The sequence below is a fragment of the Pecten maximus genome, chromosome 5 (assembly GCF_902652985.1).
Source record: "Pecten maximus chromosome 5, xPecMax1.1, whole genome shotgun sequence".
In the NCBI taxonomy this organism is placed as follows: Eukaryota; Metazoa; Mollusca; class Bivalvia; order Pectinida; family Pectinidae; genus Pecten; species Pecten maximus.
The window spans coordinates 18,333,758-18,477,936 of record NC_047019.1 but is presented as its reverse complement, the minus strand read 5'-3'; the positions used below and the strand labels follow the sequence as shown (position 1 = coordinate 18,477,936).

Genomic DNA, 144,179 nt, shown 5'->3' with positions numbered 1-144,179 from the left:
TCATTTATTTCACCAGCAGTATTACATTATTAACACCAGCATTTAAACTATGCCGTTTATCTTTTTTTTTTTTAAAGATATTTCTTGTTTGACTTGTGCACGTCTGAGCGTTTAAGTAAAGGCCGATTCTTACATAGTTTAACGCCCTGTGAAAATGTTGTTAACGACTATATGATCCGTATGTTAGTTAGCAGGGATGATGCTCGGTATTCCCATGCGCCGTATTAAGTATTAATCGAACCTTTTCCCGATTTTACAGTGCTTGTTCATTTTCCTCAAGATACTGAAGTTTTGATGGATCAAAATCTGAGAGATGTTTCAAAAGATCAACCCAGGGTTGTCGCCGTCGTACCGTAGTTTCAGGGAAATGTCTCGGATATACAAAGTATCGTGGTAATATTTAGTCCAATTATATCAGCGTAGACGAAAGTGAGGTATAATCAAACATATATAAAGACATCACAGCATCAATGTTTAACTAAAGACATCAAAGCATCAAGGTTTTACTAAACACATCACAGCATCAATGTTTAACTAAAGACATCAAAGCATCAAGGTTTTATTAAACACATCACAGCATCAAGGTTTTACTTAACACATCACAGCATCAACTTACAACTAAAGACACCACAGCATAAAGTTATAACTAAAGACATCACAGCATTAATGTTTAACTAAAGACATCACTGCATCAAGGTTTTACTAAACACATCACAGCATCAAGGTTTTACTAAACACATCACAGCATCAACGTACAACTAAAGATACCACAGCATAAAGTTATAACTAAAGACATCACAGCATCAATGTATATACATGTAGCATAACTGAAAACATCACACCGTCAAAGCAAAACGAAAACTGTATCTGACTAAAGATACCACATCGTCAAAGTATAAACAACGGTACCTTAGCGTCAAAGTATAACTAAAGACATAACAACATCAAAGTATAACTAAGACATCACAGCGTCAAAGAATAGCTAAGACATCACAACGTCAAAGAATATAATTAAATATATTACAACATTAAAGTATATAGAGGGATGATTGATATGTTGTGAGCCTAGTATTGAAGGAGATACTCAAATATGTTCTTTTTAAGCTTATTATTCTCTTACTATAAAGGGCCGTGTACCCAAGGACTGGTCTCAGTTGGTTTGTTTATATCGACGAGGTAGCACTCTAAAGTAAACAAGACAATCGGCTTTTGCAAAATGGACAAAACCGGTGAAAGAGCAGTGATCCAACATTTGCATAAAAAGGATTAACACCTGAGGATGTCCATAATGGTATAGTAGCAACACTAGGGAAAGATGCCCTTCATATGCTACAGAGAAAAGGTGGGTGGCGGAATTTAAGCGCGGCCGACAGAGACATGAGGATGACCCTGTCCTGGAAGGCCTGTCAATGTTGCGACCCCAGAAATGTTCAATAAAGTTCATGATATTGCTATAAATAACAGACGAGTCACAGAAAGATATATAGTCGATAGAGTTAGCATTTCACAGAAAAGAGTGCATTCCATTCTGACCGAGGATCTTGCACTGAGAAAGTATTCGGCACGTGTAAAGCTCACTAAAGGTGTGTTATTCCATCAGGACAATGCTTCTCTTCAGAAGTCTGTCATTGCCAAGACTGCTATTTACGATTGTGGTTTTGAATTGATTGAACATCCGCCTTGTTCACCTGATCTCGCTCCATCAGACTTTCATCTTTTTCCAAAACTGAACACAACTATTTCAGAGACGTATTTTCAATCTGATGATGACGTAATACGTGCAGTGGATGGTTTTCTGAACAGCCGAAAAAAAGGAGATATATAAAAGTGGCATTGAGACCCTAAAACAAGATGTCCGGCGAAAATTCAAATCCTTCAATATGAGGCTGACAACATATCAATCAGCCCTCGTTACTACAGAAACTACAGCGTCATGGTGTAAATTACGATACCATATTCAAAGTATAACAAAAGATACCACAGAGTCAAAGTGTATCACTTAGTATACCAAAGCGTTAAAGCATAACTAAAGATACCACAGCGTTAAAGTATATAACACAATATACCACAGCGTCAAAGTATAACTTAAGATACCAAAGCGTCAATGTATAACTTAAGATACCACAGCAAAAACATATATACTTTAAGTTACCACAGCGTCAAATTATAACTAAAGATACCACAGCGTAAAAGCAAGGCTTAAGGTACCACAGCGTCAAATTATAACTAAAGATACCACAGCTTAAAAGCAAGGCTTAGGGTACCACAACGTCAAAGTATAACTAAAGATTCCATAGCAGAATAGTTTATACTGAAAGAAATGTTTATTGACGTACATTATGTATGTGTTTATCATTTGGTTCATGTTTCATTTCTTTGTCATACATGTATATACTGTCATTGAAGTACAAAAGCTACGCTTCCCAATATACATGAAAATATTCAACAATTTCATGTACAGTATTAGTCCGATTTGTCACCAGTATAGGAGTAAACATGTTTTGTATTCACATTAGAACATAAATGGAAATTATTCTACCCTTATAACGCGTTTCTGTCCGATGGCAAACCTTTCTAAATCCTTTGATGATCAATACACTTTTGTCATAACTGTCGATGAAATCATCAATTATATACAATCATAACGGGAATCCTTGTTTTAATGCTGTGTATAGATAATGAGATATAATTGCCTTTGTAACAAACTAAATGGTTCTATAAACAATATGGATGTGATTTTTCCGACCAGGCAACACACACAAAGATTTGTTACCTTAATTTGATGAAATCTACGTTTTCCGAACGCTACCAACCGTTCTATCTATAGATAAGGAATAGTTAAACGTTGTATAATTGTCAACATTAAATCACGGAAGATTTATATTTTTAAGATAAATTCATATAAAAACTTCACCGGGGTCCGTATAAAGCTGTCCCACTTGAAAACGCTCGGAAACAATATTTGTGCATTTCCTTGCATTGTCCTATAACCTTTAACGAATGGGGAGATCGAAAATTAATTAGAGGACGTTATCGACGTACATTGTAAAACGCAAATAGAAAATCTCGGTATAGATCCCTGGGCAATCTATTTAATGATCGGAGAGTCATTACTTGTCGTCTGCATGGTATATCAGACCTGTGAAATCGATAAGACCGATTCAGATTGGTCACTATACTGAAAAGATTGCACGGAGAATAACTCGATGGAACATCCTCTCATCTTTAGACCTCGAGTAAAATAGAGGGAAAACAGTATTTGAAATTCAATTTGCTAATGTCCGTAGGTAATTTGAGCGTAACTCGTGATATCAAATGTCACGGAAAATCTTTCTCGTCCATTTAAGCCTAATTTCTATTTTTAACATGATTCTTTAAAAATCAACTTAAATAGAGTATATCATTGTTTGTGAGGCATAATGAAGTCTAAAACTTATGATATCCGAAAACGAGATATATTGAATGGTGCATTTTAAAACTCTTTTGGCATTAGAAGCAAGCGAAACAAATTATTGTAAGTTATAACTTATATTAAAGGAAATACCTTATTTATCATAAGATGGGTGTGCATTCTTAACCAGGTAACTGCCTTGTATGGCCATTTGGAAAGAAACTCTATTAGTCTATTATAAATAAGTTAATGTAACTCAACGTATGAGGCGAATGAAACGACGGAAGTGTTAAGTATCGAATGAAGTGTGTAACATTATATAAAAAAATGTTTTCGAGTCCTGCGACAATAAGGTTATGCATTGAAATCAACATGAGAGACAAGATTTACAGAGTAACAGTTTACACAACAAATACTTTACGTGATAACAGTTTACACAACAAATACCTTTACAGTGATAACAGTTTACACAATAAATACTTTACATGGTAACAGTTTACACAACAAATACTTTACATGGTAACAGTTTACACAATAAATACTTTACATGGTAACAGTTTACACAACAAATACTTTACATGGTAACAGTTTACACAATCAAATACTTTACATGGTAACAGTTTACACAACAAATACTTTACATGGTAACAGTTTACACAACAAATACTTTACATGGTAACAGTTTACACAAATACTTTACATGGTGACAGTTTACACAACAAATACTTTACATGGTAACAGTTTACACAACAAATACTTTACATGGTGACAGTTTACACAACAAATACTTTACATGGTAACAGTTTACACAACAAATACTTTACATGGTAACAGTTTACACAACAAATACTTTACATGGTAACAGTTTACACAACAATACTTTACATGGTAACAGTTTACACAACAAATACTTTACATGGTAACAGTTTACACAACAAATACTTTACATGGTAACAGTTTACACAATCAAATACATTAGTTGGTAACAGTTTACACAACAAATACTTTACATGGTAACAGTTTACACAACAAATACTTTACATGGTAACAGTTTACACAACAATACTTTACATGGTAACAGTTTACACAACAAATACTTTACGTGGTAACAGTTTACCTAACGAATACTTTACATGGTAACAGTTTACACAACAAATACTGTACGTGGTAACAGTTTACACAACAAATACTTTACATGGTAACAGTTTACACAACAAATACTTTACATGGTAACAGTTTACACAACAAATACTTTACATGGTAACACTTTACACAACAAATACTTTACGTGGTAACAGTTTACACAACAAATACTTTACATGGTAACAGTTTACACAACGAATACTTTACGTGGTAACAGTTTACATTTACAAATACTTTACACGATAACAATTTACACAACAAATACTTTACATGGTAACAATTTACACAACAAATACTTTACACGATAACAATTTACACAACAAATACTTTACACGATAACAATTTACACAACAAATACTTTACATGGTAACAGTTTACACAACAAATACTGTACGTGGTAACAGTTTACACAACAAATACTGTACGTGGTAACAGTTTACACAACAAATACTTTACATGGTAACAGTTTACACAACAAATACTGTACGTGGTAACAGTTTACACAACAAATACTTTACATGGTAACAGTTTACACAACGAATACTTTACGTGGTAACAGTTTACACAACAAATACTTTACACGATAACAGTTTATAAAAATAACTCTTTAAAAAACATCAAATTCAGTACTATGCGTATTTGTAATATTTACTCAGAAGAACAATAATGTTTGAGCTCCAATCGAATGTATTAGAAGATCCACACATTGTATAGTGATAAGGCGAGAGACCTCTGATGACCAAACCACCATCAACTTCAGACTTTTATGTCGAAAATCAAAGCATTTGTTTTTAACTCTATCTAATCGATAAAATTCAATTCATTTTATTGACTTTAAGCTTGACAGCTCATCAGTAAATATAACATATATATGCATGTACGATACAATAGATATACCACCAAATGTATAAACCCGCGCTTTGTACCATTCATGGGTGCGCGATAGAATTCGAAAATGTTAACCATATGATTATAATATATTTGTTATCACTGAATACCTTTTAAATAACTGCATGTGTATTGCATAATTTCTTATTAGCAAAGTCCTAAAATACAACATATAGCAAGAACCAATTAAAATGCGAAAAATTCTGATATGATGATTATACTGTGTGTTTTGTCTATGACGAACCTTCTTATTGGCCAACTTTTTACAGTGATTTGTTTTCAAAAGTTGTTGCAGTAATAATTTTTTGTTTTGTTCTATATTTCCCTGGCAAGATATCATATACAGGTATATGAAAATGACTAGCTATTTTTTGTCTACTTGAGCATTAACTGCATGTTTCTGTATCATGTAATAACCAGTTTTCTGTATATATATTAATATACACAGTCAATGTTCTTTGATCAAACACAATTTCATGTGCGATTTGCTCAAATGCATAAAATGATTAGGAAACTAGTTTGAAATCATCTTCAGACAACCAGAAAATATCCGGAAACTAATTTGTTACTTCATAAGTAAGATTCCATTGACTTAAACGAATATTTAAATATATGGTATTCCTAACGTACACATGGAGAAAAAATCTGTTGCTTTAGGGTTTAAATACCAATAACGTATTGGCATTTAAATCCTAAAGCTTTTAAACATTTAAACATTTACATATCTATTTGACAGAGGCGATATCATATACATATATATTGTTAATCCTAGTTTTTTTCCGTATGTGAGCTGCTTACAGGTTCGGCATTTTACATGATGTTATTGGAATGGGGTTGCCTGGAAACTTGATAAATCTTTAAACCAAGCCTAAATTTTAATGTTAAGTTATTGAATATCCGTAATGCAGAAATTGTTTGAATGTTAAGCCTCCAACAGTGCTGCAACAATCGATAAACATGGGTAAACCAAAAAGAACAATTGATTAGCAACGCACGGTGGTTAAAAAATATAAGCTTCCATTACTAGAGGAAGTGATAAAATTGATGTACACTTCCAACGGTCGTTTGTGTATAGAACCCTAAATGGGTTGTACATGTTACGTAATATAATATTGATAGCCTTCTTTTATGACGTAGTTCACAGGTCACATTTTTTCAATGATGTTTAATACTCCCGCCAAGACTGACAATTTAATCAATGATATAAGCGACCCTGCTGTCTCGTGAGCAATGATGTCATTCTGAGGCCTTCATGAATCGTTTGGTTGCTAGATACATGTTACTATGAAGTTAAAGTCATGTAAGACTGCCTGTCGAATCTCTCTTCGTCCAGCTACTGTTCACAAGGTGTTATTGTACAGAGTACAGTAAAAACTTCATACAAATACCATTTGGCTCACCGGCATCTTAGCGTTTGAAATTGTGTATTAAAGGAAGTTATTTACCTCTGATGATTATCCTACCAAAGAATGCATTACCTTTATGCCTTTTTAAAGGAATGTTTATCAGATAATACTAATATCATGATATTAATCAATTCTAGTAGGTACTGCGTATGTTTGATATTGAAAACTGTGTCATGTCTATAACTGATATGCCCTTTCAGAACTCCTCGGTAACGACACTAAGAGCAAAGTGTTCAGATTAAAAAGAGAATTTTAAAGAGAATCAAAATCAACATAAACAAATGTTGTACAATAATGTAAAAATGTAGGTGTACCAACCCGGAGTCTTACATTTACATTATTTGATCAAAGTTGATTTTTTTTTTTAATGTAATATTGATATTGTAACTACGTCAATGACCATATCGACAGTAAATTATCACTAGATGTTTAAAATAAAATCTTATGAAAGATGCAGAGCTTTGCATGACGTCTGTAGGTCAACTTGAAGTAGCATGTGTAGTAAATGTTTTTATTCGGCTATTTTTTTTAATTGTGTTGGATGTTAGGTAATTATATCTAATAAGCAATAAACCAATCAGATTATTATTATCTGATTACTCTTTCAGTAATATTGGTGCAGTTGTTATAGGTATTTTTTTTTTTTTTTTTTTTTGAATAATCATTTTGGAGGGATAAAGCATGTTACATCCTTAATCACTATTTAATTCATCAAATATAGTTTGTTGACGATTAAATATTATTTGGTTTTTGTGTTAATATTAGGTCAAATATAAATTATTTGTTAACACTTTCAATGCAGGAGAGCAAATGCGATTCTGGCACCTCTGAATAAAAAGGTGTTAGAATTAGGATTGAAATCCCTTTGAGTACACGTAGTTCAATCCGTTATTCTTATATAAAGAAAGCATAACATTTTAACATTTTTATCAAATAAAGCAACCTTGATACATATCAATTAATATTCGGATATTCGAATCGAATTGGCTTCATTTGATACATTTATGTGGAAATGCTACATATTCGATATAGAAAATCGTACATTACTGCTAACATATATTTGCCTATATTAACAAAAAGGAATGTGTTATAGGTAGCAGTTAAAAGTATTCGGTATACTAAAGATTGGTAATACCAACGAAATGTATTTGCTAAATACATGTATATACATCACAGATCACATATGAACCTCTTTTATTATGTAATTAAATAAAACACTTTCTCAATGACATTTATGGATACCTTTTCATTTCCTTTAGGTTCTACACATTAATACAACAATCACAAAAGGACAACAACTTATAAAAAGACGATCTGAAATCTATCTATCAGATCTGAATAACTAATAAAATCTCCATTCACCGATTTGAATAGACTTAGATGGCTAATGATATTTGTATCAACAAGAATGTATACCTTTGAAGAAAATCTATGCTTTGACTTTGATTGACTTAATTTCGTTGAGTTGATTTGGTTGCTGAAAGCGTCTTTATGGTTCTATTGTTTTTTTGTTTGTTTGATTGTTTATTTTTGTATCTACATGTATATGATAATCCCAAGAGCCATTAACAGATTAGTAAAGGTTAAGTAGTTAATACACATTATTTAGGGGCTTGGTTAAGTGTTAACAAGATGTTTTGTATGTTTGTGATCACGAATTCCTGTAGTGAGAGTATGACATAATTGTAAATAAAGTACCTAGTAATACCCCCAGCAGCCTGTTAATCCAATACCTGTCATTATAATCCACGGTCAAGTCGACAGGCAGTCATATTTCTTTGGTAGGATAATCATCAAAGGTAAATAACTTCCTTTAATAAGTTAAACTGTCAATTGTTTGGTCAACATTACGTGTTCACTGCTGTTAATAGTCATAAAGATTTAATTTTCACTTTCTAAACTTTTTATTAATGTTACTAGTTTATAAAACAATAATCAAGAATATTGTGTTTCGTTGTGAACGAAAGGCAATCAGAGAATATCGACATGTTAAATAAAATCGAGGAAATGAGGTAAAAAATATTTACACGGAGCTTTTGGAAAATTTATAAAGCGTATTGCTGTATACTCCGGAAGGGTGAGCGTACTTTTCTAAATGACACGCATCGTGTATATGACTGAATTCTACAGGTAGATTGAATACGATCAAACAAATCTAAAAACTCATAAGTTGGTATGAGGAATATTGATATTACAACCTGGGGGGTCGCAAAAAATGTTAATAGCATACGAGTTGTGATTTTAGTGTGGTACATTTACAATCTTTTAAGTAAAGTTAGTCTAGCGATTTATCAGAAATAAACGTTAAACAAATTAAAAGGCTAACCATCAAGCAAAGTAAGACACAGTTCTAACATTTCATTAATTGAATAGATTATTTAATGCACTGTATGTTTATCCAACACGGCACAGTAACACTTTACCTGATATCAAATGGGAAAGGGTAAGTCTTTATAAAAATAATCAAGTCTGACGAGATGAAATTCGATAGAAACATTTTTTTCATCGAAGGAAATAAGTCCTCATATTCCACTTCTACCATACAGATTAATTGACCTCTAATTTACTTGTGAAGATCTCCCGTCTGCTGATGATGTTGACTGTTAACTTCGATACATACGTACTGTGATATAATATGATACCTCTAATATGGCAGTCTGAATAGGGATATACCGTATATTCAGTAGAAGTTTGTGTGGTGTATTTAATTATGTAGCTGTTATCAAATCTCATAATATGTTTTCGTTTGTTCTTCGTATCTTAAATTTTAAATAGGAACAAAATAATATAATACAATGTCATCACAAATGGATAAAGACACAAATATGCGCCAGCAACAATCCGAGAACCCGGAAAAGAGGAGTAGATATCCTAATTCCCTACATCAACTCCGGAAGTTATAGCAATATTTTTTCGTCGGCCAAAGGTTCAATATACATGGTAGTACACCAAGATGCCAAGCTTGAATTTATTCAGCAAACTGCTAATTTGAAGAAAAATAATTCTGAGAATACGAATTTGACAGCATTATTTTGTACTTCCTGTATGCGGATTTATATATATTTTTGAGACTTGATCGTGGGTTTTGTTACCTTGATACGAAAAAGGTAGTGTTTGTTAATAGGCATATTTCTCTATTGTAGCTGTGCTCCTCCGATGGTTTCCAGTGGTGATAATTTCACATCACAGAATTATAAAATATTCCACACATAAGATTCCTCTTGCATGGCTCGGTATGCCTTGACTTCCTTTTTTACCTTTATTGCAGTTAGAAAATAGAATCCCTATGGAAGATGCATTACACTAGCTGTTCAATACATCTTAATTTCTTTTTGGATGCCTATAATACTTTTAGGGACCTTACGATTAATATTGATCAATAATTGCCTTGAACAGGGTTTTAAATACGTTGTTAGTCTTATCGACAATTACCACTATACTGCTTTTATATCTTATTCATTCAAAATAAGCATTTTTTTACACGTGTAGCCATTTTAAATCAAAATAAAACTGATGATTTCGATGTACCCGCAGATTTCCGTATGACAGTATGCAGAAATGTAATTATGACAATGTCATTAAGCTGGCCAGTGATAACTGTGTTATATTATATATAAAAATATGAAGATGGATTACGTCCAATAAAGATCAATAAACAATATATCTCGATATCAAAGATTATTAATGTAAAAGTGTCTATTACATTTTGAAATATGACACACCTACTATATTTCAAATGCCCCGAATTAGACACCATATCAATCCGACACTGCCTGGTGTCGGTATCAGGGTAACCTTGTTTCGGTTTATCTCTAGAACCTCCTAGTACGCGAACAACAGCCGGTAGACCATCAATCATGTTTATTTGATAGTTCAAATGTAATTACCAAAAGTTTGGTATCAATGTAATCCATGATTAAATAAAGATTACTTTAAAAAAAAAATGTTATGTACCAGGTAAGAATAATTCATCGTCACTTTAAAGTATATGTCACCGTGTGTATACATTTTAGTAGGATGCGTTTATTGATGTATTTACGCAAAAGCTCTTAAACATTTTAAAGGACGAAGGGTTGTGTTAAAAGGATGTTATGTTTTTAAACATGCAGAAAATTAATTATAAGATGAATAAAGATGACTTGAACGGCATCTCATTTTAGTGTTTATTAACATCTGGTATATATATTGTGAACCACTTGAATTGACACTGAAAATCGGGGAAACATTATGATTTGAACATGACTGGTTATAGATATTATAGAGTTTCCAAACCAATATGTGAAGATAGAAGTGTTATATGTAGCATCTACTACATTTCCAATGAAACGTTACGATTACTTAGACGTCAAATATAGACCAAATAAATATATTCTTAAATCAAATCCATTTAAACCAGGCGGATAACTACAATGTATATGTATCGTCTAGAAATAGTCATTAACGAAATGAGGTAAAAGATTTATGTGTTTTAATTAGGTTACTTGCTCGGGTGGTTGAGTGGTCAAGGAGTGATTAAGCAGGATGATAGAGAAAATATACTGAGAAGGACCAGATGTGCTCATAACGGATTACTGTCCCGACTGTAACGAAAGTATATGTATTATTGATAATCTTATCCTTCTTAAGGATTCAGTCCACTGCGCTAAATTGAAATCATGACCCATGCATAGGCATGGACTTAAAACTGGACATTTACACTTATGTACAACGTGGGTTTTTATACAACCCAATACGTCATGCTCGAGTTAAGCGTGATTTCTTTTGAGCCTTACCTTCAAAATGTGATCTTATTACAAGTACAACGAGGTGTGTTTCAGAAAGGATTATAATGTTTTTATGTCACCAATATCAACGGGGAATTATAAATGAATAATGAAATATGATCCAAAGCCAATTAAAACCTTAAAATGATATATGTACTGATAATATATATAGATGGAATCGACCAAATCTATTTCCTATATATATGTATAAAATGCCTGTGTATGACAATTTATTATTCTATAATGTGTCCTTTAATTTACATCCATTACATATAGCTACGGTCATATGGTGTCCACAGTTGATGGGTAACCCATTGGCGAATTCATAGTGTCATCACATTGAAATGTCACACTTTGCATGTTAAACTCATCTGACATCAGCCAGGTCAGTTTATACTGACAAAGTGCCCGGAATGTCAGAGAGTATAAAGTACATAGCCACAGGATTGGTCATAGGTCATAAGCCAAAGGTCATATGTTTGTCTAGGTCAGAGTGTGGAACCCATATTCCTCTATGTTAAGATGGAGGACGCTCAACAAAGAAAAGGTTAAAACAAATTATTGACGAGTGAGGCATCAGGAAAGAGATATATGGTTAGGAAGTGATAAAATAAAAGAATTATACGTTATTATTTACAAATATATAAATACATTAAGTTGTGAAACAATGATTACAATACAAATAGCAAAAAAATATGTTTTTGAGAAAATGAAAAACAATCAACAGAAATAAATCATAGACTGATAAAATATTAAAACGTTTGACTCAAACGTCTTATTTCAACTACGCCTGAATGCGATTGTCTATTTCCCTAAAAATAATCAGTGTTAAGAAGGTGCAATTTTGTGATTCGCAATGCGTGATTATATTTCACTTGTGAAACGTCTTTCTCTTTTAATCCTAAAACAAATTTATGTAAAATTAGGTAGAGTGATACAAGTATTATATACTGTTTATTCTGTCCAGGGTTAACTCCCCACACGATCAATACTTATAAGAGGATTCCTTTCCTTGCCTTTTGTAGACTGCTCCTTCATTCGAAAGAGGATCTACGTTATACAATGGAAAACATATAGGGATTAACCTGTCACGGGCAAACCGTGCCGCATTTAACCTACTGACCTATCGGGTAAGCAAGTACACCTTTTATCATAGGTGATTAAATACAATAATAAATCATTATTGTACATTATTCAACATTTCAAAGTAAAAACATGGATAGACTATTGAAACTGACTGATAAAAATTGTCCGTACTTTTCCTCGTTATATACCAGGTTTGGTATTTACATTTCAATTCTAAACATTTTTTATTTGAAAATAATCGGTTGTTTAGTACCATTTTCTACTATTGCAATAATAAGATGTTTACTAAATAAGAAGCAAAAAATATTCAACTATCCAGGTGTCATCTACCATTACTTAGTGATAAGGCAGGGGGACGTCACCTCGAGGCGAGGAAACAGATAAATTGAAGGAAAATGGACTTATAGGGTGTCAAAAATCTTCTACATACCTGTTACCAACCCCAAACATCTTCATTACACCACACCCTAGTCTTAACTCTATAACCTTCTTGAGATCCAATATTCTCTTACCAGGGGATGAAACTTTCTCTATAAGCTTGTTGAGATCCAATATTCTCTTACCAGGGGGTGAAACTTTATCTATAACCTTGTTGAGATTCAATATTCTCTTACCAGGGGATGAAACTTTATCTATAACCTTGTTGAGATTCAATATTCTCTTACCAGGGGGTGAAACTTTATCTATAACCTTGTTGAGATTCAATATTCTCTTACCAGGGGGTGAAACTTTCTCTATAACCTTGTTGAGATCCAATATTCTCTTACCAGGGGGTGAAACTTTCTCTATAACCTTGTTGAGATACACGACAACATTACAATGACGCCACGACGCCAATTCAATCCTGTCACGTCACCATTGCTGTTACATTAACATATGATACATAACAGAGTAAGCAGAGTAATACAAAAAAACTAAGAATTACCCATGGAATCGAGATCCCACTTTCTCATCTTAAGTGAGTGGAAGATTGTATTAATCTTACGCCGATAAAACAGTAGACACATTTGTTCTAGGTAAGAGGGACACTTGTATTACGGAGAGGACATTGATGAGTTGTGATTATTTGCGTCCAATACCTTTTGCGTACTGTTTGCAATACAATTGATTTAAATTCAATAAGAGGCACATTATTGTATGACTTATCTCCTATTTCCCTATTTTCATTTGTAATAGTTTATCTTTCTATCATGGGCCGTATCATCTTTAATTTCAATCCTATAATAATCGGTTAATATTTCTGCTGTCAGTGTTGACCGCATAGTATGCCTTTGTTTTTACTTAAGTTGTAACCATTTTTCTATTATATGACCACGTTATTATGTACTTCATTTAGTGAGTGATTCACAAAGGGTTTGAAATCGGACCTGGTATTTAAAGGCTATTAACCCAGAAATATCTTATAATTCTACAAAGTTTCATATTTTAACTATCATCAACAATACCGCAAAGAAAACATGTTTTTTGATAGATCTGTCTGTCGCGACAAATAGAATAAACCCGCATATAATTGAAAAGTACACACGCTTTTTCAACAGGCAACCAACCGGTGCCTTTGTTGTGCATTCAACAAAACAAATGCCATGTCTAAATGTATTAGGACTTAGATCCAATTATTTAAACCAAAATCACATAATTACTTTTATTTTTTCTGTTAAGTCAAAGGTATCAATTTTTCACTTTCGGTGTATGAATTTCCTATTCAGAAGAAAAAATGAACATGTCAATGGCTATTCACTGTTAGAACTGACATACCGGTAGGGGAGAATGTCGTTATTACTATTTCACCATGTAAGTAAATACATTCCGACCTTACATTTTTATTTGAGTCAGCAAAGTATGCTTTCGTAAGTTTATCTGATATATATTGAGGTTTAGTTATACATGTGTTTGTTTATTCCCGTCAACAGGCCGAATTAAAAACACTTCACCTGTCGACAGTCGGACATTTATAATAACATTATTTACAATACTTGCAGGGATTAGTTATACAGCGATCGTATTCTAGTCATACTAAGAACCAAATGATAATATTATTTTACATGCTATATAGTCTAAAAGTACATTATACTAGTGGTCGGCCGATAATGACCATCCAAGTATAAAACTGCAAATGGAACCAAGAAAGAAACGAAAGGACTTTATACCTGATAGGGTCTTCATATGAGGACATAATAAAACATATTGACGACCAGAAGACAGCAACACAAAACGGAAAGACAGAAACAGGACACGAGGAAATACCAAATTTAAAAGAAAAAAACAGCATATACTCTCACACATAGAGGTAAACGATGTCTCTCCGTAGGTGAGTGATCCATGCATCATATGATGGGACTCTAGACGTTATCGTCTTTTAAATCATCTTTGTACGACTAAGATCACACCTTTAGTGGTGTTGTGAATATTGTCATTGATAAAAATCTGTGTTATTAATATATGTCCCCCGTTACACTCCCGGTATGGGCTCCACGACCTTACAGATACTAGTACATTATGTAAGTCAATTCATTGCGGCTTCGGTCAACACTATGATCACTGATTCTAGATTCCCAAGGACGAATTGACGTTTATTGTAAATATCGTTTGTTACGGATTAAACGTAAATCCAAACATCTCAGTTCATTCATTCTTCTCCATGAATTGCCAGTAAAGGTTGACGACACTTAAGTATGTTTAACAAGGCTACATTGAAGGTTGGAGTACCTGCTGATTAAATGTTAATCAAATTTACCATCTTAAAATGTTTGTCTAGAATTCTCACTAGTGTTGAAATATGCACTTATCGATTGAATTGTATTTGGTAAACATGAACAAGTGTTTTATACTGAAACATTATCGATACACTGGTTTAAATCTGTCCGGGGTTGGCACGTTTGTTTATTGATTTCACATGGCGATGAACACATAATGCTACACTCGATCTTGTATCTATGTTTAAGTGAAGTGTGCCCCTTTTGTGTTGACAGGCATGTGTATATGGCTGTACAAAGGGGCCATATTAGTTTATCACAGCATGACTACCCTCCTTCATGTAGAAACATGAAACTAAATCAAAAGATTTGTTATGTATTTTAGGACACCCTATAATCTAACATGTCACGTTTCGTTGTCAGGGACCTGCAATTAAAAACAAGACGTGCACGTCTTAAAAACAAATCATAGTACATTAATGAAATATGTCATACCTCTGTACATAGAACACTTCTCTATATAGACCAAGTGTTTGATAACCACTATAGGAATTTATATAAGACAGACTTTAATTTCACTTAATAAGTGTTTTTTTATTATTATTCTCCTTTAAATCAGACAGACGATGCATTTGTTACAGCGCATACAGTATTGTTTCTCGCTTACATCAAGTATACATTTAAATGTGTTTCGTCATCAGCGAAGTACGAGTCAGGTGTGATAAGATGACGTCATCAATAGCTATTGACCAGAAATATCCATACGTTTATTCAGAGTTATACTTTTGTACTGAACTTAGTGTTAGAATTGCTAAATGATGTATCAGTTGGTTTGGGTATAGCAGAGGTGTCAAGAATTTTACACTTGTTCACAAATCCATCATTTTCCATAAAACCCGAAACCCGTTTACTAACAATAATATGTGAGGTTCTATATATACACATATATAACAGTTCATGCACGACGTAATACAGCATGAAATTCAAATATATTTCGAATACATTATCACTCATTGATATACACAAGCGTTCATATCTTACTTATTTCTTTGAAGGAGATATGGCTTCAGTCAAACGTAACCTTTTGTACAAAGGCAGTGAAGGCTATAATATAATTAACAAATGTGCTCATTAGCTATTACTTTAATGGCGGGGTTACAAATAAATGTCTCATGCTCGCATTATAAAGAAAATAATTATATCAAACAACCCACCACGATTGTCACTGTCTTATCAGTTCATCTTCCCCGTTATTCTTAGCATTGTAAACATCTCTTCCGAAAAATAAATTATTTCAAGTTTAGCTATACAACACCGGTAACAATTGAATTAAGATGTGAATGGAGTATCACATCAAGATGGTGTCCAGGTTTGGAATCCAACACATTAAATACGTGCTGCCAATTATGCATAAAAATTCCAAGCACTCAACAATGTCTTCGTCATTCATAATAAATACCAAAGCAGGCCGCCACGGCAAAAACATTTTCATTTTTGTAATTGGCACATGCATAATTATCATTATTTTTATCCCAAAGACACCTGCTTCCAAACTGCACGCTCTGCTCTGAGTCCTGGCCTACCAAAACCTGTACGATGACCTTGTGACGTGACCACTTAAGGTCCTTGACCTTCAATTTGATTTCCGCAGATAGTTCTTTTGCTATGATACCACACTGAGGTCCGTCGTATGTAATACCATCCAGCCTCTGTTTTAGCATGTCTCTCATTAAATTTTCTACTTTGTATGTTCTAAACCGTTGCTCTTCATCCGGTATCATTTTATATGTATTTTCCAATCGTTGGTGATCGTGTAAAATAACTTTTCCGACGGCATCCCCTGAAATTTCTGATCTTGTATCTAGTACTCTCTTTTCATAGGATTCTTTTTGGGTTGTTTTCTGCCCACCTCCAGTCATTTTTGGTGGGGCTAATTTCTTCGATTTTAGAATGGTCTTCGTTTCACTCATATTTACAGTACTAAACTTAGATTCCTTAAGTTGACAAGATTGATATCACCAATTGATCGGTGTGGTCCTGATTTCGATTGTATCCTGATAAAACAGCCTTCGCTGATTCTGAAATTAAAATGAGACAAATATTTGATTCAGAAGTAAGATGGAACGCATTTCTCCAGTGATCAGATTAAGTTGTTAAACTTTGATTATTTGTGATATTTCACGTCACAACTCAACGCGAGATAAAAAAAATCACAATGACATGACAATTCAATACAAGATAACAAACCCACAATGACGTGACAACACAACACGAGATAGCAAACCCACAATGACGTGACAACTCAACACGAGATAACAAACCCACAATGACGTGACAACTCAACACGAGATAACAAACCCACAATGACATAAAAAACTCAACACGAGATAACAAACTCAAAATGACGTGACAACTCAACACGAGATAACAAACTCACAATGACGTGACAATTCAACACGAGATAACAAACCTACAATGACGTGACAACTCAACACGAGATAACAAACTCACAATGACGTGACAATTCAACACGAGATAACAAACCTACAATGACGTGACAACTCAACACAAGATAACAAACTCACAATGACGTGACAACTCAACACGAGATAACAAACCTACAATGACGTGACAACTCAACACGAGATAACAAACCCACAATGACGTGACAACTCAACACCAGACAACAAACCCACAATGACGTGACAACTCAACACGAGATAACAAACTCACAATGACGTGACAACTCAACACGAGATAACAAATCTACAATGACGTGACAACTCAACACGAGATAACAAACCTACAATGACGTGACAACTCAACACGAGATAACAAACCTACAATGACGTGACAACTCAACACGAGGTAACAAACCCACAATGACGTGACAACTCAACACGAGATAACAAACCTACAATGACGTGACAACACGAGATAACAAACCTACAATGACGTGACAACACGAGATAACAAACCTACAATGACGTGACAACACGAGATAACAAACCTACAATGACGTGACAACACGAGATAACAAACCTACAATGACGTGACAACACGAGATAACAAACCTACAATGACGTGACAACACGGGATAACAAACCTACAATGACGTGACAACACGAGATAACAAACCTACAATGACGTGACAACACGAGATAACAAACCTACAATGACGTGACAACTCAACACGAGATAACAAACCCACAATGACGTGACAACACGAGATAACAAACCCACAATGACGTGACAACTCAACACGAGATAACAAACCCACAATGACGTGACAACACGAGATAACAAACCCACATTGACATGACAACTCAACGCGAGATAACAAACCTACAATGACGTGACAACTCAACACGAGATAACAAACCTACAATGACGTGACAACACGAGATAACAAACCCACAATGACGTGACAACGCAACACGAGATAACAAACCTACAATGACGTGACAACACGAGATAACAAACCCGCAATGACGTGACAACTCAACACGAGATAACAAACCTACAATGACGTGACAACTCAACACGAGATAACAAACCTACAATGACGTGACAACTCAACACGAGATAACAAACCAACAATGACGTGACAACACGATATAACAAACCTACAATGACGTGACAACTCAACACGATATAACAAACCTACAATGACGTGACAACTCAACACGAGATAACAAACCTACAATGACGTGACAACTCAACACGAGATAACAAACCTACAATGACGTGACAACACGAGATAACAAACCCACAATGACGTGACAACTCAACACGAGATAACAAACCTACAATGACGTGACAACTCAACACGAGATAACAAACCCACAATGACGTGACAACACGAGATAACAAACCTACAATGACGTGACAACACGAGATAACAAACCCACAATGACGTGACAACTCAACACGAGATAACAAACCTACAATGACGTGACAACTCAACACGAGATAACAAACCCACAATGACGTGAAAACACGAGATAACAAACCCACAATGACGTGACAACACGAGATAACAAACCCACAATGACGTGACAACTCAACACGAGATTACAAACCTACAATGACGTGACAATTCAACACGAGATTACAAACCTACAATGACGTCACAACTCAACACGAGATTACAAACCTACAATGACGTGACAACTCAACACGAGATAACAAACCTACAATGACGTGACAACTCAACACGAGATAACAAACCCACAATGACGTGACAACTCAACACGAGATCACAAACCCACAATGACGTGACAACTCAACACGAGATTACAAACCTACAATGACGTGACAACTCAACACGAAATAACAAACCTACAATGACGTGACAACTCAACACGAGATCACAAACCCACAATGACGTGACAACTCAACACGAGATAACAAACCCACAATGACGTGACAACTCAACACGAGATAACAAACTCACAATGACGTGACAACTCAACACGAGATAACAAACCCACAATGACGTGACAACTCAACACGAGATAACAAACCCACAATGACGTGACAACTCACTAGAAATAACAAATCCATCAGTAGAACTAGTCACGAGAATGCAACTGTATTTGAAATGCTATTACTTCCATTTTGTTTCTTTCCAGTATATATATATTACAAATCTAGTCGTTTTAACCTGTCTATTTATAAGGTATTCCGGAATGGCAGAAACATTTTAATGTTGTCTTTAGGCACATCAGAACCAAATATCGCTTTTCTTGAATTACTTCCTTAATTTGCCACAACGATATATATTACACGTAGGCCATTGAAATCTGAGTAAAAACTTATTAATAGTGATATCATGTTAAAGTTACAAGACACGACCAAAGCTGAGCTATACATATATCTAGAAACCATAGCTTTCAATATATCTTTACTTATATACAGTCATAGTTACTATAAATGTATGAAGTTTTTAGATGAGAATGAGAAGCTATATACCGACAAATGTTTCGTCAGACTAATAAGGCTTTTTCAGAGAGTTAAATGATATATCTAAAACATCTCACATAGAATCAGTTAGGAAGCCATTTAGTTTGATTTAATTTCCAGATGATTAATAATAGTCTTGAAAACTGGTTAAAAACCACCAACATAAAACATTTCCGTTAATTAAGTTAAAAAGGAGAAAACCTTACCTTAAAGTTCTTTTGACAAGCAGATATATTGAAGACGTGTGTTTCGACCAGGTAAGGTAAGCTTTCGTCATATAACAAATGCACACCTACGGTGAATATACACAGGTAGAAGCCATGAATATCATAGAACAAGACGGAATTCAACCTCCTAGCAACACATCGGGATTGTCATTATAATAAAACACAATCCGGACCGCCGTCTGTGTATATCCGTCTCTAGCAGCTAACTCTTTTGAGTGGACTTGGAATTGGCACAGCGATCAAGTACGACTAATGCCACTAATCCACCTATCCTGTACAATACACATCGCCGGTATCGATCGCGCTATAGGCTAACAAACAACATTGTGTCGTATGGTGGGCGCTTACCTGTTGCGTATGTACCAGGTGGGGCTATAAATGCAATTTATTATACCTTGAATTTTTGTGAAAGGTTAATTAGGTGCTGAGAGAATTATCTTTCTATATAGTCTTAAAGACATACCACCACGTCCGTGTTAATTGTGAACCATGTTCAACTAATGTATTTTTAAGTGTAGATTGTATCCTTAGATCACAATCGTGTTCTATGATTTTAATCGCTCATCTCGTGATAAGATGAGATGAAGTACATTGATATTCATTAAAAACAAACGCATTCAATAGTATTTTATTATTTATAGCGTTTTAAGACCATAATAGCCTATTAGACTGTACTTTTCTGCCAAATTGCGATATTGTTATTCAATGAATTGGATACCTATTGTATAATAATTTAAATTGTGTGTACGCAGGCATGTTAAGAGTGGCCGTTTACAGTGTAGATGAGAAACATGAACGTTCTAATGTATCCGTGCAATAATGTTGAAGAATGAATTATGTTAAGGGGCGAACTCCTGCTTGTTTTTTTATGACCCGTTTAACTTGGTATATTTAATGAAGCATGCAACATCAAGATTTTAAGTAAGAATAAAAAAAAACCCGAAATGAACAGCAAGCACCCAACCCAAGTCTAACAAACAACAAATAGTTTAAAGCGTTTAAGAGAAATGGTTCAAACAGTAAACAAAAAACAAAGATGCTAATAAGTGGTTATGAAAAACAAGATTTCGGTATGTCGGGTTGCGTGATCGAGAACCGTTTATGTAATAACAAAAATGATGTTAGTGAGAAATGGTTGTAGTACTAAATAAGGTGTCGTGTTTGAGAAATTGGTATAATACTTTAAACAATGCAGTAGAATTGATTTATTTTGACAAATGTTTATAACATTAAAAATGTACTGTTTAAGTGGTAATGCTTATAGCAGTAAATAAACGAGGCATAGAGGCTGTCAGAAACAGTTATAACCATTTATTTTGCTGGCATTAACTTTCCACATGATTACGTCTAACATACAAATCTACAGTTCGATACAGTCAAAAATGAATAAGAATGCATCATAAAACTGTTTCGTACTTCTAAGACTCATCAGTGATGTCAAGGGCCTTAATGTTGACACTGAGGAGACAAAAAAATTGAAAGATTGTTGATTTGGTATTGATTGAGTATTGGTTGTGTATCTATTGTGTATTAATTTTATATTGATTGTGTATTTGATTGTGTATTGATTGTGCATTGATTGTGTATTAATTGTGTATTGATTGTGTATTGATTGTGTATTGATTATGTATTGATTGTACATTGATTGTTGATTGTGCATTGATTGTGTATTGATTGTGTATTGATTGTGTATTGATTGTTGATTGATTATTGATTGATTGTGTATTGATTGTATATTGATTGTGTATTGATTGTGTATTGATTGTGTACTGATTGTGTATTGATTGTATTCTGATTGTATATTGATTGTGTATTGATTGTATGTTGATTATGTATTGGTTGTGTATTGATTGTGTATTGATTATGTATTGATTGTATATTGATTGTGTATTGATTATGTATTGATTGTGTATCGATTGTTGATTGATTGTGTATTGATTGTATATTGATTGTGTATTGATTGTGTACTGATTGTGTATTGATTGTATATTGATTGTGTATTGATTGTGTATTGATTGTATATTGATTGTGTATTGATTATGTATTGGTTGTGTATTGATTATGTATTGATTGTGTATTGATTATGTATTGATTGTGTACACATTTGTTGTTCAAACATGAGTGTTTACCAGTTGAGCATATAAATGCATATAAACTTAAAAACTTAACTAAGAATTGACGAAAACAAATTTAATAACTTCCACACTATACTCTATCAAATCAATAATTTTAAACTTTGCTCAATTATACATGTATAAATCCTTGAAATAAAATACAGTGGTATTCGTGGACGTACAAATGTGCGTTCAAACGTCACCTGATAATTGGCTTATAATTTCCTGTAAAATTAACGTGAACACATTTTGCTTCATATAGGATTTTCAATTCTAAAATACCATGTACAGCATAGATACTGGTAAAAACTTTTTTTGAATTTTCAGTTTTCGAGATTTTTTACATGATACCGGAAAGGTTCAAAAGATCATTTCATTACAAATCCAGAGTGTACATGGTAAAGTTAGTATAAGGTTATAGTTATATAGTTTCAGTAACTCATGGCCAATATTAGATATCACACTTAACAAGATTACCCGCTTTGTTCGTGTCCTTTCTCTTTAGTATCAATTTTTACCCTCCCCCCCCCCCCCAACCCCCCCCCCCCCCCCCCAACCCCCCCCACCAACAAAAAAAATACAGATGTATACAGATGTACAATGTATATATATATAAAATAAAATAGTAAGTGAACATATTTATGTTGAAACTTGATTGAGCAATTAGTAAACTCTTCTTAATTAATAATTAGTTACATATCGTCTGGAGGTATCCGCTGTGTTAAAAGGAAATGACCGATAAACTCCCTTCAAAAGTAGAGATCGCCGACAACATGACTAAGTGTTAACCCAGCAGAATTAGCCTTATCATAGTATTCAGGGCGATATGGTTATATAAAGCATATATACGTACATGTAGCTTATGTAATATGAAAAAAAAATTATGTTGGAAATTTTATTATTGATTAGCATTGTGTCGTTAGGTTACAAATGGTATGTTACAGAATGTTACGTTGACTCTCCATATTCCGATATTCTTCAAAATATTGGTACATGTGTCATTGTGATTGGTCCGATTGTTGAAAAAAGGACGAATTAAATAGCTAGCCATGAGTCTTTGATTTGGCAAAGACATATCCTAACGGTGCAAGAGGAATGTGTGATTGCAAGACAATATGAGAGACTCTGAACGTGCCATTTTTTATTTTAGAATATTGAAATCGAATCGCTGGCAGTGTAGACTACTTAAAGGGTATATTCTAACTGTGAACAATAGTTCAAGGATGGAAGAAGATAAGATTAAGGACATCGGAACCATTGCAGATTTGGAAGAACAGATATATTTGTTCTCGACACTGAATATAAAGCTGCTGAATAACAGATCTATTTGCATTTTTAAAGACCATCGATTACTTTTAAAGTTCAGACTGTCAATGCTGAAATTTCGTCAAGGCTAAGGAAGACTGTAGAATATATTTTTATTCTAAGATAACTGTAGAATATATATATGTATGTTGAATATCAGTCGTTACTTAGATGTGAAATCAAGAGAACAATCTCTCGTGTTTCCATAAACATGACAGAGTCATCTCCCTTGTATGTTATATTTTTTAAGTCGTGAAACGAACGCACCGGAAGTACAACACTACGTTACCAAGGAAAACAGCAATGGCGGCTCCAGCGCAGAAAGTTGAGATCTACGGCTTGCTGAACAATGTTACCTACCAGAGAGCTCGATATTGTCTCGAGGTATAATTTCATATAAGAGCATAAACAATTCCTTCTCAAGAACCACTCTATATGTTCTGATAATACCGGTGAATACGATAACGATACAGCTAACTTGATTGTACTGTGTCCGTTTGTATGGCTGTCTGTTATGATTTCCAAGTTTATTTTAAGTTTTTTTCTTTGTGTTCTTGGTTTCACCACTACGGTGACAAATCCAAATCCTGTAATTGACGTCTAAAACAGAAATTGTTTGTACAGTAATGTGTACTGCACTCTGCAGTTCATATATATAATCATACAGCTGAACACACAATCAGCAAAGTGAAGGTGGTAAATACGTGAAAAGCAACTAAAACTGTAAAATTTACTTTCTGGGATGCATATCACCGACTGTGGTGCACGGTTGAGTGTAGACATTTATACCTAAATGTATTTCAATGCATAGATACACTGCAGTAGACAATGTTTACAAAGATTTCCGAGTTTTCTTTGGTTCCCATCTCTGGAGTGAAAAATAATGTGTTTATGCATCATATGGTTTAAACCATAGGTACCTGACTAGTTTTATAAAATAATAACATATAATAGTACATATAAATGAGACTTTATATGTTTCTTATATGTTATTATTTTATAAAACGAGTCAGGAACCTGTGTTTAAACTGATGTCCTCCCACTTTCTATACACTTTTACTTGTACAGGTATACATGTACTTCACAAATGTTACACAAACAGTGCACTCTTTCATCCACTGTTCTTTCATTCCCAAAAAGCTTATGGTTCAATTGTTGACGGACGGACGGACGGACGACGGACGACGGACGGACGACGGACGCCACGGTATGGCATAAGCTCACCTTCGTCCTTCGGACCAGGTGAGCTAACAATGCAGTAGAATTGATTTATTTTGACAAATGTTTATAACATTAAAAATGTACTGTTTAAGTGGTAATGCTTATAGCAGTAAATAAACGAGGCATAGAGGCTGTCAGAAACAGTTATAACCATTTTGCTGGCATTAACTTTCCATATGATTACGTCTAACATACAAATCTACAGTTCGATACAGTAAAAAATGAATTAGAATGCATCATACAGCTGTTTCGTATTTCTAAGACTCATCAGTGATGTCAAGGGCCTTAATGTTGACACTGAGGAGACAAAAAAATCGAAAGATTGTTGATTGTGTATTGATTGTGTATGGGTTGTGTATTGATTGTGTATTGATTGTGTATTGGTTGTGTATTGATTGTGTATTGATTGTATATTGGTCATGTATTAATTGTGTATTGATTGTGTATCAATCGTGTATCAATTGTGTATTAATTGTGTATTAATTGTGTATTGAGTGTGTATTGATTGTGTATTGATTGTGTATTGATTGTATATTGATTATGTATTGGTTGTGTATTGATTATGTATTGATTGTGTATACATTTGTTGTTCAAACATGAGTGTTTACCAGTTGAGCATATAAATGCATATAAACTTAAAAACTTAACTAAGAATTGACGAAAACAAATTTAATAACTTCCACACTATACTCTATCAAATCAATAATTTTAAACTTTGCTCAATTATACATGTATAAATCCTTGAAATAAAATACAGTGGTATTCGTGGACGTACAAATGTGCGTTCAAACGTCACCTGATAATTGGCTTATAATTTCCTGTAAAATTAACGTGAACACATTTTGCTTCATAGAGGATTTTCAATTCTAAAATACCATGTACAGCATAGATACTGGTAAAAACTTTTTTGAATGTTCAGTTTTCGAGATTTTTTACATGATACCGGAAAGGTTCAAACGATCATTTCATTATAAATCCAGGGTGTGCATGGTAAAGTTAGTATAAGGTTATAGTTATATAGTTTCAGTAACTCATGCCAAATATTAGATATCTTTCTCTTTAGTATAAATTTTTAAATAGCTAGCCATGAGTCTTTGATTTGGCAAAGACATATCCTAACGGTGCAAGAGGAATGTGTGATTGCAAGACAATATGAGAGACTCTGAACGTGCCATTTTTTATTTTAGAATATTGAAATCGAATCGCTGGCAGTGTAGACTACTTAAAGGGTATATTCTAACTGTGAACAATAGTTCAAGGATGGAAGAAGATAAGATTAAGGACATCGGAACCATTGCAGATTTGGAAGAACAGATATATTTGTTCTCGACACTGAATATAAAGCTGCTGAATAACAGATCTATTTGCATTTTTAAAGACCATCGATTACTTTTAAAGTTCAGACTGTCAATGCTGAAATTTCGTCAAGGCTAAGGAAGACTGTAGAATATATTTTTATTCTAAGATAACTGTAGAATATATATATGTATGTTGAATATCAGTCGTTACTTAGATGTGAAATCAAGAGAACAATCTCTCGTGTTTCCATAAACATGACAGAGTCATCTCCCTTGTATGTTATATTTTTTAAGTCGTGAAACGAACGCACCGGAAGTACAACACTACGTTACCAAGGAAAACAGCAATGGCGGCTCCAGCGCAGAAAGTTGAGATCTACGGCTTGCTGAACAATGTTACCTACCAGAGAGCTCGATATTGTCTCGAGGTATAATTTCATATAAGAGCATAAATAATTCCTTCTCAAGAACCACTCTATATGTTCTGATAATAGCGGTCAATACGATAACGATACAGCTAACGTGATTGTACTGTGTCCGTTTGTATGACTGTCTGTTATGGTTTCCAAGTTTATTTTAAGTTTTTTTCTTTGTGTTCTTGGTTTCACCACTGCGGTGACAAATCCAAATCCTGTAATTGACGTCTAAAACAGAAATTGTTTGTACAGTAATGTGTACTGCACTTTGCAGTTCATATAATCATACAGTTGAACACACAATCAGCAAAGTGAAGGTGGTAAATACGTGTAAACCAACTAAAACTGTAAAATTTACTTTCTGGGATGCATATCACCGACTGTGGTGCACGGTTGAGTGTAGACATTTATACCTAAATGTATTTCAATGCATAGATACACTGCAGTAGACAATGTTTACAAAGATTTCCGAGTTTTCTTTGGTTCCCATCTCTGGAGTAAAAAATAATGTGTTTATGCATCATATGGTTTAAACCATAGGTACCTGACTAGTTTTATAAAGTAATAACATATAATAGTACATATAAATGAGACTTTGTATGTTTCTTATATGTTATTATTTTATAAAACGAGTCAGGCACCTGTGTTTAAACTGATGTCCTCTCACTTTCTAAGCAATATACACTTTTACTTGTACAGGTATACATGTACTTCACAAATGTTACACAAACAGTGCACTCTTTCAATCCCAAGCTTATGGTGATTATCATTAGTTGCTAGTCTGTCAGCACAGCAGTAAATATCAGCATTGATATAAAAGAAGCTAGACTCGAATTTATAGATGGATTAAATAAAATAAAAAGATGTTTTGAACCACGTGACTCAAGCTGACATATAGTTATTTTCAAACCTGTATATGTATTCCTTGATCATGTCAGTTAAAGCTACTTTATTATATTCAAGTTTCAACTAGCAACTTCAACAACAGTACATGCAATATACGTTTTTGTTCTCCTTGGTGTTGTAGGACCTCGTCAGCAAGTATGGTTGTGATATATTTGTGGAACCAGTTATAAATGGATTGCTGGAGTTTGAATGGGATATGTTCATCGACGCAAAGAAAAAGGTAACATTTCCAATGTTACTTTATCATCCTTCCTCAGAATCTGTATTGATGTTAACATAAAAACTGAGCAGGTTTGAAAAATTAACATGAAAAAAAAATCTTATTGAACATGTTTAATATTATTGTTATTTAAGAAGTCCAGATCAATGTATGATGATATCTATTTATGTAATACTGTTTTCAATTTTGAATTGCACAGCACTTATATCAATCTCACAGTTGTCCCACCTGGAGCTAAGTTTGCGGGTATTAAATTTTGTGCAACCATGCCATGTATTTAACATTATGTAGTTCTTTACATTTCAGTGTAGATATGTAATTTATAAACAATATAGTTGCTGGGTTTGTATTTTCATCGCCATATTTAATTATATGAAATAGTATTTAAATATATAGCAAAAACGAATTCCCTGTGAATATTGCCAACTATGTATAATAGCTTATCCACATCCAACAATTTTAATCACCGTTAAAAGTTTAGTCGTAATTTTGTCAGATACCAGGTGCATGTATAGTATTTGTATAACTTTCTTTATTTCACAAAGTCTCAAAGTTGTGTTTGTAAATAGTACATTCATATACCTCTATTAAAACATCAAAAAAAACACAGGTCACATCATCCATAATTTATCCATTTCTACCAATATCTTTTCTATCAGGAATTACAAAAAGTATTTCAGGTAATTTTTCACTGTATCACTTTTAATTTTTTTTTATACTTTATTGTACATGCTGGGTTACATATAGCTTCAAATAATTATCAACTAGTGGACTATATATATTGTGATGGTTTTACATGAAACAGCAGATAGTAGATGTTTTGGTAATTTCTATATTGTTTTGCATGGAGCGGTAGCAATGCTGTTATGTTTTAACCAAATTCTATACAACATAATGTTATTTATTTAAGTCACATTTTCAGAATTGTTTGTAGGTATTGTGCATGTATTTTATCATCTCTTTAATCATTTCCTGTTTTATAACCATACATTTCTGAATAAGTATAGAAAGTTCAAATCTTGTTTACGTGTTAACATAATTCAGCGATGTTTCTCCTGTCAAGTTATTTTAAAGATGCAGCATCAACAGGGCAAACAGTAAACTTACGAAGTTTAGTTAAAAGTATATTTTAACACAAAAAGAGATTCCTATGCAGGTATCCAGTTCAACAGACTACATGTACTGGACAGTATACTGTTGATTTATATTCCAGATAGAAACGAGGAATACCCCTTCATATACATGTTATTTTATATTGATTTGTTTGTATTGGTATAATGTCATCAAATTGTTCAATAATTTTCATTAAGGACATTAATTACTGCCTGGCTTTATTCATTTTGGTAATGGATGCTCATTTGACTGTGGCCATGAATACATGTAGATATTAATTACTTATTTCTGTATTTATATAATTTATATTGATGGAAATGATGTTTAATGGGTGATGTGAAAAAAGATATATTATGGCTCTGTATCAAAATTCAGATATTTTTTTAATGCTTATTTGGAAACATAGACAAGAACTAAAAATATTACATGTACAATGTATGTGTTATTTTTAATTTTACATGAAAAAATTTGAAATATAAGAAAGAATATATATAGTATTAATTTCTTTTTTAGAACTGTATATATTTATCCTCAAATAATCCCTTCCCTGAGTGTAAACATTGTATGCTGATTTGTGACCAGTTATAGCTTACTATATTAAGTTTGATGATTCTGTAAAATGAAGATGGGGCGTAATTATTTAAGGGCAGTTAGGGGCTTATTTGCAGTTATATATAGTAAGTTCATGTACAGCAATTGTTACATTTGTGTAATAAATGTCATGTTGGCTCAGTTGAAAAATATAGATCACTTCCTATAATGACATTTTGTAAAATATATGACTGTGGTAAGTTTGTTGCTTCATTAATTCTTGTTAAATTATTTAGGAATTGCGAGGAGAAACCTGGACATTTGAGGAGAAAGCTATCTGTTTTGTGAATGGAGAACTGTTGGGAGGTCCAGAGAAATTTATTGACTGGGCGGAGGAGAATTTTGGGTTTGAAGAGTTTCGACCACTGCCTCTGTACTCAACATTAACTGAGGAGTCCTACAAAAGCTACCTTAACTCAAAAAATGTAATTATACAATATCAACATTAAAATCTGACAGCTAAGTAGAGACTTGAGGTATATTTCTGTAAAACATATTTAGAATAAATTTTAAGTTGTAGCTTTTTTCAAACTACAGTCGATGAACTTTACTGCATAACTATTAATTTTCAATCTTCTTTAATATCTATTAATTATTTTAAGTTACAAGTATATGGAAACTTTAATGAAACAGTATGAATGACAAGTTCTTACAAAAATATAAATATATTTGTATGAATTTGAGGATAGAAAAATTCTGTAGTTAATGTTTAACATTTGAAATTTTCTAGAGCTGTATTTCATGACACTAACCTTAATTTTGAGAGTTTTTTTTAATTATTTTTTTCAGCATGAATATGTTTACATGGATATAGCGATTGGAGAGAAATCCATTGGTCGACTGGTGATAGAGGTGAGTGAAGACTACAGGCTGCATGATTTCTAAAGTAAATTGTCCTAATATTTCTGCCCTAACAATTTATGCTGTAATGTAATCAATGCTAACACCTGATTACTTCCCTTCAATTACTCCAGATCAGCTGCTTTATCAATATGTGTGTATATATATACATGTATATATGTGTGTGTCAGCTGATTAAAAAAAGTAGTCATACAAAAAAGTAGAATAAAGTAAAATCAGATCTATTGATAAATTACAAGTGACATTTAATTAAGAATTTTGAGGTTCTATTGATATGTTGATATAAATACACGTATATGGTAATCTATGCTTACACCTGCATGATTACTTCCCTTTAATTACTCCAGATCGAGGTGCTTATCAACCTGTTTATATTTATGTGTCAGCTGATTAAAAAATAGTCATTTAAAAAAAATAGAATAAAGTAAAATCAAATCTATTAATAAATTACAAGTGAGACATTTAATAAAAAAAATGGTGAGGTTTGATTGATATGGTAATCAATATAGTAAAAAAAACAAAATAGAAATATATGTCCATCCAGCTAAAATATGTTACAATTTGCTTGCTGACACATAAATGGATCATTTGTCAAAACAAACTCTCTTAACTTATTAGCTCCAATGAACAATATAAAGACTGTTGATAGCAATTTGATGTCAATATACATGTAGGCTGTTCAATTGATTTTTGGCAGTTGTGAAACTTAAATGGTTTGAAATTACTGTTTTAATATTTCATCTTCGAGCATCATTAATAAAATCATCTTTGATAACACATCAAGTCATTGTTAAGCTATACGGAGAAATTTAAGGACAGAGGTTTCTCTTCATGGAGACGCTCTAATCTCTTTTCTGACTGGACAATCTCTGCTTTTAGTTATTTACAGACATAGTCCCTAGGACATGTGAAAACTTTAAAGCACTCTGTACAGGAGAGAAGGGAACGTCACCAGACAGCGACTACAGACTACAATTCAAAAACTCACTGTTTCACAGAATAGTCAGGAATGGCTGGATACAGGGTGGAGGTAATACATGGAGTGAAATTACAAAATAATGTAAAAGAATAATGTGTCTAATGACATATGTAGGGTAAAATGGTACATAACATATTGGTGTCCAGGAATTCAGTATCACTACTTTTAGTTAATACTCATAACAAATCCTGTATTTCTAGACATAATTCAAACATACAGGAATTTAGGTCTCTTGTACTTTACATGGACATAGTATACACTATTAAGATTAATGAAACTTGATGAAATGCAGTTTTGGGCTCAATTTAAAAAATGTCAATAATGTCATGAATGATCGAGTCATTGACCAGAAATTTTGAAATGATAATTAATTTTCTGCATGTAATTCATATTAATCTTTATTGTCTTCAGTTATTCTTTTGAGTTTTAATGTTGATATCAGTAATATTTAATTAAAATATCATATTGATAGAAATCAACCTGTGGCATTTTATAATATTTCCTTTTTGGTCTGATCTCATGTTAAAAGTTCTTTTTTTTTGTCTCAGATATATACCACAGTCGAGGAAATGGTGGAGAATCTATTTATGGACCAGTGTTTGAAGGTTAGACTTCTGGAAATAGATTAATTCAAAAACTTCTTAATTGATTGCTGAATAATTTTGCATTTTTGCTATTATTGATAATGATACAATCATAAATGCATATATGAAAAGTTTGAAATTAGTTTGACATTTGAAAAGCTGACATTATACAAATAATATATAAAGATTTTGAAAATCAATTTTGTTGATATTATTTCCTGTAGATGAGAACTTTGCAGTTTCACATTCCAAGAGAGGTATTATTGGAATGGCCAGCAGGGGGCGCCACACAAATGGTTCACAGTTCTACATTACTCTACAGCCAACGAAATGGATGGACACCAAATACGTGGCTTTTGGGTTAGTTAAGCTTGATTATATTACTACTATATATAAATAGAAATACAGTACTGAAAGACATTTTTCTATATTCATTACTTTGGCTAGAAGGGTGAATTCTATTACATCAATCAAAATCTGTGTATGGTTATGATGAGTTTTATATATGCATACTTTTTAGCTACATTGTGTCAGAAACCAATTAAATAATTTAAGAAAAAAATACTAACATAAAAAGTATGTACATGTATGTATTATTGTGTATGACACATATGTATAATATAAAACAATGACAATAAAATCATGTAAGAATTGAAAAAAAAAATTAAAAAATCTTAATTTGAATTACAATTGATGTACATGTATGTATGCATTTATTTTACAGACAACTCATTGAAGGTACAGAAACACTACGAGAGATGGAGGCACAGGAAACAATGAACGAGCGACCAAACATGGACATTAAGGTGACAGACTGTGGGATTTGTACCTACGAGTTTTAAACAACATTGTGATTGGCCTTGATGAAAGACATCTGGATAAAATAAATTCCTGTGATACAGATCTATACAAAGGAAGATCATGAGAGAAATTTCAGTGGCAAGAATATTTATTACAGCAACGTAAAGGCGGAAAAGATGAAATATAACATTTCAGGAGTATGTCTGTGTTTACAGCATCAAAACCCACATGTGAACTAATGATATACTATTTTATATCAAAAGAAATTGAACCTTTCTGTAAACTGTCTGAAATTTATTGAAGTAGAAGATGTGTTTATAAAGAAAATAGATTAATGGTTTACATATTTAAGATACCTGAAATATTTGAAGAACATTTCATTCTAAGAAGCATTATTTTGATGTTATCTGTTTTCCATTTGATAATTTGTACATAATATGTATATCATATCTTTATTGTAAATATCATTTGATAATGTAAAATATTTAACAAAACTATTTAATGTATTTTTTTTCTTTCTGTCATTTATTAACATATACACACTCTCATATACGGTATTGGAGATCTCTGCAAATCGACAGATTCGTTTTCAATTAGCTAGCGAACATTAATGAAATATCTTTAAGCTTTAAATGATAACAAATCATGTTAAATCTTTTGTACTGCATACTTGTAGTCCATACTTGATGCATAAAATACAAAATTATTTTATCATGGACCAATGCAAAACTATTGTGATCCTCATTTAAGTTGGGATTATTTGAACCAAGTCAACACTTTAGTAAATATAACTTGAACTTAGGAGAGCACTTAGTTTTCTTCTGTCTTCTATCATGGGGACATTGAGGAGAATATAGACTTGCTGACCCCATTGCAATACTTTGAATATTTTATCAAATCCACTTTCATGTCTTCTGTCTCTCTGGCTTGTCTTTCCGATTTTCTGTCTTTCATGTCTTCTGTCTCTGTCTTGTCTTTCCGATTTTTTGTCTTTCATGTCTTCTGTCTCTTTCTGTCTTGTCTTTTCTGTTTTCTGTCTTTGCTGTCTTTTGTCTCTCCTGTATCTTTCTGTGCTTTGTTTTATTCTGTTCAATGACACCCGGTGTGGCATTGTATTTTGAAGCATGGTGAAATGAACAAGGGTCCCCCCCCCCCCCCCCCCCCCCCCCCCCCTCCCCTACTTCTTAAGAACTACTTAATTGAAAATGAAAATGAGATGGATTATTAGATCGGGTCACTTTCAATAATCTAGTAGGAACAATTCTGGTTCTACGTTTGGACCAATTGAACTCTGGTCAACTTCTAAGTTTGGACCAATTGGACTCTGGTCAACTAAGTTTGGACCAATTTGACTCTGGTCAACTTCTAAGTTTGGATCAACTTAACCCTGACGAATTATAGATAGGACGTTGTGGTCATTGAAGGGTCATTCAGACCAATAGAACACTACACACTACCACCAACGCTTTCCGATATCTCTTTTTACCTATATTAGTTTATGTTACACCAAAACATTAGGTAAGGCTGTAGCAGGGTTGATGAACTAGATATGTAAGCCATTTTCTAACGTTATACTGATCCACATACATTTTTAATTATTTCATGTATAAATTATTATTGTAACGTGCCCCTGTGCCCCATCCCTAATCTCCTACACATCCCTTAAAATGTATATTTGTATAAGGCAATAGCCGGGGCACTACATCTATAGATACATTATGTTAATCATGTTTATTTAAACCTAATTCATGTGTGTCAGTCGGTAGACATTGACAAGTTACACCATTTCATCAAGTCTGGAAAACTGTTCAGAGGAATGATGAGTGAGCAGTTAAATACCTTTATACAAAAAACCAGTATATTGTGACCAGATTTGTATGGCAATCAAACTTTTCACAAAGGCAAAGTGCATATTTACAAATCTACAAATGTTCCTTAATATTTTTTTCTGTTGTTGGGACGTTCTATAATACGAAACCAAAACTAAACTGCTATGCATACAGAAGAAAATCATATGGTAACCTTGATAGTAATTTGTGGACTTATTTATCTACAGACAAAAATTACAAGGCCATCTAAAGTAACCCTGATCTCTCGATCTGTATTAACACTATATGTTACATCTAATGTTGTACTCCACCTACCTGTACATTGTACTTTAATGGTGTGATATTTTAGATAGACCTAACTACAGTTTATGGACATAAAAAACTGTCTTTATCTGCGACTGTTCACAATCGAAATCGTTTTATTTATGACAGACCAAATTAACATCATTATGACAGAGACGTGAAATAATATCGGCATATTGTCCTCTAAAACATATAAATATGACAAACTAAATTATCGTTTGTATGGAGAGCAATATTAATGTTGAAATTTTAATCAAACTATACGTAATATAAAGGATATACTCTGTCATTAGAAGGTATCATATATATTTTGTCTTAGGCATGATACAGACGAATATTCTAAACATATAAAACATAGACATACAAAATATGTATTTAATATACTTATGTTATGTATTAAAGTCTATATCTTTTTAAAGTGGGTCTGTCATATATAGATGTGGTTATTCAGGAACATATGATGATACGATCATAGGCGTCTGTTTCCGGTCAGTGTTGATAGAATAAGACATCCCGACTCTTATTATATAGCAGCATGGTATTTTTGTCTAACCAGAAGCAGACACATGTGATATAATTTGACAAATCTTCGCGTTCCTGTAATAATTATGCAGCATCACTCTGTTTTTACATGTAAAGTAATTTCTGTCGTGAACAGTCGCAAATAAAGCCATTATTTCCTGTACCTAAGCTGTAGTCGGGTCTATCTTAAACATCAATGTACAGCTAGTTATACACTACAACATCACATGTTTCATACTTTTAATAGTAGTCTCGAGGCCAGGCTTACAATCTGTCCTTGGATTTCCAGTCTATAGATAAATCGGTCTATACAATCCAAGTCAAGGTTATCCTTTTATTTTCTGTCCGCGACGAATCAGCTATTGAACGTAGAAATAAGCACAGTATTGACGATATGTACTTTAACAACCTATACAGTCTCAATGTACAATAATGTAATCTGTGATAAGAATTATTCTTTGACTCTCACACGAGATATTTTGACATATATATTGACACCTCCCTGTCATCTATCGAATCTAAATGTCTGGGGTTTGGATTGAGAGAGAACATCTTTCCTGATCGTAGTAATGAAGTAGTTCAGTAATTAACACTCTGAATGTTACAGATTGTAATGGAGTAGTTCAGTAATTCCTGCTAGGAGATGATCGTTTTATTCAGCCATAGTGCATGATGTAATAACACATTTTATTTCATTTTTCCAGTGAAATATCTAAAATTATTTAATCTACATTTTTCAACATGCACTTAGAAATTTCATTAAGTGCAATATAGATGCTTTATACTTTAATCGACCCAAACGTTGCATCCATCGAGGTAAGGTGATGTAATATATCTCGAGTGAATGACCATTATCGTAACAAGGATGCATGTATTGTATTGTATATACGATGATACAAATTATAAGGACCAACTATTTCTTAATCATAGATTCTTAAACTTGTCTGTTACAAAGTGCCAGCACAGGCTACAAATAAAATCCCTTACTTTAGCCGTCGGGTCATACGACAAAGTATCTTCAGAAAGGACGCATTTTCTGAAAATCTGCGTATTACTCACATCTCTGTGCCATGAAGCTAGACCACGTTTAAATTCTAATTTGTTAGAATGTATTTGCCATTATCCATCTCTTTTGTCAGAGAAAATTATTTTCGCATCGTCGTAAATGAAGTTACAGTCGCCCCAAAAATAACTTACCACACCCAATGCCATGCTTTAGTTAGCAGATCAATATCCACCACGTGCAACACCATTTTACTGAAATCGGTGAATTCAGAGCGAAATATCGACAGGCCCTATTTTCATCTGACCCAACAAACATGTATAAGCATGTATATTTTATTAAAAGTATCGTCACATTTAAAATATTACACCAAATCAAATGCACGGATGGATTGAGAATCACACCACCGATATCTAAGAGAAGCCATCCTATTTCCATAGTGTTGAATTCATACACACCACCCGGCAGATTTAGGCATAAAAATATGTGTGAAGGTCGTTATAGTTGAGTGATAAGATATATATATCACTAGTATTGATGTCACGATCCCACCACGTAATCTGCACTCCCACAAAATACGTGTACTATACTCGGGTACACCCCAAATATTTGGCCAGGTCATACTCACCAGACATTGTAAGGTCGTCGTTTTACTGAACATGTTCATTGTCTGTGACATATATCTATCATTATTGCATTTCCCTTTGTTAAGCTATTGTAAATTGCGTGCTTTGTTCGTACAACAACATCGAACCCCGTTGTTTCTTTCACTTAATTTACTATTAGTGTATGTGGCATTTTCTGGGAAACTTTATTCATTCGACGGACTTAATCTTTTCTACGTAATGTTCAAGCGAATTAAGCAATCTATGCGTAAAGTTACGTACAAATTCGGCAAATGATGGAAAAGTGATGTGATTGAAATTAGGGAAATCTACCTAAATATTTAGGAATTAAATATTATATCACAGGGAAGAAAGTTGTCCGTGAAAATGGTTTTTGAAGCATCACCTAAAAATAAAGTAAGGGCATGAATAATCACTAAACCCTTTTTTTTTCACTTCTAATGGTACTAAACATACTCGTCAATATATGCGTATAAATGTGTGTGATAGTGTTCATATGCCTAACTTTATCTACTACCAATCCTCTGATACTTTAAACCACTTCACAGTTAGTATAGGGAGTTACACGTACATGTACATCAAATACTGATTATTTTACAATACCTCCATAAGTCTTGAAGTATTCTGAACTGATGTCCTATCGTTATGTCTGCTAACGTAGCTCTAGCTATCAAACATGTTCCTTAAAAATATGACTTTTTGTGAAGTTTACAAATGTGTGTAATATACTTTTTTATTAATCAAGTAAATAATGTAACAAACGACTCTGTTATCATAATCAATAAAGCTATTTCCTTTTTATATCTAACAATCATTAATGACGTCATCATATTTTACAACCACTAATCATGTAACCCTATGATATGTGACCACTACTAATCATGTTACCCTATGATATGTGTTACCACTAATCATGTTACCCTATGATATGTGTAACCACTAATCATGTTTCCCTATGATATGTGACCACCATTAATCATGTTACCATACGACATGTGACCATCTCTAATCATGTTACCCTATGATATTTGTTACCACCAATCATGTTACCCTATGATATGTGTTACCACCAATCATGTTACCCTATGATATGTGTTACCACCAATCATGTTACCCTATGATATGTGTTACCACCAATCATGTTACCCTATGATATGTGTTACCACTAATCACGTTACCCTATGATATGTGTTACCACCAATCATGTTACCCTATGATATGTGTTACCACTAATCACGTTACCCTATGATATGTGTTACCACTAATCATGTTACCCTATGATATGTGTTACCATTAATCATGTTACCCTATGGTATGTGTTACCACCAATCATGTTACCCTATGATATGTGTTACCACTAATCACGTTACCCTATGATATGTGTTACCACTAATCATGTTACCCTATGATATGTGTTACCACTAATCATGTTACCCTATGATATGTGTTACCACTAATCATGTTACCCTATGGTATGTGTTACCACCAATCATGTTACCATACGACATGTGGCCACCTCTAATCATGTTACCCTATGATATGTGTTACCACTAATCATGTTACCCTATGGTATGTGTTACCACCAATCATGCTACCATACGACATGTGACCACCTCTAATCATGTTACTCTGTGGAACGTGAAGCCTATTTGACATGTTTCTCTATTATATGTGACCACTTCTAATCATCTTTCACTTCTACAGTCACCACGAATCCGAGTTTTAAGCTCAATAATCATCCTATCCAACCAGCCAGCTACCACTTATCATCCTATCAAACTACTCCACTGCCACTGGTACTATCACATTATCCAGCCAACGTAAATCCTCATATCCAACCACCCATCATATCCAGCTATTAATTCTATCCCACCCTCCTACCACCACTAAAACTAGCCCACCACTCAACCACAACTATCATCTTTATACCACAATCACGACCTTTATCCCACACTCACAACGTCATCCTACACCCATCACCTTATCCCACACCCACCACCTTATCCCACACCCACCACCTTATCCCACACCTATCACCTTATCCCACACCCATCACCTTATCCCACACCCATCACCTTATCCCACACCCACCACCTTATCCCACACCCATCACCTTATCCCACACCTATCACTTTATCCCACACCTATCACCTTATCCCACACCCATCACTTTATCCCACACCCATCACCTTATCCCACACCCATCACCTTATCCCACACCCATCACCTTATCCCACACCTATCACCTTATCCCACACCTATCACCTTATCTCACATCCTCCACTTTATCCCACATCCTCCACTTAATCCCACGTCCAACACCTTATCCCACACCCACCACCTTTTCCCACACTCATCACCCTATCCTACAACACACCACCTTATCCCACACACACAACCTTCTCCCCTACAAACTACTTTATCCCACACCCTCCACCTTATCCCACGCACACATCAACTTATCCCACACACCAAACACATTATCTCACACCCATCGCCTTATCTCACATAAACCACCTTATACCACATCCACCACCTTATCCAATAACCATCACCTTATCCTACCAACCAGCTTAAACCTAACACCTATCCCACTATCCAGCCAACACTCATCACATTATCTCACCGACAGCCTACACCCTCTACGTACACTATCCCACCAGCTTATCCCATGGCCCCTGTCTTTTCCCACACCCACCAACTTATCCCACCAACGAGCCAACACCGACCACCTTATCCCACCAACCAGCCAACACCGGCCACCTTATCTCACACCCATCATCTTATCCCACCAATGAGCCAACACCGGCCCTTTATCCCATCAACAAGAAATACCCGGCCACCTTATCCCACACTCACCACCTTATCCCACACTCACCACCTTATCCCACACTCACCACCTTATCCCATACTCACCACCTTATCCCACACTCACCACCTTATCCCACACCTATCACCTTATCCCACATCCATCACTTTATACCACACTCACCACCTTATCCCGCATTCATCACTTTATCCAACACCCCACCTTATCCCGCATTCATCACTTTATCCAACACCCCACCTTATCCCACATCCATCACTTTATACCACACTCACAACCTTATCCCACATTCACCACTTTATCCAACACCCCACCTTATCCCGCATTCATCACTTTATACCACACCAATCACTTTATCCCGACACACCACTTTATCCTACACCCACCAACTTATCCACATTCACCACTTTACCCCACACACACCACCTTATCCCATACCTATAACGTTATCCCACACCCACCAACGTATCCCCCACTCACAACCTTATCCAACACCCATCACCTTTTCCCACACTCACCACTTTATTCTTCACCGGCCACCGTATCCCACATCCACCACCTTATCCTAAACCCTCCACTATATCCCACACTCACAACAACCACTTTACCCCCACACCCACCAACCTGTCTATTAGGGAAAAGACAAGTTACACGTGCTCTTTGCACGTTCTCAACAATTGCATTTCGTCACGTCACAATACCATGACGTCAAGGCAACAGTACGATGACGTCACGTCGACGATTCAATCAGTCACGTCAACATTTTCTTGATGTAAAGTTGATATTAGACACATAAGACGGTAACAGGGTAAGAGAAAAATAATCATTCATCCTCATGGACGTGAGACAGGGGAATTCCACCCTCGGGGAAAGATAATTAAGCAGCCAAACACTCGGCAAGCCTCGTGTTTGGCAACTTAAGAATCTTCCCCTCGGGTTGGGATTCCCCTGCCTCACCCCCAAGTGGGTGAAAGATTCTATTAATCCAACACTTATAACCTTATCCCATAAACGAGCTAACACTGGTCACCTTATCCAATCAACGAGCCAACACCCGCCACCTTATCCGACCACACCCATCACCTTATCACATCAACGAAGCCAACACCAGCCACCTTATCCCTCACCCATCACCTTATCACATCAACGAGCCAAAACCGGCCACCTTATCCCATCAACGAGCCAACACCCATCACCTCATCCCACCAACGAGCCAACACCGGCCACCTTATCCCATCAACGAGCCAACATCCATCACCTCATCCCACCAACGAGCCAACACCGGCCACCTTATCCCATCAACGAGCCAACATCCATCACCTCATCCCACCAACGAGCCAACACCGGCCACCTTATCCCATCAACGAGCCAATACCGGCCACCTTATCCCATCAACGAGCCAACACTGGCCACCTTATCCCATCAACGAGCCAACATCCATCACATTATTCCATCAAAAAGCCAACACTGGCCACCTTATCCCACACCCCCAACCTTATGCCATCATCCAGCCAACATTCAGACAACACCCAGCACCCTAAACTAGTTACCACTAACATTTGTATCCCAACTTCCATTATTACTTTCTATTAAACCGAATATGATGCTGCATATACATGGTCAAATGAGGGTGAAATCCATTGTTCAATCACAGGTCCTAGCCTCGTCTGATATATTTATATTGGATGTATTGACAGACGAGGCTATGACCTGTGGTTCAATTTCAAATTATTGTTCATATGTACAGAACGCATCATAAGTAAGCATATAGTGGTTCTAGTAAATATTAATTTACGGTATTTAACGAAGACAAAGAGAAAGTAGTGGGCGTAGTTTATGGTTGCGACTAGTCGGGTTCACGATATCGTGCGCTGGATCGGTTTAATAATGCCAATCCTGATACTTTACGGTCCTTTCATATCATATACTGATTATATCCTGATGCAACGACGACTATACAATGCTGATACCTACCAGACACGATATAACAGGTCACTATATATACGTGTAAGGCCGATAACACAGCGGGCGATACCGGCTGAGCTCGGCACTTCGACCGATTCAGATGCAGATGGATGAAACGTTATCAGCCAATATTTGCAGCGGTGTAATCGAGATCTTGACCGACTAGGTATATGACCAATGTACCCACCTCGTGATAGTGACTGTTCGATGACCGCGGGTACATTTCACAACTACCCTTTATCGAGTGGTGCACATGTATTTAAACTCCGGTGACAGACGGATTCGGCAGTGAGGATTAATCTCTTCTAAAGAAATTATTTAGAAAATTAATTGGGTGTATGTACTACACTTTACGAGGCAATATGAATAGTTTGAAATTTCTTGGAGTATTTCTGTTAGTAACAGTCATGTCTTGGCATGCCAAGGGGGCGTCAATTACTACAGGTAAGTGGATATATTTGCAATAATTCGTCCAGTTTACAGCTAATTATTAAGTGATTGCTGTTGATTATGAAGTTTCAATTTGTCATTTGTTGATTTGATTAAATTAGGTATAAGCACTATTTTTAAGCAATATAATTTTCTTTGGTAACTTTTGACAAATGCATGAACCTCAAATAAGATTTATAACTGTGGTTATAAGATAACGAAATTCGTCTATGGAGTCTCCTGCTTTTTGAAATCCTTGAATTACCATCGATGTATATAAATATATATCTGTCTTTCCATTTCTTAGATGCAGCTACAACAGAGAAGGCTAATACTACAGCGAGTATGACCACCGCTGGTATGTATAACGTCCGATTCAATCCATGTCACCTGGTTCAACTCTGCTGAATTTATTCAGAATTATGCATCATTTGTAGAAAAAAATCGTCATATTTAAACAAAATAATTATTGATTTAACACTGATAAGTGGTACCTCATCTTTAATTGGAACCATTGCCTTAAGTCTTCCAAAATATAAATATCCAAAAGGCATATAAAACCTTTCGTTGTCTATTAAAGCTATATACTATCACTTTTTTACGATTTGCTGTTATCACAGGATAGTTTCAAATACTAGTAGCAAGTACAAATGAAGATATTATAGTAAATTGGCGATGTTAGGGTATAAAATAAGACATTATAGTATAAATGACGATACTATAGTATAAATGGCGATATTTTAAGTACAAATGACATTATTTTAAGTACAAATGACATTATTTTAATACAAATGAAGATATTCTAGTATAAATGACGATATCTTAAGTACAAATGGCATTATTTTAATATAAATGAAGATATTATAGTATAAATGACGATATCTTAAGTACAAATGACATTATTTTAGTGTAAATGAAGATAGTATAATACAAATGCCGATGTTATAGTATAAATTCCGACATTAAAGTATAATTGACGATACTATAGTAGTATTGACGACACTATAGTAATATTGACGATGTTATAGTTATAAATGAAGATATTATAGTATAAATGACGATATTATAATATAATCGACGATATTATAGTATAAATGACGATGCTATAGTATAAATAAGGATATTATAGTATAAATGCCGATATTTTAATATAATTGGTGATATTGTAATATCAATTATGACGACGTTATAGCCTTAGAACATTTATTACATATTGCTTATTTTTATTTAACTCGTCCACATTCGATATTACTGTCTGTTTGAACATAAGTTCGCTTCTTACGTTCAGTTTCAAATCTATCGAATGCCCTAGATAAAAGCAGCGATCATTTTGAAGCAGTGAACTACCTATGTATCGAAAAAAGGATAGTCTTGATTATGTATTTGTTCATTTTGCAAATTTAGGACAGTCTACAGCAACAGCGGTAATGACAACTGCAACAAAAGATATGACAACAGCAACCAATGCTATGACAACTGCAACAAAAGATATGACGACGGCAACCAAGGATATGACTACAGCAACCAACGTCATGACAACCGAAAGTATGACGACTGCGAACGGAAGTATGACTACACCAAGTGAAAATGGCACCACGTCAAGTAGCAACGGCACATCTGAAATGACAGTGACAATGATGCCAGAAATGAATGGGACAACAGTAACAATGAGCCCCGAGAACGGTACGACAATGTCCAGCCACATAACATCACCAGGGCCATCACCAGGACATCACACTTCAATGACACCAACACCAACACCGGCACCAATACCTACAAAGGCTCCCTCCAAGGGTGGCTTTAGCGGTCCGTCTTTCGGCGGAGGAATAGCACTTGGGGCTGGCCTCATTCTCCTCAGCGGCCTTGCTTATTTTCTATACGCCAGAAGAGCTGCGGGGAGAAGACCGTATTCTGCAGTACAATGACAATCATAGCGCGTCTACAAACATAATAGAGTCATCAACTGCGAGTATTTTCACTCCGTATATATAAAGTTTTAAAACATGTGGTGAGAAAAGTGTGGACGGATCTAATAACAGTCCATCTAAAAGGACTGGACTTGAAGAATATATCATCGGGTTGTTCTTCTGTCTTGTGAAGTCTTGAACCAGATCATAAGTCCACAATGGAATAGTGAAAATCCTATAATTATCATCCCGAAATCTAAATGACTTTCATTGTTGCTAGAGTAACGTTCACAGAATGGGAATACTGCAAAAGTTACTGTACTACTTTTATTTAATCATTAATCAACTATGCCGCGATCCTTTTTGTATACAACGATTGATACTTGTATGTTATATGTATTTTGTATGTGCTCAGATTGACTCATAATATTCCTATTTATTTTCCGTTTTTTGTCAAACATGTTCATTATTTTACATTTTGTACCAATTAGATATATAAAAACAATCAATTTGATGAATATCTTTTATAATCTTTCAGTGATGTTATAAACACATCTCATCTGATACAACATGGTAAAGCCTGTCATTTTTCTATTTATATGGAAATGTTTGCTGTGCATTTCTTGTTTAAACAGCCAATTCAAAAATATATCTGATTATGTTACTACTTTCCACATTTTTTATCCCTAAACATGTTTTAAAATGTAACAATAATAAATATTATCGACCTTTCGATGAATATTCTATAATTATCAGTTTGACATTTAACATCTTAACTATGTCTCTCATTCACTGTAGACATATTTTAGTAGTAATGCTATATTGGCGATTTTCGCGCTGGATGCATTCCACTAAATTATGATTGTGCTAATTATAATTTATCATCATTGTTTTTCTATGACAACAACGGTGAGAGTATCATGGCACTAAAATGTTTATCGGTCATGGGTTAAAATTTGAGAACGCCTTAATAAACATGTTTATAATATGCAATTTTACGAAAGAAAGATGTTTTATGTTTAAAGAGACAGAAACTGCGAGAACCAGAGCGTGAAAGGGAGAGATTGAATGTACGTGTGGGGATTTAAATGTATGTATAAAAAACCAAAGCGAGTCATTGCAACAAAGAAATATTGTGAAATACAATAAATATATGTAAATATATTTATAAGTATACAGGTTTTATTTTGTTTTTGCTGGTTCATCACTAAAGTCGTTTGGAAGTCTTACGTAGCGCTGAGCCATATCAATAAACATTTACTCTGAAGAAAATCCTTCTTCGTTTTCACAACATCATTACACCTGAAGTTATTCCATCGCGTTCCCCATATTAGAATGAGGAATAATTATCATTTCAGTTTCGAGTATGTTCAATTTGGGTTTTATTAGAAATGTACAATATTCAAAAATAATTCGAGGATTAAGCTATGGGATAACTGCACATTCCCTTTTCTCATTTATTTTCATTTTTCCCATCTGGTTCAAATCAATATAAAACAAAAAAGAGGAAGTTAAAGCAAAAAGTTTGATAGAAAAAAGTGTATGATGATATAGCTATACTCGATATATTTATAGCAGAGAATACAAACACGAAAAGTCAAACTATCAACTTTCAAAGTACTGTATTTAGAACAAGCTTTAACAAAAGACATACAGGCGAATAGCACATTTCAATAGGAATGTAGATACACTACATACCAGATATTAATATAATTTCCAGGATTAATCAGTGTTGTTTGAAATAAAAAAAAAATGAAAATAATAAAAATCAAAATGTGTGTGACTAATTAGATAAATGTGGCAATTGTTTGGATAATTTAAAAGTAAAATGAGAGAAATGAATATGTTTGGAACTGGTTCCACGGCTCATAAGAACTTAGCTATATATATAGGAGTGTCATTTATGCGATATGCTCCGAATATACTTCTTAAAGAAATAAGAACAATCCTATACAAAATCTTTTAAAATGGCTGTATTTGAAATACCAATAAGACCTCTCTGCTCTAAAGTGTGCAATGATAATCTCATTCATTTATTATCAGGGTCGATCTTTATTTGACGATATGACCTTGCGCTATTATCAACTGATAAACGGGGAAGGAGGATAGTCAGGTTAGGTACTTTAGCCACAATTTATTACAGATAAATATGTATATTTGTCCTTTATCTCGTCTAGGTATTTATCTTATCTCCTCCGTATTCATATTGCGTCGTTTGTCTTGCTAAGTTGTGACAGAATACGTGCACTGCATGAAGTTTAAATACAATATGATACAAATATATTATTTACTACAGTGAACCTTGTCTTAATTTGATCTGTCTGCAATCAATGAAAATAATAGATCAATACATTCAGGTTCTGGTTTATATATTGGCATTTTAACACTGACAACAGAAATCAGAAGAAAAAAAAACAACATTAAATTTCTTTTATTTTTTTGACAAGATTCCCAACGGAAGAAAAGAAATCATACATTTAATGTTTTGCGATGTTATGTAAAAAGAGGTTACACAACGAGTGGTTGTTGGATATGGAATTTATTTCACACGAGTAAGTTATTTTTTAAAAGTTACAAAAGACACGAGCTTTAGCGAGTGTTTTTTGCAACTTTTAAAAAATAACTTACGAGTGTGAAATAAATTCCATATCCAACAATTTCGAGTCGTGTGACCTGTTTCTACCAAAATAATATCGGCTTGAATCAAAGGGAAATGGGGCCAAGTATAATTTCGCGTATGCAAATAAAGTGTACAGGTGATGTCCGGGACCCGATGATGTGACGTCATTAGATTATTGATGACGTCAATAATAATTGCAGCTTGGGTCAAAGTTCACCGTGTTAGCCAATCGAAATGCGTACGGAGTTTATACCACGTGTGGTATAAACAGATTGTTAATCAACAGCTGTAATGATTAACTGATGGTCTGAGAGTTGAATAACACAGGGTATTGTGGTAGAAAGTTTATTTATTCCAAAACTGTATACTTAGGAGTATTCGTGGGGATTTTATCTTTCTATATTCGCGGTTATTTAATACAGTTCGAAAATATTAGGTCCAACCCTGAAATATAACTCCATGAAGTTAAACAGGACTATATTGCTGTTTACCCGCAGAAATCAAAATAAACATTGAGCCTGAAGTTGGTTCAGAGATCCGACTTCCTAGTTCCATTTTACCTAAACAGAACTAGGAACCAGTTCCGAGTTCCGTTTAAGAAAAACGAAACTAGTAATTAGTTTCCAAATTCTTTAAAGAAAATATTACACGTACTTTATCTCATTACAAGACCCGAATATGAAAATATAATAAATGAAACTAGAAACCATTTCCGAGTTCCGTTTAAGTAAAACGGAACTAGGAACCATTTCCGAGTTCCGTTTAAGTAATACGGAACTAGGAACCAGTTCCGAGTTCTGTATCAGATAACTAGGAACCAGTTCCGAGTTCCGTTTAAGAAAAGTGGGACTGCAATGTATTAGTTTTACAGGTTTTGGTCCCAGTTCCGAGTTCCATTTAAGAAAAACTAAAATACTATGTATTAGCTTTATTGGTTTTGGTCCCAGTTCCGAGTTCCGTTTAAGACAAACGAACTAAATGTATAAACTTTACTGGACTTGGTCCAAGGTCCGAGTTCCGTTAAACAAATTCCGAGTTCCGTTTAAATAAAACGGAACTAGTAATTAGTTTCCAAATTCCTTAAAGAAAATATTCTACGTATTTTATCTCATTACAAGACCCGAATCTGAAAAGAAATGATATGTCAATGAGTGTACGGACACTTATCAGTCAGGTATAAATTTTACGGGACTTGGTTTTTGCTCCCAGTTCCGTTTAAAATAAATGAAACTAGAAACCATTTCCGAGTTCCGTTTAAGTAAAACGGAGCTACATATGTATCAACCACTTCCGAGCTCCGTTTAAGTAAAACGGAACTAGGAACCAGTTCCGAGAATAACAAGGAAGGCCTTTGGCAACAGCTCATTAAAAGTTTCCTGCTATCCCGCGTATTTCTATGTTTCCAAGTGCCAATGAAAGAACTGTTCAATATTATTCAATGAAATTGTATTTTTTTTTATTTGTGTTGAATAACAATTCAGTAAAGATTTTTTCCCAGTCGTCATATAGACATTTCACCTCAGCAGTAGAAACCATATTTTAAAAAAAAAAGATGTATGTAATATACTTTGCAGTTATTGCTTTGTTTGTGTACTTTAACTTCACACATATATATATACATTAACTACAAATAAAAACTCATATCTCCCTCCATGGACCCACATTTCGCAATATCTAGAAAGCTGCTTTAACAAGCTACTTGTAATTTACGAAAGGGTAAAACAAAAGAAATGTACCATGAACGAAAACTGCGTTGTAACATTCTCTCATGGAGGTTACAACACAACAATGTCTCGTAATTTCACGACACCAGTCGTGTTGTTATCCTTTTTACTGAACTGGAACCGAGTTCCGTTTTACTTAAACGGAACTCGGAACTCGGAACCAACTTCTGGCAAAAAAACAAGTGGCGTAAGAAGCAAAGATACCATGGCCATGAACGGAAAACGGCTTTAATATCAAGAATAAACAGAGTCCAGATTAATCAGGTTTAATCTTTTAAAAAATCAATGCCAATAAGATAAATATTTAACGACAATGTACATAGAAAGAAGTCATGACAATGTCGACGAGCGATTTATATGATACAATGGTACAACCATGGTCATATTGGCCCTTACAAGATTGGGGTACCTGTAGCCACATCATCCAACCAAAACATAATAAATTGTTGAAATATGAATTATTTCACCCTAAAACAAAATAATTGTTATGCAATTTATTTTACAATATGATGGTGTTGTACAAATATATATATATATATCAATATGATGGCGTTGTACAAATATATATATATGTGTGTGTATTTATTTACCATTGTATGGCACTGTCACTATATAACCCTACCAATTCAGTTGCGAGTTCACCAGCTTATGAACTGCCAACTGAAATTTGAAATTTGAAAATTTCAAAAAAAAAATCGCACGACAAATAAAAAATCACAGATGGTAAATATAAGCATTGAACGGCTTTCAGTTGGCATTCATAGTCAATATGAATGCCAACTGGACAGAGGCAAATTCTATGAAGCGCGCTAGCGCTTAAATAAACAATCATTTGCTAAACTTACTTTGATTTAATACCACTTTCGCCATCCTTACCGTCATCATATATAAGTTGGTTACCTTTCTCGGCAGGTTACCATATATCCTATTTTCTCAATATAATATATATCATCCAGCGTCCAACATGTGCCTTCATTACCATTTCAACAGTACGTTTAACAATTGTGAAATTCTAGATTACAATACATTTGCAGTATTATAGGCATTTGGTTACTTGTCTGATGAAGGTGACAGAGTAATCAACGGAATGGGTGTCATAACTGGTCTTCTGTGGTAAACATATCTTGTCCATTGTGTATGATTAACATTAATCAAAAGTATGTTTCTCGGACCAGTATTTGACCACTGCCTCACTGCAAAAGAAAACAGATTGAATTTTTTTTCAAAATTGTTTTCATTGCACAAAAATCATTTTGATGCCAGTATAAAAATAACGTATCTATATTAATATATACTAATGAATTAATCACCATATATAGAACTTAATAATACATGTTATACAGAACTTACCCGACAGTTTTACTATTTTTTTGTCTTTAACAAAAATGAGTATTATAACCTATATTGTTCCATTCCTAACAATTGCCCTGTGTTTAAAATCTATCTGAATATATTGTATTGTTAAACAGTTCAGTGGAATTTTTTTCAATAAATGTCAAATTATAAATACAAATCTATGAGTTCAATAAGATATAGTAATGAATATAGAGCTACATTTACATTGAAATATAATAGTATTAATTCTGTCAATATTTTTGCTCAATAGGGTGGCCTTTATGAAATATTTATCACCTGCCAGTAAACAGACAGACAGATTTGCGGTTTTAGGTGATAAAATTCCAACTTACGTTGACCCGTCCGGCTTTACACGTAGTCTTAACTTTTGCAATTCTAGGACTCGGAGTATCCTCGTCTCTCGATCTCTTGCAAACTCCGTGGTCACAAGGTTCCACAGCTATTAAAACACAAAACAGCCAACTGTCATATGAATTACGACTAACTTTTAAAAAAGAAACATCTCCTAGTACAAACGTATTTCTTTTAGTTTGAAGTGTGAATTTGCCAATTATGGAATAGTTTTGAAAACTCTAATTTAAAACACCTAACTGCGTGCAATTGTTCATATGTAAATTGTGATTAACACGGATAAATAAGGTTAATATACCCTAAGATATTTCAGGCAAAGCTTGGCCTAAAGTCTGTCTTTTAGTTTCATTTTCAATGAATGAAAACAGCCGGAAGTAGTTTATAAAATATTTTCTGTAATATATATCTATATCTATCCCAGTTGCTGTTATTCTTTATACAAACGAAAATTTGAACTCCTGCCACCTAGATTTTTTTGAAATAATCATAAAATTATCAACGTAAATTTAACTGTAATGGAATATTTTATATCTTACCTTCAGACTGGTTAGTAAAGTATGCACGGGCTTCGTCAAACATACCAAGCATCTTGAGGCATTCCCCTGCTATATCACGTATCGGGGTGTCTGATGTTTGTTCTAGATTTTTGGAATTTTTTTCCATAAACGAGATCAAATCATCAGCTATTTCAGGTGCTCGGAGGTTATTTCTCGTTTCAACGCAGCAATGGATATTGATCACATGGGCATAGAACAAAGGGTTGATAAACAGAACCATAGTGTTTTTCTGCATCACTCTCCTCACAGCTTTTGGGTAAAATTGTATCAAAATGGGAAGACACACGATGTCGAAAGCTATGAAACGCTTTAATGTTTCAGGAAAAGTGCTTCCTTTTTTGCAATACATTTCAGCATAGTCTTCATCTTTTGGGGTTTTGTCTCTGTTATGGAACGAATAATGAACAATGGTAGTGACGTACCCTCTGATGACATCGTTAGCAATATCCTGTGCTTCTTTGTATCTTCCCTGTTGTAAATGAAATGTAGCAAACATCAGTCGACCACAACAGAAGGTCACATCAGCTTGGTTTTGCAATAGTAATTGAACGGCATTTCCATCGGTTTTGTGGTCCTCCCCTGAAATCAAAGCTTTTTTAAAGTTATGTAACGCTAGAATTGTGCCAAGTTCTTGTTGTAAGATCAAACACGTGTTTTCGGATAAACCAAGATCCACAGCGTGTTGTAATTGGTCACTGATGCGCTTTACATCTGCAGAGAACGTGTTTTGATTCGATGCATGAAGGAGATTCAATGTAAAGTGACGAATGAAACACAGTGAATTGATTTCCACGTGGTGAAAGTATATGTCGTTATCATCTGCCTCGTCTACTCTTAATCTCATTATATTTATCCATAAATCCGATCCAAGTTCTTTGTAGGTCTTCAATTCCAAACGAAGGTTGTCTAAATCCTTTTCCGATCTTGTGTCTATCATGTTATTTAACGGAATGAAGTAATTTCTTACTTCTTTCTTTTCTAGGCAAATGATTATCCGGTTCAGTAACTGGTCCAGACATCTGTTGAGATTTTCCGGTCTCCACATTTCAGCTGGAGATTCCTCTACCATCCAAAGCATGATTGTTTTAATGAAGTAAGACGGGAAAACATCTGGAAACTTTTTACTCATCTTCGAATGGAAGAAAATCTTCATACAGTCAATACAAGCATATTGAGTACCATTGAATGACCATATAAGCTCTCGCTCTGTCTTGTTGAAAGATATTCTCCATTCCAGATCCTTTTCAGATGAATCTGCGTGTCCTATGGGGACCAAGTTACAACCCATTGAAACTATTTTCGATATCGTCTCCTGACCAGGCCAGTTATACTCACGAGGTCTCATTTGCCATTCTCTAGCTGTTTCTGGCCAGTCACATGGTAGGGAAAATAGAGTGTCGATGTCGTAGACTTGTCTTAATCCTCCGTATTTAAAGGCAATGCAGGGTCCATGAGATTGAAATTCTTTTCGCATACCATGAACAGGAAAAATAGCACTTGTTGCTAATTGATGCTCCCAATATTTTGACACCTGTACGCTAGAGACATACTCCGTATCGTCAAAACAAAGGGATTCAACATCAATTTTAGATTGAGACTGGTTTTTGTTGACATCGAACAACTTGACTTTTGTATAGCCAGAGTGAGTACCAAGTGTATCCATCACAACTACAGCGTCGTAGTTTTCTGCAGATTCACTGACAAATTGAAGACTTCTTGCTTGTTTGGTATTTACTGTTGCCTTAATAGTTGGCGATTCATATACGATATCAGTGTCAGAATCCAGTCCTTGTGTACACTCGGCTCTGCTGCCAGAAATAAACATTGGTATCCCACCTATGGTCTTTATTGCATAGTTTATCAGCTTTTGCCGTAGGATCATCTTTGTTGCTTTTTCCATGAATATGGACACAGCTTTTGAATATACATGTAGATCGTCCATCTTTAACGCACTGAAATGACTCAGTCATCCTATAGTAAACGCATTTCATCATACACACTGCGAAAAAATGGGATTCCATGTTTTGTAATGGTTATTAATAGTTTGATAAAAATAGAACTGATTGGTATATATACACACTGGTACCTGTTATCGAAAAATAAATCTATCCTTTGAAAAATAATGCTATTATGTTAGCAGATTATGACCCAAAAGCGCTGCTAAAATATTGATTGAAACATTTAAATCAATACATTTATACTGTGTATGCATATGGTTTGCCAATTCTGGCATAGAAATTGATTCTACAATAGGCTGTAGTATTGAATTACATATAAACTTGAACATATAGTTTCATTTTATTTGAAACATGCCATACAATACCTTTACAAATAAAATTGAACTCGTGCTTATTGCGAAATATATAGATTGACCTGACATAGTGATTGATTGATTTTATATCACCATTCAGCATATACCGTTTATATTACCAAAATCATATACGTACCCCAGGTATGAAGGTGTTTTAGGTTGTACGTCTTCTACACAAATCTAAAAATGTAAAAATGGATATTGTATCCCTTAATTAAGACATTTATCCAAGCTTAGACAATCAGCTCTACAGCAAGTTGTCCTATTAGACCACATGTCTACAGGAAATAATATCCTTGGTATTCATTCTATTTCCCATACTAAAAGATTATATTTCGATATGCCTAGATGTATTTCACTCCGAGACCTTGACAACATGTATGTTTACGATTAAAGAATAAACAATACATGCTTACACGGTCTATCGTAATGACGGATGGGCTCTGTCCTTGTTGATATTGACTCTCCACTTCCGTATGTATTATTGTGATAATATGTTATTAATTGTGAGAGGAAGCACTCTTACGTGGTCTGCTACACACGTGTTTCTTCTCCGGTTGTGTGTATACAAAGTTTTACTTCCGGTATTGCGCATCGGAAATCTTTATAATTTTACACGCAAGAAAATCTTATCCTCTGGTTTGTTAATCTGTCAGAACTAAAATTTACTATATTCGTGATTTTGTAAGCCTTTTACATCGTTTTTATTAGAACATAAGTAACATTTTCTATGTCTCGTAGTCCCGCGATTTACGATCCTTTCGATCCTCTCGGACTTTTTCATACTGCGTAGCGATGTAAACAAATGGTGGCCCAGTTGTGTTTTCCCCTGGGACACAACAAATTTTCGATAGGGTAAGGAACATCCAATCATTTTAAATCAAACCAAAATTCTAGTATGTATATTGAAATCTCGGATAAACGTTCACTTTCAAAAATTCTGCGTTACTGTAAAGACCACGTAGGTTGCTGCTTTGAAAGTCGGCAGCTTCAAAACTCTACCTCTCCCACCCACCCTTTATTATAATTCTCTTATGTTAGAAAATGTCAGTTATTTGTATCTGTAGAGTAGGTTAATGTGTGTTATGTAGAAGTAGACTTTGTGATTGTATCAGTAGTTTAGAGAGTCAAGCTAGGGTTCCTTTGTCCAGGACAATTAACTACATGGTTTATTACATGTTTTTCCTCTAAATGTATCTGTATTAATTATGAATATGTTACGTATTCCTTTATGCAATATTATGTAATCTTAGTCAGATTATGTAATGACAGATAATTTACGCAATATTACGTAACAATGACAATACAGTAATAAACCTTAGCTATCACCCAAACCTGATGGTCTTTCTAGTTTTAATTCATTTACAACATTAGTGGGAAGCAGAAAGTTTGTACAAGAAACTTTCTACTTGCATCTGCCTGACGATTGAACTATTAATTTTAGTAATAAATTGGTGTGTAGGATTCGCAGATGTACTAGAAAATGTTGTGTACAATCATTTGTCGTTTTTCTGGTTGTTATTTATTCTTGTAAATAAATTCAACGTCATTAAGGCATTATCTTTGTTAAGGTTCAAACCACAAAAGAAACAACACACGATAGTGTTGTTTTAGGGTTTTATAAATAACACATAAAAATATAAACACAAATTACACCAGGGAATAAGAGTAAAAATCACACCTCAATGTATTTTTTTCCAGATAAACTCCCTCAGGATTACACGAGCCTTTCAGTCTATATGTCGTCAGCTTCCAAAGCACATATGTCTTGTGGTCTTCAAATTATCCAGTTAACATTTCTAAAGTCTATGCCACACATGCGTTAAATAACAGTTTAACATGTTCAGTAATATCCAAGGTAATTCCTACGTTAACAAAGTTAGAAGGTTCAACTATGGCACATAATGAAAGAATGTATTTATACGTTTAAATCCGCTGAAGTACGTTAAAGTAAGAACCTTAAGCGACGCTAAAATAGTACTAACCAAAGGTTGATTGGAAGTTAAACTCGCTTAAAGTACGACAGGAAGAACGATGAACTATGATAAAGTACACGTAAGTGCACTAAAGAACGTTATACACTGTACTTTGGTAAACAATGTTAAACTACGTTATATATACTGTAGTAAGTTATATATACTGAAGGACGTTATATATACTGAAGTACGTAATATATACAGAAGTACATTATATATACAGAAGTACGTTATATACTTAGTATATTGAAGTACATTATATATACTGAAGTACGTTATATATACTGAAGTACGTTATATATATTGAAGTATGTTATATATGTTGAAGCACAGTATATATACTGAAGTACGTTATTTATACTTAAGGATGTTATTAATAGTTAATTAGGTTATATATACTGAATTACGCTTTATATGATGAAGTACGTCATATATACTGAAGTACGATATATATACTGAAGTACGTTCAATATACTGAAGTACGTTATATTTACTGAAGTACGTTCAATATACTGAAATACGTTATATAAACTGAAGTTACGTTATATATTCTGAAATATGTTATATATACTGAAGTACGCAATATATACTCAAGAACGTTATACATACTGAAGTACGAAATATAAACTGAAGTACGTTATTTATAATGAATAACGTTATACATTGTATATATTGAAGTACCCTATCTATACTAAAGTCCGTTCAAGTGGTGCCGTAGAACTTGTTCAAAAGTACAATCGCCACTCACGGCTCTTCCGAGTTTTTTAAACAAGTTATTTGAAAGTTAGTCTTAGGCAAAATATAGCGGTAAGTACGTTAAAGTACGCTAAAGTACGCTAACTTACGCTAAAGTAAGTTATTTAAAACTACGTGTTCGTACGTATACTGTTCATTGTGTCATTTTCTATTCTGCACATTACCTAGTTCAGGTAACTTTGAGACGAATGACACACATCGTCATTTTTCTAGATGAATTTACTACATGCTTCTGTATATAATGTTTGAAAGAACGTGCAATATACAATGTATAAAGATACATGTACATTAAACAAACAAAAAATGAAATTTATTATGTTTTTATCAATTTTCTGAAGTGGGATTGTAATCAAATGATAATTATTTACGATGACCCACTATCTAGAATACTTTTTTTAAAATGGTGTCAAAACTCTACTTCGCTGAATCCACCGTTTCCATCAATATGTTTGTGGCACAAACATAGGTTGCCTTGATCACCAGCATGACTTATTTAATGTTTGAAAGAAGTGGTCTAGTCTATGTTAATAATAGCATCAATATTTCTTAGTCAGCATTTCTGTTTGCCTTGAAATTCATTTCTAAATTGAGTATTTAGGTAATAACCAACATTTTTAAGTCTTTTTTTTCTTCTATATCTTTGTCAGCGCTTATCATAATCATTTTAAAACATGATTTAAGATATCAATTTATTTCTTACATTTGTACATGAAAGCTCAAAAAGGGATTCTTTAAAAAAATGCAACAACAAAAAGTGCTACATCACATGAAAACTAAATGCACTGCTTTCATTTTTTTAAATAATATTGGTTAAAGCAGCAACACAAGTATCAATCATGTAAGTATTGATAACGAAGAATGTTACGGAAGTGTTAGAATGAATGGAAATATGTACAACCCGGGTTATATTAGATTTTCATAACAAAAAATGTACATCAAAAATATTGTTGAATATAAAGCATGATATCAAAATAAATTTTTAATTATTATACTAACAATTATAAACAAGCATACTGAATTCTACTAAACTTATACGTGCATCTATTTCACGTTATGAGTTATAAAGAAATTTGTCCAAGAGATAATGGTCTTTTAAAATTGTGTGAAGATCAAGTTTCTTCAAGGAATCAAGCGGCTATATAGCTATAAATAAAACTCTGGTGTTATATTACGTAAACCCATATGTGTACGTACAAGTCGGACGGAGAGGAAAACTTTAGTCAAAATGATATTTTTCGACTTATTTGGACTACGTCTGGTTTCATAGATGAATTTCCATAATACCTTTCTAAGATACAGACCATATGGATTACTTTTAAGGTTTTATTTCAATGTTGACTATCGGAGGTACCAAATTTTCCCAGAACCCGTTAACGAAATGTGAACAAGCCGTTATAAAATCTATAAACAAAAAGGCTTAATTTGAAATACCAATAGAAATATAACATTCATATATCATCTTTATCAGACCCGATATATATTGGTAGGTATCACTGTGAGCTACCGGGTGAGACAATATTTAGTTGGCTAGGTTTACTCAACCGTAACAGTATAGTGACCTTTACAATGTCAAAAGTTCTAGATTCTAGAGGATCAACGTAGTTAAAATATCTATTTGAATATGGTAAAAATTGCATTGCACATCTACCACCTAAATAGAAAATAAAGCAATCCTTTGATTAATTGCAAGGAGTTACGAAAGAGGTTAACAAATCATTGTTTCCTTTTTGTATAATAAGATAGCAAGAAACTAAAGAATAAAATTTCATATTGTCAACATTTGACCCCGAGTTATCAATATACACCACGTATATACTTACAATAGATCAATATTGTTTTTAAAGATGTTGTTATTTTAAGCGTTTAAAATTAGTCTTCGAGACACGTTAAAATATGCACCTTACAGCACAATTAACATCTAATGGTCCATATGTATATGTACTATACATGTATATATTTTATTTATTTATTACATTATGCGTTTGATTTTTCCTTAACGATACGTATAAGCTATTTCTTTAACTATTGCACGGCAAAGATGACTATTGCACGGTCACGTGCGAATTATTAAACACCTGTGACGCTCTAGAATGTGATTATGTGCGAACAATTAAAGCGTCTAAGTCACTCAGATGTCAAAACTGCCAGACGAAAGTCATGGCGACTTCTGTGCCTACAGAAAAGCCGTGTTTAAAGTGATTCTAAGTGTGTTTTAGTGATGATGTATCAAAACAAGTATGTCATGGGTGTCAAATATCCTGGACTGTTGCCAGACACCCATGATGTATTTGTATAATGTCACTTTGCTTGTTTGATACATATAGTGCCTACATCATATAGATGACGAGTTATACCGAGTCATTGTGTAGACATTCGTAGTTTGCTTGGTCGTTAAAAAGAAATAGAAAAGCTTTATATATATAAACTATTGGTATACCTGCAAGATATATCATAAACAGCAACGTATTAAACAAAAGATAAGGACTACAACAAAATTATCTTGAAATCATGAAATATTGAAGGCGTTTTCAACTAATTGATGTTGAATTCCGAAATGTTATTTATGTTACAAATAAGGATTCCTTTCATATCTGTACCTTAACAGTATAAGAATCTCCAAGTTAAAATATTTTTCAAAACACTAAAAAATTCGTTAAAATGTAATAAATACACTCGAACACATTGTCATAAATTGGAATTTTTTAACGACACGATGTATAGCAATTAATTGTTAAATCATTGTCAGTGGCATAAAGCTATAATATCATGTTACTTTAGCCTAGATCCTTCATATATCAGTGGTTGTCCGTTCTATTGTGTATGCATTTCCTTAGATATATCGCTCCCTATCCCCTTTTAACGCCAAATAATTATTAAATAAGTATTTATATAATAATCCGAATTTTTATGTTAATGACCGTAGCGACTAAACAACAGCTGTTCTGAATACATATTGACATAATTAGATGATCTGACCACACGGGAACCTTGTACGATGTTTACTTGCCGAAATATTCGCAATTTAATTCCAATCCAAACCGCCACACAGCTTCAGGTCGCCATCTTTGTTAAAATCAAAGCATCTGTGCGTTTGAAAGAGTCAGTACTGCAAAGCTTCTAAACGATCTTGTGATCAAAACCATTTGAGATTATAATAGAAACGAAACGTGAATTTTAAAATAATTTGGTTGTAATTACTTATGCTTTAGGTTAGCGAATCGTAGCAATTATTTACGATGAAACTTTAATGTTGCACTAAATACTGATCACAATATTTTTATTTAGACATTTTTTATTTCTTTCACTTCAGCTCATTTTATGTGGTAATTTAGATTTCCCAATAAATTCGCGGGAAATGAATTTGATGACGTAACCGGAAGCCCACATGCTATTAGAACGTGACCCGGAAAACATGCATGACGATAATAAAAACAGAAGATCATTGAACGTTATACCGGATTATTTTCGCATTTTTTGAGACACTAATGGTAAAATTTTAATGTAAAATGGCTAATTGTTTTCCCGTTTGCCTGGGCCTGTGAGGGGTGTGTCCCTGTGGGTCCAATGATTGGTCGGTGAAGTAAGCTGGTACTCACGGCCTCCGTCCAATCCCCGATTTACCCAGGGTCCCCTAGGTCCCGGTTTAGGTTTGAATCACAGAAGTTTTATTCATTCGAGATACTTTGGCTTGCGTGTCAACTTTGTTTTTTGTCACGTCAAGTCGGAAGTTCGGAGCCTAAGTCGGGCACATACGACCGAACTTTCATTACGATGGTATCAATCACGAGCATATTCGAGTAACAGAAGATCAGGAGAATCAATTCTTCGACACGAAACCTGATTAAGCTGTATAATTACGAACTCTCGATTTATTTCCCATTGTGTTGGGAACTCCGAGCTACGAGTCCAACGATCCGATTTGTGTTGGGAACATCGATTTACGCACTTGTTAATATGGCCGGTGAATGGTGAATGAACTTGATTGGGTCATGCAGAGAAATCGTAGAACCAAATCCCGAATTGATTATCGATCCTTACACGAAGGGAATTGGAACAGTAGTGTGTCCGATATATATGAAACGAACCCTCAAGAACTGTCTATAAACATTGCAAATCAAGAGGACCTATTTTTCGCTTCGTGTGCAGGAATGGCTGAAGGGGGTAAATCTGTCACGCCCCGGGCTAATCGCAGTCTAGAGAACGTTTGCATCGAGTCTCCTTTGGTTAGTGATGTGGACAAGCGCCTTGAGGAGGCAGACCGGGAGATCGCGCTGTTAGAGAAAAAACTGGAGTCGGCCAGATTGAACAGTGCATTAAAGGACAGAAGGAAGAAGCGGGATGATCTTCAGAGGCAGTTAGATGACATCCAGCAGGATCAGCCTCAATCAGCAGCGACTGGCCTTGGTTCAGGTATGCCTAACGACATAGACTTGATTAAACTGAGAAAAATGGACCAGCTGGTCAGCAGATCGAGCAAGAAGATGTCCAGGGTGTTGCCGGAATTTTCCGGTAGTGATACTGACTCTGACACTCTATCAGTCGCCTCATCGGCTTCCTACAATAGCTTTAAACGAGCACGTAAGGGTGAAAAACTCAGATCTGGTTTGAAAGCTAAAGCTGGAGACGTCGTGAAATTCCCTCAAGCTTATCCCCACCACTTTCTTCAATACGAATATGTAAGTAAGAATCCCCAGTTTCAAGATCTCACCTTTAAATTATTTGTGGCGGGAGAGCTTGAGATAATTTCCAAGACGAGCTCTGCTTCAGAGAAGGAAGGAAGGACAGTATTCCTTCAGAAAATTGTGTATTATAGCAATATTTATGAATGGAAAGCCTTGCTTGCATGGTATGCGGCATGGCTTCGCAAGATAGAGTTGGGTGAGAGATCATGGTCAGATGATCCCTCAAGTATTGAAGTCCCAATTTTGGCGAAACATGTGTTGATGCAAAAAAATGAGAAACCCAGAAATAGTGGTCCGATTCAGTCGGACTCTGGGAGAGTTTGGTTTTGTGTAATGTTTCAGAAAAATCGTTGTAGCGAAAGAGGGGATCATGATGGCGACATACGGGGTGTCAAAAGGCATTTGCTACATATCTGTGCCACATGTTGGAAAAAAGATGGGGTAAAAAGACAACATCCTGAATCAGCAGAGACATGTCCAAATGCCTTGTGACTAACCGTCCCGTCTGTAGGTATTGAGATAGATCCAGACACCTCAATTATAGAACCCGAGTATGTGCCTTTTTAATTTGGAGGTAATTTGTTTGTATCGGGTGGCCAAGATATTGATTATAGACATATACCTATAGACGCTGTAGATGATATAGTTTCTGAGGTACCCGAAGAAACTGTTAGAAATTTACAGGTTCAATCCTGCTTTAATTTTAATACCCAAAGGACCCCTGTTAAGTCAAATTTTAACATCAGATATATGAAAGACAGGTTAGAGTTGTACTCGGATCTAGAGGTTTTAAAATTTTTAGAGTTTGGTTTTCCCATAGGGTTAGACAACCACCTCTTAATTCATCGCCAGGAGGCTACTTCAGAGGTAAGTTCTTCTATCAAGTACAGAAATCACAAAGGAGCTACAGACTTTCCTCAGGAAATAAGTGAGTATTTACGTATTGAGTTGGCAAATGAGTCGGTGTTAGGTCCATTTGAGGAAAATCCGTTTTCCTTACCCATGGTGATTTCCCCCTTAAACTCAGTTCCAAAGAGGGATTCTGAGGAAAGACGCATAATTTTGGATTTGAGCTTTCCGGACTCTAAGTCAGTAAATAGTTGTATCCCCAAGACTTCATATTTAGGGGACCCCATCTCATTGTCATACCCCAGGGTAGATGACCTGGTAGAGATTATCAAGGAGAAAGGGAGGGGTTGTTGTCTTTTCAAGAGAGACCTTAGGAAGGCTTACAGACAAATTCCCATCGACCCGGGAGATATTCGTTTTTTAGGTTTCTCTTGGGAAGGTAAGATGTATTTTGATCGGGTCTTATCTATGGGTTTGCGTTCGGCAGCGTACATTTGTCAAAGAGTCACAAGTCTGATTTCGTTCTTAATGCTGCAGGACGGTTTTCTGGTCCTCAATTATCTAGATGATTTTGCAGGGGCTGAGTGCCCGGACATGGCAGATTTGGCTTTCTGGAGACTTGGTTCCCTTCTCTCTGATTGTGGCTTTATCGAATCGGAGAAGAAGGCAGAGCCTCCTGCCACTCGTATGGTTTTTTTGGGTGTCTTGTTTGACACAGTCAGGATGGTCTTAGAGGTCCCTGATTTTAGGTTGCAGGAAATAGGAATCTTAACCTGCGAATGGTTGAAAAAGGAAAGGGCTTCCTTAAAGGAGATTCAATCCCTGCTGGGAAAATTACAGTTTGTCGCTGCCTGTGTTCGTCCAGGTCGACTTTTTGTTAGCCGTATATTGAACTGGCTCCGGTCGATTGGTCAGGACAGTTATCGTTCCTGGAGTATTTCAGAAGAGGTGAGAAAGGACATATTGTGGTGGCACATTTTTCTGGCACAGTATAACGGTGTGTCCATTATGTTTCTGGAACAATGGTCCACTCCAGACACTGAGTTTGCCTCAGATGCTTGTCTCACAGGCGGGGGAGGCTACTTCATGGGTAGATACTTTCATACAGAGTTCCCAGACACCATCCTTCAACTGTCCCCATGTATAAACATCCTAGAGTTGTTAACAGTTATGGTGAGTATAAAACTCTGGGCCAGTGCCTTTAAAGGTAAGAGAATTGTCATACTATGTGACAACGAAGCCACGGTATCGGTCCTCAACTCAGGTAGGTCCAGAATTCAATTTATGCAGAGCTGTCTCAGAGAGATATGTTACTTTGCTGCTAGTTTTGAATTTGAGATCAGGGCGCAACACATCTCTGGAATTCAAAATCGACTACCAGACCATTTATCCAGGTGGCATTTAGATGTTATACACCAGCAGGAGTTCATCCGTTTGACCAAGGAAGTTGACCTGGTAGAGGAGGTAGTACCCTCTAGCATGTTCTCCTTCTCCCACTCTTGGTAGATTATCTATACATAGTAGTTGAGACAGGGTATATATATAGTGATGTATCCCTCTCTTGGTGGTTTACCTTTTTCTTCAGTTTTGTACATATGTTGACACTAAATACATAGCAGTGTATCTTTTCCTAGTTTATAAGGTAAATTTTAGCGATATCAGGCTTTTATGACTCTTGTTTCATCCTTCCAGACACTGCCTGGTCACAGCTTAGGAAAGATCTCAAGGTGTCCGCTAGAGCAGCCTTCGCTGAGGGTACTTATAGAAATTTCCGTACACAATGGAAAGCTTATTTTCTGTTTTGCGAAGCGTTCCGGAAACAGCCGTTGCCGGTAAGCACGGAGATTATATGCCTTTACGCTCAGTTTTTAAGTCGGACTTTCATCAGTGTCGATTCTATTCGCAACTATATAGCGGGAGTCAAAACTCTTCACATGTTGCTAAACTTAAAGTATGACATTAGACAATATGAACTGAACTTAGTTTTGAACGGTTTGTCGAGGTTGAACCCACATTGTCCCTCTCAAGCGAAACCTATCACCCCTCAGATTCTCGGTAAGATACATCAGCGACTAGATCATGATGATCCAGAGGACACCACTCTGTGGTGTATGTTTTTATTCAGTTTCTATCTCATGCTGCGGAAGTCTAATTTAATGCCTAATAGTAGTCACAAATTTGACCCTAGTAAACATCTTTTACGACAGGATATTTTAGTAGAGGATGGGGTCCTCTTGGTTGTCGTAAAGTGGTCTAAGACCAATCAATTCGGACATCGGATCGTGCGTTCCCCTCTGGTGGCCATTCTTGGGTCCCCACTTTGTCCTTTACATGCCTTTGTTCGCATGACTGATCTAAACCCTGCACGTCCCAGGGCCCCAGCCTTCCTTAAGACTACAGGAAAGAAAATTGTCCCCTTTTGTTACCCACAATTTCAGCAGAGGCTACGGGAACTTATTCATAGTGTAGGCCTAGATGCTGCCTCGTTCTCTTCGCATAGTTTTCGCAGGGGAGGGGCCACTTGGGCCTTTTCTTTGGGGATACCAGGGGAGTTAATTCAGGTGCAGGGGGATTGGGCCAGCGACGCCTACAAAACGTATATCAGTTTTTCCTTAGAGGATAGGCTTCAGGTTTGCAGAAACATGAGAGATGCAATTTTAGCATTGCATCATTAACCAAGTTATCAGCCTCCCGCAGTTTTTTCGGGCTTGGTGGCCGGAGGCTTGGCGGCCCCTCAAACTGCTTGTATTTGTGTTTAATATGTTTGCTTATTAACATGCTTATTCATAAGTATTATTAATTTGCTTAATTTGAGCTTTGTTTGATTTGAGCTATGTTTAATTTGAGCTATGTTTAATTTGAGCTATGTTTAATTTGAGTTTTGTTTAATTGAGCTTTGTTTAAATCGATCTTCATTTATTTGAGTTTGATCATGTAGATGCTTAAAGCTGTGTGTTCGATAACAAGCTTGCATGTAGTGCTAGAGGTGTATTTCCTTTTGGGGTTGCCTTGCTTATGCCATTTGCATACCAGAGACATTTAAGTAAAGTGGAGCATGGCACCCTAACTGGCTGACGCCTTCTAATGTGTTATACAATAAATTGTTACGGGCATACAGTTGTTATGTTGTAAATATCGTTGACCAGGCAGGGGAGAGAATTGTAAAATTTTAATGTAAAATGGCTAATTGTTTTCCCGTTTGCCTGGGCCTGTGAGGGGTGTGTCCCTGTGGGTCCAATGATTGGTCGGTGAAGTAAGCTGGTACTCACGGCCTCCGTCCAATCCCCGATTTACCCAGGGTCCCCTAGGTCCCGGTTTAGGTTTGAATCACAGAAGTTTTATTCATTCGAGATACTTTGGCTTGCGTGTCAACTTTGTTTTCCCTCCCTCCCTCCCTGGTCATAGATAGGACCCCATGCGGCCCCTCAAACTGCTTGTATTTGTGTTTAATATGTTTGCTTATTAACATGCTTATTCATAAGTATTATTAATTTGCTTAATTTGAGCTTTGTTTGATTTGAGCTATGTTTAATTTGAGCTATGTTTAATTTGAGTTTTGTTTAATTGAGCTTTGTTTAAATCGATCTTCATTTATTTGAGTTTGATCATGTAGATGCTTAAAGCTGTGTGTTCGATAACAAGCTTGCATGTAGTGCTAGAGGTGTATTTCCTTTTGGGGTTGCCTTGCTTATGCCATTTGCATACCAGAGACATTTAAGTAAAGTGGAGCATGGCACCCTAACTGGCTGACGCCTTCTAATGTGTTATACAATAAATTGTTACGGGCATACAGTTGTTATGTTGTAAATATCGTTGACCAGGCAGGGGAGAGAATTTGCTAAAATACAACGGAAGGTAACACTGATTTTGTTCATTGCTATCGTATAAAGTAAAACGAACAGTTATTGCGAAAATAGCAGCATTTGCGTCACCTACATGTAGTTGGGCTACTCCAACAATGTTAGAGGTTTTACATGGCGAGATACTTTTGACAGGCGCCGTGTAACCTCTAACTGCCCATAGCTGATTTTCCCGATGCTGACGATGAAATTTTCAAAGTTCATATATTGAAAAAATATAGCGTGTCAACTTACATTTAAATGATCCACAGGGTCCAATATATATTTCTTTCCATAATCGAATGATTAAATGAGAATAATTTCGTAAAAAAACACAAATTATGAAGTTTTCTTCTTCCGAAGCGGAGCAGAGCTCAAGCAGACAATACTGTCGGTAGTGATAGTAGAAATACCACGTGATTTGCCGGTTAATACAAAAATGGATTACAACCTCTGTCCTACAAGCGGAATACAACAAAGTCCGTATCATTTCGTTCCGTTTGAAATAACGACACCTATTTTGTATCAACCATTAGGCAGCCATTATTAAAAACGACTAGAAAAGTGCTACAACGACATGGGCATGTATTTTGTGTGTTATACACCGTATTATACTATATATTTGTGTCTGTGACATACATATGGGATAAATATTGCATACATGATACGTAGACATCGTTGTAATGACCTGTCAACCTCTTAAGAGTTTTTTTCAAGCATATTTAGTTCCGCCCGGATTTCGGGCGGAAACTGCATCAAAGAATTAGTGCTTCGGAAATAAGAGGTCGCAGTCGGCAAAATAATATCCGATAGAAAAAGAGCCGACCAGCGGCCTCTTATGTTATAGGAGTAGTAGTTGGGCTAGACCTACTTTCGATTTACAGCTTACAGATATGGTCGTATAAATAATTCATCTTCTCAACCATAGTCGATCTAATTACTTATTTGTACTTCTCATGTACAGTGCATCTTTATTTAAAATTGACTGGTCTGCAGGTCTGATATGACTACCCTCATGATCAGCCGACCACAGGGTCACGTTACTATCGTATCCCTTAGTAAACACTTCATAACAAATTACTATGTCTGTATCTACGGCAGATTCGTCTATATTACTACAATTTTCTACCTACTTGCAGAGACGTGTATATGGGACGTTGTGTCTCCATTGACTTAATACTTCTGTTTACCCACAGGGACTTGAAAATTAGTTACAGTCTACATGTATGACCTTTGACATCCGAGTATGAAAGAGTACTTAAGGCATTGTGCAGCAACCAAATAAGAGGCCATATGGGCCTGTATGAATCACCTTCTTCTCTGGACCTCTTTTTGATACTGAGAAAAAAAGGGTTTAAACATTTAAACAGTTTTGACGGCTGTGACCGTGCATTTTGTATCACTTCATCAGCATAATACAGGCCCAAATACCAGGTATCTTGGCCTCAAGGTTATTCAGTTGAAGATTTTCAAGTTTTTTTGCCAGCCTGGCGCCAGTGGTCTTTAATGAAGGTAAAGGTCCTTCCTTTATTAGGGGGGGAGCCATATGACTCGAGCTCATACAATTCATTGTAACCTGTCCATGTACTCTATGACTCATAACCTGTCACAGGTTTACTGGATATGAGTTACAGGGTAAACAGAACATGTATCAAGTGTGTCACAGGTTATAAGTCATAGGTAAACAGACATGTAACAGGAGAAAGAGAAAACTAAGTAGCGAGACCAGGGTTCGAACCCAGGACCCTCCCAATTCTAGACGGACACTCTACCATTGCATGAGCTACCTGGTCGCCGATGATCAACCCAGTCCAGTTCCGCAACATTCCTCTCTCCTTTTATCAAATCTTCACCCCCAAAGACAACAGGTTCGGATATCCCGTTGCTTTAGCATCCTCTCAAATGATTTGCAAGCTCGCTAAATATGTAACAGGAGAAAGATGGTAGCCAGACAGGGGTTCGAACACGAGACCCTGCAAACTCTACACGTATGTACACTTTACCACTGAGCTACCTGGTCGCTGGTGCACTAATACATGTTTGATGAGTCTGCGGTATGTTCGTGTTTGTCTCCTTTGGTATACACTTGTATATTACCGGTAATGTGGAAAACTTTTAAATTTTTTATGATTGTTCCAGCACTGGCAACCTGTCTTTCCCTTGGTTGTCATTTAGATTAAGAAGATATTTATCAATTTAATCACTTTCATTTGATCATATAAAAACTGAATATTTCCCCAAATATTAAGTGTAATCGCTTTACACATACCTTGTATTACTGATCAGGATTGATGTTTAAACGGGAATGGACTACACATTCTTATCAAATATCTGCATTACCTAAAACACTGAATTTTTTGGGAAAAAAAGCATGCAAGATTTTTTTTGAGAGTCAGTCAGGTTAGTAGAGAAAGTTTGACTGTATTTGACATATTAGCCTAAGTCATGAAAATGTAAAATTAAAAAAATTGGTTATTGAAGATCAGAGAAATGTCAACAACAAATTTAAAAAGAATGGAATTGGGTTTTTCTCCGTCAGTTCTGATGGCCTGTGTAAACACGTTATGAAGATATAAAGTTCATTTTACACAATTACCTGCTTCGATTGTCTATCTTTTAAAATTAAGTTCATCTGTGTATAGTTTCTTTTGTTTTTGTTATTTTTTTTTTTGTGGGGTTTTGTTTTATAAATCCTTGCAACAACTTTTTAAGTCGTGTAGAATATGATTCTTGACAACTTGACAACAGTAAGAATTTAGCATTCAAAATCCATTGCGCTCCACACCATATTGTTTATTGACAGTGACATTTTCACAATTATTACATTACTTAATTAGAATACTGTGTTATATATTTCTTGAATCCACTCGAATATAGAAATATTTCCTTCATTTTCCAAATCTGTAATTGAAATAATTGTAGAATATACATGTATGTGTTTGCAGTAATAAGAAAATATTTTTTATTAATATTAACATATTTGGTGTATCAATCCAAAAATACTTGTTGACATATACTGCATTACTTTTGGTCGGATTTCAATACACAGAATGTAAGATTTTATTAATCAATAGATCTGGCAACCTCACCTTCTAACAGGTCAAAGACCTTTGATATGAGACTAATTAATGAGTATTCTGAGTTTCCTCTTGCCCCACCACCGGAAGTTAGACATTGACAAGCTCTCATACAGTTGTTGACTTGAGTTTAGGAACACATTCTCAAATGACAGATGATCATATGCTAAATTAAGGGTGGGATTTTCACTAACTTGAAGAGTTGTGCCCCTTTGTTTTCTTTCCTATACATCTTATTCTAGCAGATTGAGATTCATATTTGTTTCCAATTGTTCTACACCTCATTATATACATCTGATGATATTTGAAAGTGGGTGAAAAATGGAATAGGTTTATTGTATTGAGTCGCATTGACTTCATTTCTCCAATTCATCCAGTTCAAGAAATCTGGAAAATCCATTTTAGTTTCCATGTAGGTAACATTTTATTGTTATGGTTGTTTTACTTTCTGTTGTTGGGGCAGAGGGCATATTCATATAAATCAGATATATAACTCCTATATAACATGGTTTACACTTGGTTATTTGTATACTTAAAATTAGTTTCCTTTCTTTTGATATTATCTCTGTGGTTATAACTTCTAGTCTCTCACATGAGTCTTTACACTTCCTTCTAGTAAATATCTTCAAAAGTTTCTTCTTATTTCTTTCTGTTTCCAGTTTCCTTTTGGTTAAAAAAATGTCATATTTAGTGGATTTTGAGAATTGGTTGATTTTCAAAATTTGCATTTGTTTTGCAATACATATACATCAATTTTTTGCATGCCTCTGTAACATATATATATATAGAAATGTGCTGCTTCTTCCTTTTTAACAATAATTTCAATAAAAATCTTTAGTTTGGTTAAAACTTCCTATAATGTTGTTGAACATTTTGAATTGGTGGATCTGTCAGATCAGCACATATTCAGCACAGTAGTCCAAGATAACATTCCGGTTTATATGTTTTTCTTCTGTATGGCTAACTTTGGCTGGTCTGATTGTTGTTTAAGAATCTTGAGGCACTATGCTGGCTCCCAAGGAGGAGGGGTGGGACACAAAAGGACAGTTCAACAATTTAATAGCACATGCATTCTGTAGTGATGGTCCCAAATCTTGAATGCTACCAGGTTTGTTTTAAGGAAGGACCTTTACCTTCATTAAAGACCACTGGCGCCAGGCTGGCAAAAAAACTTGAAAATCTTCAACTGAATAACCTTGAGGCCAAGATACCTGGTATTTGGGCCTGTATTATGCTGATGAAGTGATACAAAATGCACGGTCACAGCCGTCAAAACTGTTTAAATGTTTAAACCCTTTTTTTCTCAGTATCAAAAAGAGGTCCAGAGAAGAAGGTGATTCATACAGGCCCATATGGCCTCTTATTTGGTTGCTGCACAATGCCTTAAGTACTCTTTCATACTCGGATGTCAAAGGTCAATGTCACTATTTCTGTCAAATGAAAACCAGTTGCTTGGAATACGACATGTAGCTTAAGATTTGAAAGACAAATGTTAAAGATAATGTATCTATAGATAGAAAAATACTGCACATATCAATGAAAGACCATACTTTCCCTACATGAAAAAAGTATTAGAACCCAATGCTACTGGTCACACAATACTTCTTTTATATATTCTTTACATGGATGGATAACGGCAGCATTTTAAATACTTTAATATATAAATACTTATTATCGGTTATATTTTAGCTTGTTATATAATATAATAATAATATGGATAAATAGAGGTTACACAACGAGTGGTTGTTGGATATGGAATTTATTTCACACGAGTAAGTTATTTTTTTAAAGTTAGAAAAGACACGAGCTTTAGCGAGTGTTTTTTGCAACTTTTAAAAAATAACTTACGAGTGTGAAATAAATTCCATATCCAACAATTTCGAGTCGTGTGACCTGTTTCTACCACAATAATATCGGCTTGAATCAAAGGAAAACGTGGCCAAACATAATTTCGCGTGTGCAAATAGTGTACCGGTGACGTCCGGGACTCGGTGATGTGACGTCATTAGATTATTGATGACGTCAATAACAATTGCAGCTTGGGTCAAAGTTCACTGTGTTAGCCAATCAAAATGCGTACAGAGTTTATACCACGTGTGGTATAAACAGATTGTTAATCAACAGCTGTAATGATTAACTGATGGTCTGAGAGTTGAATAACACAGGGTATTGTGGTAGAATTGATATTATTTGTCGACCAATTCCTTCTTCTCTAAGTTAACTCGTAACACGATTGTGACATAATAGACTAATTACAGCCTATCGTGTGCCATCATAACACGATTGTGACATAATAGACTAATTACAGTCTATTTTGTGCCATCATAACACGATTGTGATATAATCGACTAATTTCTATTCTTAGTCAGCACATGTTTCAGAGATTATCTGAATTGTTTTGTTTAAAGATGATTAACATCTGAGCGACAGCCAGGGTCAAGTAGGGACATGACAGCATTGACCGACATGATGCTACATGTATACATTGTATCAGCTTGAGGGACATAAAGGCAGTATCTTTGGTGATGATGATGTATGGTTTAACTTATTCAGGACTGAGTGTCTCATTATCCAACATCCGCGCGTATAGTTGAGTACTGATCCTTACAGTATCACTACAAAAGAAAACAAATTGAATCATTTTCGAAATTGTTATTATTGCACTGAAGTTATTTTTGCCGTTATGATATAAGTAACATATAAATATGTAACTCTAAGTAAATTATAAAACATGATAACATATCATCATATATTTTGTACAGAACTACATATTTTTCTCTGTAATAGTTATCTCCCTTCGCTTGTCAAAGCAAGTTGATTATGGTGATAAGTATCCCCTACCATTGTATGTACAATATGTACCGTAGATCAATAAGCTTTAGCATTGGTAATAGAGCAGTTATAGATTGATATAATCAGTCTTTGTCTATATATTACTCAATAACATATATGGAACATTTACCACCTGAAGGTAAAGCGTCAGTTGATACAGAAAACGATATCAGTACCGCGTATCACACTACAGGTTAATAGACCATAAGGGTTTTGGTGATGAAACGAGAACTTACGTTGGTTCGTCCGACCTTGGTTGTATTCACATTGGCAGCATCAGGACCCGAAACGTCCTCGTCTCTTGATCTTTTGCGGTCTCTGTCCTGGAAAGGCTCCCCAGCTAAATAGAAAACAAGACAGTTTAATTCAATACGCAATGCATCTAGATATTTTCCCCAAATAACAATATGCTTCGTTTCAATTGAAATTTCTGAATCGGTGAGCAACTTCGAGAGCAAGAACAAAAGATACGGGAATATTAACACAGAACTTTAAAACCTGTCTGGAAACTATTAAATTGCCATTACACTAATAAAACATATCGCAGTGTTTAAGTTTAGACTATTTATAAAATACTCTGGCATATCACGCGTCGTCTTTAGTTAGAAGAAACGTGTACATTTTAAACCCTTGTCTACGTACAGTTGAAACCTTCAGATTATTGGTTTAGAACACGCTTATTTCTGAATGAGTCGGTTTTTGTGTCGATATTTAAGTACAGATCTGCAATGTAAGGGGTTGGTACCTGGTATTAACTTTGACGGTATATCATTTTTGATTAATGTATATACATGTAGTATTACTAAAAACAAAAATAATACTAATTAAACGTTGTCCCTACCCTATATACAAAAGTGACATTAGAATTGTAAAAAAAAATATTTTTTATTTTTTCAAATCTATCCTCTCACCAGTACATGTCCTTGTTAGTAATTATAGCGACTTACACTACTTTCACACTGTGACTATATATAATTACGCCATGAAAAATATCTTGTTAGTTGTTACCTGTAAATGAATGTTCCATGTATTTGCTCGCTTCCTGAGACCTTCCAACGAGATTTAGGCACTCCCCTGTTATGCGGTATATCGGGGTATCCAATGTCAATCGGATTTTTTCGGAATGCTTTTCAACAAATGCTATCAAATCGTCGGCTACTTCTGATGCTCTGATGAGATTTCCGGATGCAATAAAGCAATGTAGTGTGACCACATGGGTATAAAACAAAGGGTTGATATACACAATGTTTTTGGCTTTCTCCATGACGCCCTGAACAGCTCTCGGGTAATATTGTATCAACATTGGAAGACAAACGACGTCCAAAGCTATGAATCGCTTTAGCGTTTCATGAAAAGTACTTGTTTTTGAACGATACATTTCATCATAATCTTCATCTTTTGGATCTTTGTCTCTGTTGTGGAATGTGTAATGAATGATTGTCTTGTCGTAGCCGCTGATGACATCATCAGCAATGTCATATGCTTCTTTAATTCTTCCCTGGTTCAAATGGAGTGTAGCTAGCATCAGTCGACCACAGCAGAAAGTAAATTCGGCTTGTTCTGTAAGAGATAGTTGGAGATCATCTTTCTCATATTCCGTGTCCGTACCTGACGATAAATGAATTTGAAATACATGTATCTTATGAATTGTTTCGATTTCCTTTAGCAAGATCAAACACGTGTGCTTTGAAATATCTTGGTCTATAGCATGTTCCAGTTTTTCACTGATATGTTTCAGACGCCTAGAAAATCTGTCTGAATCCAATGTAGAAAGAAGACACAGTATGATATGACGAGCAAAGCACAATCCGCTAAATCCAACATGGTGAACGTATATGTCGTTTTCAGCGATGTCTCCCGTTCTTATTTGTATTATTTCTGTCCACTTTGTGGGAGCAAGATTTTCAAAGTTCCTAAGTTCTGAAAGAAGTAGGTCTAGATCGGAAGTCGATCTCGTGTCCATCATATTGTTCGAAGGAATGAAATAGTTTTTTACTTCCTTTCTTTCTACACAAGTGATTGTCCTCTTCAGCAGCTCTTCCAGACACTGGACCAGATTTTCTGGTTGCCATATTTCAGCTGGAGATTCCTCTACCATCCAAAGCATCGTTGTTTTGATGAAGTATGACGGGAAAACATCTGGAAACTTTTTACTAATCTTCGTATGAAAGAAAATCTTCATAATGTCAATGCAAGCATATTGAGTACTATTGAATGACCATATCAGCTCTCGCTCTACCTTGTTGAAAGATATTCTCCATTCTAATTGTTGCTTGGGTGCCTTTGCATGCCCTATGGGGACCAAATTGCATCCCATTAAAGCTACTTTTGCGATAGTATCCTGATCAGGCCAGTTATGCTGGCGATATCTTGTGTGCCATTCGTTGGCGGTTTCGGGCCAGTCACATTTCAAGGAGAAGAGTGTGTCTATGTTGAAAATCTGTTCCATCCCTCCATACTGGAATGTTATTGCAGGCCCATGAGCTTCAAACTGTTTAATCATACCCTGGGGAGGGAAAATCCTGCCTTTTGCTAATTGCTTCTTCCAATATTCTGACACCTTTATGCTGGATATAAATTTGGTGTCATCCAGACAAAGGGACACTACATCAACCTTAGTTTCAGACTGGTTTCGGGTGATATCAAACAATTTAACTTTTGTATAACCAGGATGAGCACCAGTCGTATCCATCACAACTATTGCGTCGTAATCAGGGTTCGCTTTAGTCGATGGCAATGAATCACTCAGATGTTTACTATCACGCTGTAGATTCCTTGCTTGCTCTGTGTCCGTAGTTGCCCTAATTGTCGGTGATTCATATATGATATCGGAGTCAGACTTCAATCCTTGAATAAACTCGGCTCTGCTACCAGATACAAACATTGGTATTCTGGCTATGGCCTGTATAGTATAGTTTACCAGTTTATACCGTAGAATCATCTTTGATACTCTGTCCTTGAATACGTGAACGACTTTCGAACAAAGATCTTCCATGTTGATTGTTAGTTGAAGAATTCTGGTCTCCGCCTAAATGTTGGCACGAATCCAAGTATTAGAGGACACTTAAATTTTGTATTCCGATGTGAAATGTAGTCCAATGATCGCATAGCTAAATTTCTTCGGTACTCTAATGGAGGTTAGGGTTGTGAGTGTGTGTGTGCAGGGGTGGGGGTATTATACGCTATCAATGCTGTTTTATAGATTGTCTACATTTTTACACACACTTGTATATACATATACGGTTCGATTGTTAGATATTACTACGCCATATATTTTATGAAGAGGGGGATTGGTTGGTTATATGATACGTTAAGAATGCTGTCTCAATTTGCCTTCCCAGTGCTATTTGATTTGGGGTTTTTAACTTGAACCCTGACATCGGGATGTCATTTAAAGTTTTCCTGACAACTCAGCATGTGTTTATTGGTAACAAACTGAGGAAGTCCTTCATCTGTTTTTTTTTAGAATTACATTACCAATAACTACTACTTATTTTTTTCAATTGTAACATTTTAATGGTGATTATGATGTCCTGGAAGAGGAATAACTTGACAAACAGGAAACAGCAAGATCAAAATAACACTAACGGCTTACACAAGGTTGTATATTTATTGTGTACCTTATACCTCAAATTACTATTTAAAGCGACTATATCTTTAAATGCATAGTCGTAAAGCGGTGAATAATTCATGTTACTTCGGAGATACTTATACAGTATCTCCTGTAGTTACTACTCGAGGCTAACTTTAATTGACGTATGTTAATAGGGAATGAGTAAAGTTCAAGGTCATGCTATCAGTTGAAAAATCTCAAAGTTAGTTATTCTTATCAGATACTTTAAAAGAATACTCTCTAATGATATGACAGATGCATGTTTCATGAACATATATATATACATTTGTAGTATTCAAAATGACGCAAATATGGTTCCGCCATTCAAAATTCAAAATTACCAAAAAATAACACTTAAAATGTTTCTGTTCCTTTATCCCAACATTTACTTTTTTTATTTATTTTACAACAACCGCAAAACAAGTTATATTAACTTATATCACTCACGCCTGGTGATCAACTTTTGAACTGTTAAAGATATGTTGATGTTAGTTGATGTACGCCTTTATCACCCACATATCATGTATAGAGCTGCCAATGGCCCATTGCGACAAATGACTTCGAATGCGGAGACACACATTGTAGATGTATCGGTTCTTCTGGTTCTTCTAATCATTTCTAGTTGATGCTGTTCTATTTGAATAGTTAAATGTATTTTGATGAAACCCGAATCATTTATGCATCACCCTTAGGTGTTGTGCAGTGTAAAATTTACAAACAACCCAACATGTATCTGGTTAAACAATTAGTATCCTCATACATCAGAACTTATCTTTATAGTTATTCTCGTACATCAGAACTTATCTTTATAGTTATTCTCATACATCAGAACTTATCTTTATAGTTATTCTCATACATCAGAACTTATCTTTATAGTTATTCTCATACATCAGAACTTATCTTTATAGTTATTCTCATACATCAGAACTTATCTTTATAGCTATTCTCATACATCAGAACTTATCTTTATAGTGATTTGATATATTGACTATTCATACTTCATTGAAAACTAGGTGGTTTTGTTGATTTTTAACCTTTTATTTGTTATTTTGTCTTTTTCAATTTCAAAAGGGCTCTAAAATACTAGTGTCATTTAAAGGATCTTGAAGAGAATTCCGGCTATTTTTGTCTCCTTTATACTACTATTCTAACTTTGCTGTGAGTTTTGTATTCCGGCTATTTTAGTCTCCTTTGAACCATCATTCTAACTTTGGTGCGAGGTAATGATTCCAGTGAGATCAATACCTTTCTACATATCTTAAATAATTCAATAATCGGGAGATTTTTATATACACTGCGACACTGATTTTAGACAGACATTTTCCGGTAATGTTTAATTATAAAGAAAAAAGATACAAGTTATTGAAAATGAACAAATAGTTTATTACAATATGATGATATGATGTAATGACACTAATACAAATCAGTACATTAAACCATCCATATAAATTGTTGTTATATGGATATCTTCTTTTAGGGAAATATGCTTGTGGAATTGTAATACAGTACTGATCATACAACGAATTGTGGTTCGAGTAAAGACAATAGATAACCGATATCTGTTTTAGACAAAAACTGCTTTATTTAAGGCTATTATCCCAGCTGTTCAAGCTGATTTTAAACCATTAATTTCGGGCAAAAATAATTATATCAGTGTCATATACTTGCGTTAAAAAATCTGTATTTACCAGCAGTGTATATTTATAACAAATTAAAAACTTTAATGTCGTGATTTCATTATTTTATGTAAATTCAATAAGTATATGAGTTATCACAATAACTACAATAACTGCAAAACAAACGTTTCCCCTCGTATAGTGTTATACCATCGCAACACATGCGGACGCTAATTGCATGACTGTAATACTCTGATCAGTTTTGGCAAACGCCATGAGTTGTTTGGCTACCTCGGAGGAAGCCGCATCGCACCCCTCTGCCTTATACGAATGGAACTTGATCAAGTTACAGTAAAATAGTGGACTAACAAACAGAACAGTGCCAGTTTTCTCTAGAACGGTTTGGATCGATTCCGGATACAGCGACTTTAAAATAGGCAAGAAAATCGCGTCAAAAGATATAAACTTTCGGAGTGTTTCTTCCAAACTTGGCCTTGGGAACATCATATCATAATTGGAGTCTTTTGGTTTTTTGTCCCGGTTATGGAATGTGTAATGAACAATACTGTCGTTATAACTTGACAAAAGTTCTTCCACAACCTCCCTCGCCTCGGTATATCGCCCCTGATATAAATACCATGTGGCCAATTCAGAGCATCCGGAACTAAAATACATCTTTCTCTGCCTCTTCAACCAAACAGTCAATTTGTCATTCGCTTCCATTTGCATATCTTGAGATGATGATTCCCCCCTTTCGTCCATCAAGGAATCGTTGTATGGTCTGCCTTTCTTACTAAACTGTTCATGAAATCTTTGAATGGTGTCGACTTCCACTTGAAAAATTGCCCATATATCAACCGATAATTTTTGTTCAATAGCAAAAGCAATGCTCTGGTTAATGTGTTTGAGACACATGACGAATTCCGCATTGTTTGTGGTCGAAAGCAGGTTAATTATGTAATGCCGCACAGTAGACAAAGCGTTTATTTGTACGTGGTAAAAGTATATGTCATTTTCATCTTTTTCATCAATTCTTGCTTTCATTATAGGCTTCCATTTTTCGTGTCCTATCTTTTGAAATTTTGTCAGCTCTACCAGCAGTGCAGCAAGTCCGTCGGAGGGCTTTGTATCCATCATATTGTTCGATGGAATAAAATAATTCCTTAGTTCTTTTCTCTCGACGCAAATCGTTATACGGTGGAGTAATTCTTCTAGGCAACTGCAGAGGTTTTCTGGTTTCCACAAACTTGAATTGGATTCCTCGATCATCCAAAACATGACGGTTTTTATGAAGTATGACGGAAACAAATCGGGAAAGTTTGGACTAATTTTCACATGAAAGAATATTTTCATGAAATCTACGCATGCAAACTGTGTGCCACTGAATGACCATACCAGCTCTCGTTCGGGTTTGTTAAAGGAAATTCGCCATTCCATGTCTCTTTGGTGAGATAACGCATGACCTACTGGAACAAGATGACATCCTATGGATTTGATTTGATTTCTAAGTTTCTCGCTTGGCCAGTCATGGTTTCTCTGTCTTGTAAACCATTCCCTTGCTTGTTCAGGCCAATTGCACGGGATAGTAAACACCGAATCAATGTCCGTGTCGAGTCGATTCTCCATACCAGTGTACTTGAAGGTAATACATGGACCATGTTGATATAGGCCTGTTTTCATTCCGTGTGAAGGAAACAGATCCCGTCTTGCGAGTCGCTCTTTCCAGAATGCTGACACGAGACTATTAGACAGATACCTGTCTACACATAAAGACGAGACGTCCACCTCTTCGTAATTTTGATCCCGTCGAATGTCGAACAGTTTTATCTTTGTGTACCCATCGTGTGTCCCGTCCGAGTCGAACATCACCACAGCATCATACCCATCCTGTGAGGTAGCCATCTCTCTTGTCTGTTCGAGGTTTTGTACAACTTTCACTGTCTGACACTCGTACATTATATCCGTGTCCGAATTTAGACCGTGGATACACTCAGCCTGACTTCCCAGATACGTCATAGGTACACACCCAATACACTGCATGGTATAATCCCTCAGCTTGACTCGAGGGATCATTTTCATTACCTTTTCCATAAAAATCGACACTGATTTGATACATAGCGTTCTCAATTCCTCGTTGACATCGTCCGCCATGTTTAGTATACAAGGGATATGACTCACACCTGTGTTTTATAAACGTGCAAATACACATATACAATGTGTTTTGCATGGCTTCCTGTGTAAACATTTAAGAAGAGACTTGCTCAAGTCTGTTTAATCAATTATAATCGTTTGTTTGTTTATATTTAAATATCAGCACAATGGGAATGTCGGAACTGAATTAAGAATCGGAATCATGTTTGAAATTGCTTAATTAATATAATCCTCATTATAAACCTGTGGTAGTTAAATACCGGTTTATATGTAGCGAATATATACCGTGATATACCATGGTAGTTATACCAGACAGGTAGCCATTGTAGTCGACCGAGAGGTAACTAGTGTAAATATGCGGCGTACATTTGGGTATAGTATTTGTGTTATACATGTACACATGTTGGGCAGATTTAGTTCTAAATAACTGAATTAGTGAAAGAGACAAAGTGTATAACTGTGTCACTAATGCTGTATTGTGAATTGCTAAATTTTATTTCTAAATGTACATATATTTCATTCATCTCTTATCTGTACTTTTCAACGGTGTACCGGCAACTGTTTTATATCACAGTATTACATAACAATCAATAGTACATATGGAATTGTTCTGATGAACATGTCCACAAATGAAGTCCGCTAGCTCAGGTAATCCCCATTGTTGAGGCTCCATCTCATACCTACTTGTATTGAAAATTGTATAAAAGACGGTATACTGTATATAGGGTCTAGTGTTTTAATTGCGTATTTATTGTGTAAATAATTTCTTCTACATGTTGTACACTTTATGTATTTAAATCAGAGCCCCGCGATGTTTTTACATCTCGATATTTTGTAATTGAAAATATACTATTTATAAATAAATAAACAGGTACATGTACATGTTTTCCTTTATCATTCATTTTCTCTCTCCTTTCCTTTTTTTTTTTTTTTTTTTTACAAATCAGACCAATTAATTAATATCTGTATCATTGCTATGAGTTATATTCACGGATGCTGTATGATCACATGACCTGGAGCAGGCCCTGTGACAGTGTGTTTATTATAGATAACATACGTCCGCTGCGTACCAGCATGTCCAGATAGTATAGGGGCGTAATACTGCATTTGTCATTGTTTCATGAAGTTGACAGTAATTACCTTCTATAAATAACACCTGTTGAAGTTTGGATTTAGTATTGAATCTCAAAAACGTTGATCGGAGTATTGTACTATCACCAAGACGACAAAATGAGAATGGATTGCCGACTTTCGTTTGCAGTTGTTTTCTTAAATATCATTGTATCTCCAGTTTTGTCCGCATCTACTACGTCCAGTAACGGTGAGTGTGTAGTTTCAGAATTTTGAAAATAATTCCTACGGTGGATACATACCGGTTTATCCCCCCAATCCACCTTTTGCTAGAGTTTTCGTCACTGATATCTAGACATAGCTGGGCCGATAGCGTTAGGTTTGATTCATAGATATTCTTATTCAATATAAGTGACAAATTTCTATTAAAAAGGTCCAATAGTCCAAAGGGTCCTTTCAAAGAATATCGTTGTGCTCCGAAGGTCCAATTTTCCGGCAGTTGTTAATTATTATTTTTGAAATATTGCTGAAAAAGTGATTTTACAATTTTTTCATATCTTTCTGGTTAAATTCAGAAACGTTGCTTCTTTTAGGCTCAAATATCTCAAAAAATAGGTCGAGAACCGCTATTTTTCTTTCCAGACTTGAAATATCCGTACAAGACAGTAAAACTAGTTATGGAACATTTCATGAATTTTCCAAAAGAAGTATGGATCCTTATGTCGGAACTTTAGTCAGATAACTGTAACATCGTCTATATATATGATACCAACATAAGCCTGTCACATCTGCGATCTTATAGAAGTGCAAGTATATAGCAAGCCAGGTTGTTATTTATACATGGAACGGTGTTGATCTAATAAAGTCAAATTATATCAGTTATATTAAATATTGTATCTAAATCAATACTATAGTTTATATCATATATTGTATATATATCATTTACATGTACACGTGTAACTTAAATGTGGTATGGCAGCGATATGATGCTATTATTTAATTTACATGTAATGGTTCGGTCTATTATTTTATTGTTATACTGTATTACTATTATGTTCATTAAGAAATATAAGACAGTTTCGTAATATCAAATTTGCGAAGAATCGAATCCTAATGATTCGGCAGAAAACTGGCTATTAGTTGTTTTAACCCGTATAGAATTCTTCTTGATAGCGCCGATTTCTGGTCATTTGTCTAAGGCTGACTGTGTGACATAAACCTCCATCGTCACTACTGCGGAGAGAGGAAGCAATGTCAAATACAACTATATGGTGTAATTTTTAGACGCTGTTGAGCAACCATATGTAATTTGGCCCCTTTATCAAAAACCATGTTCTAAATCGTGCTTACATGTAAACGTCTAATGTTACACAGGCATTGAATGTAAGTTTGTCCGGGATAGGTGTGAACCTTGATCCTGCTTACGTTGACAGATAACACTGATAATCATATCAGAAGAGATGTCTCCGTCCTATGACTCACGGTACATCAATCTGTAACACAGGGGCCTGGCGATTTATTGAGATAATCACCATATAATCTGTAACACAGGGGCCTGGCGATTTGTTGAGATAATCACCATATAATCTGTAACACAGGGGCCTGGCGAGGAGGGGGTTAACATAGGTTTTTTAAAATGCTATAAAACAATTTTCCTCATCCGAAAAAGGGAGGATCCTGCTGACCATACATATAAAGTATAATGTAGCCGATCCTTGACTATACGTATAAGGTATAATGTAGCCGATCCCCTGACTATACGTATAAGGTATAATGTAGCCGATCCCCTGACCATACGTATAAGGTATAATGTAGCCGATCCCCTGACTATACGTATAAGGTATAATGTAGCCGATCCCCTGACCATACGTATAAGGTATAATGTAGCCGATCCCCTGACTATACGTATAAGGTATAATGTAGCCGATCCCCTGACCATACGTATAAGGTATAATGTAGCCGATCCCCTGACTATACGTATAAGGTATAATGTAGCCGATCCCCTGACCATACGTATAAGGTATAATGTAGCCGATCCCCTGACCATACGTATAAGGTATAATGTAGCCGATCCTTGACCATACGTATAAGGTATAATGTAGCCGATCCTTGACCATACATGTACGTATAAGGTATAATGTAGCCGATCCCCTGACCATACGTATAAGGTATAATGTAGTCGATCCCCTGACCATAATTATAAGGTATAATGTAGCCGATCCCCTGACCATACGTATAAAGTATAATGTAGCGGATCCCCTGACCATACGTATAAGGTATAATGTAGCCGATCCTTGACTATACGTATAAGGTATAATGTAGCCGATCCCCTGACTATACGTATAAGGTATAATGTAGCCGATCCCCTGACCATACGTATAAGGTATAATGTAGCCGATCCCCTGACCATACGTATAAGGTATAATGTAGCCGATCCCCTGACCATACGTATAAGGTATAATGTAGCCGATCCTTGACCATACGTATAAGGTATAATGTAGCCGATCCTTGACCATACATGTACGTATAAGGTATAATGTAGCCGATCCCCTGACCATACGTATAAGGTATAATGTAGTCGATCCCCTGACCATAATTATAAGGTATAATGTAGCCGATCCCCTGACCATACGTATAAAGTATAATGTAGCGGATCCCCTGACCATACGTATAAGGTATAATGTAGCCGATCCTTGACTATACGTATAAGGTATAATGTAGCCGATCCCCTGACTATACGTATAAGGTATAATGTAGCCGATCCCCTGACCATACGTATAAGGTATAATGTAGCCGATCCCCTGACCATACGTATAAGGTATAATGTAGCCGATCCTTGACCATACGTATAAGGTATAATGTAGCCGATCCTTGACCATACGTATAAGGTATAATGTAGCCGATCCCCTGACCATACGTATAAGGTATAATGTAGCCGATCCCCTGACCATACGTATAAGGTATAATGTAGCCGATCCTTGACCATACGTATAAGGTATAATGTAGCCGATCCTTGACCATACATGTACGTATAAGGTATAATGTAGCCGATCCCCTGACCATACGTATAAGGTATAATGTAGTCGATCCCCTGACCATAATTATAAGGTATAATGTAGCCGATCCCCTGACCATACGTATAAAGTATAATGTAGCCGATCCCCTGACCATACGTATAAAGTATAATGTAGCCGATCCTTGACCATAGGTATAAGGTATAATGTAGCCGATCCCCTGACCATACGTATAAGGTATAATGTAGCCGATCCCCTGACCATAGGTATAAGGTATGATGTAGCCGATCTTTGACCATACGTATAAGGTATAATGTAGCCGATCCTTGACCATACATGTACGTATAAGGTATAATGTAGCCGATCCCCTGACCATACGTATAAAGTATAATGTAGCCGATCCTTGACCATACGTATAAAGTATAATGTAGCCGATCCTTGACCATACCTATAAAGTATAATGTAGCCGATCCCCTGACTATACGTATAAAGTATAATGTAGCCGATCCCCTGACCATACATGTACGTATAAAGTATAATGTAGCCGATCCCCTGACCATACGTATAAGGTATAATGTAGCCGATCCCCTGACCATAGGTATAAGGTATAATGTAGCCGATCCTTGACTATACGTATAAAGTATTAGTTGTTTTTGGTGGTTCCATTTTGAAGAAATGAAATTCCTAATGCACCCTCAAATGTAATACATGTTTTAATGTAAGGAGATCGCTTCTCTTGATTTGTGACCTCGATTTTAAGCCAGTTCCCAATCAACTGAATATCCAACTTTTATAATATAAAATCTTTCCATTGTGGTTTGTACTGTGAAATAATTCCATTGTAGTTTGTACTGTGAAATCTTTTCTTTGTGGTTTGTACTGTAAATCTTTTCTTTGTGGTTTGTACTGTAAATCTTTCCATTGTGGTTTGTACTGTGAAATCTTTCCATTGTGGCTTGTACTGTGAAATCTTTCCATTGTGGTTTGTACTGTGAAATCTTTTCTTTGTGGTTTGTACTGTAAATCTTTTCTTTGTGGTTTGTACTGTGAAATCTGTCCATTGTGGTTTGTACTGTGAAATCTTTCCATTGTGGTTTGTACAATGAAATATTTCCTTTATGGTTTGTCAATAAATGGTTAGAACTCATGGTTTCTGCCACACCTTCATAATTACAAGTTCTATTTTAGAACGACATGGATTTCTTTAAAACAAAACCCGTAGCAAAATAGAATAAAACATTGTTAAAGGTAATAAGGGAAACGCGTGGTTATGATTGATTAGAAACAGTACAACTTCTACAAAAGATCTTATGCATTCATGTTTTTGGTCAAAGAAACAAAAATGGCGAAGGCAGACAATTTGGACTATGTCTCTTAATAGGGCTTCAAGCTCGATCTTGAAATCTCTGAACAGAATGGTGTATGTTATATATGAGTTGTTATATTCATAAATATTTTCTTTCTTTATCTACAGAAAATGTAACGAGTATTACCACTGAGAGTTCGACACTAGTTCCTATAAGTAACGAAACATCCACACTTCCGCCCAATGACAACGTCACCACTGCAACACTTCCGGTACACAACAGTACGATACCCATGACAATAGAACCTTCTGACAACTACACCGGATCTACGGTAATCCCCCAGGAAACGACGTCATCGAAGCCTATACCAATACAAACGACAGTACCACTTCCGAAGACAACCAGTGCGGCTTCCTCGGGATTCGATGGAGGATCGTTCGCCGGCGGCATTGCTCTCGGAGCTGTTCTCGCACTGATATTGCTTGGAGTGTTATACTACTGTCGTCGGCGCACAGGGTACAGCAATTTGTCATCATAGATAATAAACTTTCTCGATACACAGGTACTTAAAATGATAGACTCGTCCCTTCGAAAGAATTATTTGTAATCAGGAAATAATCATTTTTATCGAGGGGAGAATATGGTGGCTGATTTGTGCGATTTTCGTTATCAAACTTTTCGCCTAATGTTTTCGCATGGAAAGATCGTTTCTTTATAACGTGATTTTCTAATTTTGTTCTCGCGATAGACTTTTTACTTGCGATATTACTATGATATGTGCAATATATGATGTTCATTTTTTTCTATGATTCAAATGCATAATTTATCTATTCTCTCAGTTAAAATTAGCTTAACCTCTTGTATTTATTTTGTTGAGATATCATAACAACATATTTATACTCAAATCACAGGAATTTGACACGAATTCCCTACTGCTCACGATCCATATAAACATGTATACATGGACCGTTGGTTGGAAATTGGTGTCAAAACCCTGTGTTGTCGTCCTTGTGCTTGACGAAATGTATTTTGTAATTTGCTTATAGCAGATGCGTCGTTGGTATTAACCGCGAGACAAAGCTAAAACTAGACTATATCTGTGTGCACCATCGATGTAGCCATTAATGCCAGATCCTAGATTCGTATCTTCGCGTGTTATTCTCAAGATGGTTCTAAAGAGGATATTACAGGAGGAAAAATACAAATGACATGTGCAAATAACTTCCATGTTTATCACGTGTAAAGAGCTGAAGAACTTATATATATTAAGGCTGTAATTTCCCTTACGCAGTAAGATCCCTAGCTGTTGTATTATACTGAAGTTTTTGTTGGAATGTACATTAGTAATCTACATTTCTATCTTTGATGAACTTAATTTAGTCAATGAAAGTCACTCATATATTCACCTTTTTTTTGTTTTGTGTTTTGTTTTTGTCAATTTTCATAACCCATGATATGGAACTCTTCATTGGATACGATAAAACGAATCAATTAACGTTTACCCTTAACAATCAGTTCTTATACTGACACATATTCCTTATTCTTCTTCGCAGATCGGGCAACTTGCGAACACATTCGGTGGAGTATTGAAAAGGTTCGAGGTATTTATCAAGGTGTTTTCAAAAAAAATCCGATAAGTGTCATTCTGCTGTGTGTTTAAGAAGACGTAGAAGGTGCACAGCGCTATCTCAATATGACAGTTTTCTGTATAATATTCCAAAGACAGTTGGCTCAGTGTAACTACAAAAAAAAACCGAACTAACACAAATATAAATCTTAACTACGTACTGTGAGTAGAGCGATTGTGAGACACACAGAAGTGTAGGAAGCATACTTCACATGTAAATATTTATATTTCCACTAAATTCAGACTCAATGAACCTACCACAGTTAACTCGAGTCATTTTTCAATGAACTATATCAAGTCCGACATTTGTCGAGCTTGGACTATATTTTTTTTAATTCCTTTTCAAAAGTGATCATATTTATATGAAATAAATTCCTTTAAAACTAATCTTTGTTTTAATTCGCTATTAAGTTTGTTCACGAAAGAAATCCTGAAAGTATTAACCATATGTAGACGAAGAGTGATGACGTACATTTCGGTAAGTTCTGTGGTAGACTTGCACAAGTCCCTATTTGCCAAAGACAAAATATTGTACAAAATATCAAAAAAATATAAATATAAGGATTGAATAAAGTTATATTGAGGTGTATGGGGGTATAAACCTCAATAGGTCTTGAGACAAATTTATTATGAACTGCTTTGCAGTTCATAAAATTTGTCTCAAGACCTATTGAGGTTTATACCCCCATACACCTCAACATAACATTATTCAATCCTTAAGTGATTCATAATTCTGGATGTGACATCATTTTATTTTCATCATGCCTTTTTTTTATCCAAAGTTGTATGCTGTTGTCGGTGCTGATTTAGTTAAACTTGATTAAAACTTTGATTTTGAGCTCGTTCATTTGTCTTCCTTAGTGTTTAATGTTTGTTTTGTATTATGGTAAAGCCAAAGGTGTGAATCAAGCTATATATTGTGAAGTTGTGTTAATAAATACTTTTGTACAACAAATAGCGATTATCTTTATTCCTGTTTGAGGAGGGCGAATAGAGACGAGAGACAGATCTAGAGTTTCTCGAAAGTACACCTTTCAAAGTAATTTTCAGTTAAATCGACCTATACTGGTTAGAGTTTCATCGATTTCATGTTTCCATGCGTTATCGCTCAACGTCAATTTGCTCGAATAAAAAAGTGTATGATGTATCTTTAAATCGTCACAAACGATTCTCTTATTGCGCTTTATGGAACTATATACGTGTACATACAATGTACATATGTAACTGTTTCACGTTCATTGGTCATTTACAATGTATATAAGGGTAAATTGATAGACTATAATATGTTAAATGATTACAAGAATGTCAGTTAAAATCTGCATTTCTTTCTTTCTTTTTGTGTGTGTTGTTTTATTTTTTTTCCAATAAATTCAGACGTACTTTTTGTCTTGATTGACACATTACATTTATTTATTATTCTTTTACTTGTATGTGTACAGTAATAATTTTAAATTTTAGGTGTAGTGTGTACATGAATGTTAGCAATACATCCTATGTAAGTCTGCATCCTATGTAAATGTCAGTGTATGTATATGTTTGATAAAATAGTTCATATGTACATCGAGCCTTATTCAATAGTTGATGAAGTACACTGTGCATGTATTTTGGGGGAAAATAAAATACAAATTATATATTTTTTTTATTTGCAGCAAAATGTAGAGTGTATAGTGATCAAGTAGTTACAGTATACATTTTATAAATATCCAATGCTTACTGTGAAAATATAATTGTATTTTTATCAATAAAATGAACATTTTTACTTCAAAAAACAACTTGTGTTGTTTTTATTAAATTCGATATTAGTGTACATCTGTATATATGTTGCTCTATTAATTAAAAGTGACTGTAAGCGAACGCACCTTAGATGTTTTGTGAATAATGTTCTTAAGTATAAATATTGTATAAACAAGAAAGCTAAAAGTCAACAAAAATGTTACAATTAAACTAATGATTACATCTTACGTCATGAAAATTACGAGGATTGATGCAGACAAATAATCGTAAAATGACCACTTTTTTCAGTCAAAGGGAGACAATCATTGTATTTGTTAATAATCCAGCAACTTCCTGTTTCTGTTGTGCCTACGTACTTCCTGTTTTCCAAGGAAAAAGTATCTTGTTGTTACAATCGCGAAAAAAACTAATTTTGACAATGAATCAAGTTGTGTTGGTGCCCGTGGTTGTTTTGTCCAGCATCCTGCTGTTAACAGGTAATTTTAGATTGTATTACAAATCATTGTCAGTTGAATTTCTCGCTAACCTTTCTTACCGAAGAAGGATGTAGATCGCGATAATTTGCATGCGTTAACGATCATGTGGTCATGACATGATCAGATAATTTGACAAACAACAGTTCGTGTGTTAGACAGTGTTGTTAGAGGCTTAATAATGTTTTGATGTTTAATTGAGTAGACTTTGATATGACAATTGATATATTGTTAAGATATTCTATATCATATAGAGTGAGATGGGGCGAAGGTGATTTTAAATATCCACGGCACTAGCTACAAACCGAAACTACAGTAGTAGTCTAAGTAGACATCTAAACCAAAGTCATTAATTCACTAATGTCATTGAATTTAATATAATAAACCTTTTAGATTAATTACCGACTTAAATGTTAAATCCTTAGATTGATAAATATATGTGCCTACATTAAAAAAAAGTTTTGATAACGATACTTCAGAAGACACGTGAACTTGAAACTGAAATTTTCATCCAAAGCAAATTTGAAGGGACATACATATTGTAACGGGATTGGCACACTGGGCTCACCTCTAACCTCTTCATTAATATGACGAGTACTAATGTTGATATCTTAAATGCTTCTTTGTGCATAACAAAATTGTCTGAAAATCCAGACTACCTGACTATGTGTGTACTGTACATTCACTTATTCATTTCTATTTCATCTCATCTATTTTTTACCTGAGTCATTCTTCTCTTGCATTCATACATTATATGAGTGCATGCTTATAAATAATGCTTACAGGCACTCTTTGTATAGTAGGTAAATACATGTATAATCACTTAAGGTGAGTGGAGGCAATTTAGAAATGGACTCTTAATTTCATTTAATTAAGTACACAGGGTATATTATAGCCTTTTGAATATCTTAAGTAACTTTCTTTGAGTGAGTTCAGGAAAGACATTTTCTTCGTGTAACAAATTTTCCTAGTTTTTTAGTCATGGGTACTTCTAGCTGTATTCAAACATTAGTTATGGCAAATGCAAAACTTCCAAGTGCTGAATAGATTATTGTTCTTTGGGAGGGATGTAAATGTATAAAGCTGAACAAATAGTGACAATAACCAGGAAATTATTATCACATATCTGCAGACTTGAGATTTAACTGCATCCTGTCAGAGCAATTACTAGTAATTACACAGGCACTTGACACATCCATATGACCCAAAATGAAAAAAAATGAACTGAGCTAGTAGGTCCTTCGGACATTTCAAGCCCCTCTGAGTAATAATGATGGTGGGATAATCAAAATAAGTTGAAAATTGAAATGAAATTAGTTAATTGATTATACTGTACATGTACAACCTGTAATCTTGTGTCTCTAATAGAAATAATTCTGTCTTACAGAATGCAGTTAATGTACACTTTAGAAATGACAAAACAGGATCTTCTAAACTCAAAATTATCAGAACAGTAACTTTACCTGGTAAACTCAAGCTCAGATACAGAAAATGTATATGTATATTAAACTATATTTTGAAGAACTTTTCAACTAGAAGACTAGAATTTAGCCAAATCTCACGAGAAAAACTACTGAATTGTAAACAAATATGGCTTCGGCAAAAATACCGGAGGGAATTACAAAATACGGGAATTTGGGCTCTCCTCCCGGGAGGAAATAAATGACTTGAAAATAAGGGAGATTTTGTCTCACGCCAGGAGGTATGGCATGTATGTAGAAAGGCTTATTATAAGTACTGGTTAAAAAAGAAAATCATAAATTTTTTTATCAATACAAGACAGAAAAGAATTGTTTCATACATTTTGTCATTTCTTCTGTCACATTATTTTATACTGATTATGCTGCCTTCTATGAAAGTTTTTTTTCGTGTATTATTCACTAATTAGCTATACATATAGCTTTGCATACAAATTATATATATATATACAGTTTGTGTATGTAAGTGTGAGTGAAAGTTGTCTTTGTTTCTTTCTGTATCATGTGATTACTTTATGTGGAAAATCTGAATAAAAATGTCAAAAGTAAAAAAGAAAAGAAAGAAAATCCAAATTCAAAGCTTACCAATACCCGAAAAATATTTAAGTAGACATCTAAACCAAAGTCATTAATTCACTAATGTCATTGAATTTAATATAATAAACCTTTTAGATTAATTACCGACTTAAATGTTAAATCCTTAGATTGATAAATATATGTGCCTACATTAAAAAAAAGTTTTGATAACGATACTTCAGAAGACACGTGAACTTGAAACTGAAATTTTCATCCAAAGCAAATTTGAAGGGACATACATATTGTAACGGGATTGGCACACTGGGCTCACCTCTAACCTCTTCATTAATATGACGAGTACTAATGTTGATATCTTAAATGCTTCTTTGTGCATAACAAAATTGTCTGAAAATCCAGACTACCTGACTATGTGTGTACTGTACATTCACTTATTCATTTCTATTTCATCTCATCTATTTTTTACCTGAGTCATTCTTCTCTTGCATTCATACATTATATGAGTGCATGCTTATAAATAATGCTTACAGGCACTCTTTGTATAGTAGGTAAATACATGTATAATCACTTAAGGTGAGTGGAGGCAATTTAGAAATGGACTCTTAATTTCATTTAATTAAGTACACAGGGTATATTATAGCCTTTTGAATATCTTAAGTAACTTTCTTTGAGTGAGTTCAGGAAAGACATTTTCTTCGTGTAACAAATTTTCCTAGTTTTTTAGTCATGGGTACTTCTAGCTGTATTCAAACATTAGTTATGGCAAATGCAAAACTTCCAAGTGCTGAATAGATTATTGTTCTTTGGGAGGGATGTAAATGTATAAAGCTGAACAAATAGTGACAATAACCAGGAAATTATTATCACATATCTGCAGACTTGAGATTTAACTGCATCCTGTCAGAGCAATTACTAGTAATTACACAGGCACTTGACACATCCATATGACCCAAAATGAAAAAAAATGAACTGAGCTAGTAGGTCCTTCGGACATTTCAAGCCCCTCTGAGTAATAATGATGGTGGGATAATCAAAATAAGTTGAAAATTGAAATGAAATTAGTTAATTGATTATACTGTACATGTACAACCTGTAATCTTGTGTCTCTAATAGAAATAATTCTGTCTTACAGAATGCAGTTAATGTACACTTTAGAAATGACAAAACAGGATCTTCTAAACTCAAAATTATCAGAACAGTAACTTTACCTGGTAAACTCAAGCTCAGATACAGAAAATGTATATGTATATTAAACTATATTTTGAAGAACTTTTCAACTAGAAGACTAGAATTTAGCCAAATCTCACGAGAAAAACTACTGAATTGTAAACAAATATGGCTTCGGCAAAAATACCGGAGGGAATTACAAAATACGGGAATTTGGGCTCTCCTCCCGGGAGGAAATAAATGACTTGAAAATAAGGGAGATTTTGTCTCACGCCAGGAGGTATGGCATGTATGTAGAAAGGCTTATTATAAGTACTGGTTAAAAAAGAAAATCATAAATTTTTTTATCAATACAAGACAGAAAAGAATTGTTTCATACATTTTGTCATTTCTTCTGTCACATTATTTTATACTGATTATGCTGCCTTCTATGAAAGTTTTTTTTCGTGTATTATTCACTAATTAGCTATACATATAGCTTTGCATACAAATTATATATATATATACAGTTTGTGTATGTAAGTGTGAGTGAAAGTTGTCTTTGTTTCTTTCTGTATCATGTGATTACTTTATGTGGAAAATCTGAATAAAAATGTCAAAAGTAAAAAAGAAAAGAAAGAAAATCCAAATTCAAAGCTTACCAATACCCGAAAAATATTTTTTTTATTCAAATTATTATACTTTCAAAAGGGAAAACATAACTGAATAGATTGAATTATTGTTCAGTGAATTTGTTTCATGATTTGATACCATTGATTTTAGTTGTGTTTATTATACCTGATATAGATATATAGATCGATATTGGCAGATACAGACAAGAAATACAAGTTATTGTGTCATGATATGTTATGGTAATGTGGTAAAATGTCTGGGATGGGAGAAATACCAGCTATGCCTGGTTACCAGAGTAAAATCAATGTGTAACATGTGGCTTTGGTTAACACCTCAACCATGCATGGAAGATGAACAAATCTAGAACAAGGAAGTTTTTTTTTTTTATATTTATTTTATTTTTAAGACATCAATACATAAATACATAAAAGTCACACACACACAAACGCACATCGATTCCAGTATGACTGGTTTGTTATCAACATATAGTCTTAATATCATCTTCAATGTCATCATTACTTGTATTTTTCATCATCATAGTCTCATCATCCTACTTAAACATTAAAATCATCATCGTAATACTAATCATCATCATACTAATGGTCATCATCATCATAATCATCCTCAAAGTCATCTTCATCATAATCTCATCATCATCATCATAATCATAATCATACTAATCATCCTACGAATCATTATCATCATAATCATCATACTCATAACCATCCTAAAATCATCATCATCATCATCATCCTCATCATATCATCATCATTATATCATATTCTCATCTTCACAATCATATCATCCTACGAATCATTACCATCATAACATCATCATCAGCATCATCATCATTAGTCATCATCACAATCTCATCATGATATCATCATCATCATAGTCATCATCATCATCATCATAATCTTATCTTCTTCATCATCATAATGATAATAATAAACCTTAAATCATCAGCATCATCATCATAATCTCATCATGATATCATGTACAAACTGTATATATAGTCATCATCATAATCATCATCATCATCATTTTACTTATCATCATACTAATCATCATATAACCATAATCATCATCATCATACTTATCATCAACATCAATTTAACTACAAGGATAAATGCATACAAACCAAACATACTCCTATACCTGTATACATATTCTGATAAACATACATCCATCCACACCTACATACATATTCAGTTTCCTGGTAGCCTGATCAATCCTGTCGAGGGCTCAGTTTCTGTGTTGGTCATATCAACTCTAGAACAAGGAAGTTACTTAGATACTAAGACATACAAATGAGTAATGTATTAAAATTTATACCAGATGGTAGCTATAAGGTTTTATTCATTGGGAAATATGAAACTCGGTATACAATATATCCAGTTAATCAGCTGTTATGTGCATTTTTTGAAATATGTGTGAAAAGTCAAAAGGACAGAAGATCGATGCTAGTATACAATAAACTATACATTCTAATCTTTAACTCTATAACTCTATAAGTTTTCAGCCATAGGTAGTCAGGTAAACTGATGTCCACTAATGTTTGATGTACTCTTATTACACTGAGTGATGTACACTGATGTCTGAAGTACATCTGTACGCTGATGTCTGATGTAAAATGATGTCTGATGTACAATGATGTCTGATGTACACTGATGTCTGATGTACAATGATGTCTGATGTAAAATGATGTCTGATGTACACTGATGTCTGATGTAAAATGATGTCAGATGTACACTGAGTGATGTACAATGATGTCTGATGTAAACTAATGTCTGATGTACACTGATGTCTGATTTACACTGATGTCTGATGTACAATGATGTCTGATGTAAAATGATGTCTGATGTACACTGATGTCTGATGTAAAATGATGTCAGATGTACACTGAGTGATGTACAATGATGTCTGATGTAAACTAATGTCTGATGTACACTGATGTCTGATGTACACTGATGTCTGATGTACAATGATGTCTGATGTACACTGATGCAAAAAGATTTCTGATGTACAATGATGTCTGATGTACAATGATGTCCGATGTACACTGATGTCTGATGTACACTGATGTCTGAAGTACACTGATGTCTGATGTACAATGATGTCTGATGTACACTAATGTCTGATGTACAATGATGTCCGATGTACACTGATGTCTGATGTACACTAATGTCTGATGTAAACTAATGTCTGACGTACACTGATGTCTGATGTACACTGATGTCTGATGTACACTGATGTCTGGTGTACACTGATGTCTGAAGTACACTCATGTCTGATGTACACTCATGTCTGATGTACAATGATGTCTGATGTACACTGATGTCTGATGTACACTGAGTGATGTACAATGATGTCTGATGTAAACTAATGTCTGATGTACACTGATGTCTGATGTACACTGATGTCTGATGTACACTGAGTGATGTACAATGATGTCTGATGTAAACTAATGTCTGATGTAAAATGATGTCTGATGTACACTGATGTCTGATGTACACTGATGTCTGATGTTAAATGATGTCTGATGTACACTAATGTCTGATGTACACTGATGTCTGATGTACACTGATGTCTGATGTACACTGAGTGATGTACAATGATGTCTGATGTAAACTAATGTCTGATGTACACTGATGTCTGATGTACACTGATGTCTGATGTACACTGATGTCTGATGTACAATGATGTCTGATGTACACTGATGCAAAAAGATTTCTGATGTACAATGATGTCTGATGTACAATGATGTCCGATGTACACTGATGTCTGATGTACACTGATGTCTGATGTAAAATGATGTCAGATGTGCACTGAGTGATGTACACTGATGTCTGATGTAAAATGATGTCTGATGTACACTGATGTCTGATGTACACTGATGCAAAAAGATTTCTGATGTACAATGATGTCTAATGTACAATGATGTCCGATGTACACTGATGTCTGATGTACACTGATGTCTGATGTAAAATGATGTCAGATGTGCACTGAGTGATGTACACTGATGTCTGATGTAAAATGATGTCAGATGTGCACTGGTGTCTGATTACAATGATGTCTGATGTACATCGATGTCTGATGTAAAATGATGTCTTATGTACACCAATGGCTGATGTACACTGATGTACATGTACACTGATGTATGATGTATACTGATGTCTGATGTACACTGATGTCTGATGTACAATGATGTCTGATGTAAACTGATGTCTGATGTACACTGATGTCTGATGTAAACTAATGTCTGATGTACACTGATGTCTGATGTACACTGATGTCTGATGTACATGTAAACTGATGTATGATGTCTGATGTACACTGATGTGTGATGTACATGTACACTGATGTATGATGTATACTGATGTCTGATGTACACTGATGTCTGATGTACAATGATGTCTGACATACACTGATGTCTGATTTACAGATGTCAGATGTACACTGATGTACACTGATGTCTGATGTACACTGATGTCTGATGTACACTGATGTCTGATGTACACTGATGTCTGATGTACAGATGTCAGATGTACACTGATGTACACTGATATCTGATGTACACAGATGTCAGATGTACACTAATGTCTGATGCTAACTAATGTCTGATGTACACTGATATCTGATGTACACTGATGTCTGATGTACACTGATGTGAACTCATGTCTGATGTACAGTAATGTCTGATGCACAGTGATGTACACTGATGTCCGATGTACACTGATATATGTACACTAATTTCTAATGTAAACTGATGTACACTGATACGCTCAGGTCACAATATCTTTACCCTGTATCACTAATAGCAATTGACTGCTTTACATTCAAGTTTTGAAACATTGGGCCTGTAGCGATCAAATATCTTCTTTAAATATATAATCAAAATCAATAACCTAAATGATGTTAAAATGTCTTTTCTGGAATGCAGTCAATTTTAGTAAAAATCATTTGGACACAATTAAGATGATTATTATAAAGCTGAAATGAGAATGTAATTCCACAATGTATTTACAACCGAGAGCTAGTTGAATGATCCCATTGACTTTTTTATGTGTTGAAATGTACAGTATGCATATCTAGGATCAACATGTGGTTGTATAGATACACAGCAGTGTATTATAATGTGCTGTAAGTGTATAGTCACTGAGTCGGAACTGATCACACAGACAAGATATCCAGGATCCTGTATAGACTGTCATCAGAAAGCTTTAAACTATTACATGCTGTATGTTTTCGAATTCAGTCTCGATCTTAACCGCTAGGCTTGTCCCCTCCAGTGTTGTGTTTATTGAGCATATAACATTATCATGTCCAGATGTCATGACTCACGGGTAAATGAGTATGGTACATGTATAGTAACTGAATGTTGATATATGTAAATGGAACAAATAAAAAGATGTAAATTACTTACTAAAACCAACTGTTATTAAAGAAAAAAAACAATGTTCATACTCGACACATACATCCTCATGCAATTCTTGAAAGTTTTGATTTAAAAATGAATGATATTTTGTTTTGATTTAAAAACAGATTTCATTTTGTGCAAACTTTATTTGCAGTCAATTCTTGGCCTATAGGAAACTTATAAACAAAAGACATTTTGTGCAGACTCTGTCTTTGCAGTCAGTTCTATAAAGTTTTGATTTAATCACAAATTTCATTCGTGCAGACTGTATGAAATTTGCAGTCAATTCCTGGACTATAGGAAACTTTACTTATAAAACAAATGGCATTTTGTGCAGACTGTCATTAATTGCAGTCAGTTCTATGAAGTTTTGATTCAATAATTAACAAATTTCATTCTGTGCAAACTGTATGAAATTTGCAGTCAATTCTTGGACTATAGGAAACTTGGACTTATAAACTAATGACATTTTGTGCAGACTCTTGTCTTTACATTGCAGTACTTACAGTGTTCAAGCTCAATGTATACCCGAGTCTATATAATGCATGGCAAGGTCATCATGGAATTGAACACAGCTACATACGTCACCAACAGTATATATACATACGTCACCAACAGTATATATACATGTATATATACATACATATACTCCTTCTTAAAATAATCAATAAAATGGTGCCACCCACAGTACAGATTAATATATATCTTCAATTAACACCAGGAAATGAAAAACAAATATATGACAGCATCCTGATAATGAGTTTTAAGACTGAAAGTTATAAGCTATAGAGTCACAATACAACAGAATTTCTTTTGGATGCAGTTAATTATTTATCTATTTTAAATCTAAAAGATAATTTGGACATCCAAACTTTTGAGGGTGTGCTATTAGTTTGAGGTTCAAACATTTGTTATTATATAAAAATATACAAGACCAGTTTATTGTTTCTAATGCAAAATACATGTACATGCAAAAATTTCTTTTTCTGAACAATGTAGTTAAAACAAGCAACAAAATAATGCTTGAAAAATAGCTTCCCCAGTTAAGTTAAACTGCATTACAAAATGTTTGCCTGAGAAGCGCCAAATGTGTTGTATACATGTAATGTACATGCACTCACCTATAATTATATATATATATTACATATAATTAACAACTAAATCTTAAGATAATTTTACATGATTGTATACCCAAAAGTCCTATACTGGGCTCGGACAGTGGTATATGCTAGGAAGAATGACTTAATACAGTGGTCCCCCTCTTATGAGACCATCTATGGGACAGGCATCAGATGGTCCTTTAATGGGGATGGTCTTTGTTGAGAGTTTTGTCATCTGAGTGATGTCGGTGAGGTCAATGATCACACATGCTAGTACATATTACATTATATACATAGACAATTCATTGTGTTAAGTTAAAATGTGTTTTTCAATGTTCTCCTTTGTTTACTGTTACTGTCAGTAATATGTTTTGAATTTGGTTTACTTGTTGCATGTGTAAATTATTTCACAAAATTAAAGTGTAATGTTATATCTCGAGTAATAAGCAAAAAACGTAAATAGGAACACTTGAGTGTAGGATCCACAAAATCACCCCCTCATCCCTGAAAAACGTCGATCTCTAATAATGTTAAAATACAGAAAATTTGCAGGTACGAATAGCTGAAAAGCAACAACAAAACCAGTTATAGAAAAAATACTTTAATCTGTTATTGTAAGCCGTAGTCCGAGTTTTCTGACGATCTTACTACGTACAAACATCAGAACCCTTCGGATTATCATTATGTAAGCCGTTGAAGAGAAAATCAAAAATAATCCAAGCTCGGGATCTGAGCTCGGCGTTTTACCGACATTGGTTCTGATGCAATCTTTCTTGCATTACCGCCATTGTGTATCATTTCTAAAACTTCGATCTTTTGTTTAAGTGTCAAATCAGGTGAGAGTGGTCTTAAATAGGGGGACCACTGTACAGTAACATGTATACAAATTAATAGCTATAGTTCAGGTGAATTATAATAGACTCGATCATTTTGAAAGTCAAAGAAATCAATTGTATTTACGCCATTAATAACTTTTTAAATTACCAAGAGATGTGATGCCTTGCGGAAGGAGTTTTTATTTTGCCCCTTTCAGTTATTTTATTACCAACACTTTTGATTACAGTTGAGTTTGATCAGCTGAATTACCTTGAACTTTAAACTTTGAACTTTGAAGTGAACTTTTGAGTTTAACAAATTAAAAATTTCCAATTACAAAAGATGGTAAGGATATCGAAATGCTCAAGGTGTTCATTGTCATCAAGTTTCTTTAAATAATTTGACCTCGTCTCACTTTCAAGGTCACAGATGTGAGGTGTTTCTTTGCTGTTAGCACTGCATAGATTAATAAAAGGATCGATAATAAATGCACATTGGCATGTTTTATACCAAAAGGACTTGTACACCGGTAGTTATTTTTTATAGAACACTTCCATATCTATATATTGAGTAGATCTAATGAAGTTGTAATGATTTAAGCTTATATATATGTTTCTCTTGTTTCAGCTCCAGTTGCTGTTGATGCTGCAGGTAAGTTATTAGCTCCACATTCTTCTACAAATTATGCCAGGTAGTAGACAAAATATTTACCTATTGCCATTAAAATTTTATTTACCTGGAACTATGTTGAAAGACAGTTAATTATCTCTTTCTTGAATTATTTCAATTAAAGGCTGAGGGTTACACACTCCTTACAGTGTATCCATGGATACAAAATGTGCTTAAGGATCAATATCACTGTACATGTATATATATATACATGTATTGCCATCCCTGGAATAGTTTAGGGGGTGTGACAATGTATTCGGATGACATTGTGATGTACATTCATGTATATAGAGAATACACTGAACATGGTCAGCGTCTTAAAATATAAGCTGTATTTTGGCAAGGGTAAAGAAAGACAAAAAGACTCATTTTGATATTCTCATATTAAGCAATACAATGAATTGGAAACTGTTGTTTGCTTTTTTTTTCATGAGGGATGACATATAATATATACATGTAACTATCGGTAGTATGTATGGTAAAGTTGTGGGTACATAAGTTGTGCTCTACTTTATAATATGTAAGAAATTCTTGGGAATGTATCAATACAATTGAAAAAAAATGAGAAAAAAAAAAAATGAAATATTGATTATGTTTGTTTTTAAGTACTAATGATATGTTAATATATTTTATTTTCAGACACTTGTGTCACCGGCAATGCAAACCAAAAAGATTGCTGTGCTGCAGCTGGCTGTGGATGGTATGAGTGTAGTTACAATGCAACTTCTCCTGTAAAAGGTAATTGATATTATTACTGAATGTATGTTGCATAATCACACAATTTGTCATATTGAGATTGTCATCAAAACATCAGGAATAACAATCAAGCAGTGTTATGTATGAAGTCTACAACAGAGTTCACCCTGGACCCAAAAATCATGGGCCATTTGGCATTTAGATTACAGAAATCGTATGGGCCAAAACATGATGTGAGTTTTGGTGAGCCATTTTGGAAAATATGGTGCAAAAGGCCCCATTACCCCTTCCAGAGTTATCCCTGCTACAACACAAAGTTTTATGTTTTCACATACGTTTTTTTTTTTATTTGATTGGCCCTTAAATTCCTATTAAGTATTAATGGTGTGTGACATTTCATTTTCCTGAATATATACCTGGTATGTATCTTTAACCACGGTACCAAATTAGAATGTAGACATTGGAAATGATAGAATTGCTGATGGTGTATAAAGTTATACCCTTCAGATAGGGCATTTGCTGTCCCCATGGCATAATTCATGAGTGGCTACTTAGTTTGGGATATTTTTTTTCTTTCTGAATAACTTAATTGTTTCTTCCTAATATCTCCTTTGACATTAAACAAAATAAAACCAAGCCATGTTGTTACCTGTGATTGAATAAATCTGTCTGTATTGAAAAAATATATCTTTTCTATTGTCCAAAAATAGAATGGGAAATGAAAATGATTGTTTTTTCCCCTGTATTGATCAGTTGAAGATCATCTCCTTGACCTCTTACCTGATGGTGGTTGGTAACTACATTTTGTTACCCAGTGCAGTGACCTATAAATGTCATTCATGTAGCTGTCAGGGCACCTGTTGTGTATGTCAGATAAGGTTAATTGATACTATATATTTCAAGCCTATCTTCTGATAATTGTTTCGTTAATAATATTTGTCATGTAAAGGTATATTGAAAGTATCCTGTATGTTACATTAAGGCAGTTCCACTGTAAACCTCTGAGCTACTGGCTCACAACTATGCTAACCTTCAAGTCTAATACAAAATAGTCCCAGTCAACTGGATTATATTGGCTACTGTAACAGTATCTTGGACTGTAAAATAAGGATAACAAATGCAATTTATTGAAATCTAAACCTACATCTGTTTCTTTGTAGCGTGTCTAAACAAGACCGACCATGATACCATCAACAAGACATGCCCAGGCAGTACAGATAGCGCTGACTTGAACAGCAAATGTAAGTATGATTATTATTTATCAACAAGATATTGATGCATTTATCAATCTTTACAGGCTCTGTTGAACTCTCAAATATACTATTTCATGAAATATGACCACAATGTTATTTTGGTGCCTTAAAGTTTTTTAGTTATGCATATTGCATTTTGAGACCAATCGGATAACAACATGGCCGACAGGCAGCCATCTTGGATTTTGACAATTGAAGTTTGTTATCGCTATTTCTGAGAAAGTACTGAAGGGATCTTTCTCAAATTTCACATGCAGGTTCCCCTTGGTGCCTTGTTATGCATATTGCGATTTGAGACCAATCGGAAAACAACATGGCCGACAGGCAGCCATCTTGGATTTTGACAATTGAAGTTTGTTATCGCTATTTCTGAGAAAGTACTGAAGAGATCTTTCTCAAATTTCATATGTAGGTTCCCCTTGGTGCCTAGTTATGCATATTGCGATTTGAGACCAATCGGAAAACAACATGGCCGACAGGCAGCCATCTTGGATTTTGACAATTGAAGTTTGTTATCGCTATTTCTGAGAAAGTACTGAAGGGATCTTTCTCAAATTTCACATGCAGGTTCCCCTTGGTGCCTAGTTATGCATATTGCGATTTGAGACCAATCGGAAAACAACATGGCCGACAGGCAGCCATCTTGGATTTTGACAATTGAAGTTTGTTATCGCTATTTCTGAGAAAGTACTGAAGAGATCTTTCTCAAATTTCATATGTAGGTTCCCCTTGGTGCCTAGTTATGCATATTGCGATTTAAGACCAATCGGAAAACAACATGGTCGACAGGCAGCCATCTTGGATTTTGACAATTGAAGTTTGTTATCGCTATTTCTGAGAAAGTACTGAAGGGATCTTTCTCAAATTTCACATGCAGGTTCCTTTTGGTGCCTAGTTATGCATATTGCGATTTGAGACCAATCGGAAAACAACATGGCCGACAGGCAGCCATCTTGGATTTTGACAATTGAAGTTTGTTATCGCTATTTCTGAGAAAGTACTGAAGAGATCTTTCTCAAATTTCATATGTAGGTTCCCCTTGGTGCCTAGTTATGCATATTGCGATTTAAGACCAATCGTAAAACAACATGGTCGACAGGCAGCCATCTTGGTTTTTGACAATTGAAGTTTGTTATCACTATTTCTGAGAAAGCGTTTAAGGGATCTTTCTCAAATTTCATATGTAAGTTTCCCTTGGTGCCTAGTTATGCATATTGCATTTTGAGACCAATCTGAAAATAACATGGCCGACAGGCAGCCGTCTTGGATTTTGACAATTGAAGTTTGTTATCGCTATTTCTGAGAAAGTACTGAAGGGATCTTTCTCAAATTTCATATGGAGGTTCCCCTTGGTGCCTCTTTATGCTTATTGCATTTTGAGACCAATCTGAAAATAACATGGCCGACAGGCAGCCATCTTGGATTTTGACAATTTAAGTTTGTTATCGCTATTTCTGAGAAAGTACTGAAGGGATCTATCTCAAATTTCATATGGAGGTTCCCCTTGGTGCCTCTTTATGCTTATTGCATTTTGAGATCAATTGGAAAACAATATGGCCGACAGGCAGCCATCTTGGATTTTGACAATTGAAGTTTGTTATCGCTATTTCTGAGAAACTTTTTTTGGTGTGTTTCATTAGCTTCAGTTTTCAGCTCACCTGCCTGAAGGGCAAGTGAACTTATAGGCTGTGGTGCAGCATCCGTCATCTGGCTGTCTGTCCAGCAGTCCAGCCCACCAGCATCAACTTTTCCTTTTAAACAACTTTTCTCAATAGCCAAGCGACCAAGAGACCTGATAGTGGGCCTGGTGAAGGGCTACCAAGTTTGCTCAAAGGAATGAACTTGACCTACATATCATATAAGATCAAAGGGGTCAAATGTGCAAAATAAAAAAAAAAAAAATTAAAAAATTAAACAAAAAATAAAAAATAAAAACCAAAAAAAAACCCCAAAAAAAACAAAAACAAAAAAACAAAAAAAATTAAAAAATTAAACATCTGCTCAATAACCCAGAAACCTGATATTAAGCTTGTAGCATGCCTAGTGAGTTGCTACCATTTTTTTCAAATGAATGCTTTTGACCAGGTACATTTAATGTTAAAGAGATCAAATAGCTAAAAATCTTAAAACAGCTTCTTCTCCACAACCAAGAGTCCTTGAGAGACTTGGTATTATAATCCAATAGCCTCATGGGGTGTCAGGGCTACATTATATGTGTACCAAGTTTGTTCGAGTGAATCACCTTGACCTACATTCAAGGCCACTGGGGTGAAATAGATGCCCATGGCAGAGACCTGATATTTGGCCAATTGTAAACTGGAATGAAAGCTATAAAATTTATCTGAATAAATAAACCTAGCCTTACACTTACATTTGAATAAAGTGATATTAAATCAGCTTAGCATCTGCATACATGACTTTGATCGATTAAAAGTTGTGTTAGAAGCAGGTGAGCTATATATACAGGCCCATTTGGCCTCTTGATTTATTGGTACAAAAAGCTTTAATTAGCCTAGCTCATGAGGTCTGAAAGTTTTTCAAAAAGATGCACTTCACACATTTGTGGAAAAAATATGATGTTTACATTCAGAATGTCCCATGACATTGAAATAATCTGCAATTAATATGATGTGTGATTAATGAATAGATATCAAAAATAACATTGATTTTAAAATCTGGTTTTTCCCCTAATTTCAGGTGATGCTGCACGTAAGTACAAAGCAGTGCATTTCTCATTTAATCTTTTCATCTTTATATAGAATGATTGTGAAAATGTTGATACCAATTTATATAATAATAATGGTAATCAATATTGTTGCATGGCCAGTATGGTGTGGTGGCACTGAAACAGTCCGACTTTCTAGTGTTCCATACAGTGGTACCTTATTGGAAAAGTGAACACCAGTCATTTTACAATTGTAGCATATAGCAAGCACTGCACAGTGGTGCCAGTAAATCATTTAACAAAATGTTAATTTTTATAATGAGATTGCTGGTATTTGGTTCTTTACAATTTAATGGAAAGATAATTTAAGATTTTAAACAAGAATGAAAAGTCATGGATTTTTGAACTGGGAAAAGAAACATCATACAGGAGAGAGAGTAGAATGTGTACTACTGTCCAACTTATATATTTCAACTCTAATGTGACGTATATTACACAGTATCTGTGTCAAATATAACCATTTTACCTGTTTATCCACGTGCATATGATGAATTGTACGGTCTCAATATATACCTGCTATCATGGTTAATCTGTTCATATATATTTAAAATTGTTTTAAATTTCAATCCTATGATTTTTTACTTTTTTAAAAAATTGTATGTTCCTGTCCTGTTAATCTTAACCTTCTGTTCCTCTTTTATCTTGAAGAGACCGGCTGCTCAGCCTTAAATGAAACTACATGTTGTTCTGAGTCGGAATGTGGATTGTATAAATGCGATACAGCAGCAGGTAAGTTTGAAGTCAAAACAAGGTTGCAATTCATTACAGTACTTCCTGGGTCACATTTATCTTGGGCCTGTACGTAGCAATCCTGGAATATGCCTTGGCAAAAATTAACTCTCTGTCACTGTCACCTTGTGGATAAGACAAAAAGGCTAGAGGTGATATTTCAATGTGCATCAAACAAATATGGTAACAACAGACAACATTGTTTTTCAACTTGCGTTTGATTGTTGCCTCTGTCATCTTCAAAGAATTGCATTTAGCTTAGTGATTGGTCATGTTTTTGCCCGACACCATTAAAATACCTAGTCTTATTTACCTTGGCATTTCAGGGTTGCTTGTTTGTTTGTTTGTTTGTTGGGTTAATTGCCCTGTAAACAGGATGGTTCATTTTGAGGCAAGGTCTTTTTGTAGTAATTAATGATTACCTCACTGAACAAATGCAACCTATGGATGGCCTGATGTATGCTATCTAGAGCTATTAGGGTTGAGTGTATTGCCAAAGGACACAAACTCGACTGAACAGACCAGGCCGTTTCTTAGCTTCCCTAGACACACAATTTGACATGGGTAGGGAGTGTTTAACCACATACCTCCGATCTTCACCTGAGGTTATGTTGTCAACACTCGACTATTCAACCAAGGATGCAGATCATTGATAACCCTTGGAGCACCGAGTCTGATTATTAACAATGACTTGTGATACTTCATGCTATATGTAACAGACACTGTTGATTTTGCATATACATGTATCCCCATGTCTTTTTCTGAACATTTTTAGGTCAATGTAATCTTGAAAATTAAGTCAAGGTCATTGTATTAACTTTGATGTTATTATTAAAACTCATGCCATAGGTGGTCTGACAAGTATTGTTACAGTAATTCCTCGACTTAAAAAGAAAACAGGCCAAAAGATAAAATTTAAGCATCAATGATCCTTTGGAAGTTTTGTGTTCAAATTTAATGGACCAGAAATGGTCCAAATTATCTGAATGATTAGTAACTTGAATTACTCCAAAGGAAATGGTAAAAAATTCATGATTTATAGACTCGCTCACAGACCAAACCATCTGGCTTCAGTCCATCATGTGTGTAATTTATACAGATACAAGACTAGTAGCTAACTCAAGTGATGCACCCCAGCTTAAAATTATAAACATGCATTCATACCCCAGACAGAAAATCAGTATTTCCTACCAAAATTTGTCTTTGCTTGACTTTAATTAATGGTTTATTGTTGCAGGTTGCTGGAACTCTTCTGATGTTAATGGATACAAGGCGTATTGTGAATCTAGCAACAAAACAGCAGATTTAACTGACACATGTATGTATGGTTATAGGGTTATATTCACCTGTATGTTCGGTTTACTTTATCACTTATATCTCTGGGAACTTAAGCTGGTTTAAAAATTTGATGCATTTGTTGTTGAAATTGATGTTAAAGAAGGGAGATAACTCAAAGAAAAATCTAAGGATGCCTTGAATAAATTTTGTATAACATATTCAACCTATTTACACCCCACCTGTATATGAGATGAGTCATATGAGATAGAGTTATGTTTCAATAATGTAAAAACTTTCTATTATGTTTTCTTTCCTAACAGGTCCAGGAACCACAGGTGAGTTAAAATTGAACAATTGTCAAATATAATTTTAATATTTACAAATTACATTCTGTGGCAGTGTTGTTATACTGTACCTGCATGCATGTACATTCTTTATACATTGCCATTTAGATGGATTTCAATACAACCAAGTTTGACTATGTATAGTCAAACCTGGTGTAAAACCTGATATAACATACGTTCCTTGTTGTTATAGTCAAACATTAGTTGGAACAATATATCCCCAATTGTCTATATATCAAAATCCAGGAAAGACCTCAAATTAAGTAACATAACACTTCCTGATATCTCCAGCTTTTACTATGTATACCTCTGATTTACAGAAAAGTATAGTTAAAGTGTCCATGTGACGGTAAATAATAATAAAATAAAAAATCAAACACAGATCTGCTGTCTCCCTAGTACTTTCGCGGCTATATTGTGCCGCTCTTCAGGGGATTATATATAAAATTATATATATATTGAAGAATGTAATGATTGTTATAATTGCATATTGTATTCCTGTGTGTGAAATTCAATGCTCACAGGAATTTTGGGTACTGAAGGTTTGTATACTGAAAAAATGTTTTTGATTTTTGCTTCGTTTCAACAACCTCAGACTACACTTGTCTAGATGTTCTTTCCTTTATTCTGTTTGGTTAAGCTTGTTGGATTTCATTCCTTTATAGTTACCCCAGCTCCGTATTAAACTATTTCTTAGTGTATTATAACCATGTGTTCTCTCTGTGGAATTATTTCATCTTCTGGACTGGTTTATTTAAAACTGTTAACTGTAACAAGTCTTGTTTAATTTCAAACCTTTTTTTTAACCAAACTGTTAAGTTTATTCTTGTTATTAGAATTGACATAATATCCTACTATAATATACAGCAATTAGGAAAAGTTAAATTTATTGCTAGAATCTACACATATATGCCAAAAGGAAATATTGTCAATTATAGCAGGTCGATGAAGGCCGGGGTGCTACACATATTAATGAAGTACTGTAACAGTAACTGATTGACCATTCTAGCCAATTCAGTTAATTCACTCATAATCAATTTAATATATACAATGTATATGTATTGTGAGACATGTACTAGTGTATAGATATTAGTACACAGACAAATTCCATGTTCTCTGCACACTCAGGTAATAACTACATTTAAGACTGCATGCTTCAACTTTTCCAAGGATTATCGAAAAAAGTTTGTCAATATTAATTAGGTTACAACTAGATAAATGTTTTTTTTTATCTCTTATGAAGAAAATTCACAAAATCAAGACTATAGATATATTTACCTGTGACAATGATGACTCAGTTTTGTCATCAGCATTTCACTTTTAAGCATTACATTGACAGGTATCCAGTGCGCAAAAATGATAAGTTCAAATTTAACAAAACATTGTACATGTGTATATTCTTGAAGAGAACATGTTAGGCATATACAAAACATTCATTATTTGTAGAATATCTGCAGGATTTTATGGTGCAGGTGCTTGGAAATTAGGGATGCTGTGAAACTCATTCACAGGACATAAAGTTTTGCTTAATTCTGTTTCTCAGAATGCTTAGTTCTACTCCAACCAAACCCTAATTAGTTACATTATAGTATGGACATCTCAATCCTTTTATAATGTAAATCTAATTATTTGGTATATTTTTTAAAACCTATTTTTTTAGCTCGTCTCTATGGAGAAGAGGGAGAGCTTATGTTGTCACCCCGGCGTCAGCGTTGATTTTTCAAATGTTTTTGGTGCAGGTGTTGAAGGCATAGTCATTTATGGTAATAGTCCCTGTGGCGGTTAAACTATCCCTTGACGGAGTCAAACTAAAAGATTTTTTAGAGAAAAAACAGATTTTCAAAAACCTTTGGACTTTAGAATTTAGAAATATTTCTGTATAAGTTTTTGGTGCAAGTGTTGAAAGCTATTAACACATCACTTTATGATTGAACTAGAGTGCTGAAATTTGGTAAAAAAGTCCTTCTGGAATTACACTATCCCTTCTTGAAGTGAAACTGAAAAAAAACCAATGTGAATATGGTAACATTGGACAATTACGGTTCAATATTTTTCAAGGGAGATAACTCTCATTAGGATATTTTTTTTAACAAATAATAAAAGAAATACATGTAGGTCCAAAAGCAATTATCTGATATACATGTATTAATTCAATTTACAACAGCATAATTTGTGTCAATTAATAATTTACATATACATGTATATATGAATTGGAATGGTTTTGAAAATTGCATGAATACACTATACACAATCTGATCAAGTAAACAATATAGATATTATTAATGCAATTCGCGAAACCATATACCAATTGATATATTTTAATTATTTATTGACAAATATTTGTGAAACGAGCTATGCTGTTCTCCAACAGCTCTTGTTAGATACCAATAATAGATAAACATTTTACATAGCATTAACATTGTACGATCTAAATTTATTGCTTCTCCAACTTGTTTAAAATTAGTTTATAGTCATATCAAATCGTGGCAAGTACCTAGATCGATATCTCAGATAACTTTCAAATCAACTATGCGTACCTGATGAATTTTGAAAAATACCCATTTTTTGTTAAATTTGCATTTTATGTTTGTGATACATCTCTTAACACAACTACAACATACACTATATCTTTGTTTCCCACTAATACTAGATCTATACTCATTACCGACTGACATTTTGATAAAAAAAACAGTCTAGAGATCAGTAAAATTTGGAGTTTAGTTAACACTTCATACATCCAAAATTATAGCACCAACAATATGATAAAGGCAAGAGATGTTATTGATGATTATATATTCAGCACTGTATCCCTGTGTTATTAGTTATGATGAAGAGGTCTATGAAGTACTCCACACATGTCCTTTTCTGTTGCGGGCTTCGCCTGTGATTGAATATAATTGTTTTTGTTTAATCATGTTTTGAATATCTGATTACAATCTAATTCCTCTTGATCTAGTCAAGAAAATGACTTAACTCCTGATAGGGAGAAAAAAACACCTTCAGATCTGTTGATATTGATTGATCATGCTGGATTGATAAGTCTAAATGAGACTATTTTGTTCTGTCCTTTTGTTATACTGTTTTATCTGCGCTTGTAAGCAGGTATTAATTATTACATTTTTTGTCTGTGAGAGAAACATGAATTTACGTAATTTTCACATAAGTTAAAGACGTAGGAATAAATATCTGCTCACAGAGATAGCTCTTCATTACAAAAAGACGAAATATGTATGAATAGTTCTGCAAAATAAAGGCCATACATGTAGTGTATATGTATATATGTATATATATATAATTTTTAGTCTTAAATATCTCTTAACCTACATGTATATTTGTCATTGGCAGAATTTAATTTAAAAATGTATGTCAGAAATTAGATTAACAAATCTGGAAATGAAGGAACCAATTTAAGGAATTTTAAATATGTTCAATTTATATTTATAGATCCCTGCTTGACAAACCAAGCAAACTCTAGCTGCTGCTCTGCTGATGGTTGTGGCTGGTTCCAGTGTAAAGATGCTGATGATAAACTGATAGGGAATGGTATGTAACAGCTGACATTGGTATTCATCTCAAGGTGATGATGTCACTCCCTCATTCTCCAGTTATTTATCTTAAGGAGATGATGTTGCTGCCTCAATTTTCTTATACAGCCATGTAGTTAATATATATGTAGACAGTTCATGCAGTTGCTCTCTAAAAATGATTTTAGTTCATGCTAGCACATTGTAAAAAAAAAACTTTTTTTTTAAATTTACCAATATTTTGATGATCATGAGTAAAAATTCATTGCAGAATACTTATAAAGGAGATAAGTTTTTGAAAAATATATAAGGACATTTTTGATCACATTACAGAGCAGTGTAAAGTTGTATATCATTTTCTGTTAATATTTAATCTATAAGTTTCAGCTACAGCTATAGGGCATGACTTTCTCTATTCGCCAGGGTATTAATTAACGGATAAAGCATTAAAAGATATATTTGTTTGTACTTTCACACATTTACACATTACATGATATGGGATTGATGAGATCGATCAGATTATTGATTTTAAAGTTAATAATATGAGGTATTATAACCTTTCAGCAACATGTTTAACCAACACCACAACCAACCTAATCAACTGTACATCTCCAGCAACCCCGAAGGACACATGTAAGTCATAAAAAATACTTAATTCCTTCACCTCTTTAGCCTGTACACTTCACCTCTTTAGCCTGTACACCATTCCATGAATGTGCCTATAATGTTTTACCTTAAAGAATTGCTGTCGTTGTTATATCTTGAGAAGATCTGAAAAATAATCTGTTCAAAGTTTATATTATGTATGGTACAATACCAGTCCCTAGTTGTGTCTGTGTAATTATTATTAGCCCACCATCATCAGATGGTGGGCTATTCAAATCGCCCTGCGTCCGTGGTCCGTCGTCCGTCCGTCCGTCCGTCCGTCCGTCCCTCCGTCCGTCCCTCCGTCCGTCCCTCCGTCCGTCCGTCCGTAAACAATTCTTGTTATCGCTAATCTTCAGAAAGTACTGAAGGGATCTTTCTCAAATTTCATATGTAGGTTCCCCTTGGTGCCTAGTTATGCATATTGCATTTTGAGACCAATCGGAAAACAACATGGCCGACAGGCAGCCATCTTGGATTTTGGCAATTGAAGTTTGTTATCGCTATTTCTCAAAAAGTACTGAAGGGATCTTTCTCAAATTTCATATGTAGGTTTCCCTTGGTGCCTAGTTATGCATATTGCATTTTGAGACCAATCGGAAAACAACATGGCCGACAGGCAGCCATCTTGGATTTTGACAATTGAAGTTTGTTATTGCTATTTCTCAGAAAGTACTGAAGGGATCTTTCTCAAATTTCATATGTAGGTTCCCCTTGGTGCCTTGTTATGCATATTGCATTTTGAGACCAATCGGAAAACAACATGGCCGACAGGCAGCCATCTTGGATTTTGACAATTGAAGTTTGTTATCGCTATTTCTCAGAAAGTACTGAAGGGATCTTTCTCAAATTTCATATGTAGGTTCCCCTTGGTGCCTAGTTATGCATATTGCATTTTGAGACCAATCGGAAAACAACATGACTGACAGGCAGCCATCTTGGATATTGACAATTGAAGTTTGTTATCGCTAATCTTCAGAAAGTACTGAAGGGATCTTTCTCAAATTTCATATGTAGGTTCCCCTTGGTGCCTTGTTATGCATATTGCATTTTGGGACCAATCGGAAAACAACATGGCCGACTGACAGCCATCTTGGATTTTGACAATTGAAGTTTGTTATCGCTATTTCTCAGAAAGCACTGAAGGGATCTTTCTCAAATTTCATATGTAGGTTTCTCTTGGTTGCCTAGTTATGCATATTGCATTTTGAGACCAATCGGAAAACAACATGGCCGACAGGCAGCCATCTTGGATTTTGGCAATTGAAGTTTGTTATCGCTATTTCTCAGAAAGCACTGAAGGGATCTTTCTCAAATTTCATATGTAGGTTTCTCTTGGTGCCTAGTTATGCATATTGCATTTTGAGACCAATCGGAAAACAACATGGCCGACAGGCAGCCATCTTGGATTTTGACAATTGAAGTTTGTTATCGCTATTTCTCAGAAAGCACTGAAGGGATCTTTCTAAAATTTCATATGTAGGTTTCTCTTGGTTGCCTAGTTATGCATATTGCATTTTGAGACCAATCGGAAAAACAACATGGCCGACAGGCAGCCATCTTGGATATTGACAATTGAAGTTTGTTATCGCTATTTCTCAGAAAGTACTGAAGGTATCTTTCTCAAATTTCATATGTAGGTTTCCCTCGGTGCCTAGTTATGCATATTGGGACCAATCCGAAAACAACATGGCCGACAGACAGTCATTATCGCTAAATCTTAAATTTTATATATAGGTTCCCCTTGTTTGAAATGTACTAGCTATAGAGGGCTGTTTATGAAAATACACAGATTAGTAAGACTTAGAGGAAGGGAAAAGTAGAGAAAAGATCAATCTGACATGGAACCTATAAAGATCATTCAATGGTGGGCGCCAAGATCCCTCTGGGATCTCTTGTTTTTTGAATGCAACAGATTTGTAACAGAAAAGAAGAAAAACGTAGTTAGGGAAAAGGACAAACGTACAAAAAATGAATAAAGAATGAATTGAGACCATATTGTGGTAGACGCTATGATCACTCTGACGTGTCTTTGAAACTAAGATGTTGATTATTCCCTCAATTTTTCTTTATGCAGATAAAATAATTTCATAGATGGTCAATTTACAAGAAAAGGATCTAATGAATGTTCCTTCAATGATAATGTAATGTTTTGTTCATACAAAAGATGTATACAAATCAAAGAAAATGTGGAGCAATTATAAGCTGTCTTACAAATACACTGTTGATACTAATGGAGCTAGAGAAGGTACATTTATATATGGATTACTATATTGTCAGTGTTGTCATTATGATGGTCACAGAATTAATAGAACTTTACACAATATGTATAACCTACAAAGTAACAATGTAGGATGCTGAAGATCATTTTAACACATGTTGCTGTAAGAACACAATTGAACTGATATGTATTTTCATTCAGGTAAAGATGTGCCCACTCCCACACCAGCTCCTTTGTGTAAGTACCTGTGTGGCCTGTATCTGTTGGGGGGGGGGGGGGGGGGGGGGGGGGGGGATACATTCAATATCCACAATTTGGGGGGGGGGATACATTCAATATCACCAAATATTTATGTTTAAAAGTATATTTACATGAATATTAATATTTATTGCTTTGTATTATTCATTGATAACATAATAATTCAGTATTTGAAATTAAGTACTCTTAGCCAAAGGGTTACTCTCCTAAACAACTTTGAATAAGTCTGTCAACCTCAAGGAGTTACTTCCCCTTAAGTGAATTTGTCCTATCGATGTGTACATTTACATTATATTTGTCTGTATTTCTTACCACCTGTTGTTTCTAAGAAGACTAAGATAGGTTATGCCTGATATCTAATCCTATTTACTTTCCTTCCATGTCGATAAAATTTATTGAAATTGAAGCACCTGATCTTTACGCCACAGTCTTTCGTTATGTGTTGTGACACAGCTAGTTTGAAAGACGAAGTAGTTTGGTTATGTTAATTCAATTCAATATCACAGTGTTCTGAATAAAAACTAGGTCATTTCCATATATTTTGGTTCAAACGGTTTGATTAGTTGGTCAGAGTTAATATTTGTTCATGGATAAGTTCACACCTGGTGGTACTAGGTTGCTTTCAGACATATAAAACATTGCAATATAAGACATTCAAGGCTTGTATTGAAATTTACAGGTCCATCACTCAAATTGATAATGAGAATGATATACAATTCTAGATGTCTATTACTTTGAACCTACCGGTAATGCAATCACATATTTCAAAAATGCTTCTTTAAATTTTGATGCATAAATAACATTGAATGAGCTAGGTACTTCATCCTCAATCAGATTGTTTTTTTCTCATTTTAATAAAACCATGTCTGGAGCTCATCAAAGGCTATAATCGATGTTAAATTTGAATGCACGAAGGAAGTAATTTAAGAGGTAGATGTGTAATTTTGTAAAAGATTATGATTATTTCAAATCTGAAGAATTGACAAATGATGTCTATTTTCCCAGTAAAATGTAGAAACTGAAACAACCAAAGACACTTGTTGTAACACACCAGGAAACTCCTGCCAATGGCTCAACTGTACTGGAATAGCAAGTAAGTGTTGGTTAACTGTTTATGAAAGATACAAAAAATAGACATGAAAGCTAGGATCTACTGGATTATACTGAAGCCTGATGGTCACATAGAACTGACCTGTTTTTTCATGTCATAAAGCTGTGTTATATATTATAAGATACAGTGTATTAACACTATTATGAGGTCATGTCTATCAACTGTTGCTTGATTTTACCATTCAAGGCAAAATCATAAACTAGATGAATTAGATTTGGAGAGTTTATCTTATATTCTCATAAATATGAGTTATTTTATGAAACTTTTACAATTGTATTAATGTAATATTAGGAATTAGGAAAACAATTTAACTACATGTGTTTTAAATGTTTGTTAACATTGATGGTCATGTATGATACTCTGTATCCAATATATTTTCATCTCAAACATTGTCTGTGTTAGCTATGGTTGGTATATGAATGCCTGACACCTAGTGACAATAAGGCTTTGTATGTATGGTACTTATATAGTACAGTCACTCTGGCTTTCATCAAAGAAAGAGGTCGTCTTGACCTGATCTGCTGCTATCCTTATCACTATAAATTCTTACTTGGGTCATAGGTTCATCTTACTTTAATATGTTACACTTGATTTGACTTCCGATTATAATGCTTACTGAGATTATTAATGTTCTGGTATTTATTCACTTTAAGACCATCATGATCAACTGCTATTCAAATGCAGTGGGTCTGTCAAGCAGTCGGTGTGTAGATTGTCAAACAGTCAGTGTGTAGATTGTCCAACAGTCAGTTTGTAGATTGTCAAACAGTCAGTGTGTAGATTGTCAAACAGTCAGTGTGTAGATTGTCAAACAGTCAGTGTGTAGATTGTCAAACAGTCAGTGTGTAGATTGTCAAACAGTGATCAGTGTGTAGATTGTCAAACAGTCAGTGTGTAGATTGTCAAACAGTCAGTGTGTAGATTGTCCAATTGTCAAACAGTCAGTGTGTAGATTGTCAAACAGTCAGTGTGTAGATTGTCAAACAGTCAGTGTGTAGATTGTCAAACAGTCAGTGTGTAGATTGTCAAACAGTCAGTGTGTAGATTGTCCAATTGTCAAACAGTCAGTGTGTAGAATTATACTTCAACACAAGTTCATTATCTGTGCATGCATTCTTGCCATATAATCCCACATCTGGGCCCAGTTGTTCAAAAGGTGATTAGGCTAACCACAATTGAACAATAATTTCAAAATCCTGATCAAAGAATTTGAAGTAAACATATAACTTGACAAAAAATGGTGAAACTTCAGCACTCATCATTCTCGCATGCAGTACGTATCTGCCAATTTTGAGGAATGCATACATGTAGGTTCTGAAGTGAAGGAGAAATGAGAATTCACTAATCAAGAAATTAAGCTTATCACCTCATGAACAATTGGGCCCTAGTGAGGGACTGTATTCACTCAACTGTTTCATTACATTTCTACTAATTTGTGTCCACAGTGGAGTGTAGGGCTAGCGATGCCTCAACTGAAGATTGTAAAGTCAAAGACAATATCTGTAAGTATTCAAATGGTTTAAAAAAATGAGCTGCAGATTGTAGCACCATTTCAGATAAGTGAAGATATTAGACTGTTATAAATACATATACTTACCTTTGTGCGAACTCCAAGGAATTAATTGACTGAAAATCTGTAAATATGAAATTAGAAATATTTGTATTGCTACAAAATAATACATTATAATGGCACCTTTTAAAATTAGCATATGCATTTAAACTAAATGACCAATATGTCTCTTTATCTTGCAGGCATACCCCCATCACGTAAGTACCTACCTCAAAGCCAGAACTTGTTCAAACCAATAAGAATATCTTATAGGAAAGGATATCAGTACTGTAATACCAATAGTACAACTGGCACCATATTGTGGTCATTTGTTTGTAAACAAAATTTGAAAGGAATGACACAGAATTAAAAAAAAAAACGAAACAGAAAGCGATTTTTTCATTGGAGAAGAAAAAGAAAGAAAAAAAGTTTTAGTTGTGTTGAGTGATGTTACTGTTGAGTTGTTTGCCTTTCAACTTCGTAAATAAAAACAACACACTTAATCATGGTTATAGTATTACAAACTATGATTGTATAAATCTATTGTAATCTATAAGCCTTTAGGTACAGTCAAACTTCGATGTTTCGAAGTTCAAGGGACTAACAGAAAAACTTCGAAACAGCGGGACTTCGAATTATTCATGGTTGACAATAGATCGATGTTTTCTTGATAATGACCATATCTGTTAACGTTACATGTCCTCAGTGTCTTCGTGTTGATCGCACCTGTCAGGCTCACATCGAAAAGTTTAGTTAATTTATACCTCAAACTTAACAAAATAAAAATTCTTTTCATTAATTATACCTAAGCATTTTATTAATTAAACAAAATATGTATCGGTTACAAAACACTTATATCGCGTTTAACAGATTAAGCAAAAGAAGTACAATGCACACTTACGTAAGTCGTTAGGCTTTTCTGCTAAAGACACGTGCGTTTACGTTATGTGCATATAAAATACGGAATGCCGATCGGTTGGAGAATGCATGATTGAATGACAAATAATCGATTTACTTGGATATTTATGTATAAGTTTGAAACGTGACACTTTGAATATGAGTGAAGCCATCGCTAATTATTTGTGTTTAAAATTGGTCCGGTTGTTTTACAGTTCCGTAAAATTTACTCACCGACCGCTGATTTCAATGGCGGCGGAGATTATCAGAGGCGACTACCGAAATGTTTTACCGGAGTGATTAAATGTCATGGCTTCTAAATACACCTTTTATCTATCAATTTGGTCTGATTATTAATTAACCCCATGACCGGGAGTGACAACACACGCTATCGTTATCCCTATTGTCAGTCAGGGCATTTGGGGGAGAGGTGTGAAATCTTGCCGCAGGGGTCACGACAAACACCTGTCCAGTGGTCAGTACAGGTAAATTTTTTGTTCGAATCATGAGATGTCAATTACCTATAATATCATAGCTAACGGGTCATGAAAAAAGTTTGATACATCGAAAACTTCGATTTATAAAAATTCGAATCATACATAGTTTCGTTAGTAGTGTTATATAGTGAGAAAATTCAGGACCAAGCAAAAAGTTCGATACAGCGAGAAATTCGAATCAACGAAGTTCGAATCATCGAGGTTTGACTGTATTTGTAATTGTAATTATGCAAATTAATGTAATTTATGTAGTTTTGTGCCCTAATGATTGTATCCTTAGAGTTAATGTAAACTGAGATTTCTTGCTTTCTCAACCAGTTATTTTGAAACTGCATTTACATTGTAAGTCATTAACCGGTCAGTTCCTAGGAAACTTAACCACATGTCATTATGTTTGTGTTATTTTCCTTTTCATCAGTTGTCAACATCGTTACACACCTACCTTATGCCAATATTACTTTGACAAAACAAAAATGTATAAAAGTTTCTGAGATCCCAATTTTGAGGCATTAAATAAATGTACACAATTCATTAGACCAGTAGCAAGCTATTGATATAGTAAGGGAAGATTTGAATATTAAAGATGTTCTTGATGTTAAACTCTGATATTACGGTGTTCTTGATTTTTTTTTTTTAAAGCATCCCCAATCACTACTCCTGTACCTTCGACCCAGCCTCCAACCACTCCGGCCCCAACTGCAGCTCCAACCCTGGCCCCAGCCAGTGACACTGGCATGCAGCATTTTGATGGCGCTTCGTTTGTTGGTGGAATCATCCTTGCGGTAGGTGTGATTGCGATTGCTTTCTTTGGCTGCAAATTTTACAAAGCAAGGAAGGAGCGTAACTACCACACACTGTAAAACATGGATTGTTTAGAGGAGGAGGAGGAGAAAACACCGGAGGATGCAATGCATGGAGAGACATAAAATATTCCACAAAACAACTGTGATGCTAATTTGTTTTTCGTTTTGAAAATAAGTGTTTGTGAGTCTACTTAAATGTGTCTTGTCTCCGTTGTCTCAGAGCTGGATAAGATGTGTACAGTGTTGTGTAAGAATGGTTTTATATAAACTGTTTTTGAATGAGGGCTAAAGAAAATTTTCTTGAAAAATAGAACTTATAACTAACTTTAATGTGAGAAGCAGTTTAATATTACCTTTACCATTTTATTTCTCACTATTGGAATCTGTGTTGTTTAAGCCCCTGTAATATTGAATTGCATTTTCCATTGGAAACATTAACATCATGTTATCCAGTCTGATAAAGTTTTGTAGTGTATATCCAGGCATGTAGACTTCAAAAAGGACATATGGTTTTAACATTAATACCTAATATTAATCTTGGATCATATTTTTTTGGAAGATACACTTAGTATGGATAAGAGTGCTAGGTATCATTCTCAACAGTATCCCTGAGCGTCTGAATTTATTTCACCTTCCCATATGGTCACTCGGACATATCTTCTCTAAAATATTAGGATTTTATCTCTTGGAGTCTTCTCTCAGCATAAACTATTTTCTGTATCACTTCAATTGGTCATTAAACAATAAGGACATGTGCTTCAGAGAAGATTATTTGTATTTCTCTATGTGTAATTTTTGATTTGTTTATATATAATTAATGCTTACAGCAAAGATTTATGAACCATTTTTGCTTAAAATCTCAGCTCGTGAAGTCCTCCATTACAATTTTTTTTTAATCTGAAACAGTACTGTTAGTTTTTTTTAATTTGTATTTACATAAAATACTTATAAGATCAAGTAGATGTTTTTTGGGGTGTGAAGTTATAAATGTATCTATTGAAGAATTTGATCTGCTTTATGAGGGCACATAATGGACTGTGCCTTTCTGTTTGTATCCATGGTGCCTATTTACATGTAGATACAGATCTGTAAATCTTAACATTGAGCATTCCAAAAGTATCTTTTCAAGAGTTTATTTTCATACGAAGATCTAAAGAGATATGAAATGTTCAAATCTTGTCATTTTAATGGGAGAAAGGGTAACGATTAAAATATTTTCTTTCTTTTTTCTCTCTCTCAAATTGTACATTATATGTATTTGTGGCATGAAAAAATAATTATAACAATCAATATGGAAAAACTTGCCAGAGAATTATTTCCAACTTTGTAATATTGGTATTAATCATAAATCTGCAGAATTTTTCCATTATTTAACAATTATAAACAATGAATGATCTTTCTTCAGTGACTGAAATACTTTGTTGATGCATTTGAAGTTATAGACAAGTGATCATGATAGCATTCAATTATATTTGGAAACTGAATCACTTGATTTTGATGATAGATTACCAGAGAAATCTAAAAGCTTGTTCGCAGTGGATGGATTTGCATGTCAAATGTTGCCTATTCTGGAATAAAGAATACACGCAGGTAGTTGATTCAAATAATTTCCTTATAAAAATGATCAATTTATTTTAATATACATACTGTAGAGGAGAGAATTCTGACAAATCAATGTTTTTATTGTTTTTCTTTTTTGTTCCTTTTCATGTAAGGCAGAAAAAAACAACTTTGTTTTCTATTAGTAGAGCTATACATTATGCTTCTGAAGTAGTTAATGCTGTATTGTGATTATGAAACAATTACATAATGATATATTTTTTGTACTGACAAAATATTAATCAATGTAAATGCTTTGATAACGAAAAGTAATGTATATACATGTACTATATACATGATTGTGTAAAATATTGTTTTTGTCTGATTGTTTTTGCCTGAAGTGCTGAAACAACTTTCATTTTTTTAAATGAAAGTTATGATAAGTAATGCGTACCCTTGTCAGATAATTCAAATATAAGTTGGGCTCCAGATATATATGATAGAAATTATATCTGAATTGATTTGGCTTGTGGGATATTTATAGAATCATGCTTCTACTATATATCCTAAAGCAAATTGGATTCTTTTTATATCAAATAAATATTGAAACTGCTGGGTAAGTCTAAACAACAGCATATGTTAAAATAAAACTTGAGCAGTATTTCTCATCAAATATTTCTTGACTGATTTATCAACATTTTGTAAAAAGTCGTATTAATATTATGAGAGTTTTGCTCAAATCTATTACAGTATACATTTAAGCATTTGCTTTATTTTTTGAAAGTTTTCATCTGATTCAAAGTAATTACAAATGTCTTCCATATGTCTAAATCTGTATAAATGTTTTTGGAGAACTTGTGTCTGTAGATTTAGGGAATGATGATATTTCATTCAGCAGATTTGTATAAATGTGATTTGACTTGAATTCCTTAATATTTCTTGCACATTTTTTTCTTTCGAACAATTGGAGTAATTGATCTTAATAATTGTAAAATACATGTATCAAAATAATTTGTCTGAGGTGTAAATGTTTTTAACAATATCATTTAAAAATATTGGAATCAAAGTTTTCTTTTTATTGTAAATTTGCTTTAAAATACTTTAATTTGCATTGCATTTGCTTAATTTTCTTGAAACTTTTTTGTTATATTTGATGGATATTTTTGATAGAAAGGTACATAATTATATTCTGTCTACTAAGAAAGTGTTGTCATATTAGAAGTTCTAGGTTCTTAAAAAAAAGAGTTAATCCAAAGGTATTGGTGCATTAATGTAATAAAATGGATCGAGTGCAAAGAATTTGATAAATATTTTTGTTTCTTTTTATTAATAAGCACCCCAGAATTAATAATTGAGATTATGTTTGTGTAGAAGTAAGTATCGCGGTAGATGGGACCAAGGACGGTATAGCTTTGTAATGTTTAGTGTTAGTTTTAGTATCAGAAGGAAACTGTCCTGTGAAACTTTGTCTCCCTGTACTGTGATTAGTATATACTTATCTAATCATGTGATTCACTGATCATTTTGATTTTATGGTAACTAGTATTTATGATAGGAACATAAGATATAGAAAATATTCACATGGTCAATTTTCATAAAAGTCTCCTTTATAAAACACAAAGCTTCTTATTTTTTAATTATTATTAACAATGGATTCTAAAAAGACTTGCCAAATTTTCAGTAATGTCCAACAAATTCACTGGACTGAAATTTTCGTTCAATCCCACATAAGCCCTACTGCCGTGAAAAAAATTAGTATTAAAGTTTGGGGAGGCTTTATTTGGGAGCAAATTTCAATGTACTCTTTTAAAACTGAGGATGCTGTAAAAATGAAAAGAGGGGCTTATTTAGAGATTAACATTAAGGATCATATTATTTTCTTCTCTTACATGGTAAGTAACATCAAAACTGTTTCTGTTTTTGTTTTGCTTTTTATTTCACTCTTAATTATCTTCACCACATCATTTTCAGTCTTTTTGAAAATTTTCTTTGTCTTTGCAACGACTGATAACTTGTAAAAAGTGCATTTATACATAATGTATGTCCAACGAGTCATTGAGTACATAAAACTGATCCGTAATTTCTCCTTAGAAAGACACACATTGTTGACAACATTTCTGTGTTACATTGAGTTATGTTTGATTGGCCCGTTTGTTGTATTAGGGCTCTGGGTTGGGTTAAAGTATTGTTACATGAATTATTTGTATGATATACATTTATGATGAGTGATGTCCATGAAATGGGCGTCAACAATCACAGCAGTTATTGTTAAAGTGTTGATGCTTGATTTGTAATCTATAGTTACAGTGCTTAGAATTCATATGTTAAATCATTATAATTATGATTTTATGCTATCATTTAATTTCTTGTTGAAAAACTTCTAAAGGTCACAAATGATCATGGTAATATCTGAAAAAAAAACTATAAAAAAAGGTTCTTCAATGTACATCTGCTTTGTGCATAAAGATTGTTACAGTATTTTGAGATTTAAACATGAAGTTTTCTGTTCTTAGACTAATATTACGTAGAAAATCTGGGAAATAGAGTCGGTGACTGCTTTTAATTTGTTTAAACCGCATTGTTAACTGGTAATATACATGTACATGTAATTACTTCTGTGCAGAGTTTTATATCAGATGGCTAATTACACATTCTTATCTCATGTGAAGTCTAGTTCACTAAAACTCATCATTATCACAGACTAAAATTCTGACTACAGTTATTATTTTGGAGCTTCAGCGGACTGTTTATTGCTCTTTGTTTCAATGTGATATTGCCGCTATATATTTACACTTTTGCTTCAATATACCATCCTGCTGGAGCCCGAATTGTAAGTATCTTCACAATTTTTCTAAATCTTGGACCACATATTGAACTAACATTGATTTTATATGGACTGGGTGAAAGGCAAAACCTAACACTGGAGGGCGTGTCCAGTTTTAATGTGAGATGGAGTTGAATTTTTTAAAGTTATTTTTGACATTTTTCATCAGTATGATTGGAACGTGTTTTGTGGTTACTTGCTATAGTGCATTTTCCCTATGGGTTGCTATATGTATGTACAACTTGTACATAAAGACATATTTGTAGTGAAATATAAATTGTGAACAGGACTGCATACCTGTTAATTGGACAGACATTTTGTTATATGTTACGGACTGATAGGAAGCCTAGTGTAGATGTTGTCAGTGATATATGTATGGGTTTTCTTTTCATACACCATTTGATACCATATACACTGGGTTGGGCTAAAAGATAACTAATTTTACCATGAAAAGCAATTTGATTACCTCCCTTTACCACTGTGTTCCTTTCAGGTTGACTCCTGCAATTAACAATTCAACAATGGTTGATAATTTAATTAAATGTATTCTCTGCAATATTTGGGTGACATTTGTAGATAAATGGATTGTAGTTAATTTTCAAAACAATAGTTTGATGTTCTTACTCCTGAGATTTTTTTTTTCTTGGTTCCTTTTTGAACACCCAGTTGAGTGGATCAAGGTTGGTGTGGCATTTCTTAAACGGAGAAGACTTTAAAAATTATAGTTTAGAATTGATTATTAAGAAAATTTATAATACGCAAACTTCAACATTAAGATTAGACAATTATGACTGGTATGTCTGTAATGTATTCTAGAAAATCTAAATAGGGAATAACACACAAGTTTAATGTACACGTTAGCATTCACCCCCAATTAACTAAAACACAGTGATTGCCTGGATACATACATATATCCACATGATGGGAAAGTACATGTATGTAGAATAGCCCACAAGTGCTTAACAGACAATACCAAATATGGTAATTTGTTCTCATAACATGATAATTTAGATCATCTACTTTTTTATGTGTCCAGCTCGCATGATCTAGGTGAGAGGTTCTGAAGTCACATATCATACATCAGATTTTCATTTGTTTCCATGAGGAATCCTCACACCATACAAGGAATTTATTTGTTTCCATGAAGAATCTTTGCAACATACAATTGTACAAGGATTTTATATGTTTCCATGAAGAATCTTTGCGACATACAAGGATTTTGTTTCCATGAGGAATCATCTCGGTGATAGAGTTATGTTTTGGTTAAGTTTGAAATATCAATGGGATATTCTTGCATTCCTTTATGTTAGAGTTTTAACACCATGAGATGGTTATAATGTCTAGTTATGAAGTTTAGGTTGTAGAACAGGGGGTAAGTGTCGTGGTTGAGGTTAGTAGCTAATTAGTACATATTGGTAGATAGCACTGTTATTAAACTATACATTGTTTACCTAGTATAAGAATTTACCATGTGTAAAACATGAATGTTTTTGAGGATTTTTTTTTCGGGTTGTATTTCGTAGAGTTTAGAAAATTTGATTATTTTAGCAGTGAAACATACAAATGTACATTATTTTTGTATGTTGAATTATGAAGGTTATACCATTCAAATTGTTTCAAACCCTATCAATTTAAACTAATTGGATCTCTGTTGGTTTATCAGTAGGAATACCCTCACTTGTTAGTAATAACTGGGTCTTAACTGATATATCTTCTTTTTGTGACTGAGTGCTTCACAAGATATAAATAAATAAATGTCAGGAACTGCAGTTTAGGTTCTAGATTAAAATTTCAGAGCAGATATATTACAACTAGCTAGGGCTCTGTTTGCCATAGTTTCTGTTTCTAGGTGTTCTGTCATCGAATAAAACAAATCTGGATTTGGGGTTCTATCTTAACATAATGTGGGGTGTTTTTACTGTGTTTCTGTCGTGTATGGTGTAATAACAGTTTCTATTTCACGATTTCTGTCATTGAGTCATAGTTTTTGTTTTCTGTAGTTCAGTCCAGGAATACCAGCGTCTATTTTCTGTGGTTCTGTAATGAAATATCTGTTTATTTTGTCTTTTAGTTTTTCAAGGAATCCCTGCATCAGTTTTCTCCTGATTCATTCACGGAATATCTGTGTCTATTTTAAATGGACTTTGAGATAAGATGGTTAAGAGGAGACTACCTAAAATACTGGAACTTAGTGTCAATATTCAACAAGATAATAGTTGAGGCATTTCAAAGAGAAAGTGTCCGACTTGCCCATGAATTCCTTTAATGACTTCAAACGAAGTACATAGTAGTATCTTAACCTGAATTTTTTTTTGTTTTTTTTTTCATATTATCTAATTTGATGTTATTGGCGTTTATATCCTTGAGATTAAGAAAAAACATTTGACTAGATGTTGTATTTTTATTGACTATATATCAAAGGATTTAATTTGAAAAGCAACCAAAAAAATAACAAAAAAATAAAACAAAAATAAATATCATCTATAATATAAAAATATAAAGACTTTCAAGCTTATTATAATGTAATTCTGCATACTCTTTTGTATATCCAGGTGTTTAAAAAAAAACTTCATAATTATGCGCAACACATAGGTAATATGAACTTTTCTAAATACTGTTAACATTCTTATTTTGGTGTGCTGAATTTTTAGCGCAAAAGCCAATTAAATCGGATATTATCAAGCGCAGAATCATAAATCAATGCACTGACAATGTTTGCCCTATAAAACAATTAAGATAAACTACAGTAAGAGCAATCATAATCAGCAGAAATGCTTCCTGAAAACTGCAAAAATAAAGTTAATATAACGCTAAAATAGGTGCGTTTTTCAGTATGTCGTACTAAAGTGATCATTATCTTGGAATGTCATGTATATTGTATAACATAAATAGTCATGTTATTGCTTGCTAATGTCTTGTTGCATACATTTGTTGATATGTATACTTATGTTACCACATGTAATGCAAGTGATGTATACAAGCATTATGACATGTTATTTTTGTTACGTATACGTTTTATAACATGTTATACAAGTGATGTATACAAGTGTATATAACATGTTATACAATGTGATATCAACAAGTAATATAACATGTTATACAATGTGATATAAACAAGTCATACAACATGTTCTACAATGTGATATCAAATAGTCTTATAACATGTTATATAATGTTGTATAAACACAAGTGTTATAACATGTTATACAATGTGATATACATAAATGTGATAGCATGTTACACAATGTGATATCAACAAGTCTTATAACATGTTACACAATGTGATATCAACAAGTCTTATGACATGTTATACAAGGTGATATAAATAAATGTTATAGCATGTTATACAGTGTGATATAAACAAGTGTTATAATCTGTTGTTCAATATTCTGTATATAAGTGTTATAACATGTTATACAAGGTGATATAAACAAGTGTTATAACATGTTATACCATGTGATATAAACAAGTGTTATAACATGTTATACCATGTGATATAAACAAGTGTTATAACATGTTATACAATGTGATATAAACAAGTGTTATAACATGTTATACAGTGTGATATAAACAAGTGTTATAACATGTTATACCATGTGGTATTAACAATTGATATAACATGTTATACAATGTGATATTAACAAGTTATTACATGTTATACAAGGTGATATAACAAGTTATACAATATGATGTTACTACTGTATACAACATGTAATGTATAGTACAATACACGTGTCCAGATATATATAACATTGATATTGCTTTCTTGCTTGTTCTTGTCAAATTTATTTAATCGTTTAATCTCATTTTAAGATCTCGTCATTCATTCCTAAGATACTGCCATCAATCATTGTATGTTTAAATATTTTGTGTTGCTCATCCTATATTTTGTGAATCAATATTTGATATACCATAGAAAGATGCATTCAAAAGAACAATGATTCAAAGAATTTTTAGTAAAAGATACTAACGGTAACAGTGTTTCGGGAAAAAACTAATGTATTGATGGGAAATGTGCTCCTAACAAGCTCACTATATCAGAGTTTAATATATTAGAGTTATGCAAACTATCGGAGCAAAACTAGTTGAGTGGGTGATATAATAATACCAACAAGTGAAAAAACATATCTCGTATATATATTACTGGTTTTGTTAAATGTAGATTTTAACTTTGTTTTGTTATTGTGTTTCCAGTTCAACACTATCTGAAGATATTGTAACTTGTGATACTCTGATTGAGTGTACATTGCTCTGCACGACAGGAAAAATACATGATCTCTTAATAAAAACGAATGGTATATCAATACTTTTGTTGTTTATTTGTTTATTTACTTGTGCTTACCTGTACAAGAACTTACCTGTTCACGGGCCACTCGCTGTTATTTAATGCAGTTCTGTTAAATATGTATTGTCCCTATGTAATTAACTTTGTTTAGTTATGAAAATCCATACGTTAATCTTTCCATTAGAGTATAACGTACTTGATTGAATACTAAATGAAAGATGTGTGGATATTTCATGATCCATTAGCAATTGGGTGTAACTCTCAATCCACAAAAATACTTTGACTTCTTAGAATTGTTCATATTTTATGTTAGATGCTGTATTTGCCTTTTGAGGTAAATAAGCTGTATTTTTTTTACCTCTTTCTGTAATAAAGTACTTTATCAAGAAACTAAAATTTTAATGTCCAGAATGACGGCATATTGTTCAGTTGGCTTTATCAGAACTAATTATGAAGCTAATATCTCCCTATTTCATAAACAGTTTGCAAGAAAATCTAGCATAGGTATTTCATGTTTTTTTACTTTCAATCAACCATGTTGAAGATTTGACGACTTCAGTGTTACATGTCCTTGATGAAATGACAGATAAATGATGAAGTTTACATCACACTTACCTTGAATTTTCAGTATGTAGTTATGTGGTCCTTAGATTTTTAAACGCAGGTTTTAATAGCTGGAGAATGGTTTTGTAGAATATATATACTATAGACCATTATACTATCATTCTGGAATATGAAGCATTTTCTTACTTATTAAATGATTTTCTTAACTTACAATTTCCATTGGAAAGCATTACAGAATTTAAGGAACTTCCTTAGCTAATATTTTCAATTGAATTTCAAATTTAAGAACGTTGATGAAACATGGACCGTATTAAACCTCCCAAGTACAACTGTTTCCTCCTTCCAGGACTCGTCGGTGATGCTAGGCCTATCAAGCAGCTGGTTCCTTCTCCTAGAACTTGTCAAGATATCAGAGACATGATACAGCTGTTTCCTCTTTCTAGAGATAGTCAGTGATGCAGGGGAAATCATACAGCTGTTCCCTCTCTGGAACTATTCAGTGATGCTCAGCACATCTTACAGTTGTTTCCTCCAAGAACTAGTCTTTGATGCTAGACTCATCATATAGCTGTTTCCTCCTAGAACTAGTAATTGATGCTAGACACATCATACAGCTGTTTCCTCCTAGAACTAGTAATTGATGCTAGACACATCATACAGCTGTTTCCTCCTAGAACTAGTAGTTTCCTCCTAGAACTAGTAATTGATGCTAGACACATCATACAGCTGTTTCCTCCTAGAACTAGTAATTGATGCTAGACACATCATACAGCTGTTTCCTTCTTCTGGAACTAGTAATTGATGCTAGACACATCATACAGCTGTTTCCTAGTCGATAGTAGAACTAGTCACTGGCGCTAATGTGGAAATCCAGGAGAGAAGTTCTAAAATAACAAAGAACATGAACAAATGTTAAAATGTAGCAGTTGATAGGCATCAACCAATGATTTATTCAATGTCTTATCTGTGGACATTGAATACATTTTGTAATTGCAACAGTTTGGGTCTCTGGTGGCTATCATCGATACGATTTATATTTTGTAACTTGCGGTTAGGTGGTCATGCCATGACATGAAATTAAGGTGAGGTCAGAGACCATTTCGAGTTATGAGTGGAAACTCTATATAGGGTATTTTTATAACGTTTTTAGTTCGAATATTATAATAACACAATACTTCTTGTTGCCGAAGTTGAGTTTTCCAATATTTTCTCAATGACAATGCATAATTGTGTAGCCATGTAGTGTTCATGAATTTTGAAAAATAATGTAATTTACCTCAAAGGATATGTCCGTTGATGGTATTTCCTACCTAAAGAGCTATTTAGACTGAACACGTCGATATATATCCGAAGATATAGATTTGAATTTCCTGTCGTAGTTGTACCGACAGAAATATATATAATACATGTACAATTCGTATCCATGTATGTAAATACATTGCGATCCAGGTATTCATATAGGTCTCTGATATCATCTTATAGACGACTTCCACAAGGATCATGTCAGGGTATCGGGCCGACCATCTCTGCGCCATTGAAACGTTATTAGCTGCGGGTATTTCTGGCTAGGCGATTGGGTGCCGTAGATCGTGAGTTCCACTGGGAGACACGAATGTTTTTTTCATATTTTCTACTAATTCTGAAATTTTCACCACTTTTACCAAAAAAGAACTAATTTAACCCGACTCAGTCCATTTTTTCAGCAACATATCTAATAATGATTTTTTATGGCTATTTTTCGACGGTCAAAGCTAGTTCTGTGAATCATGTCTAATTCTATGAATTTTACACTATTTATTTCATGACTATCTAAAAGTTTCTAACAGCGACGATTTCTAATGGAATATGACGAGAATTCCCCCGACAGTCTATAAATGTCCGTCAGGGTCTATTTTTGTCATCACTGACACTAATACTGCTTCCTTGAATCTGATATTGACGGAACAATCCAGTTTTACGGAACACGACGAGTACAGTCATTCCATGTAAGGAGGATGACCCAAGTAATACAGGATCTACATATACATGCTCCTGATAAGCTACCAGGACACTCTATATTAATCTGGAATATTTCTATACCAAAACATGTGGACACTACACATTACACGGATACAGCAATGGATTCCAAACGATATAATACTAAGAACATTCCGGAAAGTTTTATGAACAACCCAGATACCCTGAACTTATTACACAATACTATTCAACGGATAGAAGCTCTATATACAGAGGAAGACTCAGCTAACAGAGCATATGAGGAATTTACAAACTTTATAAATCATGAAATGGAAGTTAACCTAAAGTGCATAAAAAACCGACCAAGGGGAGGTAAATCTTTCTACAAACCGTATTGGAATGACGAACTTGACCAGCAATGGAATAAAGTCAAAGAACAGGAGAAATTATGGATTTCTACCCACTCGGGAACCAAAAAACAACGACTTAAGGATATATACCTTACTGAAAGGAAATGTTTTGATCGCATAAATCGTAAATATAAGAGGAAATACCAGATGGAGAAACAAAATGAACTATCAACAATGTGCGATGAAGTAGACTCCCGTGGTTTTTGGAAACAGATAGGTAAGCTAGGCCTTTCCAATGAAAGGAAAAAATCTATCCCTATGGAGATCATAGATGGTGAAGGGGAGGTAACCAGTGATGTTCAGTGTGTAATGGATAAATGGGAAAGTGATTATGAATCCCTCTACAAGGAAAGTCATAGTGTGAATTTTGATGAACCAAACCTAGCATCTATTGAACAGCATATGAGGGATGGTGCAATACCCAATATGCTTGAGTACGATTCCAGTCCTTTAAACCTACCTATATCAAAAGAGGAAGTGTATAAAGCAATACGTCATTCTAAAAATGGCAAAGCAGCCGGGATTGATGGTATTCCTTCAGAAGTTTTAAAGAATGATGTATGTGTCGAATTACTTTTTCGTATTATCTCGTATTGTTTTAACTCCGGAAAAATTCCTAATGTATGGAAACGCGGTATTATTCAACCTATTCCAAAAAGTAATAATGGAGACACTCGTGACCCTATGTCTTATAGAGGGATTACCTTATTACCAGTAACTAGTAAAATTTATACATATATTCTAAATATGCGTCTGACAAAGTGGCTGGATACTAATAATATCTTAGTGGATGAACAAAATGGATTCCGGGCTAAGAGGAGCTGCATGGATCATCTTTATGTCTTGTATAGTATTATCAATAATAAAAGGATCTCTCGCAAACATACATTTGCCTGCTTTATCGATCTGAAGAAAGCATTCGACTCGGTGAATCGTCATTGTTTATTCTATAAACTGCTTCGTTTAGGTATCAATGGGAAATTCTACGGTGCAGTTACTTCCCTTTATGACAATATGTCATGTTCAGTGCGTGTTAACAACAATCTAACCAACTTCTTCGCTGTCAACAACGGAGTGAAGCAAGGGTGTAATATTTCACCGACGCTCTTTTCCATCTATATTAATGATTTAGCGCAGGAAATTAAGGACGCGCAACTCGGTATATCAGTAGACGAAATCATCATTGGGATTATCATGTACGCAGACGATATTGTCCTACTGTCAGAGTCGGAGGAAGACATGCAATCCATGCTGAACATAGTAAATACCTGGTGTAGTAAACGGAGACTGGCTATTAATACTGATAAAACCAATATTATACATTTCCGCACAAAAGGAAAAGACCGTTCAGACTTCAGTTTTAAATGTGGTAAAACGGATATTAAATTCATAAACTCGTACAAGTACCTTGGACTCTGGTTGAATGAGTTCTTGGACATGGAATATACTGCGAACGAACTAGGTAAGTCGGCCAGTAGAGCGCTCAGTGCAGTAATATCAAAAAGCTACGCAGCAGGAGGTATGTTGTTCAACGTTTTTGAAAAGTTATACACTACTTTAGTAGAACCAGTATTATTTTACGGTGCATCGCTTTGGGGACTTACTAAATACCCTAAAATTATTGCTGTCCAAAACCGTGCCAGTCGCTTTTTCCTAGGAGTAAGTAAAAACGCAACGTATGGCGCTCTCCGTGGTGATCTTGGATGGAAGTCGTGTGGAACCAAACAAAAAACAAGTTATAAGATACTGGCTACGCCTGAAGGGAACCAGAACCGATAGACTTTTGTATCATATTCATACTTGGTCTTTATCTAAAGGTCGATCATGGGAATCAAGAGTTAAAACTGTTTTAACTGAACTAGATTTTAACCCTGCTACTTTCGGATGTAATGGTAATAAGAAACTAGTGTTAAAATCATTTATGCATAAATTAGAAAGTGTTGATAGGATGAACTGGTTCAATGAAATTTGGAATGATAGTGGTAATGTTAATGGAAATAAGTTGAGAACATACAGATTATATAAACATGTATTGTCACGTGAAAAATATGTAGAATGTAATATTCCAAGAAACCACCGTCGCATTCTAGCCTCGTATAGATGTGGTAACTTACCACTGGCAGTTGAAACTGGCAGATATACCAAACCGATAACCCCTCTATTCCAACGATTATGTATATATTGTAAAAAAGGTTGGTGGAGGATGAAAAACATGTTTTAATAAGCTGTGATTTTTATTCAGATATCAGGCATAGCCTTTTTACCAAAATGCAGTTGGAAAATGGCTCTTTTGATAATATGAGTGATACAGAAAAGTTAAATTGTATAATGCAGAGTGCAGAGCAACATTTTCTAGCATCTACCATTTTTAACATGTATAATCGCAGGAAAAATATGCCAATAGCATTGTTATAGTATATGTATCATACTGCGTGAACTCTGGTTTGTTTAATTCTTCTAAAAGTAATATCTTGTATGCTGTAATATATGAGGGTTAGCCAGAGACTAACCATGTTCTACACTACATGATGGTTTTTGTGGAATTAATTAATTACTAAGTTGAGCAATTTGCTCGTTGATATACGGTACAATTATGGTATTTACTTAATTCAAGGCTGATGTATGTTGCCTGATAATACCATTACAGACTAATGTTAGTCTCTGAACCTCAAAATAAGTGTGATATTGATAAAATGATAATCGATAGATTTTAATCATTGTAGATATCAATGATAATGGATAGCATTTCTGATAGCTTATATTAGCAGCTACCATTTTTAATACGTACAAATGCAGGAAATGTATACCAACAGCATTGTTATAGTATGTTTAATTCTCCTGAAAGTAATATCTTGTATTTTGTATATATGAGGGTTGGAGACTAACCATGTTTACACTATAGGATGATACAGTTGTAACTTTCATATATCCAGTGTGAAATTTAATTAATTATTAAGATGATCAATTTGCTCATTAATATGCAGTACAATTATTTACTAATTAATTCAAGGCTCATGTGTAGCCTGATAATACCATAACTATTACAGACTAGTGTTAGTCTCTGAACTCCAAAAAATAAGTATGTGACATTGATAATCTATATATTTTAATCATTGTATAATTTAACAATAACGGATAGCATAATTGATAGCTTTAAATAGATTTTATTCGTAATTAGTGTCTCATAAGCCAATAATGGCTGGATGTCAATATGTATTTTATTGTTCTTATGTACATTTTTTAATCAAGTATTGTATTGACATGTGACACTCAAATAAAATAAAACTTGAACTTGAACTTGAGTATTCGTGAAAAATCGCCTAAAAATATACGACAGGACGAATATTGCGAGATTCGCCTCGGGCGGTTCTGTCGCGCGGCGATACCAGCACTGCCAGCCGTAAGAGGTTCACTTTTTGTCAGTTGCGAGTTACGAGTTACAAAATGCGAGTTGCGAGTTGCAAAATGCGAGTTGCGAGTTGCAAAATGCGAGTTGCGAGTTACAAAATGCGAGTTGCGAGTTGGAAAATGCGAGTTGCGAGTTGCAAAATGCGAGTTGCGAGTTGCAAAATGCGAGTTGCGAGTTGCAAAATGCGATATCAAAGATATTTTGATGCATAAACTATATATCATTTTAAAAGACATGTCGAATGGTTGTGAATGTAACACTACATGTATACGATATAAAGTATATATCACTGTACTTCCTAGCTACCAATCATGGGTCATTATAAAACTAATATGAATAAATATATAAAAACGTGTATGTATATTATTTATGCTTAATGTCAGTGTTCATAAGCATTTTTTCCTGGGGCTTATATCGAAGATACATTGTATGTATGTAGAATTTCTTTTGAATTTTTCTAAATTGAAAATATAGTGGTCAATGGAACCTAAAATATTTTGTATAAAACCTAAGTATGGAACAACTCTATTTTCATTAATAAATACATGATATAACATATTATACATTACAACATTCAATTTACTTTCTTTTGATATAATCATATTTGACCAATAATTAATCATCTTTATATCTATGTCAATTACAAGTGGGTTTGTATCCAGTTCGCAATATATACCATGTAACGTAGTGTACTTTTTTCAAACCTTATAGTAATTTACAAAAAACTTAATAAAAACGCTCAATTGATTGTATATTAGGTCTTAGTGAAACTAACAAGATGAATAGGGGCTCCTTACGGGGTTATCAAGACATATTCTTCAAAATCGGAAAAATACCCCGTTTTATCTATACGACCGGAAGACGGGCAGGGAGCCTGGAATCAGGAAATTCCCGACTAAATCGGGAAAGTTGGCAAGTATGTGTATATCTATGTTTCTGAAACCACATACGATATAAGTCTCTGATGATATGATTAAAACCTTTGGCTGAGTATTGTTCCAGTTTAATTTTATATTAAAAGTGCTGCATTTACATCAATATACGAAAGCCTATTCGGTTCATTTTGAAGAGCAAAATGAAAATATGTACCTGGTTAAAACGCGTTAGTTATCTCGTTAAAACGAATTAGTTGTCGATAACTAACGCGTTTTAACGGGATAACTAACGCGTTTTAACGAGATAACTAACGCGTTTTTAACGAGATAAATATCGCGTTTAAATATGGGATAACTTACGTGTTTTCACGAGATAATTATCGCGTTTTAACGAGATACATATTTTTAATTTGCTTTTCAAAATAAACCGAATAGGCTTTCGTATCAATATAATATGAAAAAATGAAAGTATTACATTCACAATACGACGACTAAATATTTATCGTTATTCAATTGATGCAAATTTTGTATCTATAGACTGTATCAATTTACGATTAATACAAGAAAGAATAATGTATCGAAAAGCGCTTGTCATCCACTACACAAGGACACCTGGAGATCTGCTGATTACAAAGCCTGGGGCATTTCTAATTTGAACCTACTGGTTGACTTCCTGCCTTAGGTTGGAACACAGGTAAATCCCCGCCCCCTTATTGGGATGAACTAGTGTATATTATAAGTATAGGTATGTTAGTCCTACAATATAAGACTTAGAAGGTCCATATTGTTATGTTTTACGTTTATTGTCGGATATTTACTTTTTTATTATTTGCCGAACCTCGAAGTCAAACTTCTTTGAAACAGATGCCTGCATCAGAGACCTATATATCAACGATATACGTCTCTGATTATATATAAATGGATATTGTAATTACCAATGGATTACACTGACTATCCGAGCTGTAATACACGTTTTGTATATCAAGCTTGCTAATAAGAAAAGGATAGAATTAAAAACTCAATGAAATATGTTCAAGTGTACACATATGTATTACATTAATTAAAAAGACATGAAACTATGATGTAACGAATATAGAACTAGCCGTTCCACGGTTGAACCTTGTATATAACTTAGCAACACGAATGACTAAGGAAGACAACTTTTTGACTCCTGTCCTGACCGGGCCTCGAACTCACGATCTACGGCACCCCATCGCCTAACCAGAACTACCCGCAGCTTACCAAAGACCATTTCAATGGCGAAGTGATGGTCGGCTGATAACCTGACATGATCATCGTGGAAGTCGTCTTTAAGATGATATAAATACCTGGATCGCAATGTATTAACATACATGGATAAGAATTGTACATATATATAATTCTCTCGGTACAACTGCGACAGGAAATTTTATACATATGGTTTTGTGAATATTGTACAACAATACATTTGTATGTTGCACTCTAAACTGATGAGCTTATTCTCTCAAAGTAATAAAGATCTTGAACACTACCAGAGCTATGATAGTATATATCTTACTGAATGTTGAACTTTTTTTCATTATGTATATTATATATGAAAAAAAATGAATAAAATGTATGGTACATGTATTTTGCCATTTTTAATGCATCTTTACACGATATATCATTTCCATCAACATTCCTCAGAAAACAGCGATGAGACATCCACAAAGCGATAAATATTTTGTAGCGTGCTAATCTGATTGCCTCTATCCATACATTTGTATGGACGCCGAGGTTATACAGTACGAGGAGGGTGATTTGGTACTCAAACGCTCACAGAGCGTTGATCCGCGCAGCCATCCGCTCATAATTTGAGCGGGTTTGCAGCGGGATTGCAGCGGGATTTGGGCGGGCTTCGAGCGGGCTTGAGCGGGTTCGGGCGCGGGCTCGAGCGGGCTTTAAGCGGGCTTCCAGTGGGTCCGCTACATGTCCGCTCAAGCCCTCTCGAGCGGACTTGTAGCGGACCCGCTCGAGCGGATTGTAGCGGACCCGCGGACCCGCTCGAGCGGATTGTAGCGGACCCGCTCGAGCGGACTTGTAGCGGGCCCGCTCGAGCGGACTTGTAGCAGACCCGCTCGAGCGGACTTGTGTTCCGTCACTTTCATTAGATAATATCTTTGCCTATATTGATATTTACCCTATCAAAATATCTAACGAGCGTACTGTTTGTGCATTTCGCATAATCTGGTTTGTCTATATTTGCTTATGAATTGTTCCTTAATTTCTTCATAACCTTGTTGGAAAGTTAGATATGAATTATCATCTTTATTTAAATCTGTTACGACGAAACTGAAATTTTGAAATTTTGAATATTAATGAATTATAATATAAGCGAAGTTATTGCTGGGCATATAATGGATGTCATTTGGATATTGTAAATAAATTTTAATGTACAAAAGGTAGCAGAGAGATACAGTAGATTAAGATTTTGTATTTGCTTATAAGGATATGCTCTTCTGAGATTTCGGTCACGTTGAAGTCTCGTTTCGATCTTTATATATCTAGCAAAAAAGGTTTAACGCTAAGAGTATTTCATACTTTAAAATCTAGGAATATGTGTTACATAAATTGTTATTGTGATTAGAAATAATTGAATTGGTCAATCTTATTTTTAGATTTAAACAGAATATCTTTGGTTCATAAATATCCGATAAAAACACTTTTGAAATATTGCTTTGATTTAACGTCTGTAAGATCAATTATAACATAAAATTCTAATCTTTGATCCACCATAGCTCAAAAACGAGCACACCGACATATGGTTTTCTTTTTTTATATACTGTATATACATATATATTTCTGTATTCTGCTCTTTATTTAAAATATGGTATAACATTTCATTCAGTGATTTGAAAAATTGAAAATTTTCACTTTTTATCAGAGCAGATTCTTAAGTTTGAATTGTTCACGCTAACAAAAGACATCCTACAATATTTACAGGAACGTAAATACAACTTTATACTAATTCACTGGGATTATTGGTGGTACAATGAACATATGATTTCAATCAGATTTCAGTTGACAGAAAAAAAATCAGTTATAAATGTTAGCGGTCAAAATAACATAGCTGGCAGTTTTTGATAAATAAATACAATGTACATTATTAACATATCTTGATGCATTATAATGAAACGCCTAAGGTCTGAGTGAGTCCAAGGTTTTTTTCCTTTAGCGAGTATTGGAGAAAAAAAAGTTATAAAACTGAGCATTTTTATATCATGTCATCATTATATTTAATTTATTGATTATTGATATAAAATCAAAAATCGACGAAATCGGCTGTGGTTGCCCAAGTTAAATCTGATGAAAAAGACAAAATCAATTTGTATTGACTAAGAGCGGTTGTAGCTGTAATCATAGCCAAGCGTACTAGCTTTTATATATAGCAATATATAACAGTCATCGGTCTTCTTATAAGCGTGTCCGCTTCTTGACCACCTGTTTTTATTATTCTATTTACAGTACGCATGCTCAATCAGGTATCAAGTATAGTAGATTTCTCATTTAAAATATGGTAGTTCAAATTTCCTCAATACGGTCATCAATATCATTCCTAAAAAATGAATTGGTGCTCAGTTTCATATTTAGACTATTAACACACCATTTGTATCTACGGTCACTATCTATATATACATGTATAGACTGTATAGGTAGTAGGTGTTATACAGAGTATTTTGGCGGGTCGTTGTTTAACTAGTACACGTTTTATATAAAAAAATGTCTTGATACCCCGTGCACTGTGTATTTTACGACATTTACTCCAGCATTGAATAAGTAAGGCAATAACGGATGGCAATCGGACTTCATAGTGTCACAACAAATGGATGAAATACTGTGTATATCAAATAAAATGCATCACTGACAGAACAAAGTGTCTTCTTTATTTTGATGTATCATACATACATGTAACTACGATAATTTAGTGGATATACCACGCATAAATGTGTAAGATATAAATGAAGCTACGGGCCCTTTCGTTAATTTATTCTTATAAATACCAGAGACGTGTATACATGTACACGTATATTCAATTTCAATTTCTTTATTAACTGTGGGCCATATTGCCCATTAGCACATATTATAATATACAAAGTCGTAATATACGTGAACAGCAATAGAAATTACAAAGTGGAGAACGAGTTCAGAGTTTTGTACATATAGCCAGGATCTTATTGGCTTCGAAAATAAGATTTGCATATACAATTCAATGACATAAGTTATATTAAATATAAAAGTCTATACTTAGTCAAATCATGTACTATTGGTTACATATAATATTGATATAATAACAGTATATTGAAAGCTATGTATTTGATCCAAATGAATGATCTCAACGGTGAGGGAGATGCGAGAGTGGTTGGGGATACCCCTACCAGAAACTCGCACATCCCCCGTTGAGATCAGGCAGATCTGATTGTATGGTGAAATACTTATGTGTATCAAGTTAAAATATATGGAGCTAATGTATGGGAAAGTGAACAAGTTAAAGACATGCGGCTCGAATCTTATTAGCTTCGAAAATAAATTTGCCTAAACGAGTTAGCTGTTTGATATTATTTACATTCAATAGCATTACAGAGATTGTACTTGCTCCATCTCGCATGCCTCAAGTGTTATCTGGAGCGGCACTTGTCACATCTCGGCCGATTCCGTACCTACATCAAACCAAGGATACCGGAATCAGCCGAGGTTAGCCGAGTACTGGAGCGGAATCTGACACAGTAACAGGCCGTAAATACTGTAAATAATATTAATAACAACTATCTAGATAGATACATTTTACCTAATATCGCCTGGCATAGCTGAAAAAAAAAATGAAATAAAAAAATAGTTTTGACCGTCATAGTTCAGACGGTCAAAAAGTTTCCGGATAGACAGTATTTTTACTACGACAAAGTTTAGATGATTTTTAAGTGTGTCTTATTTAATTGTCACAAACATGTACATAAACCGACCGTAGAATCTTTCTCCCTTTTTTCTATGCATACTTTTCCTGGTTTTGAATTTCCTGAAAAAAATGGCATTATAATTATGTTCTTTAATTGTTACTCGATAAAAGGACACATATTACCGCTGATTTGATAGCGTTTGATACCTCCTGAAGTTGGCAACAGACAATTATATAAATATCAGATTATTAGGAACTTGTGTGAATTTGCTTGTGTACTCATCACCGTTTGTCAACATGTCACCCGATCACAGCCAGGTAAGTTGTGAAATTTATTACAGGTAAATTGCAAGGTTCCTTTGAACTGCAGTCAGAGAACTTTATATCTACCGTCCTACCTGTAATGGTATTGAAGATAGGTTAAAGTGTACCCTGAACGAAAAATTATATTGAAATATGTTATTGGTATTGATTAATAAACAAGAATGCAGAAAACCGCATAACAATCGGCCGACCCATTACCGAGTAAATAGATTTATCATAGTTATGTAAATGAGTGTATGGGTAAGTCCGGGTCAGAGTTCAGCACGTGCCGCATTATTGGCACGTGCGATAGGTAGTCTTAGGACAGTGATGGCACGTACAGGTGTCTGTTTGCCTAGCCATTGTACTATACGGACGTGTTTTCTCTATTCCCTTATCACTTGGGTTCACATTGACATGTCTGAGAAGGAAAGTTTAGAGGAAATCATTGATTCTCATCCTGCTCCTCCAGCAAAGGAACCAGCCAGCAATGACGCTTTCCAGGCATTAGGCTTATTCACTACTTACCTGGATGAAAGACTAAAAAGTCTCCGTGAAGATATACGAGATGAGCAGGTCCTATCTGCTAATTCTTTCAAACGGTTGAAAAAGGAAAGAGAGGTAAAGTTCAAGTTTAATGGTAACCAGAAGCAATTTGAGTTTAACACAGAAGTGCTTGACGAACTTGAACTAGCAGAGAAAGCTGTTCATAAAAGTGACGCAAACTCTACTTTGTTAAGCCTGTCGAAAATCAAGACTCTTATTCATAAAAGAAACAAACTCATTCGTATTGCTGACAAATCTTCCTGTGGTTGGGATACTGTGAAGGAGTATGAAAGTGACGAGCTCGCAAGTGATTCCGAAGATGAAAAGAAAATCCGTCAGGCGGAATTTCGGGCACAACGCAAAAAACGAGTCCAAAAGAAATCTACTCCAGCAGCCGCGACTGGTGGACCCCCCCGGGAAACTGTATGGCTCTCAAAGTATTGGCGGTAATCATTCTGGTGCTTTTCGTGGCTCCCCTCAGTTTCACCAGCATTCCAGGTTTTATCGCGGAGGGACCTGGCCTCAGTTCGGCGGTAGGGGGCGTGGCAGCCCCGCCCCCACAGACTTGTGCCATGCCTGTGGAGGAGTTGGACATTGGAGAGCAAATTGCCCAAAGATCACGGATTCAGCCGGAAAATGAAGACAATTCAGTTAAGTACCATACTCGAGATTTGTTTGATTGTCAGCTTAATGACGAGAATTATGAAATTTCAGAAAACCAGATTTCACGTGATTCAAAGCCAATCTCCAGTGTTAAAGGTCGTTTGAAAAATTCGTTAGACTATTGGAAAAACTGTGTAGAAGCAAACGATTATATTTTGAGCGTTTTATCTGATGGTTATTTAATACCTTTTGTATCCACTCCATACAAGAAATGTAATAATAACAATAAATCAGCTATGAACCATTCAGAATTTGTAACGGAGGCTATCTTAGAATTGTTACAAGCAGGGAGTGCAGTTGAAAAGTTTGAAATTCCACGTGTTGTAAACCCGTTGTCCGTGTCGGTTAATGCCAGCGGCAAAAAACGTCTGATTTTAGATCTGCGTGAAGTAAACTTTCATGTTTGGAAAGAGAAAATTAAATTTGAAGACTGGAAAACAGCTATGGATTACATCGTACCGAACGGGTACATGTTTAAGTTTGATTTGAAATCGGGTTATCACCACGTGGACGTTCATTCTTCTCATCAAAAATATTTAGGTTTTCATGGGTCATTGACGGGAGAATTAGGTATTTTTGTTTTACTGTTCTTCCTTTCGGTCTTTCTTCAGCCCCGTACATTTTTACAAAAGTGCTCCGACCCCTCGTTAAATTCTGGAGGAAAAATGGAATTTGTATTGTTGTGTATCTTGATGACGGATGGGGTATACGTTTAGATTTTGACACCTGTAAAGGTCATTCAGATTTCGTCAGACAGAGTCTTGTATTTGCTGGTTTTGTAGCTAATGATGGAAAGTCTATTTGGCAACCCACGCAAAGATTAGAATGGTTAGGGATTAATTGCGATCTGGTTATAAACGCTACATCAATTCCTATAAGGAGGCTAGATAGTCTTACTCAAGTTCTTAGGAAGATCTCTACCCCCGGGTGTGTGGTGACAGCACGTCAAGTAGCTAGTGTCACGGGCAAAATCATATCCATGTCCCCTGTCTTGGGTAATATAACTCGATTGATGTCTAGGTATTTATACAGGTTGGTCGAGAAAAGGTCGTCTTGGGATTCCGCTTTCGTGATAGACAAAGATAACGAATGTTGGAGTGAAATGATGTTCTGGCTTTCTAATGTTAACTCTCTCAATTTGAAGTATATAAGCAATCGTATCCAAAAAAGTAAATGTGTCGTATACTCTGATGCGAGTAGTCATTCTTGTGGAGCTTATGTAGTGGAAGTTGACAATGCAGTATTTCATCAAACTTGGTCGTATGAAGAGTCTCTCAAAAGCTCAACTTGGAGGGAGCTCTATGCTATTCAGTTAGCAATGTCAGAATTTCGAGATATATTGAGAGGTCAAATAATCACATGGTATACTGATAATCAAAATTGCGTCGGAATTATTGAGAGCGGAAGTTCGGTGTTAGAGCTTCAAGTTTTAGCCTTGAAAGTTTTCCAGTTAGGTATCTCTCTTAATTTGTCGCTTAAAGTTGAATGGATCCCTTGGTCTGACAATGAGAAAGCTGATTACATCAGTAAGATCATAGACTATGATGATTGGGGTACACTACAGCTTACGTGGACTTTGCAGTTTCCACGCGTCCGTCACGGACGTGGGCAGCGCGGACCCCACTCGCCCACCGGATATGGCATTCCGCGACGGTCCGTCATATATCGTGGACATCAGCTGACTGATACGGTATCCACTCGGCATCACGGTGTGTGACGATCCGCGATTAGTGGTGGGCATAGTTCAACTCGAGACACCGTGTTCCACGACGATCCACGATACGTGGTGGACATGCATTTCATTTTAAAGCCCGTGGTCCATGTCGATCCGCGATATACAGTGGGTACAAGTTGTTTGCTGTTCATTTCTGATCTACACGAGTTATATCCCTTCGTCTTTCGGTAGCGGTAGTGGTATCGGTACCGTTTATCAGAATTATGCATGGTTTCATGTTGGCGGTGTAGATAAGCCTTTATGATTCGGATGAAATTGAAGAACATTTCAAGTTTTATTTAAAGCTTTAGACCCTTGGTCCATCAATAGCGTTATTATGGCCATATTATAAACATTAAAAAACAATCGCAATATATTAAGCGCCGTTAATATTTAATGTAACTTAACATAAGCTGTTTCATCCATCCAGCATTCTCCATTGACGTATTCACATTTTTAAAAAATATTCATTTATTTTAGAAATATTGCATTAATTACACGACATTGAATTGGGAAAATAGAAAATACCATTGCGACATAAGAACAGCTTTTCCAAATCTCATCAAAATATCTAAACTTCGGCATTTGAATCCTTATTCCGTTATCTTTTAAACATCGGTGTTAACATGTTATCAGACTCCGACCATATTAAAATATGCGGAATATCGAATGTTGTGGCAACTATTTGTATATCTATTCTAAAGTGTACACACAAAAGAGCTGTTAATAACTGCCTATCTGGGTATCTTGTATACATGTAATATCGTTAATGTGGTATCTAAACGGAAAACACAAAAAGGAATTAAACATTACATTATTGCATCAAAAGCAGAATGGATTCAGAATGTAATTAAAACATTACTACGGCCCTTTCTGCAATATAATTTACATGTACTATGTTTATATACATTCCCTAAATGTACCGATTTATGATAACCATTTAATGTCTTTATATTTATCATGTATATTGAGTGCTTTGCATTCAGGTCCAATTATGGTTTCTGTTTCTATCACCACTGTGATTTCAATGATTTGTATTCAATCATATTTTAAGTCATAAATTACTCATTGAATGCAACACTTTTTATGCGGTGTTTTGCATAAACATGGCAGCCATAACCGCTGATTTTCTCGGCAGCTCGTCACACGCAGATGATTCTATTTTAGCTGTCTGTCAATCAAACGGGGTATCTGACGGCATCCGTGAGTTTCATTGGTTAGTGAGAATGATTGACAAGACACTAAAGCTTGTTACACTACAGTGATCTCTGACTCTGTCAATCAAACACTGTAGAAAGGCGTCCGTTAATTCCATTGGTTGGTGAGAATGATCGACAAGTCAGCGTACGTGCACATGTTTTGTCGTCAGTTGTAATAGTAGACGTAAAACCCGTTAAATAAATATTGAGAAACATTATCAAAAACTGTATCGATACATACCGTCAAAACTGATTATCTACCGATTCTAATAGCCTATATAGGGATATATTCCGCACAGTGACCTCACGTGTGAGGTTCGCCCAGAGACCGTATTTGAGTCATTGCATTAATAGTCTATTAAAAGTTTATTCTAGAGATGCTAATATTTTAGGCAACGATGTTGCACGATTTGTGATATTCTGTTCCGACTCATCCACTCATCGGTTTTGGGTTACATTTCATTTGTTGGAGAGCTCGAGCTAAATTATTGGAGATAGGAAAGTCTCAATGCACCTTCGATATCAGAGACGGGAATCGGTTGATCTGTGGAATAAACAATAAAAAAAGTCCTGTCCTAGGACTGGTCATGATAATGTTATATGAATATCTACACGTAGAAACACGAACTGAGATACATCCGAGTCCGTTTTATAACCGACGAGTGGCCAACACCACAAAGGCCAGAGACCGGCAAGCCGCGGTGACAGAGGCGTGTTAAGATAATAGCCCGGTAAATACCACATCTTAATTAACAGGTGTATCTTTAACATGTTGAATTTACCTGTAGGGCAGTTTGTTTTGATAATGATGATATAAAAGGACTCCCAATGCCAAGAAGTGGATCATTAACTGTAGGTAAATTTAATTCATTTATTCCTTTGGCGTTTCAGCCAATCTGATTTTACAACATATACAAAGACATATACATTAGCAATACAAGATCGTGATATCACAGGTTCAACAGGATCAGACCGCTTTTTAGGAAATATATATAAACAAATGTAAACACGTGCCTGCAATTAATGCGAATAAGACAACGATAATGCAAATGTAACATTTGGTATAATGTTCTATTATAACGGGCCGTATACAACATGTTATAATGATATAATGTTCTGTGTTAACGGGCTGTATATAACATGTAACTTCTTACTAATTTTCTTTTATAATGGACCGCATATGGCATATGGCATTTGAATAATGATCTATTTTAACGGGCGATATATAACATGTAACTTCTTACTAATTTTCTATTATACGGGCCGTATACAACATGTCACAATTATATTATGTTCTGTTTTAACGGGCCGTATATAACATACATATTCTTACTAATTTTCTTTTATAATGGGCCGTATATGACATATGACACTTGAATAATGTTCTATTTTAACGGGCCATATATAGCAAGTAACTTCTTACTAATTTTATATTATAACGGGCCATATACAACATGTCACAATTATATTATGTTCTGTTTTAACATCCTGTATATAACATGTAAAATTTGAGCAATATTCTATTATAACGGGCCGTATACAATATGTAACATCTCACTAAATTTCTAATATAACGGGCCGTAAACAACTTGTAACATTTCACTAATTTTCTATTATAACGGGCCGTATATTACATGTCACCATATATAATGTTCTGTTTTAACGGGCCGTATATAACATGTGATGCTGATGTAACCTCTTACAAATTTCTATTATATCGGGCAGTATACAGCATGTAA

At 34.6% G+C, this 144,179-nt stretch overlaps 8 protein-coding genes across 11 annotated transcripts; 5 read left to right on the top strand and 3 right to left on the bottom strand.

Moving 5' to 3' along the window:
• The first annotated feature begins 24,269 nt into the window (after positions 1 to 24,269).
• On the top strand, positions 24,270 to 33,638 carry LOC117327398 (probable inactive peptidyl-prolyl cis-trans isomerase-like 6). 2 transcript variants are annotated; one of them, XM_033884351.1, is made up of 8 exons: positions 24,270 to 24,365; positions 27,944 to 28,042; positions 29,983 to 30,171; positions 30,536 to 30,598; positions 31,487 to 31,637; positions 32,135 to 32,191; positions 32,395 to 32,530; positions 32,895 to 33,638. In XM_033884351.1, exons 1-8 carry the CDS (start codon positions 24,285 to 24,287, stop codon positions 33,010 to 33,012), a joined length of 894 nt encoding a protein of 297 aa, XP_033740242.1. In that variant the 5' UTR covers positions 24,270 to 24,284; the 3' UTR covers positions 33,013 to 33,638. The 2 variants fall into 2 exon arrangements, with proteins under 2 accessions (XP_033740242.1, XP_033740241.1); XM_033884350.1 differs by lacking the exon at positions 24,270 to 24,365 and adding an exon at positions 26,803 to 26,928.
• Positions 33,639 to 42,234: 8,596 nt separating this feature from the next.
• Positions 42,235 to 45,649, top strand: LOC117327397 (mucin-1-like). 2 transcript variants are annotated; one of them, XM_033884349.1, is made up of 4 exons: positions 42,235 to 42,490; positions 42,783 to 42,833; positions 43,880 to 43,899; positions 43,942 to 45,649. In XM_033884349.1, the coding sequence occupies exons 1-4, from the start codon at positions 42,385 to 42,387 to the stop codon at positions 44,398 to 44,400; spliced, it is 636 nt and encodes a 211-aa protein (XP_033740240.1). In that variant the 5' UTR covers positions 42,235 to 42,384; the 3' UTR covers positions 44,401 to 45,649. The 2 variants fall into 2 exon arrangements, with proteins under 2 accessions (XP_033740240.1, XP_033740239.1); XM_033884348.1 differs by having other exon boundaries at positions 42,236 to 42,490; positions 43,880 to 45,649.
• Positions 45,650 to 49,462: 3,813 nt separating this feature from the next.
• On the bottom strand, positions 49,463 to 53,769 carry LOC117327394. Its single transcript, XM_033884347.1, has 3 exons — positions 50,970 to 53,769; positions 50,415 to 50,521; positions 49,463 to 49,919 (listed from the first exon to the last, which is right to left on the bottom strand). Exons 1-3 carry the CDS (start codon positions 52,930 to 52,932, stop codon positions 49,917 to 49,919), a joined length of 2,073 nt encoding a protein of 690 aa, XP_033740238.1. The 5' UTR covers positions 52,933 to 53,769; the 3' UTR covers positions 49,463 to 49,916.
• Positions 53,770 to 60,128: 6,359 nt separating this feature from the next.
• On the top strand, positions 60,129 to 64,239 carry LOC117328343. Its single transcript, XM_033885870.1, has 2 exons — positions 60,129 to 60,443; positions 63,257 to 64,239. Exons 1-2 carry the CDS (start codon positions 60,182 to 60,184, stop codon positions 64,237 to 64,239), a joined length of 1,245 nt encoding a protein of 414 aa, XP_033741761.1. The 5' UTR covers positions 60,129 to 60,181.
• Positions 64,240 to 70,654: 6,415 nt separating this feature from the next.
• On the bottom strand, positions 70,655 to 74,307 carry LOC117328342. Its single transcript, XM_033885869.1, has 3 exons — positions 72,321 to 74,307; positions 71,549 to 71,652; positions 70,655 to 71,095 (listed from the first exon to the last, which is right to left on the bottom strand). The coding sequence occupies exons 1-3, from the start codon at positions 74,305 to 74,307 to the stop codon at positions 71,093 to 71,095; spliced, it is 2,094 nt and encodes a 697-aa protein (XP_033741760.1). The 3' UTR covers positions 70,655 to 71,092.
• A 2,438-nt stretch (positions 74,308 to 76,745) lies between these two features.
• On the bottom strand, positions 76,746 to 78,692 carry LOC117328341. The gene has a single exon (XM_033885867.1). It carries the CDS (start codon positions 78,690 to 78,692, stop codon positions 76,746 to 76,748), a length of 1,947 nt encoding a protein of 648 aa, XP_033741758.1.
• Positions 78,693 to 79,763: 1,071 nt separating this feature from the next.
• LOC117327393 lies at positions 79,764 to 86,024 on the top strand. 2 transcript variants are annotated; one of them, XM_033884345.1, is made up of 3 exons: positions 79,764 to 80,013; positions 84,252 to 84,600; positions 85,638 to 86,024. In XM_033884345.1, exons 1-3 carry the CDS (start codon positions 79,923 to 79,925, stop codon positions 85,672 to 85,674), a joined length of 477 nt encoding a protein of 158 aa, XP_033740236.1. In that variant the 5' UTR covers positions 79,764 to 79,922; the 3' UTR covers positions 85,675 to 86,024. The 2 variants fall into 2 exon arrangements, with proteins under 2 accessions (XP_033740236.1, XP_033740237.1); XM_033884346.1 differs by having other exon boundaries at positions 79,765 to 80,013; positions 84,252 to 84,646.
• A 1,759-nt stretch (positions 86,025 to 87,783) lies between these two features.
• Positions 87,784 to 115,004, top strand: LOC117327391. Its single transcript, XM_033884342.1, has 13 exons — positions 87,784 to 87,921; positions 98,673 to 98,696; positions 99,354 to 99,452; positions 100,571 to 100,651; positions 103,361 to 103,372; positions 104,037 to 104,117; positions 105,355 to 105,435; positions 105,716 to 105,730; positions 109,184 to 109,282; positions 109,828 to 109,896; positions 112,331 to 112,366; positions 113,393 to 113,480; positions 114,944 to 115,004. The coding sequence occupies exons 1-12, from the start codon at positions 87,864 to 87,866 to the stop codon at positions 113,407 to 113,409; spliced, it is 672 nt and encodes a 223-aa protein (XP_033740233.1). The 5' UTR covers positions 87,784 to 87,863; the 3' UTR covers positions 113,410 to 113,480; positions 114,944 to 115,004.
• The last annotated feature ends 29,175 nt before the right edge of the window (positions 115,005 to 144,179 follow it).

Bases quoted from the DNA above. Each gene is read 5' to 3' on its own strand.
- LOC117327397 (XM_033884348.1), top strand. From the start codon at position 42,385: ATGTACTACACTTTACGAGGCAATATGAATAGTTTGAAATTTCTTGGA. The intron at 42,491-42,782 runs GTAAGTGGATAT...TCCATTTCTTAG, and splicing joins GGGGGCGTCAATTACTACAG to ATGCAGCTACAACAGAGAAG. The intron at 42,834-43,879 runs GTATGTATAACG...TTGCAAATTTAG, and splicing joins AGCGAGTATGACCACCGCTG to GACAGTCTACAGCAACAGCG.
- LOC117327391 (XM_033884342.1), top strand. From the start codon at position 87,864: ATGAATCAAGTTGTGTTGGTGCCCGTGGTTGTTTTGTCCAGCATCCTG. The intron at 99,453-100,570 runs GTAATTGATATT...GTTTCTTTGTAG, and splicing joins TGCAACTTCTCCTGTAAAAG to CGTGTCTAAACAAGACCGAC. The intron at 109,897-112,330 runs GTAAGTCATAAA...ATTTTCATTCAG, and splicing joins AGCAACCCCGAAGGACACAT to GTAAAGATGTGCCCACTCCC.
- LOC117327394 (XM_033884347.1), bottom strand. From the start codon at position 52,932: ATGGACGATCTACATGTATATTCAAAAGCTGTGTCCATATTCATGGAA. The intron at 50,522-50,969 runs GTAAGATATAAA...GTGTTTTAATAG, and splicing joins CTTTACTAACCAGTCTGAAG to CTGTGGAACCTTGTGACCAC.
- LOC117328342 (XM_033885869.1), bottom strand. From the start codon at position 74,307: ATGGAAGATCTTTGTTCGAAAGTCGTTCACGTATTCAAGGACAGAGTA. The intron at 71,653-72,320 runs GTAACAACTAAC...TTTTCTATTTAG, and splicing joins CATGGAACATTCATTTACAG to CTGGGGAGCCTTTCCAGGAC.
- LOC117328343 (XM_033885870.1), top strand. From the start codon at position 60,182: ATGGCTGAAGGGGGTAAATCTGTCACGCCCCGGGCTAATCGCAGTCTA. The intron at 60,444-63,256 runs GTATGCCTAACG...TCATCCTTCCAG, and splicing joins AGCGACTGGCCTTGGTTCAG to ACACTGCCTGGTCACAGCTT.
- LOC117327393 (XM_033884345.1), top strand. From the start codon at position 79,923: ATGAGAATGGATTGCCGACTTTCGTTTGCAGTTGTTTTCTTAAATATC. The intron at 80,014-84,251 runs GTGAGTGTGTAG...CTTTATCTACAG, and splicing joins ATCTACTACGTCCAGTAACG to AAAATGTAACGAGTATTACC. The intron at 84,601-85,637 runs GTACAGCAATTT...TCTTCTTCGCAG, and splicing joins TACTGTCGTCGGCGCACAGG to ATCGGGCAACTTGCGAACAC.
- LOC117327398 (XM_033884351.1), top strand. From the start codon at position 24,285: ATGGCGGCTCCAGCGCAGAAAGTTGAGATCTACGGCTTGCTGAACAAT. The intron at 24,366-27,943 runs GTATAATTTCAT...TTGGTGTTGTAG, and splicing joins GAGCTCGATATTGTCTCGAG to GACCTCGTCAGCAAGTATGG. The intron at 32,531-32,894 runs GTTAGTTAAGCT...TTTATTTTACAG, and splicing joins ACCAAATACGTGGCTTTTGG to ACAACTCATTGAAGGTACAG.
- LOC117328341 (XM_033885867.1), bottom strand. From the start codon at position 78,692: ATGGCGGACGATGTCAACGAGGAATTGAGAACGCTATGTATCAAATCA.